Below are 144,179 nucleotides of genomic sequence, written 5' to 3' on the forward strand. Positions count from 1 at the left end.
AAAAGCTACGTAAGATTAGGTTAACAACTCTTAATGCCTTTTTGACTATGTAGTTACAGTGGGCTCTAGCACTTAGATCATTAGAGGTGAGTATTTCAAGATCCTTTACAGAGCTTGGATCATCAACAAGATCTTGACTATTCAGCTTGTATTTTATTTTCGGATTTTTTTTGCCAATATGTAAGACAGAGCATTTATTTGTTGAGATTTGAAGTTGCCATTTGTTTGACCATTCTGATACACAGTCAAGATCTTTTTGAAGGGTAGCAGTATTGTCTGTGGTATTGAACAGCTTTACATCATCAGCGAAAAGAACGCAGTTGCTCTTAATATGATCACAGAGGTCATTTATGTAGAGTATGAAGAGAGTTGGTCCTAGAACACTGCCTTGGGGGACACCACTATTGACAGGTAAAGAATTTGATAGGAAGCTCCCAATTTTGACCATTTGTTGTCTGTTTGACAGGAATGCTTCTATCCAGTTATGCAGTTGTCCAGAGATACCATAGGATTTTATTTTTAGGAGTAGTTTGTCATGTACCACTGAATCAAAGGCTTTACAGAAGTCTATGTAGATTGCATCTATTGTTTTGCCCTGATCAAGTTGTGTAGTCCATATGTTTTTGCAGTGTAAGAGTTGCAGATTACAGGATAGTTTTTTTTCTGAAACCAAATTGTTTATTGGAGAGTAGGTTGTTTGTCTCTAAGTGGAGGATGATGGATTGGTTAATAATTGATTCCATGACTTTACAGGTGATGCAGCTTAAAGAGATTGGTCTGTAATTTTCAACTAGGCAAGGGTCTCCCTTTTTGAAGATGGGGATGACTGTGGCTTGTGACCATAGGTTAGGCAAGGAACTGGTCCTGAAAGATTTTTCAAAGATTATGCTTAGAGGTTTGGCTATGGCAGTGGATAACTTTTTTAAGAAATAGGCACATATTCCATCCGGTCCAATAGATAGAGATGGTTTTAGATTGCGTAGTGCTTTTTCAACATTGTCTTCTGTAAAATCGATATGTATTAGATCATTGTAGTTATCTGTGGTTCGGCTAGGAAATACTGGGCATGATCCATTGCTGTTTACAAATACTGAGCCAAAAAATGTGTTAAAGATGTTGGCTTTAATGGTGTCTTCGTTGCAGTCTTTACCATTAGGTCCTATCAGGGGTGGGATGGACCTTGAATCTTTTAGTTTGTTGTTTACAAAATTGTAAAAAGCACTGGTGGAATTGGTGCTTAGAAGATTTTCCTCTTGTTTAGTGTGATAATTGGTGCATTTGGTCTTTATTTGGTGGTATAAATTTTTGTATCGGCTTTTGAAATTGGCAACGTGACCAGCTTTGTTTTTCCACCAGAGTGATCTCTTTTTGGATTGAAGTTTCCTTATTAAAAACAAAGAACTTAGGGACCAAGGGCTGAACATAGATTGGTGGCCTTACCTCCAGCTAAAAACAAGGTATAAAAAAGATGTGAAGGCATATGGAGTAGAGATAAAGCCAAGTCAATTAGATAAACTCCTAGAGGGCACAGATGAGAAAGTAATTTCAAAAATGTATAATTACCTATTAGACTTTGAAATGGAAAAGAAATTGGTGAAGGACCCAATTATAGCATGGGCAAGAAATGTAGGACATAACATTAATTTGGAGGACTGGGGAAAAAATGGAATTTTTTTTAACAAAATAACAAAATTAATGATATATAAAGAGAATCAATATAAAATGTGTTATCGGTGCTATCTTGCTCCTTTAAGATTAGCCAATATGTACCCCAACTTAAGCCCACTTTGCTGGAAATGCAAACAAACAAAACCACCTTCTTCCACCTATGGTGGTTTTCTCCGAAAATAAGAAATATTGGATAAAAATATGAACATGGATAAAGAAATTACAAACTTTTAATTAGAATTTAAAGCAAAAATCTTCCTATTGGGGATAATAAAAGGTGATTACGCAAAAGAGATAAAATATTTAATTTTGCATATAATTACTGCAGCAAAGCTAGCACTCGCACAGTGCTCGAAAGGAGATCTTATGCCAACAGAGAGCTTAATAATCCAAAACGTCCACAATTGCACTGAAATGGACAAACTTACTCTAAAATTAAAAGAAAAGGAAGACTCAAAGTACTGTATTATACAGTTTGGGAAAACTGATAAAAATGGGTAAACAATAAAAACCAGAGAGTTAATAAATAAGGAAGGCACAGTATAAAGAGGTTAAAGTATGAGTAATAACCAGAAACATGAAATAAGTATTAGAATAATGTTTGATATATAAGCACCGTCTAAGCCAGGGGTGTCCAACCTTTCACCTTCCCTGGGCCACATTAGAAGATGAAAATTTGGTTTGGGCCGCACATAAAATAAAATAACAGTAACAATACCTGATCATCCAAAAAAAACCATAGAAAACATAGTTAACATATTAAATTTATTTGGAAATGAAGTTAGTGAGATGTTTTTATTATTTATTATTAATTATTAAAAATTATTTATTTTTTATCACGTTTTTTTAATCACGGTTTATCACGGTTTATTTTCTGGCCAAATTTTGTGGGGAGGGGGGGAGAAAGCTCGCCCGCCTCACGCCTACCTCTCCTCCTGCAAATGGTCCGGCTGGATGAGGCAGGACTGGAAGGCAGAAGCAGCAGCGGCGACAGCGGAGGCAGAAGCGGCAGCGGCGAGGGCGGCGGGGGGCAGAAGCAGCGGCGGCGGCAGGGGCAGTGGTGGCGGGGGCAGAAGCGGCAGCGGAAGCGGGGGCAGAAGCAGTGGCAGTGGCAGGGTAGAAGCAGCAGCGGCAGTGGGGGCAGTGGTGACGGGGGCAGAAGCAGCAGCGGCAGCGGGGCAAAAGCAGCAGTGGCGGCGGGGGCAGAAGCAGCAGTGGGGCAGCGGCTGTGGGGAAGAAGCAGCAGCGGTGGCGGGGGCAGAAGCAGCAGTGACGGCGGGGCAGTGGCAGCAGGGGCAGAAGCAGTGGTGGCGGGGGCAGAAGCAGCAGCGGCAGCAGGGGCAGCGGCGGCAGGGCAGAAGCAGCAGCGGCGGCAGGGGCAGTGGCAGAAGCAGCAGTGGCAGCGGGGGCAGAAGCAGCAGCGGCAGCGGGGGCAGCAGCGGCAACAGCAGGAGGTGGTGCTCTGACGGCGCCCACCTTTTCTGTTGCTGCTTGGCGTGGCGCTCACCTCGCCCCACCTCGCGCCTGCCTCTCCTCCTCCTCCTCGCTGGCTCTGGCACGAAGGTTGGGGTGGGCACTGGGCCGTGGGTTGGACAAGCCTGCTGTAGCGCATGCTTTACATACAGCATACCTATTGCAACAAAGTACCTTTTATAGAAAATTTCAAGGCAAGCATATGAGTATTCAACCATGGCAGGTAAATAATGCAATGTGTATATATGTGAGTATTCATTTGTTTATTTCTATGAACTGAAGAAAATTATTACAATTTGTTATTTGCATTTGAGAGGGAGAGAAAAAAGTCAGGCATAAATACTAATAAAGCTGTATGTTTTCTCAAGTATTTCAGAGACAGGGTGGGCAAAAGTGTCATAGATTCACATGCATATAGATTGTCATACTGTTGAAACTGTACAGTTGTTTTTGAACTTATGAATAGTCATTTTTGTGTATAAATTCATAAGCCAGGTATACATCTCCATTCTATTGTATAATTACCAGGGATCCCAACCTACAACATCTCTAAAGAACTGATTAAAAATGTACATATAAGAGAGAAAATATTTTATACCCACTAAAAAGCCCCACTACAAGGCCTGATGATAGAAGAACATTTTGAATTATAAATTAATTCATGGCAACACTACTACAAAATATTCCCAACCTAACCAAATATACTGCAGTTGAAATATTCAGAATTATGGTCCTCATGAACCATTGTCTTACCAATACTTTGATTTTGTTCAACAAATATACCAATAAATCAGAGGAACATCCATGGGATCACTAGTCTCAGGATTCATAGCACAGACTATAATGCAATCCCTAAAATCTATAGCATTCCCAAACATACAATCTAAATTATGAATATGATATATAGACAAAGCCTTTGACATAACTATCAACAAAACTTCAAAAGAACATAATTCACAACAGAAGAAAAAAACAACTTCATACTAAAATTTCTAGATATCCTCATTAGCAGAGATAGCAATGGCATATTAGAAACACAAGTATCATAAAACCATCCATAATAACCAAAGGATCTACTACCCAACCTCTCAGAAGAGAAGCTATGCAAGCCATTTAGAAAAGCACAAATATACTGCAGCAACTCTGAAAAATAAGGAAAAAACCGATAATCAGTACATCATCCAATAAAATGAATGACCATTCAACTTTATCAAAAAGTACTTGAATAGTCAACCCTTTATAGCAAGAACTACACAAGCTGTGAAAAGGATTACACTACCATACATAAACAAAATCTCAGAAATAATCAATAGTGAGTATAGAAGATGGGCAAACATGTAGCAAAGCATTCAGCAAATGTATAAACAGTCTATCAATATACATAAGGGTCATTGTCTATCACAACTTGAAGAACAACTGGTCACCACCTAGAAAATATTATTAGGACCCTGGTAAAAGAAAAACAGGTGATAAAGTGTAGCAAGGATAGAATTTAAAAGTTAAAGCCATGCTCCAAAACCTGTGTGAATTTGATCCATAATTTATGAAACAAACAATTAAGCTGAGGGAATTATGAGTACTTGAACATGATGAGAGGTTTAATGCATGAGATATCCACTAAGAGAATTTATAGTAGCATTAGAGTTCATACTCAACACATTAGAGATAGAAGAGACAAAAAAAAAACCCATGACATCAGACAAAAAGAATTGGTAATGCTGGTCTTACACAAACAAACAAACAAACAAACAAACAAACAATGCTCAGCCCAACAGAGCTATGCATCTTGAAAGAACTGGAACAAGATTAGGACATTGTTAGTTTACCAGGAGATATTATTTATTTATTTATTTTTGTCAATTGCTTACAAATTAATAGGTGTAAGTAAAAACATAGTTATGAATACAAGGATACATATAAAAAAGAAAAAAAGAAACAATAGGAAACAATAGGACAGGGATGGTAGGCCCATTGGTGCGCTTATGCATGCCCCCTACAGACCTCTTAGGAAAGGGGTGAGGTCAATAGTAGACAGACTAAGGTTAAAGTTTTGGGGGTTTGGGGAAGAAACCACAGAGTCAGGTAGAGTATTCCAGACATTGACCACTCTGTTGCTGAAGTCGTATTTCCTGAAATCAGGTTTGGTGTGATTAACCTTGAGTTTGTATCTATTGTGTTATCTTGTATTGTTGTGGTTGAAGCTGAAGGATTCATTGACAGGTAGGACATTGCAATGTATGATTTTATACACTATACTTAGATCGGACAGAAGGTGGCGTAGTTTTAGGTTTTCTACATCTAGAATTTTGAGTCTGGTGGCATAAGGTATTCTGCAATGAGTAGAGGAGTGGAGAACTCTTCTTGTGAAATATTTCTGGACTTTCTCAACTGTGTTAATATCAGATACGTAAGGGGTTCCAGACTGATGAGTTGTATTTGAGTATTGGTCGAGCAAATGTTTTGTATGCTCTAGTTAGTAGTGTGATATTACCAGAGAAAAAGCTACGTAGGATTAGGTTAACAACTCTTAATGCCTTTTTGGCTATGTAGTTACAGTGGGCTCTAGCACTTAGGTCATTAAAAATGAGTACTCCAAGATCCTTGACAGAGTTTGGATCATCAACAAGGTTTTGACTATTCAGCTTGTATTTTATTTTCTGATTTTTTTTTTTTTTGCTAATATGTAGGACAGAGCATTTATTTATTGAGATTTGAAGTTGCATTTGTTTGACCATTCTGATACATAGTCAAGGGTCTTTTTGAAGGTATAGTTTGTTGTGTTGAATAGCTTTATATCATCAGCGAAGAGCACACAGTTGCTCTTGATATGATCACAGAGGTCATTTATGTAGAATATGAAAGGAGTTGGTCCTAGAACACTGCCTTGGGGGACCCCACTGTTGACAGGTACAGAATTTGATAGGATGCTCCCAATTTTGACCATTTGTTGTCTGTTGACAGCAATGCTTCTATCCAGTTATGCAGGTGTCCAGAGACACCATAAGATTTTAGTTTTAGGAATAGTTTGTCATGTACCACTGAATCAAAGGCTTTACAGACGTCTAAGTAGATTGCGTCTATTGTTTTGCCCTGATCGAGTTATGTAGTCCATATGTTCTTGCAGTGTAAGATTTGCAGATTACATGATAGTTTTTTCCTGAAACCAAATTGTTTATTAGAGAGTAGGTTGTTTGTTTCTAAGTGGAGGATGATGAATTGGTTAATAATTGATTCCATGACTTTACAGGTGATGCAGCTTAAAGAGATTGGTCTGTGATTTTCAACTAGGCTGGGGTCCCCCTTTTTGAAGATGGGGATGACCGTGGCTTGTGACCATAGTTTTGGCAAGGAGCTGGTTCTGAAGGTTTTTTCAAAGATTATACTTAGATGTTCTGCTATGGCAGTGGATAGCTTTTTTAAGTAGGCACATATTGCTTATCTCAGCCAATTCAAATGAAACAAGTGTATAACGGAAGAAAAATGTTGGAAATGAGTGACAGATGCTGCCCTAGCAAGATTTTATTGACTCCCCATGATACACAAAATAGGAGTCCTCCTCAGTCTTATTGTAGTGCTATGAGATACCCCTGTCTACAACCTGGCTAAAAGTCTGGCACAAAGTTTCCTGACCTCACCCTTGAACAGCACAGTCACACAATATCCACACAATATTTGATAAAATTACAAGGCTTAAAATGTTTGGGGGGATGAATATAAATAGGGATATTACATCAAAAAAGGCCATGATTAAGCTTCTGATGAGATCATGGCCTGTTTTGATGTAATATCCCTATTTACATTCATCCCCCCAAACTAGCTTATGAAGTAATAGATAACAAATTAGAAGAATAGTACAACACAGATCAAAATAACCTAACTAGGACACAAATCATGAACTTATTTGAATAATTGAATACTGCCAACATATACCTTCTTCACATTCAAAAGGTAATGAATGAGAAAATAAAAGTTAGTTCCCATGGGATCCCCAATAGTCATTGCAGAAATTGTCCTGCACGATATACAACATTGTACATTTCAAAACTACACACCTAAATTTTGGTACTGCAACATGGACAACGCATTTGTCATCATCAAAAGAAATGCACTAAAAGACTTTCGTATGCTACTGGACTTCCAGCTGATGTCATATTTTTTTTTATATATATTTTAAAAACATCTCCTTTGATGAACAATGTGGTTCCAGGTATTTAGATTTCAATACAAAGATGACCTTAATTACATATTCATTTTTCATATTCAATTTCATATCATATCATTAATTTTCCCATTTTCCTGTAAATTTTCTCAAATATTCTTATATTAATCACACCTATTTTATCCATTTTCAATTCATATCTTAACTTATTTCATTTTTCTTTAAGTATTCTCATGACTTATTTTATACTATTATCTAAAATTCTTACTTTATATCTATATTCATTATACTTTTATACTTTTATCTGTCCCATTTGCAATTTTATCACTTACTTTTATTTCATTATTCAATAAATTTCATCTTAATTCTAATAATTCAAAAATTGCCCCCTTTAATTATCAATTCAAGTATGCCACCCCTTTGTCATATACATCCCTCAATTTACTCCCCTTTAATCATAGTAAAGATTTAACATAATATAATCACTTTTTAATTATCACAATCTAGGTTAATAACAATAATCTACTAGCTACTACGTATCACATATCACCTATCTATCTATCTATCTATCTATCTATCTATCTATCTATCTATCTATCTATCTATCTAGTCAGATTCCACATGGTATTCTTTCCCTCAATTACATTCTAAGTCACTTATTATTTCAAATGTATTAATCTATTCAATTAATTATAGAAACTGATATAAATCTTTCTATTACAATCTTCATTATTCATTTTAATTTTATTCTTCATTTTATTAAGTATGATTAGTATTCTTATCCTAACTTCCCATTTTCATATTTATTCCAGTTTTATTTATATATAATTTAACAGTAATCCTTTAAAAAAATTAAAAAAAAGAAATATCAATTCCAATCTTTTCAATTTTAAATCTATATTCTTATATATCACAACAGAGTCCCCTTTTCTATTCTTTATCTACCCATTATCTCTAATTCTCCTAACTGTATAATTTCTTTCAATTTTTATTCACTTTCTACATCTCCTTATTTTCTGGTCTTTTCTCTTATTCCCCCTTTCTTCCTTTATTTTTTCCCTCCATTTTTTTACTCCAGTTTTTATCCCTGTCCCTCTCTTGAGCTTTCTTCTCAAATTCCCTTTTCTGCTGTTTCCTTTTCCTTTGTTTAACTTTCCAAACAATTCCCTCTTTAGTTATCCCCTCAAACCTCCGATTTTTAATTTTCATTCTTTTTCCCCTTGTTTTAATGTTTGTTGTTCCCTTCATTTGCTAGGGCTGGCTTCCTCTTTATTCAACTCTTCCCCTTCTGGTTCTCGATGTTCTTCTTTGTTTTCCAGCATTGCCATTTCTAATTTTTGTAATACAATACTGCATATTTCCATTATTTCACATATCATTTCCTTTATGTTTCTTAATTCCAATTTTTCCCACAGAAACTTCTGCCATTTTTATGCACTTCTTTTAATTTTTGTTTTTCCCATTCTTTAATGTTTAAACCCAATCCAATTGTCCAGTAATTTATTTCAGCCAGAGTCTTTGATATTTATTTCGAACAATCAATGTCCATAAATCTTTATTTCCAAGTTCCTTCTATTACTTCCTCATTCACTTTTTCCAGTCACCAAACAATTCCAGGGTAATTGCTCCACACTTCTTTTTTATCTTTATAATATTCTGGGTTTTTTTTCACTTTTTGGGTTTTCTGTATTATAATAACAAAGTTCCTCTTATTTTATATCAAGTTCCAATTTCAAAAGGACCAAGCACTTTTCAAAGAGTCACTGAAATTTTTCCTTTATCATTAGGTGGCACTCCCTGTTATGTCTAAGTTCCACCCTTTCTTTTCACTTTCTCCTTTTTTAGGCTTTTAAATTCCAATAATTTAATGATTCTAATTATTAGCTATTCTTTCTTTTTAACATGTTCAATTTCAGCATTTAGTTATGCCTGTTTAGTGCCAAAATCATATATTTATCCAGTTTAATTTCCAAGTCTTTTATAGTCAATTTCTTTCTTCTGACTTCCTTCTTCAATTTAGTTCTTTTCAAAGTTCTAAGCCTCTTTCACCTGTTTCCAATTTTCTTCTCTCTCTCTCTCTCTGGTCGCTGCTTTTATAATCTTTCTTAACAATTTCTTTATTTCTTAATTCCAGTGTACCTTAATGTCCATAAATTGCACCTGGTCCTCACTTTGCTCATGACTTCTCCACTCCAGCACAGTCTTATTTTCCCAGTCTGTCTTCATGGTGGCCATTTTTGACCACTGCTGCAGCTCATCTTCGGAGGGGGTTTTCCTTGTCGAGAAGGGGAGATGTGGCTCCCCCCAACCCTCCAACTGATCCCCCTTTCTTCATCACCATTCTAGGCTGGTTCCAGTCCCGATTGGGACCCTCCAATGAGGTAGCACAGAGTGAAACTGTACACAATCACAGATTTTGCTCCAATGCAACAAGAAGACAACTGGAAGTTCCCAACTTCCAGCTGATGTCAAGGTGCTTTCACACATGAGGATTGGGGCTCTGCACTCCCAAGCTGAGTTGTCCCTATTGGAGGGCTCTGAAAGGAGCTAAAGTCACCCTGTAGGGGTGGTGAAGAAAAGAGAGGTGCCCTGCATTTCATGGAGAGCAGCAACTCTCCTGCTGGACTCAGGGTTTTTACCCTCTCCCTCTAGAAAGCTGAGATAGCCGAGGTAACTAAGAAATGTGCAGGAGTGGTGCAGATAAAAAGTGACTGGAGCTGGGTGAGAAGATTCCTTTTTATTTAGACCCTAACTTTAAAGAAAAAAAGAAAGAAGAAAATCCAGAAAAAGAGACTCCTAGAACTATTTTTAATGTGGCTAACAGCTATAGCAAGAAAAATCCTAGAACTGAAAGAGGAATTAAGGAAAAAGAAGCTTTTAAAGCTTTTAAAACATAGAAAATTGGACTCTTAAATTGAGTAGGCTTTGTTTTGGAAAGGCATTATAAAATGCTGGACTATCAACTTGAATCTATTTGAATAGCTGACTTTGCTTCAGTTTAATTCCAAACTGATCTAAAGTTGAATTAATTAAATCATTAAGATTTGAAACAATGCTGAAACCTAAGCTGAGGGCATCATCTACTGGTGAATGGAATATTCCAGACCACTACAATTTTAGGAAAAAAATTATGAGAGAAATGACATTCATCTGGAGGACTGTGGTGACATTGACTGTTTTATAACTAGTTACTTTATGATCACTGGAAACTATTATGGAAGACTTTTAAGAACAGCAAAATGATTTTTGATTTGCAGAAACTTCCTGGACTATTTAAATGGAATTGATTAATAATCCTAAAATGTAAAGAGCTATGATTATTGAACTTTCTGAGGAGAAACATTGCACTGGAATATATTGCTTTTGGACTTGAGTAAGAATGGAACTTATTAAATTAAGACAAGATAATCCATCACGAGGAAAAAGTGAGATCTCAAGAGAAATGGTATTGATATTCCAAAGCATTAGGATATTATGGAAAAGAATCAGAGAGAGATAATGTACCTAATGTAAGGCATATATGGGAAAATAGAAAATATGTTACACCTGATGATGAATCTGAAGATCAAAGAGTCCAGGAAATAGGAGATAGCAAAAAGAATGGAAGAAAAGGCAGAACAGACAAACCAGAAAAACAAAGCAAGAAGGAAGGAAGACAAAGGAAGAAGAGACAATATATAGAGACAATAATGACTGATGAAATAAACCAAGGGAAAAGCACTTTAAGATATTTGAAAAGGGAACCAGATAACCTGGAAGATACTTTTTAAAAGGGAGATTGAAGTTTTGGTGGATACTCTGGAGACTTGGCAGCTTAGGAGGATAGAGATGAGAGAAATATTCATTTTTAATGGTGAAGATACAAATGTTGATAAAGATAAAGATCCAAAAGAGGAGTAACTATATGTGTGTGTGTATGTGTGTGTGTGTGCATGTGCATGTGTGTGTGCATGCATGTGCGTGTGTGCGTGTGTGTGTGTGTTTGTGTGTTTGAATAGAGGTAGAAATAAGTATATACAGGAAGACTGGTACTTGAATGGCATTAATTATACCCAGGGCCCACACTGTTTATGTAGTGATATTGATGTTTATTTAAAAATAAAAATCTAATAAAACTTGGAGCGGGGGGAGACTTTCATATGCTGTTGAACTCCAACTTCCCAAATATACAATTCACAATGGAGAAAGAAACAGACAATTACTATTTTTACATATGCTTGTCAACAGGTAGGAAGATGGAAGTTTAGAAACCAAAGTTATTGTAAGGCCACCAACACTCCATGCATTCTTTCTTTCAGCAGTAACCATCCACCATCACACAAAATGAGCAGGTGCAGTCAAAGGCTTTATTCAATTCATAAATGGAATAAAATTACACCTTCCTAAAATAAGATAAACTTATTCTATTCTTAAATATTGTAGAATATTCTTATTCTAACCATGGAAATCAACAGTTAATTCTGACATGTGTTAATTTGCCACATTATAGTAAGCAGAAAATAAAGCCTAGTTATATCATGTTAGAATAGTATATTCTATTCATTTATTTTTCTTCCATTCTAGCTTCAAAGTTTCCTGAAAAGTATCAAGTTTAACAATAGTGCTGGTCATGAAATCTCATTTGTCTCTGGGGAATTCTTTGCTGGCTTGGACCTCATCAACTGGGTCACTTTCACCAATCAAACATATTCTAAAATGAAAGTGGGCAAACTTTCACCAAGGCAAGAATTCACAATATCTGAAAATGTTATTCAGTGGAATGCAAGATTAAAGCAGGTAAAAAAAAATAACATAGTTTAAGTATCAGTGATGAATGGGTTCTGTTGTGCTGTTAACCACCAACTGTTTGGTGTTCTCTGATCACTATAGAGTGGTAAAATGGATAAAGGAGAATATTTGTAGCTGATGGGCTTCTTGGTGCTCTTTGAGCTGAGGGTTTTTTTTTTCATCCTATATTCAATTGTAGTATTACAGAACAAGGTATGAGGTGTTCTGTACAATGCAAGTAGGAACATTGATTTTGAGTTCCGTATGCAATAAAATATTGGATGGAATTCAACATGGATTATTACTAGGAATAACAAGCATCATCATCATCAACATCAACATAACTGAATGGTATAATAATATTTACAACACATTTTATAAAACTAGGTACCCCCGCCTTCACTGTGTGTTGAAAGTTGCCATGTTGGACAAAGCAAGATATTGCAGGAAGGAAAACCAGTATGTTGTTATGATTGTATTCCATGTTCAAAAGACATGATTTCTAAACAGACAGGTAAGTGACAGTAAATGGTACCTATGTTTGAACGTGTACAGTATGTAATATCTGAGCAAGAAATTAATTCTTTCTTCTCTCTAGAAACAGATCTGCACACATATTTCTTTCTAGGATAAGATCTTACTTATGAAAGGCAAGATATTCTGAGATGAGAAAAATATTATTTTTTTCTACAGAAAATCTTAATTAGTAAGCCTGACTTACTAATGTCATGCAACAGTAGAAACCAATGAGAAAATAGGAAATATAGATATAGCTTTTGGCATCTGTAGCTATACTTCCTAATATAGAGAGGAGGAAGAGAATAAAGAATACATATTCATCAATTAATTTTATGCATTTATTTATAAAAGTTATTGGCTGCTCATGTTACCATAAGGTAGCTCTGGGTAGCTTATAGTTATTGAAATGAAATGCATTGTTTTAGCTAAAGCCCAAGACAACTCCAACTCATCCCTAACAAGACAGAGTAGCTGTGGGTATTTGGAACCCCTGGAGACAAAGTTCTTCAATTTCTGGATCTGGATGGAATTGAAATGTCCAAGACAGATCCAGTGTGCAATCTCAGGTACATCCTGGGATAGGAGGGTTTTTACACATCTCTGGCTGGCGTGCCAGTTATGCCTATATCTGGGCCATGAGGCCTTGCTCACAATAACTCATGTCCTTCTAACCTTCAGGTTAGACTACTGTAACATATTCTAGATGGGTTTCCTCTTGAAGAATTTTTGGAAACTCTAACTGGTGCAGAATGCAGTACATGGATATTAAATATTACCATACACCCATTACACATAAACATCACTCCAGCATGAACTGCATTGGTTACCTCTGTGTTTCTGGGTGCAATTCAAGCTGCTGGTGGTTTCCTTTAAAGTCCTACATGACCAGGCTATCTCGGGACCTCATTTTTTTCAAGAGTTTTCACCTGTCCAACCAGATTGGGCCAACCAAATTGAGCAGAATAGGAATGTTTCAGATCCCATCAGCAAAAGAATGTCAATTAATGGAATCAGAAGATACCTTTTTTCCATGGTGGCTCCCTGTTCTATGGAACATTCTCTGTTCAGAGATCAGAATGACTTCAACCGGAAACATGCACATTGCTCTCCTCTTCCAAGGAATAGTCCTCTCCGAATTCAAAGCCTCCATGACAGCACTAAAAGCCTGGCTATGTTTCTGAGCCTTGGACACCGAATGTGTCAAGGGTCCTATTTCTTCTAACTTGCTCCTATATTGCTCCTATGAATAGTTAATTTGAATGTTTTGGTGTTTTTATTTGCTTTACTGTTTTTGTTTGAAAATATTTTAAAAATATTTTTAACTGTAATATATACTTTTTTAATTGCAAGCCATCAGAGTTATTGCCTGAAAAGGGATGCCATAGAAATTGAATAAATAAATAATGATCCATGAAAGCTAGTTAAAGAAATGTACTTACAATATTTAAAGTGCTATTGTTGTGTAACCATTCTGAAAAAAAATAAACAATTTTGTTTTAGTTTCCTCCCAATAATTGTACATGGCTTGTCTAATTAATAAAAATAAAATAATCAATCAAGAATATATTTGGTACTATTATTACTTATCTTACATAAAATGCACACTTCTCTGAATAATATATCAAAGCTGCATATATTTCATTGTATTCAAATTGAATAGTAACAAACCTATATCTCAAAGTGTTTTAAATACAACTTGAGGACTATCATGAAGAAAAAGAAAAAAAAGATAGAGATTATAAAAAGTCATTTATACCTGCTGTTTTAAAACATTATGTGTTATGAAGCACAGCAGAGTATACATTATATCCTGTTGAATTGTTTAATAAAGATTTCTGCATACAAATATTTTGAAATATTTGATACAATTCCCTCTCTGATACAATTAAACCTGTTGTGATATAGGAAATGAAATTTATTTGATCAATGGTCAGCAAAATTTGAAATGCTACAGTGCAAAAGTTAAATCAATTGAATGTGACACTATTTCAGTATAGATAATCCTTATTTTATGACCACAATTAAGCCCAAAATTTCTGTTGCTAAGCAAGACAGTTGTTAAGTGAATTTTGCTCCATTTTATTATCTTTCTTGCCACAGTAGTTAAGTGAATCATGCAGTTGTTATGTTAGTAATATGAGTGTTAAATGAATCTGGATTTCCTATTGATTTTATTTGTCAGAAAGTCACCAACCTGGGACAACTGTCATAAATATATACCACATGCCAAGCATCCAAATTTTGATTATGTGACTATGGGGATGCTGCAATGATTGTGTGAAAAATGATCAGAAGTCACTTTTTTCAGTGTTGTTCTAACTTTGAAGGGTCACTAAATGAATTGTTGTAAGCCAAGGACTACCTGTATAACAATGAGTCTCTATGTAATATACATTACTCTAGTAATCCTTCACTTATGATTACAATTGAGTCCAAAATTACTGTTGCTATGTTAAGTGAATTTTGTGCCATTTTACAACATTTCTTGCCGCAATTGTCAAGTGAATCACTCTAGTTGTTAAGTTAGTAATATGGTTGTTAAGTGAATCTGGCTTCTGTATTGACTTTGCTTGTAAGGTCACAAAGGGTGATCTCATTATCCCAGGACACTGCAATTGTCATAAATATGAGTCAATTGCCATGCACCTGAATTTTGATCACATGATCATGCAACAGTCTGCAACAGTCATAAGTGTAAAACAATGGTCATAAGTGTAAAACAATGGTCATAAGTGTAAAACAATGGTCATAAGTCACTTTTTTCAATACTGTTGTAACTTTGAACAGTCATTAATGAAGAATTGTAACTCAAGGACTACATATATAGAGATGCATCAATTAGCTGTGCATGTATAAATCTAAAATATTACAATATATGTGGTGAAAATATATAGTTTATCACCTAAATCAAGATAGATAATGTGTAATAAACCTAAAGTGATGAACAGAAAAGAGGGGTCATTTCTGTATAGATTTATGCCTTATTGGGATCTGTAGCCTCTTTAAAATGACAAAAATATTTATAAATATGTACCATCTCAATTAGTTTTTGAGAGATATTATTTGTTTTTTTTAATTCTTTAATTATTGTTGTAAATCTGTTGTTGATGATGTTCCTCCACCCCATTACCACCATTTCTTTCTTTGTGTCTTTTTGAGCCAGTTCCAGAAGTCTATGCAATTTTTAGCAAGATTTTGATAGTTTAAATTTAATTGAAGATGCAACTATTTCAATCTAAAACAGAAAGAGAGAACAAATTTATTGGATAGACATACAACTAACCCATGTATCTTTCAATCATGTCTTCAAGCTGATGAAAATAATTGGCAATAAACCAGTTTCAGGGAGCGTGTAGTCAGCAACTGAAATAACAATTTTCCTGTTGCTCACAGACAGTAATAATAATTAAGATAGTAGCAGTGGTTAAGCACTTCAATTTCAGGAATTAGGACTACTGAATATAAACTCTGGCCTGAACAGATGAGGTAAAATGTTGGTCTTCCAAATAAGTATAAAAATGGGTTTTCATAAAAATGTCATTTTTAACTTCATAGATAACAATCACATCTAAAGTTCTTATAGTGGTTGCATCTGGTGTATCTGATTGCTCCTTTGTGCTTTTTTTGGCATCAAGGTTTAGAATACAAATTTGTATGATAAGTCTTCATCATCTTTAAAGGAAGATAATTAAATTATTGATCCCTTAAAAGCAAAAGTTAGAATATTTTCTACATGTGATGCAACACCTGGAAAAATACAGCATACTTCACTTAATCCTCCAAGGAAAGATTGAATGCAAATGTGGTCCAGGAAGAAAAAGAACATTATGGGTTCAAAATCTAAGGGACTGGTTTGTACTAAACTCATCAACACTTTTTGTGTGGTTGTTGATAAAAATAGGATTGCCAATATGATCACCAATGTCCTGTGATGGATATGGCACAAGAAGCAGCAGCTTTGGCTCAATCCTTTTTTCCTCAATTCTTATTATCTGTTTTGAATGAGAAAAATGCTTATACAATTTGTCCAACTCTTACAAATAAATCCTGGATAAAAAGGCCTATCTGTTAAAGGAGTGCATTACTATGAAGTTGCTTTGGATCTAACTTGAATAAAATGAACAAATATAAAATATGACATAAAAAAATCCAAATTATAGAAAGGCAAAAAAAAACTAGATAAGAGCAATAATTAACATGTAATATAAAAGGTATGTTTCCCAAAAAGTCACCTAATATTTTTGTTTTCTTTTTTCTTTTTAATTCTTATTCTGTGTCATTTTCACTTTCAGACTGCATGGAACAAAAGTTGCCTTTTTATATTTAAATACTTTGCCCCTTATATACAAAAAGTAGTATAACATGGTATTATTTTTACATCATCATCTTCCATTTGCTCCAAATTTAAACTAACAAATATAAAATTTAGAGACAGAAATGGAGCTTCATAAAACCTGTTAGTGTTCCTTGGCTTTATTGATCTAAAGCAGTTCAGCAATTACAATTTTTATTCTTTCCACTGTTTTAAGAAATATATGATGGGGAAGGTGGCAATGTATTATTACTTGAAGTATGGAATACATCAAACATCATCCCAAAGTTCCTTATGGATTTGTTCAAAAATCAGAAAACTGTTTTACTGATAAATCGCATGTATAGCAATACATTTTCTATGGTGTAGGAACCACTGAATGCTTCTTGCTGTTGTTCATGTTATATGACTGCTATTTGATTATCTGTAAGCCTCTGCAGTATATCTACTTGAATGGACTATTGCTCTTGCTATGAGTTTCACACGGCTGTTAGACTTTCTGTTAGTTTGTGGGTAAAACTACATTATATTCATATCCTTAAAACTCTGGCACATCAACCACATTGACCATTATATTAATGAAATTGTCTTGCTCTGACATTTACCCAGAAAATGTATCCATTTAATATTCAGTTTGCAATGACAATAATCCAAAACTTTAAATTATTAATCAGTTTTTACTGGAATAAAAATGCTTTTTATACCATTTCTCCAAAGCAGATGATTCTTAAAATATTTCAGTTTCTTCCAGAATTATTAACATTATGTGCTTTTTGACTTTCATCTTGTTTACATTTTAATAATACAGGTTTACTGCAGAATAAACTATATAAGTTATAAGTATTTTGCTAAATGGACAAACAAAAAAATCTTTTTTATAATCATAGACCAGCATGATAAGGATGACTCATGAACCTGCTTAAGGAGCAGGTGACAATCTGGCCAAAATGGCTTTTACACTACAGCGAGTTGTGCACCAGTTATCTATCTATCTATCTATCTATCTATCTATCTATCTATCTATCTATCTATCTATCTATTTTTGTCGATTGCTTACCAGATAATAGGTATAAGTAAAAACATAGTTATGAATACATAGATACATACAAGAAAAATAAAAAAAATAAAAGAAACAATAGGACAGGGATGGTAGGCCCGTTGGTGCATTTATGCACACCTCCTACAGACCTCTTAGGAAAAGGGTGAGGTCAATAGTAGACAGTCTAAGGTTAAAGTTTTTGGGGTTTGGGGAAGAAACCACAGAGTCAAGTAGAGTATTCAGATAACAGATAACAGATCATCAGTCTAGAGTGCTTCCGGTGGCAAGGCAAGGACGAGCAGAAGGCCAGAAATCCCTGCAGTTTCAGCTAACCTTTTCTTGAGTTTGGTGCGATCTTTCGGGGTGCTCGAGTCCTGGAGAGACCCGTGCCGGTGTGGGGGAAACTCGGATCGTAAGGTGGGGAAGGCAACCCCCCCTGCAACGAAGAGAAAACCCTCCAGAGCCCAACGATCAAGAATAGCCCCATGTTAATGGAGGCTCCGAAGTCCTGTCTGCCACCGATGTGAAGGAAAGAGTGAGTGACAGTTTGCAAGTCCTTTGGGAAGAGAGTGATGATTAAAGTTAGTGGCTGAGAAGAAATTTGGAAGATCACAGATTGATTTCAGGCTGTGATATATTGTGGGGAGCCCTTAGAGAAAGCGGCCAAAAGCAAATTTGCAAGTGAAAGTGAAGGGGCCCAGCAGACAGAAGAGAGGTGGAATAACGAAGATTTAAAGAGGAATTCAGCATTACGAAGTGACTGAAAAGATCTAGTTACCATTTGCATGTGAGCAGATCCTTTTACAACCAGAGCCAGAAAGCAGAACGAAGCTGATCGAGGAAGGGAAAAAAGACAGAGCGGTGTCATAGGCAGCATTTTAGAACACTGAAGTGGCTGCAACAAAGTATCAAACTTAACTAAAAGGACACAATTTATTCAAACAATCCCTGGGAACTTGAGGATATTGCTCCACTGGAGAAGACACTTTTTTCCCCACCTTTTGAAGGAAATCAGGGCAACTGAAAAAATTGGAAGCCTTTGAATGAGTGAGAACGCTGTTTAATCGTAGCTGTTACTCAGCAGCTTTTCACCTTCCATTTCTGGTGTCCTTAAAGTGAAAGCTCCCAAATTGAAAAGTGAAAACTAAAAATTATATTTCTAGAGCTTCTCTTTCTTTCTTTTACTTTCCTCTGTGCGCATATATTTACTTAAAATATTTTTCCTTCCTTCCTATTAGTTGATATCATGTTATGTTGATTTAGGCTTTTTCTTTGATTTTCTCTTGATAGATCACATTGTATCAGATTGTTAAATATTGGATTAATTAATTTAGTTAAGTTATTAATAACAAAGATTGCTATATTTTGTGTGGGAATAAAGGGGAGATATCAAGAATATTGGGTATTGATTAATTAACGATTTTAGAGTTCTGTAGTCTAATATATTGCATTGTGTGAACATATCTAGGAATATTTAGGAATGCAACATTTTTTGTAACTAAGCTTACTTTATATTTAAGTTAAATCAGTGAAATACAGATTTATCTTATTAGTTAGTTAAGAATACAGTTATTTAGCAGATTGATAGACCTTGATCAATTCTAGTAATAGATTTAAGAATACTGAATGCCAATTTGGAACAATATACTTAGCATTGTACAACAACAAAAACAAATTTTACAGGAAGTGACTTCTACAACTACTACAGCATTGAAACTGGCAGGAAGGTCAACCCCACAATAACAACTACTTTAGCAACAACTTCACCCATGGCGCAAAAAACAATAGAGGAAACACTACCAATAGAGAAGCAAACTAGCATCTCGAATGCCAGCATTCATGCAATGTTTCTAACTTTACAGGACTCACTGACAAAACTGCAAGAAACAATGACTAAAAACCACAGGGAAACAAGAGCAGATATTAATGAACTGAAGGAAGAGATGAGAAAATTAAAGGCAGAAATGAAGACAGACATCTTTAAAGTAGAGGATAAAGTGGGAGTACTGCAACAGGCCTTGGAGAAAAATGAAGTTAGAATAAAAGAGGTAGAAAAAAGAACTGACCGAACGGAAAAGGAATTAGAAAGAGTGGATGAAGATTTTAAAAACATGAGTAAAGAAATGGACGACTCATTGGTCCTCCTAGAGATGGACAAGGCGGCAATGTACTTAAGATTTCAAAATGTGGCGGAATCAAAAGAGGAAGACCTGGAATACTTGATGGCAGAAATACTGTCCGGTCTTTTGGAAAAGGACAGGGATGATATCCAAAAAGAGTTTGATGAAGTTTACTGGGTCAATACAAACTATGCAAGGCGACATAAATGCCCTAGGGAAATTCACATACGATTCACCAGAAGATGTATTCGTGATATGATGTATAAAATTTCTAGAGATAAAACAATAACTTATAAAGAAAAAGAAATTATAATTCTTAAACAGATTCCGAGAAGAGTAAGGGAACAAAGGCGCGATTACAAATTTCTGGCAGCTTATTTAAACCAAAAAAGAATTACATTCAAATGGCTTATACCAGAAGGGTTGCTAGTGTCATGGAGAGAGCGGAAAATTAAAATAGACACCATGGAAAAAGCTCAGGACTTTTATGAACGGATGGTGGGCCCGCAGGAGCAAGGTAGTAGGGAGGAATTGGAGACAAATTCTCAAGAAGAATACGGTGGACACAAAAATAGAATCGGATCTGTAGGGAACCAAAAGGACACCCATTCGCAACAAACGACAGAAGGAACCACAAAAGCACAAACACAAAGAGAAACAGGGGCTGTTACACACCAAAGAGCAAAACAGAACTAAATAAATGGGAGAAGAAGAAAAATTACTATCAATAAATATAAATGGTTTAAATTCAACAATTAAAAGAAAAAGGATATTAACTAAATTAATCAAACAAAAGGCTGATATAATATGCCTACAAGAAACGCACATAATGAAGAAAGATGAAAAATATTTAGAATGCCCGAAATTAGGAAAGCTATTTACCACACCAGCAGACGAGTGTAAAAAGAAAGGAATTGCAGTATATGTAAAAGAGGATTTAAAAGCAAAGCCAATATGGTCGGATTCGGAAGGAAGGACTCTGGTTTTGCAGATCTGGATCAATGACATCCCAATTCTTTTAGTAGTAATTTATGCCCGAATGGGGACCAAAAGAGTTTTTTAAACACCTATATGGAAAAATGGTTGAATTGCAACAAAAACATCCTTATTATAGGGGACTTCAATTCTATTGTTGAATATCAAAAAGACCACAGCAACGGCGGGAAAAATAAAAAGGGGAAAAGAGAGCTCCCTAAGATTTGCAGGGAAATGATGAATGAGTTAAATTTGACAGACATATGGAGAAGACTACATCTTGAGAAAAAACAGTTTACATTCTATTCAAAACCCCACCAAACATGGACACGGATAGATATGGCATGGATGAATGGGGAAATAGCAAACGAAATAAAAGAAGTGGAAATTTTGCCCAATGAATGGGCAGACCATAACCCAATACAGATAATATGGAAGGGTAGGGCAAAACCAAAGAAAAGGTGGACATTAAACACTCAATTAATAAAAGAGAAAGAATACATCAATAAATTAAAGGAGGAATTGATTTTTTTTATAAAAGAAAACGATAATGGAGAAACTACAAAACAAAATATATGGGATACAATGAAGGCGGTAATAAGAGGTATAACAATCTCTTATAATGCCAAGAGAAATAAGGAAAAATATTCCCAGCAAAATAACCTACAACAAAGAATTAAGGAGCTAGAAACTCTACTACAGAATACTCCAAAAGATACAAAACTGCAAAATCAGATAAATATAGCTAAACATAAATTGAATTTAATCGAACAAGAGAAAATGATTACAAATTTGAATTTGACTAGACAAACCTATTTTGAATATGCCAATAAGCCAGGTAGATGGCTATCTTATAAATTAAAAAGAAAGAAAGAAAAGAGAATGATATATCAGTTAATAGATAGCAAGGGAGATATATACCAGGAAATAGAACAGAAAAAAGAAATTATTCATAAATACTTTGAAGATTTATACAAAAAAGAAGAGGTTAGTGAAGATAGAATAAGGAATTATTTAGATGAAGTTAAAGATAAGGTAATTGGGGAAGAAATGGCAGAACTATTAAATAAAGACATTACTGAATCGGAATTGAAATCAGCAATAGATAACCAAAAAAATAACAAAACTCCAGGCCCAGATGGAATCCCAGGGGAGCTCTATAAGGGAATAATAGAACAAATTGGACCATTTATGTTGGAAGTTTTTAATGACTTTTACTAGCAGCCAGGATGCCGGACTCATGGAGGGGGGCGTTGATTTCGTTGATCTTGAAGGAGGATACAGATCCTAGATATATAAACAATTATAGGCCGATTTCACTTCTAAATACTGATTATAAAATATTTACTTCTATTATAGCAAACAGATTAAAAAGACTGCTAAACTTGTATATACATGAAGATCAAAACGGATTCCTTCCAGCTAGGCAAATAAGGAATAATCTAAGAATAGTATTAGACGTACTAGAATTTTATGAAGCCCACCCTGAGAGACAAGTAGCACTCATGTTTTTAGATGCAGAGAAAGCTTTTGATAATCTGAATTGGCAATTTTTAATTCAAAAAATTTATAATTTGAATCTGGGTACCAAATTTGAAAATATTATAACAACTATCTATGACACACAACAAGCTAATATAATAATAAACGGGAACACACCCGCCCAATAAAGATAGAAAAAGGAGTGAGACAGGGCTGCCCACTCTCCCCACTGCTCTTCATATTATCATTAGAAACATTATTAACGCGAATTAGGCAAAATCCAGATATAAAGGGATTAACGGTTAAGAAAGAGGAATTTAAATTGCAAGCATTTGCGGACGACATGATCTTCTTTATTGAAGAACCAATAGATAGGGGACTAAAATTGATGAAAGAACTGGAGAATTTTGGAGCAGTAGCAGGACTTAAAATAAACAAGAAAAAACCTAAATTAATGACCAAAAATTTAACAGAAAAACAGAAAGTAGAATTAGAAGAAACAATGGAAATACAAGTGACAAAGAAAGTGAAATATCTAGGAATTTGGCTAACACCACACTGTAAGTCACTTAAAGAAAATAATTATGACAAATTGTTGCATCAGGTAAAGAAAGATTTAGAATCATGGAGTAAACTTCAAATTTCACTATTAGGCCGGATTGCCACCATTAAAATGAACATTCTCCCCAAATTTCTATATTTATTCCAAACGATTCCAATTAAATTACACAAAAAGTTCTTCAAGAACTCAACAAAACAACCCTCAAATTTATTTGGCAAGGGAAAAAACCCAGAATAAATGTAAAAGCAATGCAAGATACAAAGAGCAGAGGAGGGTTAGCAGTCCCAAACTGGGAGTTATATTATATGGCCACCTCATTAGTTTGGTTGAAGGACTGGGTGAAGTTAACTAATAAAAGAATATTATTTCTAGAAGGCCACGACTTACAAAGGGGTGGCACGCATTCTTATGGGATATAGGGAAAACCAGTCAAAAATATTTTCATAGACATTTAATTAGAGACGCGCTACTAACAATTTGGAAGAAAATACGGAAAAACATTACATAAAAATACCAATATGGATTTCAACAATGGAGGCGATGATTCACCCAAACAATTTGGAAATTACTAAAATGATTAAATATAAAGACTTATTGGACCCACAAGGAAATTTGAAATCGAGGCAGGAAATTCAGGACCAGGGACTAAAAATTGATCAATGGGTTTATCTTCAGATTCAAAGTAGGTACAAACAAGATAAGAAAGAATTTGGAATTAACAACAAACTTCAACAATTAGATAAGATTTTATTAGGACCGGACAAAAAAAGCATAACAAAATTTTACAATTATTTACTAGAAACAGAATTAGAAGAAGAAATTGTAAAAGGGAATATGATTGCGTGGAGTCGGAATGTAGGACGTAGTATTACACTAGCAGAATGGGAAAAAGTTTGGGGCAGGAATAATAAGATCACAAAATTGGTAGCATACAAGGAAAATCTTTATAAAATGTTTTATAGATGGCATCTCCCTCCTTCGAGGCTAGCGAAGATGCACCCCAACATGAGTCCGTATTGTTGGAAATGTAAGAAAAAAGAAGGAACCTTTTTCCATATGTGGTGGACATGCACAGAAACCCAAAATTATTGGAAGAAAATCCAAACTTGGTTGGAAGAAATTACAAAAGAGCAGATCAAGTATAAACCAGAGTCCTTCCTACTAGGGATCTTTGACAAACAAATTTCCAGAAAAGCTAAATATATAACAATACATATATTAACTGCGGCCAGATTAGCCTTTGCACAATACTGGAAACAACATCAAATCCCATCAGATGAAGCGATTATTGATAAAATTTCAAAATGCGCAGAAATGGACAAACTGACTCTGGCACTAAAAAACAAAGATACTTCACAATATTATGATAGTTGGAATTGTTGGTATAATTGGATTAATCATAGATAAATTATATATCATAAGGCATAAGAGAAAAGTTTTAACTGATAATAATGAGATAGTGATATATGTATAGAATAGGTGTATATATGACATAAATCAAGGCTATAAAAGTAAAAAAAAAAATCTTGCAAACTGTAAAATAAGAATGTTTTTTAATTTTCCTTCTTTCTTTTTCTTTCTTTTTCCTTGCTTTTCAATCTTTTCTTTTCTTTCTTTTCTTCTCTCTTTTTTTTTCTTTCATTTATTTGAATATGTATTGTTGGCTGTTTTTAACTGTTAAAACTAATAAATTGTTTTTTAAAAAATAGTAGACAGTCTAAGGTTAAAGTTTTTGGGGTTTGGGGAAGAAACCACAGAGTCAAGTAGAGTATTCAGATAACAGATAACAGATCATCAGAGTTGGAAGGGATCTTGTAGGTCATCTAGTCCAATCCTCCCACCCAAGTGGGAGACACTATACCGTTTCTGACAAATGGCAGTCCAATCTCTTCTTGAAAGTCTCAAGTGATGGAACTCCTACAACTTCCAAGGGCAAGCTGTTCCATGGGTTGATTGTTCTCACTGTCAGAAAGTTTCTCCTTATTTCCAGGTTAAATTCCAGACATTGACCACTCTGTTGCTGAAGTCGTATTTCCTGCAATCAAGTTTGGTGTGATTAACCTTGGGTTTGTATCTATTGTTTGCTCTTGTGTTGTTATGGTTGAAGCTGAAGTATTCATTGACAGGTAGGACATTGCAATGTATGATTTTATATACTATACTTAGATCGGACCAAAGGTGGTGTAGTTCTAGTTTTTCTAGGTCTAGAATTTCAAGTCTGGTGGCATAAGGTATTCTGCAACGAGTAGAGGAGTGGAGAACTCTTCTTGTGAAATATTTCTGGACTTTCTCAACTGTGTTAATATCAGATACGTAATGTGGGAAATAAAATAAAATAAAGTTATGCCCTTAACTGAATCAACTATCCCTATTCATAGTAACTTACACCTTACTTACTTCCCTTCTTGACTATTGCAATGTGCTCTACATGAGGCTGCACTTGAAAACCACCCAGAAGTTCCAGTTGGTTCAAAATGTAGCAGCTCTCATGGTTTTCAGTGTGTACATGTGTCACCCTTCTGTGGGAGCTGCATTGGATGCAGATTTGTTTCCAGGTGCAAATAAGGTGCTAATGGTCATCTTTAAAGCCCTTCTGGTTTGGGACCAGTTATCTGAATGACTGTTTCTAGTTGCTAACATCCGTCCTACCAAACATATGAGGAATAGTTACAGAAACTGGGCTGGCTAGTCTAGTAAAGAGAAGGACCAGGGGAGACATGATAGCAGTCTTCCAATATTTGAGGGGCTGCCACAGAGAGGAAGGGGTCAAGCTATTTTCTAAAGTGCCTGTAGGCCAGACAAGGAATAATGGATTGAAACTGAACAAGGAGAGATTCAACCTGGAAATAAAGAGAAACATTCTGACAGTGAGAACAATCAACCAATGGAACTTGCCCTTGGAAACTGTGGGAGTGCCATCACTTGAGATTTTCAAGAAAAGATTGGATTCCCATCTGTCAGAAATGGTGTAGGGTCTCCTGCTTGGGCAAGGGATTGGACTAGATGACCTACAAGGTCCCTTCCAACTCTGATTATCTGTTACCTGTTATATGTTATCAATAGAGTGAAAAGGCAAGGGATATTATGGGTTCTGTCCCCTAAGGCTGATTTAAACATCTTTTTTCTGTATCGAAATGTTTTATTGATTCAACATATTTTTGTCTGTTAAATATGGAGTTTAGTTCAATGTTTTCTATATTTGAGGTTGAGTATCTGCCATAGTGATGGAACCTGTAATGACACAAAGCATTCCTGAAACTCATGCATTTATAATATTTTAATATTATACTTAATGTTTTAAATTTCAAATTTCAATGAAATTGGTATAATGCACTTGCTTATTCTGTTATTTCCCATTAAAATTTGGGCTTACATTCTTCATTCTTATCCCCCAATAACATCATATTATTATTACTGCAAAAGAAGCTTAAAGACCAAGTTGAAGGCTTCAAACTCAGACAATCTACAGTCCAGGCAATGGGAGCTACCATTGATGTGTTTTTTTCTTTTTTTATTCTCAGGAACTATCAGGAATTCATCTGAGAAAATGTGGCTAGAAGGGGCTAGGATTCTCAGTGCTAATTTGAACTTTACCATCAAGCACCATTTGCAAATGTCAACCTAAATTTATTACTCATACTGACTATATTGACCCTATTGTATTTGTAAAGTATTTATCAGTATTTGTAAACAGCAATGGATCATGCCCAGTATTTCCTAGCCGAACCATAGATAACTATAATGATCTAATACATATTGATTTTACAGAAGACAATGTTGAAAAAGCACTTCACAATCTAAAACCATCTCTATCTATTGGACCAGATGGAATACGTGCCTACTTCTTAAAAAAGCTACCCACTGCCATAGCCAAACCTCTAAGCATAATCTTTGAAAAAACTTTCAGAACCAGTACCTTGCCTAACCTATGGTCACAAGCCATGGTCATCCCCATCTTCAAAAAGGGAGACCCCAGCCTAGTTGAAAATTACAGACCAATCTCCTTATGCTGAGTCACCTGTAAAGTCATGGAATCAATTATTAACCAATCCATCATCCTCCACTTAGAGACAAACAACCTACTCTCCAATAAACAATTTGGTTTCAGAAAAAAAACTATCCTGTAATCTGCAACTCTTACACTGCAAAAACATATGGACTACACAACTCGATCAGGGAAAAACAATAGATGCAATCTACATAGACTTCTGTAAAGCCTTTGATTCAGTGGTACACGACAAACTACTCCTAAAAATAAAATCCTATGGTATCTCTGGACAACTGCATAACTGGATAGAAGCATTCCTGTCAAACAGACAACAAATGGTCAAAATTGGGAGTGTCCTATCAAATTCTGTACCTGTCAATAGTGGTGTCCCCCAAGGCAGTGTTCTAGGACCAACTCTCTTCATACTCTGCATAAATGACCTCTGTGATCATATTAAGAGCAACTGCATTCTTTTCGCTGATGATGTAAAGCTGTTCAATACCACAGACAAAACTGCTACCCTTCAAAAAGATCTTGACTATGTATCAGAATGGTCAAACAAATGGCAACTTCAAATCTCAACAAATAAATGCTCTGTCTTACATATTGGCAAAAAAAATCCGAAAATAAAATACAAGCTGAATAGTCAAGATCTTGTTGATGATCCAAGCTCTGTAAAGGACCTTGGAATACTCACCTCTAATGATCTAAGTGCTAGAGCACACTGTAACTACATAGCCAAAAAGGCATTAAGAGTTGTTAACCTAATTCTACGTAGCTTCTTCTCTGGTAATATCACACTATTAACCAGAGCAAACAAAACATTTGCTAGACCAATACTTGAATACAGCTCATCAGTCTGGAACCCACATTACGTATCTGATATTAGCACAATTGAGAAAGTCCAGAAATATTTCACAAGAAGAGTTCTCCACTCCTCTACTTGTTGTAGAATACCTTATGCCACCAGACTTGAAATTCTAGAACTAGAAAACCTTGAATTACGCCGTCTTTGGTCTGATTTAAGCATGGTATATAAAATCATACATTGCAATGTCCTACCTGTCAATGAATACTTCAGCTTCAACCATAGCAACACAAGAGCACACAATAGATACAAACTCAAGGTTAACCGCACCAAGCTTGATTGCAGGAAATATGACTTCAGCAACAGAGTGATCAATGTCTGGAATACTCTACCCGACTCTGTAGTTTCTTCCCCAAACCCAAAAAACTTTAACCTTAGACTGTCTACTATTGACCTCACCCCTTTCTTAAGAGGTCTGTAGGGGGCGTGCATAAGCGCACCAAAGTGCCTACCGTCCCTGTCCTATTGTTTCTTTTATTTTTCTTTTATTTTTCTTATGTGTACCCATTTCATGTATTCATAACTATGTATACACTTATACTTATTATCTTGCAAACAATTGACAAATCAAATCAAATAAATAAATAAATAAACAAATTGTCACTCCTTTCCCCATTGAAATTTTAGAAGCACTTAAAAAATGAACAAAATTATCTGTTCTATTCTATCATTAATACGTGATCTAAAGCCATCAAATACAAACAAATTAAAATAAATAAATATTTCAAAAATTAATTTGATGGCAGTAGTGTCTACAACCTCCATTCCATTGAAACTAAAACTTTTAATAAGGTCTTCTAACTTTGCAGAGTGTGTCCCAGGAGAAGCAACTTAGAGGTCAAGTGTGGGTTTCTGTTAAAATGAAGAATATTGATAATGATCCACTCCAAAATTTAACAAATCATCAAGGTTAAATTAAAAATAATAAGTCCCATATGATATATCTAATCTGATGGTTTTTCCCCTTTCTTGAACAAATAGCAACATAAATCTATTGACAGATTGAACATGAAATTATGTTTGTAAACAGCATGTATTTGTCTGTTGGTTTAGTTTAGTGACTGTAGATTAAAATTCCAGATAAGGATGAAAAACCAAGGAAAACCTCTCAGAAGCAAGAAACTAGAATGGAATACTTGCTCTGAATACTCTTTTTATTTTATTTTAGTAGAAGCATTGTACCTACAGAATATACCGGGGAACTATCATAGTGGCTGTATGTGGTCCCAGTATTCAGATTTCAAGAGTTTTTTTTTTTTTAAAAAAAAAGATTTTTGAAATATATTATAATTACTATCTCATGTAGGTGAAATCAGACTTAGGGAAGACCTAAACAAAATGTAAAATTTGTTTGTTTCAAATAGGATAGCCAGAAACTAATTAGCATGCTTTTCCTCAATTTCACAAAGACAAATTTGGGACAAATGGAAAAGACCAATGAAGGAGCACAAACAAAAGTGATGGAATTCATTCTTCTTGACTTCCCTAGATCTCATTACATACAAATGTTTATCTTTATTATCTTCCTTGTCATGTACACTCTAACAGTTTTAGGAAATGTTGTCATCATCATTCTAGTAATCTCAAATCAGCGTCTCCATACTCTGATGTACTTCTTCCTTTGAAATCTCTCTTTTCTGGAAATGTGGTGTACAACAGCTTCTGTTCCAAAGGCCCTTGCTATCATTCTTGAATGGAATAAAGCAATTTCTTTTACTGGCTGCATTACGCAGATGTTCTTTCTTTTTTCTTTGGGATGTACATAATACTTCCTGTTATCTGTCATGGCTTATGACTGATATTTAGCCATATGTTACCCACTACATTATACGACCATCATGAACTTCCATTTCTCTAGGTGGCTCTTGGTTCTGTGGATTCATCATTATTTCCATACCAATTTTTTTGATCTCAAGGTTGACCTTCTGTGGACCCAATGTGATTAATCACTTCTATTGCAACATTGATTCCTGGATAGTTCTGGCTTGAAGCAGCACTTGTGATGTTGAAATGGCAGCCTTTGTTATATCCATCTTTGTTATATTAGGACCCTGTGCTGTAACTCTATTTTCCTACATTTATTTTACCATTCATCCTTCAGCCAAAGGGCAGCAAAAAGCATTTTCAACATGTTCCTCTCATCTTGCTGTTGTCATTATTTGGTATGGTTCCACTATTTTTCTCTATGTTAAGCCTTCTAAATGGACCTCTTTAGAAATGACCAAATTGGTGAACATTTTGAACACAGTTGTAACTCCCTTGCATAATCCCTTTATTTGCACACTCTGGAACAAAGAAGTAAAGGAGGTATTTAAGCATACACTATGTTGGCATTAAAGAATAATGATGATTTGTTGTTTATAAAAATAGGTTTCAGTTCAAATAGTTTTAAAGACAGTTTATATCTACTTCTGTTTTTTATGTAATTTTCAAAATAACTTTATTAAGATTTTAATAAGGCAATTAAAAACTAACAAAAATAAGATGTAGAATGTAAAAAAATAGAAGAAAGAGAAGACAAAATTTTAAAAGTCAAAGACAGGAAGAAAGCTTTATTTCTTCTCTGCTGCTACATCCTATTTAAAAATATTTGGATGGGATTTTTAATTCCTGTCCCACACTGAGAATGCAATATCATTGTTGCAAATGTAAGTTTCATGTAGACAAAAGGTTTAGACTTAGACATGCAATCTACTTTCTCATTGAAACAATCTGATATTGTAGGGCAATTGTAGGATATAATTGTAATATTGTAAGATATCTATAGAATAGAGAGGAAACCCTGGATAGAAGTCTGACAAAGCTGCAGAAAGAAGCTGATTATGGATTAGGGGTTTTATTCTGTCAACAGCCTCATAAGAAAACTTGGAAATACCAAAAGTGGGCTACCCAAGCATTTTGCAGCAAAGTATACTTTTATTTTAGATACTCTTCTGTTTCTGAAACAATAGGTAAAAAGTTTATCTGGATTTGATTAGTTTTCTATGTGGTAATAAGTCTACATATATATAGTTTTCTACTAATTAATGAATTGTTTTTAATTCATATTTAAAATTGGTTCTGGAAATTTTATTTTCTTTCTTGTTCAATTTTCTTCATCATGAAACAGGTAAACATAATCTTGAAATCTGCAAACCACTCAATGTTCTTCAAGTATTTATTTTCCCATTTGGCCTAAGCAGTATAATTATAATTTGGTCAGGTGCAGTTCATCTTTCCAAGGTTAAAAAGTTGCATTTTTAACAAATGAAGAATATTATCTCCAATGTCCTGATTCTTTAAACAATGGTTTGATTGTTTTAAATCTCCAATCTGAAATTGGTCTAAGAGGGATAGCATGGGCTGAATCAATTAAACATAGGTACAATGCATAGTATACAGCATTTTCTCACTTCTCCCTGCAAAAATCCTGTGAAATAAGTTGCACTGAGGGAGAGTCATCAGTTCATAATCACTCAGTTAATTCATGTACCTTAAATCCAAGATTTCTGGTTTCATTTGAACATATTAGTGACCACATTAATTCTGTATTTCTGCATTGAATCACCTGATGTCCCACCAATTAAATCAAATTTGCAGCTAAGGTACTACAAGCACAGAAACATTTTACAAGATAACATTTTCTAACTTCCTCACAGTGGTTGAATGATACATGGGTTTCTTTTCAAGCTGATAACATACATATCACCCAGGAATGAACAATCCTAGTCCTTCCAAAGGAAGGGACAAATTCTAGGGGGGAAAGTGGGGAGTCTAGGTGTTTGGCACACATTGTAATAAAATGGAATAAATTAAAACCAAAAGGCAAAATCTGCCCTTTTATAACAGTGATTTATATGTATGGAAATAACACATGTGATTTGTGTACAATGCTGTAATACTTTTTTTTCATTTCCCCAATCTTGTTACTTACTTTTATTTATTTTTTAATAAATTTATTAAGTTTCCAAATTTTAAAAACATAAAATAACTTTATACATTGTTATCAACATCAAGACATCTTTTGCATCTCCTCACATTTTTCAGTATATGTATTTACTTATTCCTTTACCATTACATCTTACTCTTACTATAAATCAATATCTTTTATCCTTACACCTCAATCTTCTCCATGGTACATTTACATATCTACATATTCCCTCATTCTTTTCCTAATTGCCATTTTCTTTTCTTTTTATTTCTAAACCACTCATCCCAGGCATTCCAGGTCCTATAATAAATTGAATCTTCACTGTCTTTTATTTTCATCATTAGCCTGTCCATTTCTATACAATATATTATTTTTTTTATAACCATGCCTCCGGTAGAACCCTTTTTTCCTTCCAGAGTTGTGTGTACAAAACCTTACAGCTGTTAATATACATCTCTCTGTTTTATTGCATTTTTGTGTTATTATACCTAATAAAAAAGTTTCCGGATTAAATTCATTTTTCTGATTCATGATTTCTTTTATCCATTGTCTAATTGTATTCCAATATTTTTTCACTTTCTGGAATGTCCACCAGGTATGAAAATAAGTGCCTTTTTCTTTTCCACATTTCCAACAATTTGGGTCTGAGTTAAACATTTTTGCCAATCTAGCATGAGGAAGGTTTTGTACATTTTTGAACATTTTGTATTGATTTTCCTTGTATGCTGTGGATGTAACTAGTTTGTAATTAGATCCCCACATTCTCTTCCAATTTTCCAGGTCTATATTGTGGCCAACATTTTTCGCCCATACCACCATCATCTCTTTGACCACCTCTTCTTCCATTTTAAAATTTGGTAGAAAGTTATATATTCTTGAAATCATTTTCTTTTCCATTTCTTGTAAAATTTTATCTAATTGATGTCTTTCCATGCAGAAACCAAATTGTTCTTTGTCCTTCTGAAATGTTGCTTGAATTTGCATGGCCACCAATCTATCATTGTATTTTGTTGCTGTAATTCTTGCTTTGTTTTTAATCTTCCTTGTGTGTCTAATAGGTCTTTGTAATTCCAAGATCCATTGCATTTGGGTAGATTTGTACTTCAATAGTTGACAACCAGTTTGGAATTTTAGTATAATGATTCTTTAATCTTGTTCCATGTCCGAATTAATGAATCTCTAATCATGTGTCTCTGAAAATATGCATGTTGTTTACATTTCCCATCCCATAGGAAACTATCCCACCCTCTCTGCAAGTCATGACCCTCTATCAACAATACTCTTCTATTTTCCAGGTTGATCCAATCTTTAATCCATATCATAGCCACAGTCTGATAATACATTTCCAAGTCAGGGAGTCCAAAGCCACCCCTTTCTCTTTTGTCCTATAACAATTTCATTTTTATCCTAGCTTTTTTTCCATCCCAAACAAATTTACTTATTATTCAATCTAATTCTCTAAAAAAGGCTTTATCTAATCTTATTGGTACAGTTTGAAAAAGATATAGTATTTTGGGTAGGGTAGACATTTTAATTGCTGCAATTTTCCCCAGTAGTGATAGCTGTAATCTCCCCCACATTTCCAATTCTTTTTTGATTTCTATTATTAATTTGTCATAGTTATCTTTTCTGATTGAAGAGCATCTTGCTGTTAACCAAATGCCTAAATTTTACTTTTTTCACACTTTGCATTCCCAATTTTCCTTCTAATTCTTTTTTGTTTTTGCTTATCTTTTAAATTTTTAGTCAATAATTTTCTTTTGTTTTTATTAATCTTAAGGCCTGTGACCTTACCAAATTCCTCTATTTCCTCTATTAATTTTACTCCTGTATCCTCTGGATCTTCCAAAAAAATACTATATCATTGGCAAATACCTGTACCTTATAATGCTCCTTTTTAATTAAAGCCCCTTTGATTTCTACATTTTTCCTAACATTTTCCAATAAGTTTTCTATGGTAAGAATAAAGAGAAGGGATGACAGTGGGCATCCCTGCCTTACTTCCTTGTTGATCTTGAATGTTTCCATTCTATCACCATTCATTATTACACTGGCCATCTGTGTCATATAAATTGTCAAAATCAATTTAATAAATTTATTGCCAAATTGCATGCTTTTTAATTGTATTTTGAACTGCCAGTTAACATTGCCAAATGCCTTTTGTGCATCGAGGAAGACCAATTGTTTTCCTGGGTTTGTTTCATAATATTCTATTATATTCAATACCATTCTGGTATTATTTTTAATTTGTCTATTCAGTAAGAATCCATTTTGGTCACTATGAATGATCTGATTAAGGGTTGTTTTTTTTCAAACTTTCTGCCATTATGGACATAAATATTTTATAATCAACATTTAAAAGGGATATGGGCCTATAATTTTGAATTAATTGATGGTCCAAATCTTCTTTTGGGATCAATGTTATGTATGACTTAAGTAATTTTGCTGTCATTAGTACCTCATTATAGAGTTCTAATAATTGCATTTCTAATTTTTCTTGGAGCGTTTTATACAGTTCCCCTGGGAGACCATCTGGTCCTAATGTCTTATTGTTTTTCTGTTTCAGGATTGTCTTTTGCAGTTCTCTTAATGTTATTTCCCTGTTTATCTCTTCTTGATTCTCTTCCGGGATCACAGGTAGCCCTTCTCCTTCTAAGTAATGTTGGATATTTCCCTCTGGTACATCTTCCCTACTGTATAATTCCTCAAAAAAACTTTTAACAATATGGTTTTTCTTTTCAGTTTGATGTTGTAGCATACCATCAGCATCTTTCAATTGTTGGATTGCTCTTTTTTCGTTTTCTTTCTTAAGTCTATAGGCTAGCCACCTTCCTGGCTTATTTGCGTGTTCAAAATAATTCTTTTTTATCTTTTTCATGTCCTCTTGTGCTAACATATTCAATTTATGTCTAATCATTATCCTCTCCATATTTGCTGTCTTATTATGTGGTGTTTTTCCTAGTGTTTTTTCTAACTCCTTAAGATTATCTAATAGTTTAGATTGTTCTTTTTTTCCCTTATATCTACGTGTATTATATGAAATTGTTAGGCCCCTGATATATGCTTTGGTCATGTCTCATAGGTTTCAAATCGATGTTTGTTGTTTTTTGTTTTCCTTCAGAAAGAACTCCAATTCTTTTTCCATCATCATAACACATTCTCTTTCTTTTAGGATCTCCTTGTTTAGCATCCATCTTCTGTTTTTTTTTCAATCCTTTACAAATTACTTTAATGGGATTATGGTCCACCCATGTGTTAGATTCAATTTCTATTTCTTTTATATTATGTTCCATTTCCCCATTTGTCCATAACATATCCAATCTTGATCATGATGTGTGTGGCGCTGAATAGTAAGTTTTTTGTCTTGATTTTATTTTTTCCATATATCTTTTAATCCTAATTATTCCGCCATTTGATAGAATACTTTTAGTAATGTTTTCCTTTTCCTTTTTTCCCCTGGATTTTCATTATTGTAATCTTTTCCTAGATTTGCTATTGCATTGAAATCACCTAGTAGGCATATATTCTCATATTCCTGTTCTACTAATATTCTGTATAGTTTGGTATAAAATTTTTCTTGTTTCTCGTTTGGTGCATATATCACTGTCTATAACATTTTCTTATAATTTATATAAACTTCTAACATGAAAATCCTACCCTCCTCATTTACATGTACCTGTTTTACTTGTAAATGTTTCCTAATATATATTGCTATCCCCCTTTTTTTGTTGGGCTAGAGATATGTATAAACTAACTTTGGTGCTTCTAACAGTTTACTTTGATGTTTCTAGATATGTTTCTTGAAGGCATATAATATCTAAGTTCAATTTCTATATTTTAGTTATCATTTTTTCCCTCTTAATTTGTGAATTTAAACTGGTGATGTTAATGGAAATCAATTTGATTTTTTCATCATCTTACTCTGTAGTTGTTTCTTGTTGAAGCTTTTTTTCTCTCATTTGGTGTCTCATTCTTACGCCTTCTCTTTCCACTTCTTCCTGCTCTCTTTCCTCTTGTTCTGTTTCTCTTTCCTCCACCCAATCTTCTTCTTGGTTCCTACTTTCCACTTCCTCTTTGCTGTTCTAGTCTTCTCCTGATTCCACATACAGTTCAAAGAATTCCCTCAGTTTTTCTATACTGTCTATTTTAAATTTTTTATCCTGCCATGATGTTAACATTCCCTCTGGGATGAGCCATTTGAACAGGATGTTATTCTTATTCAGTTGGGTGGCCAGGAATCTGTATTTTTTTCTATGTTCCCTTATTCTTCTTGGAATTTGTTTCAACATTACAATTTCTGTTCCCTTGAATATCAGTGGTTCATTTCTTGTCATTTTGTATATCTCATCTCTCACTTGTTTCTTTGAGAATCGTATATGAACCTCTCTTGGAAGTCTTGTATAGTTGGTATACCTTGTCGATTTCCCTTTGAACCTCTTGGCCCTCTTTTTGTAATGCTTCTGCTATGAGATCTGCCATTAATTTGGGCAAGTCCTCCCCCCATTTCTTCTGTTACATTCTGAAATTTGAGGAAGAAATCAGCCTTTTCCATCTCCAAATATGCAATTGCCTCTTCTAATTTCCTGTTCTCTCCCATTAATTTCTGTTCTATTGATTCCCATTAATTTCTTGTCTATTGATTCTACTTTCTTATCTGTTTGTTCAACCTTTGCCTCCACTGCTGTTACTTTTAGTTTTATTTTGTTGAGCATTTTCTTAATCATTATATACTAAGTGAAAATTAATAAAATTGTACCCCTAATAAAAGTTGTAAAATGAGCTTGAATGCAATATTTTACACTCAGAAAATATTTGGTGTCAACTTGATTTGAATGCATCCATGCCCTTTTAATGATAAATAACAATTAAAATAAACTGTTAATTTTAAATCATACTATCAAACAAATAAACAAAGATTTCACTTAAATAACATTTAGAAACTTTAATAAAAACAAATAGCCTTTATGCAACAAATTAAACATTTAAAAATAAGACAATGATGTCCCAACTTTCTTTATGATATAGATGAGAATAACTGAAGTTATTCAGTTATAACTGAATAACTGAAGATTGGCATCAGGGACAAATATAATGTCAGAAAGTATTAACATGGATGACTAAGTTCACAACAAGCTAAATACAAAACAACTGATAAACTTGAATGCAACCCAAGAGCAGCCAACAGAATATAGGAGCTGGATCATAAGTATTTTTGAGCGGTAAATGACCAATGGTAAATCAAAGGCTTCATTAGCAGTTTTCTATAAGTGATCAGAAAAATGATCCTGAACCCCACTGACAGTAAGAACATACAACATGGAATCCTGTGGTGATATTTATGAGATCCAGTTTTTGGAGAGAAAAAATCCAATTGTGGAAGCAGAAGGAGCTACGTATTGAGAAGTGTGACAACCAACAATGGTTTGATTTCTATGGGGAAAATGCATGATATGGATTGCTAGCAACATCATATATGCTCAGAAACATACCAGCAGCATCAACTATTAATAATCAAAGTTATCAGTAATTTGCTATAGTGGTGAAGATGCTAGCCTAGAAACCAGGAGACTGAATTCTAGGCATAAAAGTTGGCTTAATAATCTTCACTCTCCCTCAGTCTTAATAATTTCACAGTGGTAAATAGAACTAAAAAAATAAAACAATATAAGCCAATGTTCTATTATTTGAAATCTCCCAGTAAAGTCATTTAGAAATTCTCAGCACAAAGTATAATTTGCAATAAAATCTCTCAAACACTGTTTCTTTTTCATAGTCAATAGAAAGATTTCTATTCTCTGGTCCATTTTCAATTTGTGAGAAGTGCATCTCCACAAATTTATTAACAGCACTGAAATATTCCTAGAATTTCTGGGTTTATGGGTTGAAGATGAATGCTAGTTTAAGAATCACAGATTAGAGTAATTCTATTCCCGTAAACAGAATTGTGGATATTTTTCTTTCCCAATGAGAAAATATAGTCTTTCTATCTGTGGGTTAGAAACAATGTTATTTTGTTTCTGATGTCAATTTTTCCTGTTTGTTGTTGATGTTTTTGCAGAGTAAAGATGAAATATTATCAACATATTCTTGCCCTGATTTTTGCAATTGATGAAATTGATAAGAATCCAGAGCTCCTGTCCAAATATGACTTTGGGTTTTCATATTTACAACAATCTCTTTGATTCAAAGACAACATATGAGACTGTTCTGGATCTATTGTTCTCAAAGAAGAAGAATACATTTAATTACAAATGTGATAAGAAACTTCTATTATCCGTTATTGGAGGCTTCACTGTTGAAAGCAGCATCCAGATGGCTACAATATTAAATATCTACAAGATTCCACAGGTGTGTGTTTATGTCTGCAATAACAATTTGGATTCTCATATTTGCTCTCCTTTATGACCAGTTTCTCTGGTGCTTAACTATATTCTGTTCAACTAACTCTCTCGATAGGGAGAGGCTTGCAATTTTAATATAGTACTCATATACATGAAGCCAAACATAGTATAATTACTGTATATGATTTCCTTTCAATGGCTTGGATTTTGTATGCAAGAAGTTCTAGGTACTGACTGTTCAAGTGTTTAAATGATCAAATAAAAATACTATTTTGTGGCTGAGAATCTTTTCTACCATTTCATCAATAAAATAAACTCTTGGTGGGGTGTTTTACACTGATGGATTAGAAGATTTGAAGTCTTGCTAGTAGAATTATAATGCAGAATGTACTCTGTCTAGATATTTGGTTGATGCCTAATTTGGGAAAGATTTTGCTTCAGATACTTTTTAGATTTTTTCTGATTTTTAATGCTTAGAATAATTGAATCTGCAATTCTGAAAAGTTATTTAGTTATTTAATAGTCATTGTATTCTGGCATTTATTTCTGTAAAACATAATTTTACACATTTTATTTTTTAATTTTATTGTTTTATAATCTTAACTAAATATAATATTACTTAAAAAGAAAAAAAAGAAAAAAAGTCTGAATAATTTTTTGTAGTTTAATTTGACAACAATAAACCAAACATTTATATGAAGGCTTCATTAATCTTAATTGGGGATATGTATGCTGTTTTACTTTGGTAAAAAAATGTTCTCAAAATAGTATTATTTTTCTTCCATTAGCTCACTTATGGGGAATATCAGCCTGAATCAAGCAGTAAATGGGAACATCTCTGTACTGGATGGTACCCAGAGAATCTATTCTGTTTAGAGGGATAATCCAGTTACTTTTACACTTTTAATGGAAGTGGATTGGCCTTGTTGCCCTTGTTGCGTCTGATGATGATAATGATGAAAACTTTGTGCAGAAACTGATACCTAGAATCCCAGAATAGCATATGCATCATCTTCCTGAAAAGAGATGCAGCAAAGAATTATCTTCCTGTCAGTTACTCAGCTGAAAATACTAGAAAACTGATAACAACACTTCACTCAACAGGTGCTAGTGTAATTATTCCCAGCATAGACTCTGAATTAATTAATATCTTAACATTCTTCTTAGAGAAAAAGGGTGTGTAGAAAAAATTTGGATCATGCCAGTCCAATGGTATTTCAGTATCACACCTAAAATGAATTCAGTATCACACCTAAAAATGAATTGCATGGCAGAAATATTTTCCATGGTTCCTTCTCTTTCTCTGTTCAAACAAATCTAGTGCCTGGTTTTAAAGATTTCCTTGATAACATGAATCCAAATAACACGCTGCATCACTTGTTATCTATGTTTTGGGAAATTGCATTTAATGCATGTGAAAAAATGTAAAGGAGAAGAGAAACTGGAGCAACTTCCTGCACATGTATTTGAAATGGAAATGTCTAGTGAGAGCTACAATATCTACAATATTGTTTATTCCTTAGCACATGCTTTACATGCTATATATATTTCTAAACAAAGGATCTTCCAAAGTAAATTTCAATAAAAGCATTTGAATGTTCAGCCCTGGCAGGTAAAAAATATATTTTGTTTTACTTTATTTTATGTATTTATTTTGTTTGTCAATAGCTTACAAGATAATAAATATAAGTACAAATACAGAAAATGGGTACAGATAATTGGGGACAACAGGACAGAGACAGTAGGCATGATTGTGCACTTATGCATGGCCCTTGCATACCTCTTAGGAAATGGGTGGGGTCAATAGTGATTAGTTTGAGGGAAAAAGAATGTGAGTTTGGGGATGTGAAAACAGAGTCAGGTAGAGTGTTCCAGACATTGACCACTCTGTTGCTGAAGTCGTACTTTCTGCAGTCAAGTTTGGAGTGGTGTACATTGTATCTGTTGTCTTCTCTTGTATTGTTGCAGTTGAAGGTGAAAAAATAATTGATTGGTAGTACATTAAAGCAGATTATTTTATAAACTTAAGTTATAATGCTTAAGTCAAACTATAGGCGGAGTAGTTCCAGGTTGTCCAACTTCAAAATCTCAAGCCTAGTGATGTAGGGTATTCTGTTGCGAACAGAATACCCTACATCTTCTTGTGAAATACTTCTGGAGACACTCAATTGAATTAATGTCCAATATACAGTGCGCATTCCAGACAGCAGAGCTGTATTCAAGCATTGCCTAGAAAAGGTTTTGTATGCCCTAGTTAGTAATTCAGTATTACCAGAGGAGAAGATTCTTAAGATTAGATTTACAACTCTTGAAGTTTTTTTTTTTTGGCAATGCTGTTGCAGTGAGCTTTTGCATTTAGGTCATTAGATATGAGTATTCGAAGCCCCTTGACAGAGTGAGGGTCATCAATGAGGTCATATCTGCCTAGATGGTATTTGGTGTACTAATTTGTTTTACCAATGTGTAGGACAAACATTTGTTGGTCGAGATTTTGAGTTGTCAATTGTTTGACCATTTAGACACACAATTGAGGTTGCTTTGAAGGATGGTAGCATTGTCGGTGGTGTTGAATACTTTTATGTCATCAGTGAAGAGAATGCAGTTGCTTATAAGGTGATTGCAAAGGTCATTTATATAGCATATAAAGAGTATGGGTCTTAGAATGCTTCCTTGGGGGACACCGCTGTTAACTGGTGCAGAGTTTGATAGGGCATTTCCTATTTTTACTATTTATTGTCTGTTTGACAGGAATGCAGTAATCCACTTATGAGGGGTTCTGGAAATGTTATATATAATTACAGTTGGGAAGCTGTGAGTATTCTAAACCAATCCATGTGTGAAAATGCTAGAGAATTTCTAGAAGCCTGGTATTCTGACAAATTATCCATCAATAGACACATAGACATAACTAATATTTATATACTATGCAAAAAAGACAATCACCAAGCCAAAAATGGAATAATAAGATTAAAACTTTGATCAAAGATCAAAGATAAGATTAACACCAGACCAACAATCAACTAAACAATACCCCAATCAAGGAACTGCTAAAGAACTCAATTGTAAACAGTCCAACAAAAGAACCTCTAAGACCAACTCAACCAACAGTTGACAGGGCAAGCCATAGAATATAATCTGAGACCGAACACCACTCCTTATTAGTATTGATGTTACTGAGTTGTTTCAACTCAACCAAGCTCAGAGAGCACCAAGGGCTTCCCATTGCCACATTATAATACACAAACAAATTAAGCATTTAATCACCATTATACTAACATAGTCCATTTATTTTTCTTCCATTGTAGCTTCTAAGTTTCTTGAGAAATATCAAGTTTAACAATAGTGTTGGTCATGAAATCTCATTTGCCTATGGGGAATTTTTTGCTGGCTTGGATATCATCAACTAGATCACTTTCCCCAATCAAACATACTCTAAAATCAAAGTGGGAAAGCTTTCACCAAGGCAAGGATTCATTATTTCTGAAAATGCTATTCAATGGAATACTAGATTAAAGCAGGTAAAAAAATAAATAAACAACACAATTTAAACGTCATTGATGAATGGTGCTATTGTATTGTTGATCAATCATTGGACTTCTCTGATCACTACTGAGTATGAAAAATTCTACATACATTCAGATATAGTACTCCAGAACAAATAGGGAGATGTATTATATAATGTCATCTCAATTTGATTCAATTTGATTTTGAGATACAATGATATATGAATTAAAATTCAGGCTGGATTATTACTAGCAATGATAATCATCATCTTTATCATTATAGAGTGTATATTCAAATTTCTTGACTAAAGGTAGTATCTTTGTGCTTTCTCTTTTTATTGTACACAGGCCTGTGTAGTTGAACAGGTTTCCTTAAAAATAGAATTAGACTGGTTATAATAATAATGCTTATAACACATTTTATAAAATTAGGTACCTCCCCCTTCATTGTGTGTTGAAAGTTGCCATGTAGGACAAAGCAAGAGACTTCAGGAAGGAAAATCAGTATGTTGTTATGATTTTGTTCCGTGTTCAAAAGACATGATTTCTAACCAGACAGGTAAGTGACAGTTTACACGTGTACTAATTATGTAAGCAACATAAAGAGGTTCACATATTATCTATCTAGAGATAGTTCTGTAGTTATATACACATATCACTCTGAAAAATGATTGACTCATGCTAAATATTAAATATTATGAGTTATGTAGCAGAGAAGATATGATTGATTTATGTTCTGTTGCTTTGTTTAGTAAAGCTTTCTGCGTACAAATATTTGAAATAACCAGCCCTGAGTTAAACCTATTGTAGTATTTAAAAAAATCAAATACCATACATACATACATACATACATACATACAAACATACATACATATGTATATATAAAGTTTTCGCGGGTACTTACATGTGGCATTCACTTTGTTCGGGTAATTTCCCATATCATTGTAGTTGTGCTTTTAAAGTTGTAGCAACGTTTCGGCAGAATCTCATCTGCCATCATCAGGCTTCTGTATTGTGTTCATCTGTGAGTCAGACTTTTACAGTGGTTTCAGATTTAAATTTGGGGCAGCCTATTGCTGTGCCAGAATGGTTTTTTCTTCACCCTGATTGGTTGGGAGTCTTGGTCTGTGTTTATTGGTCTTGGAGTTTGCTGTGTTCTGCTTGATTGGTGTTTCTAATATCTTCTGTCTGTTTTTTGGCTCTTTTTGGAAGAGCCATTTACCTGGAGCCAAGCAAGATACAAAAAGAGCCAAATAAAAGTTGTGACTGGAAGGATTAACCCTGGGGAGTCATGGGGAGACTGGAAAATGAAACGGAGATTCGTTCTTGGCAGGATGTGTCCAAGGTGCATGCCCCAGACCTTATTCAAATATATCATGCACAATTTCCTTCAAAACCACATCCTGATCATCAAACTCGGGGGAAGGGTCCTGCGGTGAGGGATAGTGTTGTGACTGGAAGGATTGACCCTGCTGGGAATTTTGACTCAGATGACTCTGAAGATGGAAGGTTTGAGCCTGCTGTAAATGTGGAGTCTGAATCATCAGAGGACACATATTTGAGCCAGGAGGATGAGAGATTGTCGGAGAGACAATCCACTCCAGAACCTTCGACTTCGTACATGACAGCAGCTGATCCACAAAATGAGTCAGGGGTTTCTAGTGAGGACGAAACTGACAGATGTTGGCTTGATGCTAGAACTAGAAGAAGATTGAAATGTCAATCACAATCTGAAGGGAGGCTTCAAGCCAGACATTGATTAGAGAGACTGACACGCCCATACTGGGGATTTAAGGAGGTTTGCTGACTCTCAATCTTTTCTTGGAGCAAAGTGAAACGTTAGTAGTGCTTTGTGGATTCGAAAGAATACGTTTGAAGCGTCCGTTGTGAGTTATGAGCAATTCTACGTTGCCAGACAGATTCCAGGAAGACTACCAAGGACCGAAAACAGTACTGTTAACTCTTTAAAGTTTGGTTTTGTTCTTGTTTGAATATTTTGAACTCTGGAACTTCGTATGCTCACCTGTGGATGCAGGTGAGACATAACATACATACATACATACATACATACATACATACATACATACATATATATATATATATATATATATATATATATATATATATATATATATATATATATATGCTATGGCCCCAACTCCTGAGCCTATGCTGTCAGAGGAAGAAGACCTGGAAGATGAGGATAGGAACTGGCAATGCCTTCCTCCCCAGGACCTTCCTCCCTGGCAATGCCTTTCTCCCCAGGACCTTTCTCCCTGGCAATGCCTTCTTCCCCAGGACCTTCCTCCCTGGTAATGCCTCAGATTCCATCAGACAACCGAGAGGAACAGCCTGAGATGAATCAGGAGGAAGGCATGTTGAAGCAGCCCCTGACAGAGAGAGAAGAGGAGGAGTCTTGGCTCAACCCCAAGCAGCGTCGTAGGGAGAAATGTGAGCAGCAATGTAGGAGGTGTGGGAGGGTCAGAGAGTGAGCTGAGTCACTGAGCCACACCCCACAGGGGATAAAAGTGGGTGTGCTTTCTCCTTAAACTTTGTACGGGACAAAGTTTAACTTACTTTAGACTTTATTCATGAAGAACGATTGTTTTGTGGACTGCCTTGTGATTTGTGAAGTAAAAGAACCATTTCCCTCCATGAGTAAGACTTTGATTTACAATTTTTGCCAGCTCGGACTTGGCAGGCAGGATGTAGTGGGATGCCAAGAAAGTTATCAGTTACAGAGAATTAGCTCTGCGAAGTTCGAGCCAGCTTGCCTGTCTGTGTTTGGTGTGTGTATAATCCCTTATCTTTTGGTGGAAAGGACAGTTTTTATAAAGAACTGGAAGACACCCATTGTCCGAGCTAACAATCAGAATCTCAGTTGGATCCTTTTTATCTCCTTACTACTTTCTTATCTTTGTTCCTTGCTTTTTATTGGCAAACCTACTAAAGTATCCTGCCTCCTTCAGATAACAGCTTTTGGTATATTTTTTTCCATTGGAGTTTCTTGTGTGTTGGCAAAAATAATCATTGTCATTCTGGCTTTCATGGCTATAAAACCAGAAAACAGAATTGCAAAATGGATAGGGCAAAAAGTGGCAAATGTCATTGTCATTTTTTGCTCCTTCATTGAAGTAGCTATTTGTGGTACAAGGTGGTTAATGTCACCTCCATTTCCACATCTAAACTTGGATTCACCAACTGGACAAATGGCACTAAAATGCAATGAAGGCTCCATCAACATGTTCTATTATGTTCTAGGCTATCTGATATTGATAATGATCAAGTACAAAATTAAATGACTCACCAATTTTAAATAAAAAATAATAGGTCCCATATGATTTATCTAATTTGATGATGCTTTGATGATGATGCTTTGATGATGATGGTATACTTAAAATCTCACTTCCAAAGTCATTAACAGATTTGTTCAGAAATCAGAAAACTATTTCACTGACAAAATGTATCATTCGGTAATATTTATTTATTTATTTAATTTATTGACAGTAGTGTGAATAGCCTTGATATATGATACTGGATACTATAGATTTAAAGTGGACTTTCCACTGTATGGCGTATGGCCCCAAGAGACACAACTCAAAGGCAAAGTGTGTCAAAATAATTTATATTGATAATGATCAAGTACAAAATTAAATGACTCACCAATCTTAAATAAAACATAATAGGTCCCATATGATTTATCTAATTTGATGATGCTTTCTTTGGTTTCTGTGAAACTTCTTCTATGGAGTCATTTCAGGAGAAATAGCAATATAAATCCATTGAGGAGGTTGAGCAAGAAAACATTTGACTTTTGGGATTCTTTCCGATGATAAGAAAAGAAAACATGACAATATTTTAAACCCTTGTAGAATTCTTTGAACATGGCATTTCAATAAAACCTGGCATTATGATGTCATAAATATTATTCATTCAAATTAGATTTTAGTTACAAACTGCAATATACAAAAAGATGGCTTTGACCTAGGAATCATGAAAAAAATCTACTTGCTGTATTGGAAAAGTGTAAGTTTGTTTATATATTTCTATCTTGCTATCTCTATAACATCATCATTTCTTTTTATAGAGAAAATGAATAATAATTAGATAAATTATTAGATTTTGAAATTATCAAAAAGAAGTGCAAGTGCATTTCAATACTTTGATAGTAGTCTTGGTTTTTTAGGTCACTGAATACAAGTTTAGAAAATTTCAACTACATATGTTTCATATTTCATATACATGTGTTATTCCAAAATTGCGTGTTCAACAGATACTTTCTTTTTCAAAACGTATTAACACTTGGTCCACTTTAATACAAATAATAATTAATAATAGTATTAGACAATACCAAAAGGGATACTTAAAGAAAATTTGAATTTTCTTTTTATTATTTTAAATCTTGGTTTGGATGGAAAGAGATAAAAATAATAAGTTAGAATTAGTAAAATATGCATTATTTCATTTTTTCCAAATCCTGCTACATTATAGATATAGATTTAAAAACAAAATATTTTATATGTCATAATTTGTTATTTGTCTCGATTAATTCTACGAAGTAGTGGATACAAATATTTCAAAGTGCCTTACAAGCTAAATTGTAAAGCAACACACACACACACATACACACAAATACAATAACAAGCAATAACAAATACATACATTTGTCTGTTTGTAGGCAACAACTTTTTGTCTATTAGTTTGACTATTTAGTGACTGAAAACTAAAAACTTGAATGAGGACAACAAACTGTGGTAAAGTATAACTAGGAAAACCATCTTAGAATGGAGAATTTGCCCTAGATAACAGTTTTATTTTGGATGGTACCTTTAGGAAGCTATCATAGATACAAACTGAATGTGGCCCCAGTATTCAAATTCAAGAAAGAGTTTATTATTTTTAAAGGATTTTATAATTGTGATTTCATGTAGGTGAAATCAAACTTAGGGAAAAGCTACCAATGTAAAGAAAAATGATCTGTTTCAAGTATAGAATATATAACATAGAATCATAGAGCTGAAAGGTATCACAAAGGTCTCCGAGATTAAAAGCCTGAATCCAATTAGTATGTTTTCCCCAATTTCAGCAAAGACAAATAGAGAATAAATGGAAAATACCAATGAAGGAGCCCAAAACGAAACAAAAGTTATGGAATTCATTCTTCTTGGCTTCCCTGGATCTCATTATCTAAAAACATTCATTTTTACAATCTTTCTTATCATGTACACTCTAACAGTTTTAGGAAATGTTGCCATTATCATGGTTGTAACTGCAAATCAACGTCTCCATACTCCCATGTACTTCTTCCTTAGCAATCTGTCTTTTCTTGAAATTTGGTATACAACAGCCTGTGTACCAAAGACACTTGTCACCATTCTTGGATGGAATAGAACTATATCTTTCATTGGGTGCATTATGCAGATGTACTTCGTTTTTGCCTTGGGTTGCACAGAATACTTTCTGCTATCCGTCATGGCTTATGACCGATATTTGGCCATATGTTACCCACTGCAATACACTACTATCATGAACTTCCATTTCTCCAGCATGCTAGCAGCTAGCTCTTGGCTCTGTGGATTCATCATTTTTTCCATACCAGCTTATCTGATCTCAAGGTTAACCTTCTGTGGACCCAATGTGATTAACCATTTCTACTGCAATATTGATTCCTGGATAATTCTGGCCTGCAGCAGTACGTATAATGTTGAAATGTCAGCTTTTGTTATAGCTATCTTTGTTATATTGGGATCCTGTACGATAACTCTACTTTCCTACATTTATATCATCTCTACCATCCTTCATATTTCTTCAGCAAAAGGGCAGCAAAAAGCATTTTCTACATGTTCCTCCCATCTTGCTGTTGTTATTATTTGGTATGGTTCTACTATTTTTCTCTTTGTTAAGCCTTCTAAATCGACTTCTTTAGAAATGACCAAATTGGTGAACATTTTGAACACAATTTTAACTCCCTTCCTGAATCCCTTTATTTACACACTAAGGAACAAAGAAGTAAAGGAGGCATTTAGACATTCATTGAATTGGAGTGGTTGATTATTTGTAACCAACAAATAAATATTAAAAAGAATGTCTCTTTGTTGCTCACAAAAAATATTTTTTAGTATGACCAGTTTCTAAAGAAAATCTATTGTTTGTTCTTGAAAATATATTTATAAGTTTGTATATTTATTAAACTTCACTAAGATATCCAAAGAAACAATGAACACTCAAGCATTGGGATTCTTGTAGTTACATTGAAAAAAAATGAAGACATTTTCCATTGTTTAATCTCTAATTCTTTAATAGTGTCTAACATGCTGTTTCATCTCTGCCAATTTATGGACATCTGTGTGTGAGAGAGAGAATTTTCAGAGCATTAACATTTTGTTCTTTCATTTTTAGTTTGTTCCCCATTTCATTTGCATTCTTTCACTCTTCTTTCTTTCACCTTGACATACTGCATGGTGATTAAGCCAATTTAGTAGTGGTTCAATACAGAAGGATATACTTGGAAAATTACTTAAAGAAAAATGTAATATGTAAAGGTACAGAAAATAACAGAAAATTAATCTAAGGAATTATACAGTACTTTGAAGTGATAAAGCAAGGGGACATTTAGAGAAGAAATAAATGTACTTGTCTCCATTCAGCTTTCCTTCAATCTTGACCAGTCTCCCAGTCCCTGCTGCTGAAAAATATACCCACAGCATGATGCTGCCACCCCTATGTTTCACTGTTGGGATCATATTGGGCAGACTAGAGAACCTTGTTTTTGCCATCTGAGAGTCCTTCGGGTGCTTTTTTGCTCCAAGCAGGTTTGTATGTGTGTTGCACTTAGGAGAAACTTCCATCTAGCCACTCTGCATAAAGCCCAAATCAGTAAAGCATTGCAGTAATAGTTTTCTTTCTGGAACTCTGTCCCATCTCCACTCTCTGGTCAATAAGAGTGACCATTGGGTTCTTGGTCACTTCTCTTACTAAAGCTTTTCTCAGGCTTACTCAAGTTGGACCAGGTGACCGGCTCTTGGAAGAATCTTGATTTGCCAAATTTCTTCCATTTGTGAACTATGGTGCCCAGTGTGGTTCAGTGCAGCAGAAATTTTATTTAGCTTTTCCCAAATCTCTGCCCTGCAATAATCATGTGCTCTGCAAGGAGCTCATCAAGGAGTTCCTTTAACTCCATGGCTTTTGCCCTGCCACAGTATGCATTGTCAACAAGGGAGATGTGTGCCTTTCCAAATATATGTCCAATCAATTTAATTTATCACATGTAGACTTCAATCAAGGTTTAGAAACATGTCAACAGTGATTAAGATAATTGGGAGGCACCTGAGCTAAATTTCAAGGGTTGTTGTAAAGGGTTTGAAAATTTATGGCAATGTGATATCAGTTTTTTTTCTTTTAAATAAATTTACAGATCTTTCTAAAATTTTATTTTCACTTTGTCATTATGTCATACTGAATAAAGATTAATGAGCATAACAAAATTGACAAAAATGAAGTGGTCTGAATACTTTCTCAATGCACTATATAACAAAAATGAGTTTGTTCTGGTTCTCAAAGAGAAAAATTTATTGGAAAATGTTTCTGTATGCAACTGTTTGAAATGATCAGTAAATGTACAAGTGCACCATAATTTATCACTCCATGCCAATGATTCTTTGAAAGCCAAGTAAAACAGAGGAAGGAAGGGTCCCAATTGCATGGTTGTAGCTGCCATCTTGACTGCCCTTATGTGTGTGGTTAGCTGCCCATCATAGCACCTTGAGATGAACAGTCATATCTATAAATAAATTAAATGCATACATAAATTTCCCTGCCAGCAACTTTTTACATTCTAGGAGAATACTGTAAAGCCTCTCTGCCAAGAACATTTACTTGAGTTAAATCCAATCCGAGAATTACCTCCCAATTGAAGTATAGTCAATATTAAGTTTTGAATTAAGCCACAGCCAAGTTGGAAGAGTCTGAAGATGGGCCCAGAACTATTTGAAACCAAACTGAGATTGCATGCATTCCTTGAACCCACTGCCAATCAGAGCTGCTCAGCAACCTGGGGCAAGTACTATTATCTCAGATAGTTTTTGACTTAAGTGGGTTATCATGTGACTGACCTGAGTTTATGACCTTTTTTTTTAGTGGTCATTATCAAATGCTTTGATTGTGAATCAGCTGCCATGGTAGTTAAGTGAACATTGCAATCATTAAGTGAATCCAATATTCACTATGTGGCCTTTTGCAAAATAAATGCCTCTTTATGGCAAAGAGGTGACTGCAGGAGACTGCAAATGGACATTAACATGGGCTAGTTGCCAAGGGCCAGAAATTTGATCACATTACCATGGGACAGGCAGTCAGAACTTCAGAATCAAGTTATAAGTGCATTTTCAGGTGGCCCATCATAAATTCAAAAAATCTCTGTGACTGGTTATAACTTAAGAGCTGTTTGTATTAGAACCTGGTTATACATGATCAAAATGTTCATGATCATGAACCCTAAAAGCAGTAAAGAAAAGGAAAGATGGAATCCTGGGATTATTTTTTAACAATAGTTGTAGGACCCAGGTTAAGAAAACAAACACTTTTTTTAACTTGAAGGAACTATATATTGAGAAATATAGAAACTGATATATTATAGGTCATATTCCTTCAAGAAAACAGTGTCAGACATTGTACTCCTTAGCTTTCAGAACTCAGGGTACAGAATAACAGAGTTGGAAGAGACATGGGATGTATTCTAGTCCAACCCCTTGTTCAGATAGGAAACCTTATACCATTTCAGACAAATGACCTAATCTTGTTAGGAATTGATAGTCACCTAACAGTTGGGTTGGAAATATATAAACCAGGATAGACATTTAATACTGTCTCTTTAAGGGAATGATGTAATTGTAATTGGGTGTGGTTCCTCAAACAGCCATAAGATGGAGCCAGAAACCTGGTTTCCTAGTTGCTAGCTGTTGCTAGATGTTCTGATGTTTGATGTTGGTTGGTTTGCATTTTTCCCTATTGACTGTTGCTGATCGTTGTTGTTCTTGGATTGCTGTGAGTCTGTTTTACCAAACTGTGTATAATACTGGAATTTGACTTTGGATTATCCTTGGACTAAATACTGACTGCTTTAGCCATATATGACTTGGACTGCTTGTTGGACTTTGCTTAACTGTTTACTAGAAGTAAAACCTACATTTTACTTTTCAGTGTATCTATGTGCTGGTTGTGTATTATTCAATACCACTGTCACTATGTCTCCCTGTGTGCACTCATTCTCCTAAGGGGGAATTACCTCAACAAATCTCTTTTTGAAACTTCATGAATTGGGACACACACAACTTCTGGAGGCAGGACATTTCATTGATCAATTTTAACTGTCACGAAATTTCTCCTCAGTTTTAGGTGAATACTCTCCTTGATTAGTTTCCATTCATTGCCTCTTGTCCTGCCTTCAAGATTTTTAGATAATAGTTTTGTAGCAGTCCCTTAGATATTAGAATACTGTTATCATGTCACACCTTTTCATTAAACTGGACATACCTAATTCCCAAAACTACTCTTTATATTTTTAAGCCTACAGCTAAAGACAAACATTATGTCAGTTCAGAATATGGCCCAAAATTGATTCTTCATGATCACTTTGGGTTGAATTAGGAGTCAAATATTTGTGTTGTTGCAGCCTAAAATTTTTCAGGAGTAAGTCATATATCATAGAAAAAGTCCCATAAATGAAGATGAGTTTAGAAAAAAATATATAATTAATATATAATTTTAAAGATTAGTTTTCTGTTAGCTTTCTGTTTATAATTTAACTTGACTACCATTATTTGATTTATCTAATTTTCCTATTGAAAAAATATGCTCTCTTATATTCACTGCATTGTATACTGAGCAATGGAATGATTTATTTTATACACTGTGATTTACAGGAGTATCACAGTTACGTATTTGTATATTTAACAGATATTTCAGAAAAAATAATAATCCTGCCTTCAACCCTAGTATGTTAAAATAAAGTTTATCTGTATTGCAAAGACTGCATATGATTGCTTCTGGAGGGGGAACACACCCACAAAACAGACACACATATACACACAAACCAAATCTAAACAACAACAACCAACCCTGATGCCTTCTTTATTTATTTCTTAAATATGCTGTCCATTTCACTGTTTCAGTGGCATGCTAAAAGGTTAATACAAAACAATTAAAATTAGAAAAGTTTAAATGAAGAGTAAAAACCAAAAGAATAAGTGAAGCGGGTGTGGGAATCTTCTCTCTATCCCCCTAGCATAGAACTCCAGCATAAATCTGAAAGCTCCAAAGACTAAGCCTCTAGTCCCCATCACTGATCCAGACTGAATCCTGCAAAAATATTTAACCTGATGCATTCAGATTCTGAGTATCTGGATTACACTAAGTCTTAACATTACAAGATTATCAAAATATGTATCATTTCCTTGACAAACAGGACTGACTTTGGTCAAATAAAACAATACAATACCATAAAAGAATTGAAGCTATGTTTTTGGTGTATTGACTGATCCATCAAGATAAATTAATTCCTGCCATTTAGAACTTCTTGCCCCTGGAGTGAGGTCAGTTCTGACCCTCATCCTCCTGACCTTCCACAAGAACTTGTAGAAATGGCTCTGCCAGTTGGCCTGGTCTCCAATGGGATAATGCAGATGATTGATCTTCCTCCCTGCTTATCCCTCCCCATCTTTTAGGTCTAACAGAAAACCTCTTTGAAATTTAATATTCCTTGTGCACTATTTTTTCACATTAGATTTTTTAATGTATTGGTTACACAATAAATATGAAATAAGCTAAGCCCATTTTCCTCACTGACAACCCTGTATGGTAAATCTACCATCACTGAAAAAAAAAATCAGCCTGCAGATATTTTAGTATTTAGTATTTATTTGATTTGTCAATCACTTACAAGATACAAGTATAAGAATAAACATAGTTTTGAATACATGAGATATATACTTATAAGAAAAATAAAAAGAAACAATAGGACAGGGATGGTAGGCACGATTGGTGTGCTTATGCACGGCCCCTACAGGCCACTTAGGAGCGGGATGAGGTCAATAGTAGACAGTCTAAGGTTAAAGTTTTTGGGGTTTGGGGAAGAAACCACAGAGTCAGGTAGAGTATTCCAATCATTGACCACCCTGTTGCTGAAAACATAATTTCTGCAGTCAAGTTTGGTTCGGTTAACCTTGAGTTTGTATCTATTGTGTGCTCTTGTATTGTTATGATTGAAACTGAAGTATTCTTTTGCAGGTAGGACGTTGCAATGTATGATTTTATATACTATATTTAGATCAGATCAGAGGCAGCATAGTTCTAGACTTTCTAGGTCTAGAGTTTCAAGTCTGGTGGCATAAGGCATAAGTAGAGGAGCAAAGAACTCTTCTTGTGAAATATTTCTGGACTTTTTCAATTGTGTTAATATCAGATACACGACATGGGTTCCAGACTGGTGAGCTGTATTCAAGTTCAGGTATAGCAAAAGTTTTGTATGCTCTAGTTAGTAGTGTGATATTACCAGAGAAGAAGCTACGTAATATTAGATTAACAACTCTTAATCCCTTTTTGGCTACGCAGTTACAATGGGCTCTAGCACTTAGATTATTTGAGATGAGTACTCCAAGGTCCTTGACAAAGTTTGTATCCTCAACAAGGTCTTGATTATTTAGCTTGTATTTTATTTTCTGATATTTTTTTGCCAATATGGTAAGACAGAGCATTTATTTGTTGAGATTTGAAGTTGTCATTTGATTGACCATTCTCATACATAGTCAAGGTCTTTTTGGAGGGTAGCAGTATTGTTGGTGGTGTTGAGCAGCTTTACATCATCAGCGAAGAGAATGCAGTTGCTCTCAATATGATCACAGAGGTCATTTATGTAGAGTATGAAGAGAGTTGGTCCTAGAACACTTCCCTGGGGGACACCACTGTTGACAGGTACAGAATTTGATAGGACGCTCCCAATTTTGACCATTTGTTGTCTGTTTGACAGGAATGCTTCTATCCAGATATGCAGGTGTCCAGAGATGCTGTAAGATTTTAGTTTTAGTAGTAGTTTGTCGTGTACCATTGAATCAAAGCCTTTATAGAAGTCTATGTAAATTGCGTCTATCGCTTTGCCCTGATCGAGTTGTGTAGTCCATATGTTTTAGCAGTGTAAGAGTTTCAGATTACAGAATAGTTTTTTTATGAAACCAAATTGTTTATTAGAGAGTAGGTTGTTTGTCTCTAAATGGAGGATAATGGATTGGTTAATAATTGATTCCATGACTTTACAGATGACGTAGCATAAAGAGATTGATCTGTAATTTTCATCTAGGCTGGGCTCTCCCTTTTGGAAGATGGGGATGACCGTGGCTAGTGACCAGAGGTTTGGCAAGGAGCTAGTCCTGAAAGATTTTTCAAAGATTTTGCTTAGAGGTTCTGCTATGGCAGTGGATAGCTTTTTAAAGAAGTAGGCACATATTCCATCCAATCCAATAGATAGAGATGGTTTTAGATCGTGTAGTGCTTTTCAACATTGTAAAATCGATATGTATTAGATCATTGTTGTTGTCTCTGGTTTGTCTAGGAAATACTGGGCATGATCCATTGCTGTTTACAAATACTAAGCCACAGAATGTGTTAAAGAGATTGGCTTTAATGGTGTCATCGTTGTAGTCTTTACCATTAGGTCCTTTCAGGGGTGGGATGGACCTTGAGTCTTTTAGTTTGTTGTTTACAAAATTGTAGAATGCGCGGGTAGAATTGGTGCATAGAAGGTTTTCCTCTTGTTTAATGCGATAATTGGTGCATTCACTCTTTATCCGGTGGCATAAACTTTTGTATCAGCTTTTGAAGTTGGCATCATGACCAGATTTGTTTTTCCACCGAAGTGATTTCTTTCTCCCCTTTTCATAGCCAATTCACAAATTAATCAATACTTTTTAAAAAGGCAATGAATTACTGACTCAGTAATACTGCTTTTTCTTCCTTTCAGATGCTTCTCATTGTGTTCCATGCTCCCAGGATCAATATCCACACAGCAAGCAAGATCAGTGTATCCCAAAGATTTTAACTTTCCTTTTTTACCATGAACCTATTGGGGCTGCTTTGGTTTCTTTTGCTATATTTCTTTTGCTGCCTTTATCACAGCTTTGGTAATGATAGTTTTTATAAAGAACTGGAAGACACCCATTGTCCGAGCTAACAATCAGAATCTCAGTTGGATCCTTTTTATCTGCTTACTACTTTCTTATTTTTGTTCCTTGCTTTTTATTGGCAAAGCTACTAAAGTGTCCTGCCTCCTTCAGATAACAGCTTTTGGTATAATTTTTTCCATTGGAGTTTCTTGTGTGTTGGCAAAAACAATCATTGTCATTCTGGCTTTCATGGCTATAAAACCAGGAAACAGGATTGCAAAATGGATAGGGCAAAAAGTGGCAAATGTCATTGTCATTTTTTGCTCCTTCATTGAAGTAGCTATTTGTGGTACTAGGTTGTTAATCTCACCTCCATTTCCACATCTAAACTTGGATTCACCAGCTGGGCAAATGGCACTAGAATGCAAAGAAGGCTCCATCAACATGTTCTATTATGTTCTAGGCTATCTGTCCTTTTTGGCTATCATCAGCTTTATTGTAGCTTTCTTTGCCCACAAATTAACAGACACTTTCAATGAAGCCAAGTTTATCACTTTAGCATGCTGGTCTTTTGTGGATCTTCTTTATTCCAATTTACCTGAGCATCACAGGGAAGAGGATTGTGACTGTGGAGATTTCTTTCTATCCTGGCCTCTAACACCAGCCTTTTGACTTGCATCTTTTCCCCAAAATGTTTCATCATTATTTTCAGGCCTGATCTTAATACCAAAAAATGTTCACTGAAAAAAGGATCAATTAAACCAGAAGACAAAACTTGAATTTCTTTGTTCATGTCTTTATATTTATCTTAGGACTTGTAAATTTATGCTAGCTATGAGTTATCATTGTTGTAGTTTTGTAGGAGAATGAATTAGAAAAAATGGTTATACAATTTGTGCAACCATTATAAATAGGGTTTTAAAAGGTAAAGGAGTCTCTGCAGATTTTACTTGTTAGTCATTGCTGACTATATTGAGTATTGATTATATCTTAATTTCCTGGCCATTGAGGCAGCACTGTCCAAAGACATTTTTGAAGTCATGTTGCCATCATGATGTCATGGAGCACTATTACCGTCCAAGTGGTACCTATTTATCTACTTGCATTTGTATGCTTTTGAACTTCTAGGTTAGCAGAAGCTGGAGTGAGGATAGGAGATATCCTGTCACATGGAGCTTGGGTTTAAAGCCAAGCTGCCCACTTTCCAACCAACAAGCCCTACAATTTAACCACTGAGTCCCTGCACCAACCATTACAAACAAGAATTTTTTTAAAAATCACTACTTGTTATAGTATATTAGCCTAAAATCATTTTGGATCTGATCTGAGAAAAATGAACAAGTAAAGATGATGACATTAGAAAAATCCAATTTATAGAAGTAAATGAAAGAAGCTAGATAATAGAAATAAGAGACATGCAGAAGAAAACTATAAATTGGAGGAGATGATAAATAAGAAATTTAAAATGTACTTTGTCTTTCATAATCACACCTAAGATCATCTTAAAATGGAGAATTTGCCCTAGATAACAGTTTTATTTTGGATGGTAAAATACCATCAGAATATCGTTAGGAAGCTATCATAGAGGCAGGCTGAATGTGGCCTCAGTATTCAAATTCAAGAAAGAGTTTATTATTTTTAAAGGATTTTATAATTGATTTTTAAATTCACTTATTCTATTTCAGTTTCAGATTTCATGGGACAAATATCAGCCTTTATTACTCCTTGAAGTATGGTATACTTAAAATCTCACTTCCAAAGTCACTAACAGATTTGTTCAGAGATCAGAAAACTATTCCCCTGACAAAATGTATCATTCGGTAATATTTATTTATTTATTTATTGGCAATAGTGTGAATAGCCTTGATATATGATACTGGATACTATAGATTTAAAGTGGACTTTCCACTATATGGCATATGGCCCCAAGAGACACAACTCAAAAGCAAAGTGTGTCAAAATAATTTATATTGATAATGATCAAGTACAAAATTAAATAACTCACCAATTTTAAATAAAAAATAATAGGTCCCATATGATTTATCTAATTTGATGATGCTTTCTTTGGTTTCTGTGAAACTTCTTCTATGCAGTCATTTCAGGAGAAATAGCAATATAAATCCATTGAGGAGGTTGAGCAAGAATACATTTGACTTCCAACATTTGACTTGGGATTCTTTCCAATGATAACAAAAGAAAACATGACAATATTTTAAACCCTTGTAGAATTCTTTGAACATGGCATTTCAATAAAACCTGGCATTATGATGTCATAAATATTATTCATTCAAATTAGATTTTAGTTACAAACTGCAATATACAAAAAGATGGCTTTGACCTAGGAACCATGAAAAAAATCTACTTGCTGTATTGGAAAAGTGTAAGTTGGTTAATATATTTCTATCTTGCTATCTCTATAACATCACCATTTCTTTTTATAAAGAAAGGAGTATGAATAATAATTAGAAAAATTATTAGATTTTGAAATTATCAAAAAGAAGTGCAAGTGCATTTCAATACTTTGATAGTAGTCTTGGTGTTTTAGGTCACTGAATACAAGTTTAGAAAATTTCAACTACATATGTTTCATATTTTATATACATGTGTTATTCCAAAACTGCGTGTTCAACAGATACTTTCTTTTTCAAAGCATATTAACACTTGGTCCATTCTAATACAAATAATAATTAATAATTGTATTAGACAATACCAGAAGGGATACTTAGAGAAAATTTGAATTTCCTTTTTATTATTTTAAAGCTTGGTTTGGATGGAAAGAGATAAAAATAATAAATTAGAATTAGTAAAATATGTATTATTTCATTTTGTCCAATTCCTGCTACATTATAGATATAGATTTAAAAACAAAATATTTTATATGTCATAATTTATTATTTGTCTCAATTAATTCTACGAAGTAGTGGATACAAATATTTCAAAGTGCCTAAAAGCTAAATTGTAAAGCAATACACACACACACACACACACACACACTAACAAGCAATAACAAATACATACATTTGTCTGTTTGTAGGCAACAACTTTTTGTCTATTAGTTTGACTATTTGAAAATTAAAAACTTGAATGAGGACATCAAACTGTTATAAAGTATAACTAGGAAAACCATCTTAGAATGGAGAATTTGCCCTAGATAACAGTTTTATTTTGGATGGTACCTTTAGGAAGCTATCATAGATACAAACTGAATGTGGCCCCAGTATTCAAATTCAAGAAAGAGTTTATTATTTTTAAAGGATTTTATAATTGTGATTTCATGTAGGTGAAATCAAACTTAGGGAAAACCTTCCAACATAATGAAAAATGATCTGTTTCAAGTATAGAATATATAACATAGAATCATAGAGCTGAAAGGTATCACAGAGGTCTCCGAGATTAAAAGCCTGAATCCAATTAGTATGTTTTCCCCAATTTCAGCAAAGACAAATAGAGAATAAATGGAAAATACCAATGAAGGAGCCCAAAATGAAACAAAAGTTATGGAATTCATTCTTTTTGGCTTCCCTGGACCTCATTATCTAAAAATATTCATTTTTACAATCTTTCTTATCATGTACACTCTAACAGTTTTAGGAAATGTTGCCATTATCATGATTGTAACTGCAAATCAACGTCTCCATACTCCCATGTACTTCTTCCTTAGCAATCTGTCTTTTCTTGAAATTTGGTATACAACAGCCTGTGTACCAAAGACACTTGTCACCATTCTTGGATGGAATAGAACTATATCTTTCACTGGGTGCATTATGCAGATGTACTTCGTTTTTGCCTTGGGTTGCACAGAATACTTTCTGCTATCCGTCATGGCTTATGACCGATATTTGGCCATATGTTACCCACTGCAATACACTACTATCATGAACTTCCATTTCTCCAGCATGCTAGCAGCTAGCTCTTGGCTCTGTGGATTCATCATTATTTCCATACCAGCTTTTCTGATCTCAAGGCTAACCTTCTGTGGACCCAATGTGATTAACCATTTCTACTGCAATATTGATTCCTGGATAATTCTGGCCTGCAGCAGTACGTATAATGTTGAAATTGCAGCTTTTGTTATATCTATCTTTGTTATATTGGGATCCTGTACGATAACTCTACTTTCCTACATTTATATCATCTCTACCATCCTTCGTATTCCTTCAGCAAAAGGGCAGCAAAAAGCATTTTCTACATGTTCCTCCCATCTTGCTGTTGTTATTATTTGGTATGGTTCTACTATTTTTCTCTTTGTTAAGCCTTCTAAATCGACTTCTTTAGAAATGACCAAATTGGTGAACATTTTGAACACAATTTTAACTCCCTTCCTGAATCCCTTTATTTACACACTAAGGAACAAAGAAGTAAAGGAGGCATTTAGACATTCATTGCATTGGAATGGTTAATTATTTGTAACCAACAAATAAATATTAAAAAGAATGTCTATTAGTTGCTCACAAAAAATAAGTTTTATTATGAACAGTTTCTAAAGAAAATCTATTGTTTGTTCTTGAAAATATATTTATAAGTTTGTATATTTATTAAACTTCACTAAGATATCCAAAGAAACAATGAACACTCAAGCATTGATATTCTTGTAGTTACATTGAAAAAAATTAAGACATTTTCTATTGTTTAATCTCTAATTCTTTAATAGTGTTTAACATGCTGTTTCATCTCTGCCAATTTATGGACATCTGTGTGTGAGAGAGAGAATTTTCAGAGCATTAACATTTTGTTCTTTCATTTTCAGTTTTTTCCCCATTTCATTTGCATTCTTTCACTCTTCTTTCTTTCACCTTCCCAATTGACATACTGCATGGTGATTAAGCCAATTTAGTAGTGGTTCAATACAGAAGGATATACTTGGAAAATTACTTAAAGAAAAATGTAATATGTAAAGGTACAGAAAATAACAGAAAATTAATCTAAGGAATTATACAGTACTTTGAAGTGATAAAGCAAGGGGACATTTAGAGAAGAAATAAATGTACTTGTCTCCATTCAGCTTTCCTTCAATCTTGACCAGTCTCCCAGTCCCTGCTGCTGAAAAATACACCCACAGCATGATGCTGCCACCCCTATGTTTCACTGTTAGGATCATATTGGGCAGACTAGAGAACCTTGTTTTGCCATCTGAGAGTCCTTCGGGTGCTTTTTTGCTCCAAGCAGGTTTGTATGTGTTCTGCACTTAGATGTGTGCCTTTCCAAATATATGTCCAATCAATTTAATTTATCACATGTAGACTTCAATCAAGGTGTAGAAACATGTCAACAGTGATTAAGAGAATTGGGAGGCACCTGAGCTAAATTTCAAGGATTGTTGTAAAGGGTTTGAAAATTTATGGCAATGTGATATCAGTTTTTTTCTCTTTTAAATAAATTTACAGATCTGTCTAAAATTTTGTTTTCACTTTGTCATTATGTCATACTGAATAAAGATTAATGAGCATAACAAAATTGACAAAAATGAAGTGGTCTGAATACTTTCTCAATGCACTATATAACAAAAATGAGTTTGTTCTGGTTCTCAAAGAGAAAAATTTATTGGAAAATGTTTCTGTATGCAACTGTTTGAAATGATCAGTAAATGTACAAGTGCACCATAATTTATCACTCCATGCCAATAATTCTTTGAAAGCCAAGTAAAACAGAGGAAGGAAGGGTCCCAATTGCATGGTTGCAGCTGCCATCTTGACTGCCCTTATGTGTGTGGTCAGCTGCCCATCATAGCACCTTGAGATGAACAGTCATATCTATAAATAAATTAAATGCATACATAAATTTCCCTGCCAGCAACTTTTTACATTCTAGGAGAATACTGTAAAGCCTCTCTGCCAAGAACATTTACTTGAGTTAAATCCAATCCGAGAATTACCTCCCAATTGAAGTATAGTCAATATTAAGTTATGAATTAAGCCACAGCCAAGTTGGAAGAGTCTGAAGATGGGCCCAGAACTTTGAAACCAAACTGAGATTGCATGCATTCCTTGAACCCACTGCCAATCAGAGCTGCTCAGCAACCTGGGGCAAGTAATATTATCTCAGACAGTTTTTGACTTAAGTGGGTTATCATGTGACTGACCTGAGTTTATGACCTTTTTTTTTTAGTGGTCATTATCAAATGCTTTGATTGTGAATCAGCTGCCATGGTAGTTAAGTGAACATTGCAATCATTAAGTGAATCCAATATTCACTATGTGGCCTTTTGCAAAATAAATGCCTCTTTATGGCAAAGAGGTGACTGCAGGAGATTGCAAATGGACATTAATGTGGGCTAGTTGCCAAGGGCCAGAAATTTGATCACATTACCATGGGACAGGCAGTCAGAACTTCAGAATCAAGTTATAAGTACATTTTCAGGTGGCCCATCATAAATTCAAAAAATCTCTGTGACTGGTTATAACTTAAGAGCTGTTTGTATTAGAACCTGGTTATACATGATCAAAATGTTCATGATCATGAACCCTAAAAGCAGTAAAGAAAAGGAAAGATGGAATCCTGGGATTATTTTTTAACAATAGTTGTAGGACCCAGGTTAAGAAAACAAACACTTTTTTTAACTTGAAGGAACTATATATTGAGAAATATAGAAACTGATATATTATAGGTCATATTCCTTCAAGAAAACAGTGTCAGACATTGTACTCCTTAGCTTTCAGAACTCAGGGTACAGAATAACAGAGTTGGAAGAGACATGGGATGTATTCTAGTCCAACCCCTTGTTCAGATAGGAAACCTTATACCATTTCAGACAAATGACCTAATCTTGTTAGGAATTGATAGTCACCTAACAGTTGGGTTGGAAATATATAAACCAGGATAGACATTTAATACTGTCTCTTTAAGGGAATAATGTAATTGTCATTGGGTGTGGTTCCTCAAACAGCCATAAGATGGAGCCAGAAACCTGGTTTCCTAGTTGCTAGCTGTTGCTAGATGTTCTGATGTTTGATGTTGGTTGGTTTGCATTTTTCCCTATTGACTGTTGCTGATCGTTGTTGTTCTTGGATTGCTGTGAGTCTGTTTTACCAAACTGTGTATAATACTGGAATTTGACTTTGGATTATCCTTGGACTAAATACTGACTGCTTTAGCCATATATGACTTGGACTGCTTGTTGGACTTTGCTTAACTGTTTACTAGAAGTAAAACCTACATTTTACTTTTCAGTGTATCTATGTGCTGGTTGTGTATTATTCAATACCACTGTCACTATGTCTCCCTGTGTGCACTCATTCTCCTAAGGGGGAATTACCTCAACAAATCTTTTTGAAACTTCATGAATTGGGACACACACAACTTCTGGAGGCAGGACATTTCATTGATCAATTTTAACTGTCACGAAATTTCTCCTCAGTTTTAGGTGAATACTCTCCTTGATTAGTTTCCATTCATTGCCTCTTGTCCTGCCTTCAAGATTTTTAGATAATAGTTTTGTAGCAGTCCCTTAGATATTAGAATACTGTTATCATGTCACACCTTTTCATTAAACTGGACATACCTAATTCCCAAAACTACTCTTTATATTTTTAAGCCTACAGCTAAAGACAAACATTATGTCAGTTCAGAATATGGCCCAAAATTGATTCTTCATGATCACTTTGGGTTGAATTAGGGTCAAATATTTGTGTTGTTGCAGCCTAAAATTTTTCAGGAGTAAGTCATATATCATAGAGAAAAAGTCCCATAAATGAAGATGAGTTTAGAAAAAAATATATAATTAATATATAATTTTAAAGATTAGTTTTCTGTTAGCTTTCTGTTTATAATTTAACTTGACTACCATTATTTGATTTATCTAATTTTCCTATTGAAAAAATATGCTCTCTTATATTCACTGCATTGTATACTGAGCAATGGAATGATTTATTTTATACACTGTGATTTACAGGAGTATCACAGTTACGTATTTGTATATTTAACAGATATTTCAGAAAAAATAATAATCCTGCCTTCAACCCTAGTATGTTAAAATAAAGTTTATCTGTATTGCAAAAGACTGCATATGATTGCTTCTGGAGGGGGGAACACACCCACAAAACAGACACACATATACACACAAACCAAATCTAAACAACAACAACCAACCCTGATGCCTTCTTTATTTATTTCTTAAATATGCTGTTCATTTCACTGTTTCAGTGGCATGCTAAAAGGTTAATACAAAACAATTAAAATTAGAAAAGTTTAAATGAAGAGTAAAAACCAAAAGAATAAGTGAAACGGGTGTGGGAATCTTCTCTCTATCCCCCTAGCATAGAACTCCAGCATAAATCTGAAAGCTCCAAAGACTAAGCCTCTAGTCCCCATCACTGATCCAGACTGAATCCTGCAAAAATATTTAACCTGATGCATTCAAATTCTGAGTATCTGGATTACACTAAGTCTTAACATTACAAGATTATCAAAATATGTATCATTTCCTTGACAAACAGGACTGACTTTGGTCAAATAAAACAATACAATACCATAAAAGAATTGAAGCTATGTTTTTGGTGTATTGACTGATCCATCAAGATAAATTAATTCCTGCCATTTAGAACTTCTTGCCCCTGGAGTGAGGTCAGTTCTGACCCTCATCCTCCTGACCTTCCACAAGAACTTGTAGAAATGGCTCTGCCAGTTGGCCTGGTCTCCTATGGGACAGTATCATAATGCAGATGGTTGATCTTCCTCCCTGCTTATCCCTCCCCATCTTTTAGGTCTAACAGAAAACCTCTTTGATATTTAATATTCCTTGTGCACTATTTTTTCACATTAGATTTTTTAATGTATTGGTTACACAATAAATATAAAATAAGCTAAGCCCATTTTCCTCACTGACAACACTGTATGGTAAATCCACCATCATTGAAAAAAATCAGCCTGCAGATATTTTAGTATTTAGTATTTATTTGATTTGTCAATCACTTACAAGATACAAGTATAAGAATAAACATAGTTTTGAATACATGAGATAGATACTTATAAGAAAAATAAAAAGAAACAATAGGACAGGGAAGGAAGGCACGATTGGTGTGCTTATGCACGGCCCCTACAGGCCACTTAGGAGCGGGATGAGGTCAATAGTAGACAGTCTAAGGTTAAAGTTTTTGGGGTTTGGGGAAGAAACCACAGAGTCAGATAGAGTATTCCAAACATAGACTACTCTGTTGCTGAAAACATATTTTCTGCAGTCAAGTTTGGTTTGGTTAACCTTGAGTTTGTATCTATTGTGTGTTCTTGTATTGTTATGATTGAAGCTGAAGTATTCATTTGCAGGTAGGACGTTGCAATGTATGATTTTATATACTATATTTAGATCAGATCAGAGGCAGCATAGTTCTAGACTTTCTAGGTCTAGAGTTTCAAGTCTGGTGGCATAAGGTATTCTGCAATGAGTAGAGCTCTTCTTTTGAAATATTTCTGGACTTTTTCAATTGTGTTAATATCAGATACATGATATGGGTTCCAGCCTGGTGAGCTGTATTCAAGTACAGGTATAGCAAAATTTTGTATGCTCCAGTTAGTAGTGTGATATTACTAGAGAAGAAGCTATGTAGGATTAGATTAACAACTCTTAATGCCTTTTTGACTATGGAGTTACAGTGGGCTCTAGCACTTAGATTATTTGAGAGGAGTACTCCAAGGTCCTTGACAAAGTTTGTATCCTCAACAAGGTCTTGATTATTTAGCTTGTATTTTATTTTCTGATATTTTTTTTTGCCAATATGTAAGACGGAGCATTTATTTGTTGAGATTTGAAGTTGCCATTTGATTGACCATTTTGATACATAGTCAAGGTCTTTTTAGAGGGTAGTAGTATTGTCTGTGGTGTTGAGTAGCTTTACATCATCAGCGAAGAGAAAGCAGTTGCTCTCAATATGATCACAGAGGTCATTTATGTAGAGTATGAAGAGAATTGGTCCTAGAATACTGCCTTGGGGAACACCACTGTTGACAGGTATAATTATATAATATTATATAATTGTTATTATATTATATAATATTATTATATAATATTATAGAATTATTATTATATAATAGCTATAATTGCTAGTGTCAATTTCTGAACTGATTAAAATTAAGTGAATGGAGTTTCAGTAAGAAAAAAAAAGGACAAATACTTAACCATGTTCCATTTTTGTTCTGAGAACTCCCACATTTTGCCTTTCTTTGTCTTATCTTACAAGGTATATTTATAGCCCTGTAAACCTTCCAAACTATAAGGATGGACCATTCTGCAATTTTTTTTTTGGGGGGGGGGGGGGGGGGGGAGGTTGTTAACAAATTAAAAATTACTGGCTTTAAAACAAGCCTTTTATTTTATTTTATTTGAAATGAGACTATGGGTTTGCCAAATCTCCAATAATTTTTCCCCAGGTAATTAATCAGAGATTCTTCTATTATATCTTAGTAAGCCATAATTTTTATAAATAACAGCAAATATTTTTTCTATAGATCTTCATTATAATGAGCAGGATGATATTGGCTCTGATAATTTTTTAACAATTTGAATATTCAGGATTAAAAAACAACAACACTGCTAATACTTGCCTTATTCTCACTATTTTTATTGTCCCGCCTTCTAGAGAGCTGGATCAAGGTGACTTTTTGCCAACAGCTATGCTGAACTACAACTTTTATTCATTAGCATAAATTTCTATAAATTGCAATCCAACCCTCTGGAGGATATCAGTGCTAGAGAGGCATAACAATTAGCTATTTTTTTTAATAAAAGACACAATATTATGTGTTGTAATGGCTATATCCAGCCCACTAGTATTAAAAGTTCTACTAGTGTGCAGTATTACTAGTGTGCAGTATTAAAAGTTCTACTAGTGTGCAGCAGCAGCCAAAAAGCTAATGCAATCCTAAATTGTATTAAGAGATGGATACAATCAAGATTAAGAGAAGTATTAATACCACACAAAAAAATGGAATAGATTGCCCTCGGAAGTTGTGGGAGTGCCATCACTTGAGACTTTCAAGAAGAGATTGGACTGCCATTTGTCAGAAATGATGTAGGGTGGAGGGTTGGACTAGGTGACCTGCAAGGTCTCTTCCAACTCTGATTATCTGTTAATCTGTTAATATTTGATCTAAACACAAATACCACAGCCAAGAATTCATAATACTATCATACCAATCTTCTGGGAAAAAAAGTTTTGCATTAGGCTGATTATACTAGTATCTGTAGAAGGAAGGACCACAATATTCTAAACTTCAAAGTAATAAAAAAAACTAGGATGATTAAAAAGAAAGAAAAATAAATTTTATGGAATTATAATTAAAAACTAAAATAATATAATTTGCAGAAATACTAATTGAATATTAAAAAGAAGTTAAAAACTAAGAAGATGGATTTTGCCATTATATTAATATGCAGTAATAATTGAATTGAATTGAAGGAAGATGCAGTACATTTGGTGTGCTGGGGAAAAAAGAAAGGAAGACAAGAATTAAAATAGATTGGATCTAGCTGTGCAATGCCCTGCATCCCCCAAAGCTTTTAAAAAAATAAAATAAATTTCCAATATGCTCATCTAAGAAAAGCTTCAGGGTCACCTCCTCTCAGTCATTTGACCCAACATAAAACTTGTATTAAGGAAATGGAATGAATTCCAGAACCCATCTTTTGCAAGGTTTTTTTTTCTTGTTTTGGTAGGATAGGGATAATCATGTATAAATCATTTAACTCACTTTGATGTGAGTTAAATGATTTATATGTCAGGCACACCACTTCTATAGGTATTCTTGCATAATTAATGATTTTCTCTGTGTTATGTCCCTGGAACTTGCCAAAGTCCCCACCCAGGTCCGTTCATGCTGCGGGGGCATTTGCTGCCCCTCATTGGCTGGCTTCCCTCGACAGCCGGCTATAAAAGCCGGCTGCAGGGTTCGGTCAGCCGCTGTTCGCTGTGAGCCTGCTCCAGGCAGGGCTAACACGTTCAGTCCTTTATTGCTTTAATAAAGTCTTGTTGCATCCATGCCCTGGTCTAACCTCTCATTGCTCAATCTACAACACTGGCGACGAGGGTGGGATGGCTACCAGAGGCAATCTGCAACAGCTGAAATCACTCAATTGCTGAGCCGCAGCCGCGCCGCCGGAGAGCTCGGCCAGCAAAAGCGAAAGGAAGAGCGTCTGTAGTCGCTCGGTTAGCAAGCTACAGGGAAAGTGAAGCGCTGCGAGCCGCAGCCGCTCAGCTCAAAAGAGCGCGAAATTCAAACGGCTGTCGTTTGAATTCGAGTCGGAGTGCAGCATGGTGCTGTCATTCCGGGAGTCTCCGATGCCAGCACAGGGCGCGAGATTCAAATCACTGTCAGCGGCGGTCAGCCATTGCCGCCTACGCTCTCCAGGAGCACGAAATTCAAATAACGCTGCCAACGACCGTTGCAGCCTGAGCCATAGCGTAACCCAGAGAGAACAGAGAGATTCTGTGGAACCTCTCAAGAGCTGAAGTCACTAGCCTGACAAGAGCACTAAGGGCCATTTTGTTGTCCCAGAGAGATCTCACAAGCAGTGTAACCTGCAGGAGTTCACAACATGAACTCCAACCCAGCCTTCCCACCATTCAAGCCTGATGAAGAAAAGTGGGAGTCATACAAAAATCGTTTTAACCACTACATCGACACCATTGGTCTGGCTGATGCTGGGGAGCACAGAAAGAAGTCATTCTTCCTCAGTTATTGTGGAGCCATCGTTTTTGATACCACCACAGCACTCGTTGCTCCACGTGAGTTAAAGAATGTTCCCTGGGCAGAATTGCTGGAGATCCTCACCAATCATTACTCCCCTAGACCCTCACAGATCGCGAGGCGTTTCACCTTCTGGATGAGGAAGCAAGCTGAAAAGGAAACCGTCAACCAGTACATGGACGCCTTGAGGACTGCAGCTCTCCACTGCGGGTTCGGGAACTACTTAGATGAAATGCTCCTCGACCAGCTCGTCTGTGGGGTCAAGGACCTTCACCTCCAAAGGCGACTGCTTTCCAGGAAGGATCTCAACCTCTCCCAGGCCGTCGAGGAAGCCTTGGCTGCAGAACTGGCAACCCAGTCAGCCACTGAGATTCAAGGTCCCGTTCCCAAACAAAGCTGTGCCACCATCCACTCAGAAGAGGTGGTCAACGAAGATGATCCCAACGATCAAACAGACATCCACCGCCTCGCTCATGCCAAACAACCACAGGTAGGAACCAGGCTAGAAAGCAACAGCGCACCCAAACACATCATCCTGTGCCTATCCTGTGGTGGACCTCACTCGAGAGCTTTGTGCAAATTCAAAGGGGCCACCTGCAACAATTGCCACAAAAAAGGCCACATCGCCAGAGTCTGCCAGGCCACACACAACTCAGCACAAAAGGTTCCTTCCTTTTCCCATTCTGGACCCCAAAGGCAAGTACTAAATTGTCACACTTGCTACCATGCTAACCACACCTGTCATTCTATTAGTAAAATCACACTCTCCGTTTTATTAGAAGGTAAACCTTGTCGTATGGAGGTTGACACGGGGTCAGCGCTCTCAATCATCTCTTGGAGCACTCTCAAGAAAATCCAGCCCAGACTATCCAGAGACCAGCTCCAGAAGTGTCAGCTCACCTTGAGAGACTATCAAGGGAAGGACATTCCAGTACTCGGCAAAGGCAAGTTCCTTGTTAATTTTAAAGCTTTCAAAGGCCACCTGCCTCTAGTGGTAGTTAATGGCAACCTCCCTAGTCTCTTGGGGCTTGATTGGTTCCCCTACCTCGGCCTAGGGTTAACAGGAGTCCATGCTGTCTCAGCTTCTGACACTGACTCCTTATTCACTGACTACTCAGACGTATTCAGCGATGAGTTGGGGTGTTATAACGGTACTCCCATCTCATTTGCAGTTGACCCCCAAGCAGTTCCAGTCCGGCTGAAACCTCGTAGAGTCCCATTCGCCATTCGGCCTAAACTGGACGCGGAACTGGATAAATTATTAAAGCAAGGGGTCATTGAGCCGACAGACTTCGCCAAATGGGAGACGCCAATTGTCACACCCCTTAAAAAGGACGGCAGTCTGAGAATTTGTTCAGATTACAAAACAACAATTAACCGCTTTCTACAAGTTAGCGCTTACCCAGTCCTGGTCATTCAACATTTATTGCACACTTTTGAGCCTGGCAACATTTTTGCCAAATTGGACATGTCACAAGCGTATCAACAGTTCCCTGTTGACAACCAAACAGCCGAATTACAAACTATTGTGACCCACAGGGGTGCCTTCCGGTGCAGGCATCTCCAGTTTGGCATAAGTGTTGCCCCTGGCATCTTCCAATCCCTCATGGAGCGTATACTTCAGGGCCTCCCTGGCGTAGTACCCTACTTCGACGACATATTGGTCTCGGCCAGGGACAGGCCCCAACTCTTCCAGAGAGTCAGAGCAGTGTTAGACAGGTTCAGACAGCACGGCCTCAAATTAAAAAGGGAGAAATGTGCCATTGCCACTAGACAGGTGGACTTTCTGGGCTATAGAATTGACGCCTCAGGCATTCACCCCCTAGAATCCAAAGTCAAGGCAATCCATGAGGCACCCACACCAACCACTAAAGCCGAGCTACAAGCCTTTTTGGGATTATTGAACTTCTATGCATCATTCCTACCTCACAAAGCATCAGTAGCAGAGCCTTTACACAGGCTCTTAGATAAAAAATCACCTTGGCACTGGGGACACAAGGAAGACACCGCTTTTCATGCAGTCAAATCACTGCTCACATCAGACGCAGTCCTTATTCAATTTGACCCACATCTCCCATTAGTACTAGCAGCGGATGCATCCCCTTTTGGGATTGGAGCTGTCTGAAGCCACAGACTACCCAACGGCTCCGAGGCACCAATCGCTTTCTTTTCCAGAACGCTCTCAGCAACAGAGCATAACTATAGTCAAATCGACAAGGAGGCTTTAGCCGCAGTGGCAGCGGTAAAGAAATTTCATGAGTTCCTTTTTGGCCACAACTTCGAACTAATCACGGACCACAAGCCTCTCCTGGGTCTTCTATCCGGAGACAAGCAGACTCCCCAAGTGTTGTCTCCCAGAATGACGAGGTGGACCTTGTTCCTGGCGGCATACTCGTACAAGCTCATCCACCGCCCAGGAAAAACTTTAAGCCACGCAGACGCCCTCAGCCACTGCCCCCTGCCAGCTCCAGCTGAGGATCCGGCCCCGGTCCATGCCATCTTCGATGTCACCGAGCTCGACCTTCCTGTCACCGCCCTTGACATCGCCACCAAATCCAAGACGGACAAAACAATCGCCCAGGTACTGGACTGGGTGAGGAGGGGTGGCCGGGCTCTAACCTCGCAACCGAATTCACACCTTTTAAGACCCGTCAACAGGAACTATCTAGCTTACAGGGCTGCCTGTTGTGGGGCACCAGAGTTGTGATTCCGGCCTCGCTTCGCACACCAGTCTTAGAGGCACTACACGAGGGCCACCCGGGCATCGTCCGGATGAAAGCGTTGGCTCGGAGTTACGTCTGGTGGCCTGGCTTGGATGACGACATCATCAAGTGGGTAAGCTCTTGCCAACCCTGTCAGGAATCCAGACCATTCCCTCCAGTCACCACCCCCACAAAGTGGGAGAGCGCCAACGCGCCTTGGTCAAGGCTTCACATTGACTTAGCGGGTCCAATACACGGCAAAACCTTCTTGGTGGTCGTAGATTCATACTCTAAATGGATCGATGTGGCCCAACTATCCACGACCACCACGCAAGCGGTTACCAAGGCCTTGACCCGCCAATTCGTGACACACGGGCTACCAGACACTATAGTTTCGGATAATGGCCCCCAGTTTGCCTCAACAGAATTCAGCCGTTTTGCCACCAATCTTGGCATCCGACACATCTTCACGGCCCCCTTTCATCCTGCCAGCAACGGATTGGCGGAGAGAGCCGTCAGGTCCACAAAAGAAGCGTTAGCCAGATTCAGCAAAGAAGACTGGCATCACAGACTCTCCCACTTCTTACTAAGCCAACACTCAACCCCTTGCATGGTCACCAACAAATCCCCAGCTGAACTTCTGATGGGTATTGCTTCAATGACGGGGGTCAGAGATTTTGTCTTGCAGGAACATGTCTTTGCAAGGAACTATGCCGGAGACCCACTTTGGATTCCAGGAGTGATTGTAGCCATCACCGGTCCCAGGTCGTACCGAGTCCAGCTGGAAGACGGCCGCATCTGGAGAAGGCACCTGGACCAGCTAAGGAAGCGACAGGGTACCCTCGCCAGTGCCGGATCGTGGGCACAAGTAAGCCCCCAGGCGCCTCACCAAACCCTCATCGAAGACCGTTCCAGAGGCTCTTCGCCACCATCACCCAAGCCGAGGGAGCAGGCAGTAGACCGGGACTGCCCGATGGGTCCTCCGCCTGAACCATCTGATGGGGCCACGACATCGCCAGCCAGAAGCACTTCACCGGTACCAGCGCAGACCTCCGAGCGAGTTTGCACCCCATCACCAACCCTACCTGTTTCTTCGAACTCTGAGACACTTGGTAACTCGCCTGAGTTACGACGCTCGGGGCGCCAGCACAGACCACCCGCTTATTTAAATGACTATGCGTGTTCGCGTCTGGGGGGAAGGGGTGTTATGTCCCTGGAACTTGCCAAAGTCCCCACCCAGGTCCGTTCATGCTGCGGGGGCGTTTGCTGCCCCTCATTGGCTGGCTTCCCTCGACAGCCGGCTATAAAAGCCGGCTGCAGGGTTCGGTCAGCTGCTGTTCGCTGTGAGCTTGCTCCAGGCAGGGCTAACACGTTCAGTCCTTTATTGCTTTAATAAAGTCTTGTTGCATCTATGCCCTGGTCTAGCCTCTCATTGCTCAATCTACAACACTCTGGTTTCCAGAGATTTTGTGATTATTAACATTCAAAGGTTTTCAGCAAATGTGCTAATTCCATACACTCATTAAAACAGTGAGAGTAAATAAATAAAACACACATTTAACTTTAATTAAACCATTGGACCATGCTTCAACATTCAGGTATCAGGTTTTCTCCACTTCCATTGGTATTTCCTTAAACATTGTTTCTTGATCCACTGTGTTATTGATACAGGTACAATAGGAGTTTTTACAGGTAAGTTTCCTCAGAGCTTCTTTGACATCTTTGTTTCTCAGACTGTAAATCATTGGGTTCATCATAGTAAAGTGTATAGTATAGTAAAGAGAAGAGTTTATTGAGCACTGGAGACTGTTTGGCTGAAGGGGCTGCATAAATGGTACCTGGAGTGCCATAAAATAATGTCACCAAATGAGATGAGAAGAACATGTTGAGAATGCTTTCTGTTTCCCCTGGGCAGAGGGGATTTTAAGAATAGTAGAAATAATATTGACATAAGAGGCTACTGTGAGAAGAAAGGGGCCTATAGTCACCATTGATGCTAAAATGAAGGTTATTATCTCTGCAACATAAGGGTCAGAACAGGAAAGCTTTGTAACAGGAGTTAAGTCACAGAAAAAATGATCAATTTTATTGGAGGCACAAAGTGGAAAACTGAAAGTAAGTACAATGGGGGCAATGGAAGTCAGGAATCCACTTATCCAGGAACCAGCTGCCATCTGAAGACCGATTTTGATGTTCATGATAGTTGTATAATGAAGTGGATTGCAGATAGCTAAATAATGGTCATAGGACATCACTGCTAATGGTCATAGGACATCACTGTTCCTTACTGCCATAGACCCAAAGAAATAAAATGGAGCAATACAAGCAGAGAAGGAAATAGTTTCATGCATTCTTAAGAGTGTTCTTAGCATCTCTGGAATAATAGAAGTTGTGTACCAGATTTCAAGGAAGGAGAAATTTCCTAGAAAAAAAAATACATGGGAGTGTGGAGGCCTCAATTAGTTGATACAGCAGCAAAATGAGGATGTTACCAGATAAAGTTATTATTAGCCAAGAATATCATAAAAAGAATAATTTGTAGACCATAAAGATTCCCAAATCCTAGGAGTATAAATTCTGTGATGAAAGTTTCATTCCTCTGTTGTTCAGCAAACATCAATTATAAAAATATATATTAAAATAATTAAAGAGTTAAATCAGGTGAGGCTGGAATAAAATGTCAACTGAAGTAATTTAATAACTAAGTAACCATGAAAGCAAATAAATAAACAAATAAATAAATTCAGCAATTAAAGTCAGACTATTCCAAGATGTTGTTCACAAAACCTAGCTAGGCAGACAATTTGGATGAATAAAACCCTCCTTGGGAGGAAGAGCTAAAGACCTATTTTCAAGGCTACATTAGAAGCATCTAATGCTCAGATTGCTCAGATCCATATTGTGATGGATTTCAGTTGTGCGGATCATATGGAGTTGAATAAGGCACAATCTGACTGTATTATATTGTTTCTTTTGAAAAGAGTTTGAACTTGTTGGTTTCAGGGAAATAAACAAAGTTCTTGAAACTATGAAAATTGGACTATCTGTGCATTAGATCCATGTCCTTCTTGGCTGGTCAAGATTGCCCAGGAAGTCATTTGAATTTAGGTAGAGGTTGATTCATCATTGAATGAGTTGATAGTGTCATCTCCTCTCCTCAAGAAACCATCACTACACTTAACAATATTAGACAATTTTCCTCCTCTTTCCAAACTTCCTTTTTTAGGGAAAGTTGTGGAGAAGATAGTTGGGCTGAAATTTCAGAAGGTTCTGGAAGATACCTAGAGATACCCCAGAGACTATTTCAATCAGAATTCAGATATAGAGAAAATAATAAGGGAACATTGATTGCAATTGTAAATGATCTCTGGGGGAGTTAGAATGATGGTTGTGTATTTATCCTGCCCCTCCCTGATCTTACAGTGCAATGTATTATTAGAAAGTTCTTGGAACTGTGTATGTGTAGGAAGGGAAGTGATTCTGCCAAGATAACGATCAGGAATAGAAGAGGGAAGAAGGGCCTGAGCAAAAGAAACTAGAAAAGATCCACCCAAAGTATCAGGTGATAAAAAGATGACAGATTTATATTTTCAGATTGGCCAGATTCTGATAATATAACTTTATAATAAAATACAATTAACTCACGTTGGTATGTTTTCAGCCTTGGGAGGCTAAGATAAGTATTTCAAATTTGGACATTCAAACCTTCTGTCTTCTCTTTTTAGCACTTGATTAGTTAGGGTAGACCCTTTCTATTCTTTTCTAAGTACTTTCTCTGCCCATTTCTCCTCCCTCCTTTATTTGATCATGACACTTTTCCTCTGTCTTCCAAGGTAATTCCTAATATTCCATTAAAGGAGAATATTTGTAGCTCAGGGTTGAAATGAGGGTTCCTTGGTGCTCTATGGATTTGGTTATTTTCTTGCAGATGTTTCATTACTCAAACTAGGTAACATTATCAGTGCTAGTAAAGAGTATATAGTCAAAGCACTTCTAAGATCACCCCAATCAATACTGATAGGGCAAGCCACTAGGAAATAAACTAAGAAAAAACTCCACTCCTTACTAGCACTGGTGATGCTACCTAATTTGGTTAATGAACTGTCTTCAAGAAAACAACCAAATTCAAAGAACACTAAAGACTTCTAATGGCAACTAAAAGTATCATTATTCATAGTTTTCTTTTGGATAAATTCAGGGACAGAAATGAGACTCACAGCAGTGGTATTCTTCTTTGATTCATTATATTGATGAGCAGAAATCAAGTTCTAGGTCTCTATCAGGCCCTCTATAGTCTGGCCTTTCAGAGCTTTGCTCTCTCCCAGTCCTATTTAATCTATCTGAAACTGCTGGCATGCGATCAGGTATTATCAGCCTACTGATGGTACTCAAATTGTCATCTAAGTGATGCCATCAAGATTCTGTCTCAGTACCTAAAGAATTGTGGGAGTCTGGGTGGGGATGAACACATTTCAGTGAAGCCTAGTAAGGATGAATGGTTGTGAGTTTTAAATTTCCCTGATGCTGCTGATTCTCTATCCTTAGATCTTAATGGAATGGCACTCGCTTGGAGAGTGAACTGATATATAATTTGGGGTCCTATTGGATGAACTGCTCCTATTCTCTTTTATTTTTTTAAGACATACATCCCATGATTTCCCAGCATTGCAAAGACATTTCATAGGTACTGCTATCATAGCTCTTGTTTTCACATTGTACAACATGCAACCAAAAGGAGATGCCAGACATGGTTTGAGTCATTTATGATTTATACGTTAAGTAGTCATCAGTTAATGATTATAATTGGGCCTGGCAACTCTGTTACTAAGTCCCATGATCATAAAGTTAAAAAAAAACATAACTTAGTTATGTCTGCAATGATAGTTCTGGCATTCCTGGTTGCAGGTATTAAGCACATAAAATCATTACTTCTGGCCAGGTGAAGGTTACAGATTGCAATCACATGATTTCTGGGATGCTAAAATAGTTGTAAACTACCATTTTCCAAGTACCCAAATCATCATTATTTGATCATGTGGACACTGCAATGGCTGCAATTTTAATTGACCATAAGCCTCTTATAAGGCTGTTATAACTGAACAGTCATTGTAAATGAATAATCACTAAACAAGAACTATCTGTATTTGAATATATTAAAGAATATTAACACTGGATGTATAGCTTACTTCCCAGCAAATGATTACTCTTTGAAACTAGGGAACATACACATAGATATATCAATTTGTATCAATCATCAAATAAAAATTGCTAAGCTGCATGAAGAGTTTGAAAATAGCCAGCCCCTGACCCCTTGAGTCCTCATTTCAGTTATATACCCTTACCAACTACATCCTTTAAAATCAAAATAATACCTCAGTTTTATGTACTTTCACAGACTGATTCTGTGTCAGCTGTTGTTTTGGCCCACTGCCCTCCCAGGCTCTTATATGACCTTTATTTCCTGCTTTGTCAACCTCAGCTGCTTTGTGCAGCACAGCTGCAGTTGAAAAAGCAGGAAAATAGTGCTTTTTCAAACACTGTGCACCCATGTGCAGTGCTGCTCAGCTGTCTGGGCAGCACAGCTGATGATATTTCACACGTGCAAAACATAAATCACTGAACCAGTAGTTACACTGGTCAAATCCCACTCCTGTTTTCTGTTCATCTTTGGTACTACCTAATGGTTTTCTGCATCTCTGCACACCAGCTATAGTTTATCTCACAATCAAAATAGATTGAGCAATTTATCTGATAAATTAGTTGAAATCTTGATCAATATATAGTCACAAATAAGTACTGAAGAAATACCCAATTTCCCAGGAAATATATTTACTCCTTCCTCCTTAACAGACCTTGCCTAAGTTTGGGGATCTAAAAGTGTCAATGGAAAAAGCCGTGGATGGAAGCCCACATTCGCATAAAAAGGTGTCATTTGGGTGGAGGTGTGCTGGGAGGTGTTCTGCTGGTGATTGACAAAACAATGTAAATATTGTTCGAGAATGTCAATCACCTTCTCCGTTCCACCATCAGTCTCTGGATGGTGCACTGACGATAAGCACACCTGTACCTGCAACACGGTCATCAGGCTCTTCCAGAATTGAGCAGTAAATTGAACACTGCGATCTGAAACTACCCTGTCCGGCAGACCATGGAGACGAAACACATGCTGCAAGAACAACCGGGCAGTAGTGCGGGCCGAAGGCAATTTACGACATGGAATAAAGTGGGCCATTTTGGTTAACATGTCAACCACCACAAGTACAGTCGTAAATCCTGACGAAGATGGCAAGTGAGTTAAGAAGTCCATGGAAATCGCTCCCCATGGTCTTTCCAGAGTCAGCAGAGGTTGAAGAAGACCAAAAGGTGCACCCGTCATGACTTTTGCTTGCCTGCATGGTACACAGGATGTGACATAGATGTGGACATCATGCCAGACTTGAGGCCACCAAAAAGTCCGTGTGACAAGATGGAGGGTTTTAAAAAACCCAAAATGGCCGGCTGCAGGGTTGTCGTGACACTAAGTCATAATAAGGGCTCGAAGCGGTCCCGTGGGCACGTACAACTGGCCCCTATGCTTGAGTAAACCCTCCTCCAAATTCCATATGGAGTCGGGTTCAATCTCCCCCATCCTCTGCTGTGACCAAGTGTCTAGATGCTGCGCCTCTCGCACCTGAGTCTGCAAATCCACCGGTTCCTGGACTACAGCCAAGGATTCTGTTGGCAGCACCGTCCATGGAGGAAGGGGGTTCTCGGGGCAAAGGTACTCAGGTTTGTGAGACAGGGCATCTGCCCTCCGATTGTGACCACTGGGAATATAGGTCACAGAAAAGTTGAACCGGGCATAAAACAATAACCACCGGATCTGCCGCTGATTCAACTTTCTCGCCGTGGACAAGTGTTCCAAATTCCGATGGTCCATCTGGACCTCCACCTTGTGTCGGGCCCACTCAAGATGATGTCGCCAAGTCTCAAACGCAGCTTTGATAGCCAGCAACTCTTTTTCCCAGATGGTGTAATTGCGTTCGGAAGGAATGAGTTTCTGGGAATAGTAAGTGCAGGGAAAATAAGTTGTGTTATCTGCTGGTGCTTATAACAGCACTGCCCCAATAGCCACGTTGGATGCATCCGTCTCCACCACAAAAAGACGATGCGGATCAGGATGCCTCAAGACAGGTTCTGCGATGAAGGCCTTCTTGAGGGCCTCAAAAACCTGTTGCTGTGGGGGCCCCCACTGGAACGGGACCTTCTTTCGAAGGAGCTGGGTTATTCAACCCATCAGGTTGGCAAAACCCGGGATGAAGGTCTGGTAATAATTAGCAAACCCCAAGAAGCATTGAACGTCCTTCACGTGATGAGGGGGTTCCCAACTACACAAGGCCTCCACTTTACGTGGGTCCATGGTGATGCCTTCAGGAGAGATGATGTGCCGCAGGAACTCTATAGAAGTATGGAAGAAGAGGCATTTCTCCAGCTTCACATAGAGTTGATGCTCCTGAAGACTTGCAAGACCAGATGAACATGTTGAAGGTGGCTGTCCCTGGACCTGGAATAAATCAGAATATTGTTCAGGTACACCACCATGAACCGATCTAACATGTCCCAAAACACGTCATTCATCAGGTGCTGGAAGACCGCGGGGGCGTTGGTCAACCCAAACGGCATCACAGTGTACTCAAAATGGCCGTATCGGGTGCCAAATGCCATCTTCCATTCGTCCCCCTCTCGCATCCGCACCAGGTTGTAGGCCCCTCGAAGATCAAGCTGGGTGAAGACAGTGGCCTCCCGCAACCTCTCCAACAACTCCAGAATGAGCGGCAAGGGGTAGCTATTCCACACCGTGAGGGTGTTCAACCGGCGGTAATCACAGCACAAGCATAAGTCTCCCGTCTTCTTCTTGATGAAAAGAACGGGAGCTGAGAGAGGGGACGACAACGGCCGGATAAACCCTCGGGCCAAGTTCTTGTCCAAAAAGTCACGTAGGGCGGCCAACTCAGGCTCAGACATGGAATACAAACGTCCCTTAGGCAGCAGTACATTGGGCATTAAGTCCACCAGGCAATCATAGGGCCGATGCGGGGGTAACCGGTCTGCCTCCTTCTCACTAAACACATCTGAGAAGTCCAACAGTTCAGGAGGTGTGGAGATGGCAGAGGTGGTGACAGGTGTGGTCCACACACTGCAAACTTAGAAAAGAAATGGCATTCCGCGACCATGCCACCTGAGGATCATGAATCTGAAGCCAGGTCATGCCGAGGACTAATGGGAGATGGAGGTGCGTGGTGACATAAAAGTGAATCGCCTCCTCATGGTCTCCAATGACCAGGCACAAAGGCTGGGTAGCGAATTGAATGGGTCCAGCAAGAAGTTCCCGACCATCAAGTCTCGACCCTCATCGGAGGGTCTACTGGAACCAAGGGGACCTCAAAATGAGCCACAAAGGCCTGGTCCATAAAGTTAGTCATGGCCCCCGAATCCACCAGCACAATCGCAGGAATCCCTTTCGACTGGGTCGCCAAGAAAACCCGAGTGTCCAGAAGTAGATGCCGAGGGGGCCCAGAGTCAACCTCCGCTACTTCAGGCGGGTGTTTGATACATGCCCGACCTAGGGTTTCCCCAAGGTTGGGCCTGCCCCATTTCTCAACTGATCAGGCCAAGATTCAGGCACAGGCTTGAGTGCCCCCCATCGCTTAATAGGACAAGAATTAGCAAAATGTCCTGGCACCCCACAATACAAACACAAACCTCCTTGACATCTCCATGTTCACTCTTGGGCCGTCAGGCAAGGTCTGACTGCTCCCAACTCCATTGGCTCCTCAGTCATTGCCATGACATGTTGGTGACCCGGAGCACTGGTTGTACAGGGCTCTGTGGCATAGATGTGGATGGCTGCTCCTGGATGGGGCATTGAGTCTTGCACCATTGAAGTTGGGCATCAATGCGCAAGTATTGCACAATCAGAGCATCGAGGGTCGGGGCCGGTTCCACTTGAACCAACTCATCCCGCAGCTCATCGGATAGGCCATCCTGAAAAGCGTCCATCAAGGCTGCATCGTTCCAATTGGAATCCAGACATATCAGCCAAAATTCCAAAATGAATTCCTGCAGGGGGCACTTCCCTTAGCAAAGTTCCTTCAGACGTCTGGCTGCCGTCTGCACCTGTATGGGGTCCTCATACATGTGGCGCATGTGTTGCCAAAACCCCTGATAATCCGTTAATAATGGGCTGTTCTGGAGTAACAAAGGAGTGGCCCATCTGGCAGCCAAGCCCGAAAGGAGGCTTATTACAAACCCCACCCGAGCCCAGTCATCTGGGAAATCCTCCGGCCTCCTAGCCATAAACAATTGGCACTGTCCCATGAAAGCCGGGAACATCTCAGGCTGCCCAGAAAACTTATCTGGCACAGCCACCAGCATTTCCAATGGGGAGGGGCAGGAGGAGCAGCATGAGCCTGCAGCAGAGCAAGTTGATTAGTCAATTGGGCCACCTGCTGTTGCAGAGCCTGGTTTTCATTCTGCAGCTGTTGGTGAAATTGCTGCTGCTGCTGCTGTTGCTGCTGGTGGTCCATCTTGGTCAAAAGATGGTTTACGTGTGGGGTACTGGACAAAAACGTTATGTCTCACCTTTCCAAGGAAGATGAGAAGTCCAAACTCTGACCAAATACAAGCAGGCAAGAGGAGTCAGTATTTACAGAGGTAATTTCTTTGAGCTGGCTATGTTCTTGGCAGTATCACACACGCTACCTGCCAAGTCCGACAAGATAACAGAAACGTTAATCACGAAAGCTTTCAAGAAACAGGATACACCGAAGCTCCACAAAAAAATTCACACTTTGTCCCGTACGGAATTCCCAGAGCAAACACACCCACTTTTATTCCCTGTGGGGTGTGTCACTAACTCAGCTCAGTCTCTGATTCGTCCATGCCTCCTGCGTTGCAGCTCACACTTTTTCCTGCAACGCTGCCTAGCATCAAGCCAGCATTCATCTGTTTGATTCTCTGTCAAAGGCTGCTCCGATATGCCCTCCTCCTCATTAGCCTCATGCTGTCCCTCTCGGTTATCTGCCGAAACCTGAGGCATAATCAGATAGGAAGGCATTGCCAGAGAGGAAGGTTCTGGGGAGGAAGGCATTCCCAATTCCACCTCCTCCTCATCTTCCGAATCCTCTTCCTCTAAGAATGCAGTCTCAGGACTCGGAGCCACAACACTGAAGTGTCTAGCAGGAAAAGACACAAAACTGTTATGCATTCAATCTTAAGGTTTTACTGATTCAAATTTAAAATGGGGAGGGGATTTAAATATCTTAGATGATTTTTTCCCCTTAAACATTGGATTTGTGTTGCTGGGATAAATTAAATAAATAAAGTACAAGCCAAAACCAAAGAAAAGCAGTATTGTATCACTCCATTCCTATACAGAGAGAAGTAAATCCTATTTATTATTGACATACATCAGAATACCTTTATTCTATTATTAACACCACATCAGGAGAGAGAGAGAGAGAGAGAAAGGGAGGGAGGGAGAGAGAGGTGTAGGGAAGTAGAGAGGGGAGGAGAGAGAGATAGTTATTTTATGTAGTGACATACTTTATTTTAATTAGTTCTGGGAAGTGCATATTATGGATTGGAAAAAAAAGAATATATTTTTAAAGTGAAATGTGAATAAGATAATTCTAGGGTAATTTGCTCTAGAAAAGAATTGAAATTTATGGAAAATTTATGGAGGGAAAGCATGTATGATATGCAAAGTGAGGGTATAGTTTCAAAATAGTTTTGGCTGTACTTTGGATTAATGCCTTTTTGAGCAAACACATGGGTGATTGTGTGACCTTGAAGACACAATATGGAGAAAAGGCAGCAATACAAATCTAATAATAAATAAATAAATAAAAATAAATACTATATACATTTAAATTCTAACATGGAAATCCATTGTTGCGGGTATAAACACAATACATTTTTATAGCAATATTATTGGATTTGGCTGAAGTTCAGAGGAGAAATATTTTTTTTCTTTATGCTACTCTTCAGAATCCTAATGATTCACATTTCCCCAATGCATAGGATTTAGTGAAACCAAAAATCTTAAGGGAAGATTGAAAAAGTAATAAAAAGAGAAAAAATAAATTAAACATTAAAGGCAGGAGTTAAATCAAAACAATGTCAGGAATGCTTTCCCCAGTCGCTTACCTATTTGAGTCATTACACTTCTTCAAAAATAAGTATAAATTTTCTGATTAAGAAACTACAGATACCAAACAACTGTAAAATTTTTAGAAGAGATCTCCAGAAGAAGTGTTACACAGAAAAACATTATTAAGTTTATCTTACCTTCATACAAACTGTCTCAGTAAAAAAAAATCCTGGTGACTCTCCTTTCTGATCTTCTAAGAGAGTAGTAACCCATTATATCCATGAAAATCTCTGACCATAAAGATCTATTTAGTTTTCCACTGGTTTGTATTTTCCCCTTCTATTTTTTGGATAAAAGCTAATTTTCTTAATTGACAAATGGAACACAAAAGTTTTCAGAGTAACTAGCATTGGGCATACTGGTCTGCATTGTCAAATTGGATTCTAGTGAACTGACCAAAAGTATTTCAAGAACATTAATGGTACAATTAATTTAATCCCAGTTGAGAGCTAATTACTATTATATCATCTAAGTAAAGTTTTTTGGGAGGGGGGGGAGAAAACACCCAGAGGAAAGAACTTTGATTGCTTCATAAACTTTTTCTAAAAAGTAATACTTTATGAAGTATGATTACCATAGCATGAAATTACAGCTGCTGCTCCAAACTTGGAATAAGTAGGACTGGGTTATGAATAAATTCTTATAGTGCTCTGAAAAGTTAAGAATTAGCAAATGTAATAGTACTGGCTATTAGCAAATGTGTGTTTGAGAAACTAACTTATCAAGAGTCATAACTTTAAATCTCTGTTTGTGAGTCTGCTAGTTCCAGTCTGGCCTCCTCTAAGAAAAATTACTGGGTTGTTTTTGGACAGTGATCTTTCATGAGTGCGTGTCTTACAGATGATTGTTTTATTTATTTTGATTTATTTATTTTGATTTGTCAATCGCTTACAATATAATATATATAAATATATATATAGTTATGAATACATGAAATAGGTACATATAAGAAAAATAAAAGAAACAGTAGGACAGGGACAATAGGCATGTTGGTGCACTTATACATGCCCCCTACAGACCTCTTAGGAAAGGGGTGAAGTCAATAGTCTAAGGTTAAAGTTTTGGGGGTTTGGGAAAGAAACCACAGAGTCAGGTAGATATTCCAGACATTGACCACTCTGTTGCTGAAGTCGTATTTCCTGCAATCAAGTTTGGTGTGGTTAACCTTGAGTTTATATCTATTGTGTGCTCTTGTGTTGTTATGGTTGAAGCTGAAGTATTCATTGACAGGTAAGTCATTGCAATGTATGATTTTATATACCATGCTTAGATCAGACAGAAGACGGCATAATTCAAGGTTTTCTAGGTCTAGAATTTCAAGTCTGGTGGCATAAGGTATTCTACAATGAGTAGAGGAGTGGAGAAATCTTGTGAAATATTTCTGGACTTTCTCAACTGTTAATATCAGATTTGTAATATGGGTTTCAGACTGATGATCTGTATTCAGGTATTGGTCTAGCAAATGTTTTGTATGTAGTTAGTATATGTATGTATGTATGTAGTTAGTGTATGTTTTGTTGTTGTAGTTAGTAGTGTGATATTACCAGAGAAAAAGCTACATAGGATTAGGTTAACAACTCTTAATTCCTTTTTGGCTATGTAATTACAGTGGGCATTAGCACTTAGATCATTAGAGATGATTATTCCAAGGTCCTTTACAGAGCTTGGATCATCAACAAGGTCTTGACTATTCAGCTTGTATTTTATTTTCTGATTTTTTTTTACCAATATGTAAGACAGAGTATTTATTTGTTGAGATTTGAAGTTGCCATTTGTTTGACCATTCTGATGATCTTTTTGAAGGGAAGCAGTATTGTCTGTGGTATTGAACAGCTTTACATCATCAGCGAAGAGAATGCAGTTGCTCTTAATATGATCACAGAAGTCATTTATGTAGAGTATTAAAAGAATTGGTCTTAGAACACTGCCTTGGGGGACACCACTATTGACAGGTATAGAATTTGATAGGACACTCCCAATTTTGACCATTTGTTGTCTGTTTGACCGGAATGCTTCTATCCAGTTATGCACTTATCCAGAAATACCATAAGATTTTAGTTTTAGGAGTAGTTTGTTGTGTACCACTGAATCAAAGGCTTTACAGAAGTCTATGTAGATTGCGTCTATTGTTTTGCCCTGATCAAATTGTGTAGTCCATATGTTTTTGCAATGTAAGAGTTGCAGATTACAGGATAGTTTTTTCCTAAAACCAAATTGTTTATTGGAGAGTAGGTTGTTTGTCTCTAAGTGGAGGATAATGGATTGGTTAATAATAATAATTGGTTAATAATTGTGGGGAAACGAATTGAAGAGCAAGTCTTACACTACATTATTTCAATCTCTTCTGTCTTCCTTTATATGGGAAAGAGGAGAATAAGATGACCAGTAGGAAAGTTGATGGACTCAGTAATGGGTGTATCACTCAATGACCAAAATGACTAGGTTGGGAATAGATCATCCCAGAGAAGGTCTAACTATTTATGGTTGCTAAAAACCAACACCAACAGTTTATAATTAATTATTCAGAGTATATATGCAAAGTACATAGCAAGACACATGCAACAATAATGCATTGGAACCAGATTGCACCAGCACATGGGAGCCGATTATTAATTTTTCTGGAATTTAGCAAGCAGAGATGACCTCCAATGCCTAGTGCACAATCAGCTGTTCTGCAGCTAGTGATGTACCACAGTAGGCCATGGGACCATCAGTAGGCCATGGCAGCCAGTTCTTAAACATTTACCAGGACATTATATATACAATAGTCTAGACTCCAAAAGGAGTATTCTACAATGATTTTCAACAAGAGTAGACACAACAACATAAATAGAGCTGAAATTCAGGAATATCCTAAGGTTTCATTGAATGTAAATCAAAGATGGGGAATACATAGGCTATGAACAGGCTATGCCTGCTTCCTAGATGTGGTACTAGTGCATTTCCTCATTTGCCAGTGAAAATTCCATTTGCTGCAGAACTTTTGCAAAATAATATTTTAAAAAATTTGATTCCTCTATCTCCCAGACCAAAATGACACTGGTCTTTTAAAACCTTTCAAATACTATTAATTTCTCTTTTAATACATCTTTAAAAGGGCAGACAATATATATCTTATTTCTGATAACAAATAATATTTTAATTGCCAGTCTAAAATTACAGATAGTCCTTGACTTACGAATTGAGCACAAAATTTATGTTGCTAAATGAGTCATTTGTTAAGTGAATTTTGCCTCATTTTATGAATATTCTTGCTAAAGGTTGTTAAATTAACCATTGGATGGATGTTAATTGGTTTTGCTTGTCAGAAGGTCACAAAATCTGATCATATGACCCTGGGACACCAAAACAGTCATAGATACAAATCAGATATCAAGCATCTGAATTTTGATCAAATTACCATAGTAAGTGGTCATAAGTTTGAAAACCGTAAGTGTGAAAAATAGTCATAAGTAATTTTTTTGTGCCATTGTAACTTAGAACAATCACTAAGTGAACTTTTGTAAATCAAGGACTACCTGTAGCTTTTTAAAAAATATATTCTTTTAATTAGAATTAATATTTCATTATTTTGTGTGACATACATTTACTAACATTGTAACCCACTACTGATCTCTGTAAAAGTAATGCAGTGTTTAATTCAATTCTGAATGAAAATCTCTGGAAAAAGTTAGAGTATTCTACCTTTCATAAGGGATTTTTATGTTTAATCAGAATGCTTCATGTTATCATTACAATAAAAGTGAATTTTGATGGCCATGAAAACCAATTGCCTTGACAAAGAAAGAAAAGCTCATAAATGTAGATGTTGTGACAATCTGACATACAACTCACTATGCTGCTGCTAAATTATCGTGTTTCTCACAAAATAAGGCCGGGCCTTATTTTTTTTTTTTGACCCCCGAAAAAACGGCTAGGCCGTCTTTTCGGGGGTGACTTAATTTCCCCCCTTGCATCCTCGGGTGGGCAGGCGGCAACAGCTTGGATGTTGACCTCGCCGTTGGTGAGGCACTTCCTATTGGAACACCTTCTGTCATCATTGCTTTCCCTTCTCCCTTGCTGCCGTGGCATTTAGAGCAATGCTGCAGTGTTTGGCGCAGCCATGTGTGTCCAGCCAGGGCTCCTCCCTGCAACTGGAGCCCTGCAGAGACACTCGGTTTCAGGTGCTCCTGTCACCGCCTTCTCTTTGCCTTCGAAGGTAAAGCCAATTATTTTAAAAACAACGCCCTACTACAACAAAGCCTCCCTTGCCCGAGAGGGCAGCCCAAGCCCACGTGCTGAGGTGAATCTCCTGGGGCCACAGTGCAGGATTGACTCACCTTGGAAGAAGCACCCAGCCGCCATCCCTGCCTGGCACCAGGCAGAGCGCAATGAGCTTTGCTTGGGGTGCCCAGTGCAGCTGACAGGCGCACCGTCCTTCCCAGCAGCAGAGCTCTCACCAAGGCAGTGAGCACCTCCCCGCTGGACCCTCCGCTCATCCTGCCAGGGCTGCTCCAGAGCCGTGAGGGCTGGGCAGAGCCAGGAAAGTGAGCTGCGGGGGCACGCCTGCTTGCCAAGCAAAAGAGCCGGGCCGACCTGAGCTTGGCTTCCTTCCCAAGTCCCTCCAGCATGAACCTGAAGGTGCCACCAGGAGAGGCTGACCGAGGCAGTGATGCGCCCACCCGTCTGTGGACAGGGAGGCGAGATGATGGCAGCACTGCTTCCCTGGCTGGCGGAGAGAGCGCAAAGCCACCTGTCCTTTCCACCCCTCACCCAGCCTGTCCCCATTCCAATGCATCTCCAAATGCACTGGCAGCTACAAATGCTGCAGCAGAATGGGCAGCAGGCAGAGGTGCTGACTCGGTGGGGCTCAGCTCGGAGGAGGACGCGGCGCAGGCCGTCACCTTGCTTCCCTGTCCACAGATGGGTGGGTACTATCACTGCCTCAGGCGGCCTCTCCTGGTGGCCCCTTCGGGTTTGGGCTGGAGAGACTTGGGAAGGAAGCCAAGCTTGGGTCAGCCTGGCTCTTTCGCTTGGGCAGCAGGCACGCACCCACAGCTCACTTTCCTAGCTCTGCCCAGCCTGCACAGCTCCAGCGCGGTCCTGGTGGGATGAGCGGAGGGCCCAGCAGGGAGGCGCTCAATGCCTTGGCGAGAGCTCTGCCGCCGGGAAGGAGGGCCCACCTGTCAGCTGTGCTGGGTGCCCCAGGTGAAGCTCTTTGTGCTCTGCCTGGTGCCAGGCAGGGATGGCGGCTGGGTGCTTCTCCCAGGATGGGCTGATCCTGCACTGCGGCCCCGGGAGATTCGCCTCCCCATGTGGGGTTGGGCTGCCCTCTTGGGCAGGGGAGGCTTTGTTGTAGTAGGGCGTCATTTTTAAAATAATTGGTTTTACCTTCGAAGGCAAAGGGAACACGGCGACAGGAGCGCCTGAAGCCGGTTGCAGGGAGGAGTCCTGGCTGGCCACGCATGGCTGCACCAAATGCTGTGGCATTGCTCTAAATGCTGTGGCAGCAAGGGAGAAGGGAAAGCAATGGTGGCAGAAGATCTCCCAATATGAAGTGCCCCACCAATGTAGGCAGCACCATATCTGGGTATGCAACAAAAGTACTTCCTAATGTAAAGCCTACCCCGCCATTCCCCACCATTTCACATGTTTAATATAGGCCTTAATTTGGGGGGAGGGGCTTAATTTGATTTTTTGCCAATAAAACATGCTGGGCCTTCCTATTGGTGGAGGCCGTATTGTTGGAGAAACACGGTAGTTACTCTATGCCCAATGCAAACTTTCCTGATATTTGTATTTTTTTCAGAAAGACGTTTGGATTCCCTTCATCAAGTAGAATGGGTGCTGGCTTCCATGAATTTGCAAGTATTAGTCCTTTATTTATACATGTGCATGTGAATGAACACAACCAAAACTGTTAACTAGATACATTTGGCATTGAAAAATTAGACATAGTATTTCATGATGGATGTCACAATGTAGTAAATATAATATTGTAAGCACTCATCCCCTATGGCCTGTAATCATCCTAAGCATGATGCCTGCAGATGCAGTATTGCAACGCTAAAATATAAAACCGTAAAACTGTAAAATGTGTTTTGATACATAATACTATGTAATACAACATAGATACTGAATGGACACAGCCAATGTTGCTTCCAAGATACAAGTGGCATTGAGTAATTAAATATTCACTCACATTTTGAAGAGGGACATCACAGTGTGGTAAATATAACATGGTAAACCCCCAAATCTTATTGAACTATAATCTAAATATGATGCTTGTAGATACAATTTTGCAGCTCTAAAATGTAAAATCTTAAAACTTTAAAAGGCTAAATTGGGATTGTAGAGATTCTCAATCATCCAGGTCATGGTTTTCCCAAAGGTGCTTTTTTTCAGGAGGCAACTGAAATTTCTTATTTTTTTCTTTGAAGATGTTTTATTTCTCATCCAAGAAGCTTCTTCAGTTCTGACAGGATATTGGCGAATGGAAGGATTTATACTCCAATTTTTTTATTTGGAAATCCATTCCTACTCCCACACCACTAGCTGCTACTACTCTACGCTACTACCACTACTCACCACACCACTCTTGAAATACATTCTTCAAAATATCCCTAATGTCTTTGTTTCTTAATGTATAAATAAAGGGATTCAGAAGTGGGACCAAAATTACATTGAAGACACTTACTAACTTGTTTTTTTCTAAAGAAATTTCTTTCTAAGGTTTGACAAAGAGGAACATGGTGGAACCATACCAAATGATCACAACAGCAAGGTGAGAAGAACAGGTGGAAAAAGCTTTTTGTCGACCTTTGGTGGAAGGGATGCGTAGGATTGTGGAAATAATGTACATATAGGAAAGAAGGGTCATCATACAGAAGCCTATAACAACAATAATAACCATGAAAAAAAATGTTAGTTCAATAAAACGTGTATCTGTACATGATAGTATGAAAGAAACAAGGTATGAAAGAAACAAGTTTTCTTTTTCTATCCAAGAAACAAGGTTACAATAGAAATTATTGATCACATTGGGCCCACAGAAAGACAGTGTCGTAACCATGTATGTGAGTATGCAAATAACAAGGAAACTCCCCAGCCAACATCCAAGAGCTACCTTACAAGACAGGTTGATAGTCATGATGTGCTGTAATGCAAAGAATAACATATAGCTAAATATCTGTCATAAGCCATCACAACTAATAGCAACTGTTCAGTGCATCCAAAAGAAAAAATGAAATATAACTGCAGAAGGCAGCAAGAGAAAGAGATACTTCTGCTTCCCCCCAAAAGGATGTCAAGGATCTTAGGGATAGAGGCTGTTGTGAACCATATTTCCAAGAAAGCAAGATTGCAAAGGAAAATGTACATGGGAGTGTGGATATATTGATGTGTTATTATGAGAAGGATGATGGAGAGATTTCCTAAAATGGTCAGAATGTATATATTTAAAAAAATTATGAAGATAGAAAACTAAAAATGTGGCAAGCCTGGGAAGCCATGAAGAATAAATTCTGCAACCTTTGTGATATTTAGTTGTCCATGGTTGAGGTTTTCCATCCGCAATGGAAAAAAATGCCAAATTTATGAACAGAAGATTTAACTTAAATGTAAGAGTACTAATATTTATTATTTATGTTATAGTCTCAGCACCACCAATATGAATTATTTTACAATATTAATTGTTTTCTGTTCCTCTCAATTTGGATCTTTTAATTTATGATAATCTGTATTAGTGATTTTGATATTTTTATGAGCAATAGAAAAATGATTTTAGGCATACCAATGGAGTAATATTTATTATTGGCATGGTTTGAAATGAAAGCTAATGAAAGACCTTTCATTAAAAGGAAAAATATACTTAATATATTTATCAACCAAGTTATGTAAAATTCTTGTACATATCATTGTTCTGTCTTATTTGGGAAAATGCAATAAAATGTGACAATATAATAAAATTATAATAAAATATAATAACATTGACAGTTTATTTTTAAAATCCCCTCAACATATCCTCAATAAAATATCATGGCTTTTCTGAATTTGGGACAATTGCATATTTGCCTTCCAAAACTTAAGAAGATATTTTAACAATATTCCAAATCACTTGGGATGAGGTCAGAAACTGGCCAAAAAGTTGGTATAGTTCCTGATAGCAATGATATAGTAACTGGTGAGTAACTGCTATCAGGTTAAGATATTATCTATACAGTATTCTTGATGATAATTTTCAAATTATATTTATCTGTTTCTGTTCAACTAAGTGATACACTCAAGATTCTATTTGAGTGCCTAAAAATTTTGGGAATCTGAATGGGAAGGAACAGGTATCTGCTAAAGTTTAATAAGGATAAATATTTGTGGATTTTAGATTGCTGTTATGCTAGGAATTTTCCAGCTTTACATCTTGATGGGTTCTCACTGCACCATGCTTGACCACAATCCATAAATAGGAAAAATTGGCTCACAAAATAAACTTCTGCAAAGATTTTCCTGACTTTATCTGCCAATGGCCCTTCTAGCAGGAGCTGTAAGTACAATTGGTGCATAATTCAGGGGTCCAATTGTACTTACAGCTCCTGCTAGAGGAGTCATTTTTCCTACTTATGAATTGGGAGGCTCTGCTAATAGTCAAGCATGCCTTATTGACATCTTATTTGAATTAGTGGAATGTGCTTTACATAAGTTTGTGTTTTAAGATTTGGAAGATATAATTGATTTAAAATGCATTGGCATAGGTAGTTATGGGCACGCCTGTTACATCATCAGTTTATAAACTGCACTAGCTTCTAGTAAACTCTGGGTACAATTCAACATATTCTTATTATTTGTGCACTTCATACCACAGGCCTGAATTATTACTAGAATTGTTTACCTTATTTTAGTTCTGCTTGCCCTGATGCATCTGTCATCATTGACATGTGTTTCTCTGCTATGGTGCACACTTTGTGGAACAATTTGTCTCTCAATATTTGGTTCTAATATTACTGCTTCTTTTTTATTGTCTGAAGACCTGCTATTTCTTCAGTATTGGGTCAGAGTGTTGACTGAACCCATCTGTAGGAATCATGGAAGTATATTTATTATTAGTGTCTTTTCTTGTCACTTGGTTTTTCTGTTCAGTGTGGGAGAGAGTGAATGTGCACTTAATAGTTTTCTATGCTGCTCAGAGTTGTGAATTGGAAGCAGAGGTGGTATTCAGCAGGTTCTGACCAGTTCTGGAGAACCGGTAGTGGAAATTTTGAGTAGTTTAGAGAACCGGCAAATACCACTTCTGACTGGAGATTTTGCAATATCCTTCCCCCTGCCACGCCCACCAAGCGACATTCACAGAACCAGTAATAAAAAAAAAATGAATCCCACCACTGATTGGAAGCCTCTAAAATGAATGAATGGAAGAATGAATGAATGAATTGGAAAATATATGGAATCAGTGGTTTAAAAAAACAAGAACATAATATTAAATCCCCAAATAAATGGGTAATTAGATGTACTTGTATGGATTTATTGATTGATTAAGATTATCTAATTCTAATATCATCTGTTGTACTTATATTGTTATACTCTGAAATGTTTGAAAATGGATGGTGAATACATCCTTTAAAAAATTATAGGGCAATTCTGGGAGAATGGTGGACATATTTAATGATGAATGAACACAAATCTAATCCTAGCCTTTTCGAAAGTCAATAAGTGTATTAGTAGGCTGGAACCAAAACTAGCATGGGAATTTGGACATCAATAATTTTTCCAATTTCTCCACCCAAAATTAAATAATTCTTCTAAATATTCAAAGGAGTCAAAGAGGCAACAGTTAAAAAAAACAAAAATTCAGCACTGTCAATTCAATTTCATTATTTTCATAAGCTAAGCCTTAATAAAACAGGAATTCATAGCTGACTATTCCAAGTATATTGTTACATTTTGAAACTAGATAACTTAATTATACAAACACACAAACAATATATCATACAGGAAATAAAACACCATTATGCTGCATAAATATGTATGTATGGAGTAGTCTTTTCCATATTGGAAAATTCCAAAAGCTCAGAGCAATTTCAGCCATTTCAGTCCTTAATCTCAGATTGGATATTGCATACAATTGCATGAAATATCAAAAACAATTTCAACTATGTCCACTAAAACCAATATATATATATACCTCATTCAAATTTAGGTTTGGTTTAGTTAGGGCAACTGCAAAAATAAGTATCTTTCCTGTTCATCCTCATTTCCTAATAGTTACATGAAGCTTTAGAAAATTTAGTTTAGCTCATAGTCATTTCAGATTTGACAAAATCCTTGTAATGCATGATTGAACTAGAAACCAGGAAAATGCATTTAAAATTAATTAATATATAGGTCAAAGTATGGTCATAAAACAAGTATTGCACATAAAGAAATGTATTTAATCCTTCCTCCTTAGCATACTGTGTATAAGCATGGGCCAAGTCTAATGTTGATGTTTGGGGATGTGAAAATATAAAAATGGTAGGAATCAAACATGGGAAGGACAAATATATATGGATGGAGTTTTGCAATATTTACTTTTTACAAAGTGGCCAGACATGGGTTTGGGTTTTGTTTTGTTTTTTGGGGTGGGGGGGGGGGAGGCAGGGTTGTTTTTGTTTAAAGAACAAAGTTATGTTCTCCATGATGGTTATCAGACCTGCTACTATCTAGACAAGCTTAGATAAAAATAATACAGAAGCTGCTTCATACCAATCAATGTGATTACTTGTCTGTATAGACTATTCATTATTGTTGCTGAAGAAACAGGAAAAGGCAGAAGACAGCTATGCATTGACTCTTCAATTATCCTGATATCAATTGGAAAACTAATTCTGCACCAAGTGAGAAATCAAATAAGTTCCTAATCAACCTAGCTGACAACTCTGTTCTCCAAAAGGTAGAAGGTGAAGCTAGAGAGACAGCCATATTGGACTTAATTCTTACAAACAGAGAAGAAGCGATAGAGGGAGTTGAAACTGCAGGAACCTTGGGTGACAGTGACCATGTCATACTAGAATTCAACATAACACAAACACAAGAAATAGCACATAATGACACCAGAGTCTTGGATTTTAAAAGAGCTGATTTTAACAAACTCAGAGACAACTTGGGAAAGATTCCATGGATGAAAATCCTAAAGGGGAAAACAACTCAAGAATCTTGGGAAACTCTGAAAAGTATGATCATAGAAGCCCAGACTAGCACAATACAACAGAGAAAGAAAAACAAGAAATCCAAGATGATACCAGCGTTGCTACTCAAAGATCTCTCTGGCAAACTGAAAGAAAAAAGGACAAGTACAAAAAATGGAAGGGATATACAACTAAGGCATAATATCAGCAGATAGCCAGAATCTGCAAAGACGAAGTCAGGATAGCAAAGGCTCAGAACGAGCAAAGACTTTCAACAAAAGTCAAAAATAATAAAAAAAAATAACAAAAATAAAAATCCTCAATTATAACTTCAAAAAAGGCAACTATGATCTTACAATCAACAATCTCTCTCCCCTTGACTGGCAATTTCTATTCACTGGATGCAATACTGTTGAAGACCATTACAACATATTCTTACTAGAAATCAAAAGAGACATCAAACTATATGTACCAATAACAATTCCCAAAACCAGGAAAAAGAGATTACCCATAACAATAAGGAAGCTTCAAACCAAAAAAAGACCACTTTGGCGAAAAAACAAATCTGGTCACGTTGCCAACTTCAAAAGCCGATACAAAAATCTATGCCACCAGATAAAAACTGAATGCACTAATTATCACATTAAACAAGAGGAATATCTTCTATGCACAAATTCCACCCGTGCTTTCTACAATTTTGTAAACAACCAACTAAAAGACTCAAGGTCCATCCCACCCCTAAAAGGACCTAATGGCAAAGACTGCAGCAATGACACCATCAAAGCAAACCTCTTTAACACATTCTTTGGCTCAGTATTTGTAAAAAACAATGGATCAAGCCCAGTACTTCCTAGTTGAACCACAGACAACTACAATGATCAAATACATATCGATTTTACAGAAGACATTGTTGAAAAAGCATTGCGCAATCTAAAACCATCCCTATCTATTGGACCAGACAGAATATGTGCCTACTTCTTTAAAAAGCTATCCACTGCCATAGCCAAACCTCTAAGCATAATCTTTGAAAAATCTTTCAGAACCAACTCCTTGCCAAAACCATGGTCATCCCCATCTTCAAAAAGGGAGATCCCAGCCTAGTAGAAAATTACAGACCAATCTCCTTATGCTGCATCACCTCTAAAGTCATGGAATCAATTATTAACCAATCCATTATCCTCCACTTAGAGTCAAACAACCTACTCTCTAATAAACAATTTGGTTTCAGAAAAAAACTATCCTGTAATCTGCAACTCTTACACTGCAAAAACATATGGACTACACAACTCGATCAGGGCAAAGCAATAGACGCAATCTACATAGACTTCTGTAAAGCCTTTGATTCAGTGGTACATAACAAACTACTCCTAAAACTAAAATCTTATGGTATCTCTGGATAACTGCATAACTGGATAGAAGCATTCCTGTCAAACAGACAACAAATGGTCAAAACTGGGAGTGTCCTATCAAATTCTGTACCTGTCAATAGTGGTGTCCCCCAAGGCAGTGTTTTAGGACCAACTCTCTTCATTTTCTACATAAATGACCTCTGTGATCATATTAAGAGCAACTGCATTCTCTTTGCTGACAATGTAAAGCTAATCAACACCACAGACAATACTACTACCCTCCAAAAAGACTTGACGATGTATCAGAATGGTCAATCAAATGGCAACTTCAAATCTCAACAAATAAATGCTCTGTCTTACATATTGGCAAAAAAAATCAGATGATCCAAACTCTGATGTTTGTTGATGATCTAAACTCTGTCAAGGACCTTGGAGTACTCATCTCAAATGATCTAAGTGCTAGAGCCCACTGTAACTACATAGCCAAAAAGGCATTAAGATTTGTTAATATAATCCTTCTCTAGAAATCTCACACTAGAGCATACAAAACTTTTGCTATACCTGTACTTGAATACAGCTCAGTCAGGAACCCATATCATGTATCTGATATTAACACAATTGAAAAAGTCCAGAAATATTTCAAAAGAAGAGTTCTCTGCTCCTCTACTCATTGCAGAATACCTTATGCCACCAGACTTGAAACTCTAGACCTAGACAACCTAGAACTATGCTGCTTCTGGTCCTGTCAGTGTGTGCTCCCTTCAAAATCCAAGAAAGAAATACTCAGAGCAAAGTTATCCTTTTACTGGAAATCAAAGTGAAAGCTACAGATTTAATTCCGAATCTGAGGAATTGGTGTGCAGATCACATATACAAAGGAATGGAATTGTTCCCACCCCCCCAAGTCCAAATGACTCTTCCAATTAAAAGTTCTGAATATGATCATGTGGGCATCTTCAGGTGGTGATGAGGCCTCTGTCCGTTGACCTTGACATATTTTGATAAAAGTTCGCAGCTGCGCAGAGGGGATAGAAGCTAGCCAAGAAATGGAAAGTTAAAGACAAGAATTCATATACCCCCTCCCCTTGCTATCCACAGGAAAAGAATGCAAAACACCTCCAGCTCTCTTCCCCTCCAAGTTCCCCCTCCCTCCCCGTTGCTAATGACAGCCGAAAGAGATAGTATAGCATAGCAGCAGAGGAGATGCAATAGTTAGGATGCAGAAGATATAATATGTGGAAGATATCTTGAGGCTGACATTTGGACCCCTAGAAAAAGGACATTAGTCCCTGCAAAAGAAAATAACATAAAAATATATTAACGATTGCATACACTTCTATGGTTTATCAGGGTATTTTGCATAAAAGTTCTGGAGAAGTTCAGGAGCCCTAATGTCTTTCTCATTTAACCACTCAGCATAGGATGAGGAAAAATGTTTCCAAGCTACAAGATATTGGAGATGACCCCTCCATTTCCGAGAGTCTAAAATCTCTTTAATCTCGAAATGTTGTTCACCCTCAATCAACAATGGTACGGGGGGATCAGTCTGGGTCAGTCTCAATGTACAGGTATGTTCGGGTTTTAACAAGCTAACGTGGAAAACCGGATGAATACGACGAAGAGTTTTTGGTAGAGTCAACTGAACAGTTACAGGATTCACAATCTGCTCAATAGGAAAAGGGCCCACATACTTAGGACCCAACTTCTTCGATTTCTGGATGGTCTGCAAATATTTAGTTGAGAGGAACACTTTGTCGCCCACTTGATAAGACTTCTGTGGGGCTCTCTTCCTGTCAGCAAATTTCTTATGAGACTGGTGCACCTCGTCCAAAGCTTTATGAGCAACCGGCCAATTGAGTTGAAGTTGAGATATCCAATCGTCCAATGACTGGACATTGGGTCTTTCATGAGGAAGTTCAGGTATGGGCACAAAATCTTGCCCCGTTGCCACTTTGAAGGGGGTAAACCCAGTACTGCTGTGGACAGAGTTGTTATATGCCACCTCTGCAAAAGGCAGTAGATCCACCCAGTTGTCTTGCTGATAGTTTATGTAACACCTGAGATATTGCTCCAGCACCCCGTTAGTTCTCTCGCAGGCCCCATTAGTTTGGGGATGGTGGGCAGAGCTTAAGCCCTGGGTGGAGCCTATTAACTTCAAAAATTCCCTCCAGAAGTTCGAGGTAAATTGGACCCCTCGGTCAGAAACTACACGCTCAGGGACACCATGCAGTCTATAGACATGTATAATGAACAATCTGGCCAGCAACTTCGCCGAGGGAATCTTGGAGCAAGGAATGAAGTGTGCTTGTTTGGAGAACAAATCAGTCACCACCCAGATGACTGTTTGCCCGGTGCTCTCGGGTAAGTCTACTATAAAGTCCATGGAAATTTCCCTCCAAGGAGCAGTTGGCCTAGCCACATCTTGCAACAGACCTGGTAGTTTACCAGGAGGTCTTTTTGCTGAGGCGCAAACTGGACAGCTCGCTACATAAGTCTCAATGTCCTTTTTCAACGAAGGCCACCAGAACTGCTGTATCACCAGATGTAGCATCTTCACAAACCCAAAGTGACCAGCCGCCTTGGAGTCATGAGTTTGTTGTAACACTTGGCTTCTCAGGGTTTTTGGTACATACAATTTCACACCTACCCAGGCTAGACCATCTCGAACGGTGCAGTTATTCGTATTTGCCAGGAACCACTCATCCGTTTTCAGGGTCTCCTTAAATCATTCTATCAGGTCAGTGGACGGATCCCTCTCTTGTTTCCTCTTTTGCGCTCTGGTAACCACTGGGGCAGCCAGCTGTGTGGTTGACACAATTGGCCTTATCACTTCTTTATGAACACTGTTGTATTGAGGCATTCTAGACAAAGCATCTGCCATAAAAAATTTTCCTCCTGGGATGTATTTCAGAGAGAAATTGAATCGCTTGAAATACTGAGCCCACCTAACTTACTTAGGGGATAACTTCCAAGGTGTTTTTAAGGCTTCCAGATTTTTATGGTCAGTCCATACCTCAAATGGATGCTTCGCTCCTTCCAGAAAATGCCTCCAAGTTAGTAGGGCCCAATGGACTGCAAAAGCTTCCTTCTCCCAAACAGCCCATCTCTGTTCAGTGTCAGTCAACTTACGGGAGGTGTAGGTGCACGGTTGTAGTGTCCCCTTCTCATTTAACTGAAGTAAGACCGGTCCCACAGCCACATCACTCGCATCAGCCTGGATCACGAAAGGGGCATCCATGTCTGGGTGTTTCAGCACTGGTTCTGCAGCAAATAATCTTTTTAGCTTCTCAAAAGCGGCTTGGCACTCCATGAACCAATTCAATGGCTGGCTGGGGTTTGGCTTCATTTCCCCCTTTGTCTTTAGTAGGTTGGTGATGGGAATGTCTATTTTAGCAAAAGACGGGATGAATTGCCAGTAAAAGTTAGCAAATCCAAGGAAACTTTGAAGCTGTTTACGGGTTCTTGGTGGGGCCCAGTCCAATACAGCTCACACCTTCTCTGGGTCCATCTCAATGCCCTCGGGTGAGATGCAATATCCCAGGTAGTCAATTTTTTCTTGTTGGAACTCACATTTGGACAATTTGGCATACAATTTGGCAGCCCGCAGTTTGTGCAGCATGGAGCATACCAGTTTCACATGTTCATCTCTAGTCTCCGTGTAGATGAGGATATCATCAAGGTAGACCAAAAACCCCTTCTATAAATGTTCGTGGAGCGCTTGATTGATCATTTGCATGAAAACGGCTGGTGCCCCCTGTAGGCCGAAAGGGCGAACATTGAACTGGAAACAACCCATCGGGCAGTTGAACATAGTTTTCCACTTGTCTCCCTCTTTAATTCGGATTCGGTAGTATGCCTCCCTCAAGTCCAACTTCGTGAAAATCTTCCCCTTGGCCAGGTGGGCTAGCATGTCCTTCATCAGAGGGAGGGGTTACATGTTCTCCACGGACACCGTGTTCAGGTTTCGGTAGTCAACCACCAAGCGTTTGGAGCCATCTTTCTTCTCGTGGAACAACACAGGGGCCGCCACTCGAGGTCTGGCGGGTTGGATGAAACCATGTTTCAAGTTCTTGTTGATAAACGATCTCAATTCCTCCAGCTCCCGTGGTGTCATCGAATACAGCTTCGGTTTTGAGAGCATCACCCCCGGTAGAATTTCAATGCTGCAATCGGTTGACCGATGAGGAGGGAGCTCATCAGAGGCCTCTTCACTAAACACCTCTCTTAAGTCTCAGTACTCTTTTGGGATTTTCTCCTCCCCCTCCACGTGCTCAGCACCTGCAGAAGCTGTCTCAGCAAGGCTCTGGAGCTTCGGATGGGATTTCTCCTTCCCTTCCATCGGGGATTGCTCCTCCCCTTCCGGAAGCCGATCGGTGCAGATCCGTATCCACCCCTCTCTCCAGTTCACATGGGGATTCCACTTCTGAAGCCAGGGCAATCCCAATATTAGAGGCTATTCCATCCCAGGGGCCACAATAAAACACAGGGTCTCGCAGTAGTTTCCCATGGTCATCTCTAGGGGTTCCATTATAAAACATGAAGGTCAACCTCCCGCCTCAGATCCATCCAGTTGGCAAAAGGATATGGGCGTTCTCAAAGTTCTCAGTCCGATGCCCATACCCTTGACTACTTTCATGTTAATTACACACCTTGTGCACCCCGAGTCCAATAAGACCAGCATCTCCCCCTTGGTCCCTGAGGTGGGCACCCTTAACTTTATTGGGATGGTCATGGGCCCTTGGTTAGGACTTACTGGGACGTCATCTTCCGAGTCGGTCTCGCTCTCATCGGGGGGAGTCGGAGGTCCCAGCTCCTCTCCTGCTGGAGGGGTGACCTCTACAACCTCCCCTATCTTTAGCCCGGTTTCGCGAGGCTTGGTTGGGGAGGTTTCGGGCTTCCTCCCTGGCCCCCACACTCCCTTTGGATCCAGCTTGACCCGGCAATCCACAATCCGGTGGCCCTCCTTCCCACAACGAAAACAGGCAGTGGATTTGGCTCTCACCATCACCCCTCCCTTTTGGGGTTTAGGGGTCTCTCAGAGATGTGGGGGGAGCAGTTTGCTCCATGCGGGGCCTCCTCTGCGTCTGCTTCGGGCTAGATCTATTTCCACTTCTTCTGCTAGCAAGTACCACAACTGCAAATCATGTGGATCCCTTCTGGAGATGCACATGTGGTATATATCTTCATTTAAGCCATCTTTGTAGGCTTCTATAAGAGCCCCCTGGGACCAGCCTCGGATGTGGTATGCCAGCTGTCTGAACTCTTGGGTGTAGTCAGCAACCGATCTTCCCCCTTGAGTTATGGTTTTCATTCTGATCCTGGCCCTTCTCTCCGCCAGAGGGTCCTCAAACCTCCTCCTCAATGCAGTCATGAAAACATTGAGGCTCCGCAATTGGGGGGAGTTATCATTATACAAAGTCACCACCCAGTCTGCTGCCATCCCCTCCAGGGTTTTGGTAACACATCTTACTTTGGCTGCTTCAAAGGTAAACTCGCTTTCATATTCTGCCATATAGCTCCCGACTTGTACCAGGAAAAACCCCAAATCCTTGGGATTTCCTCCAAACTTCACATCTAAGGGGGGCAGGTGGTGTCTCCCAGGCATCACACCTATTTCTGGGGCTCCCCGGGCAGCAGCTGGCTGTTGTGCTGGCGTAGGCTGAGCTAGGGGGGGTGGGGCAGCCCAACTTCCCCAGGCTAAACTCGCTCCCCCTTCCCCGTCATACTTTGGAGCCATGCCAGGCTTCTCAGAAGCATCCATAAAGAATTTCCCAGATTGATCCAGCCTGCATTCTATCTCCTCCCCCTCTTGCCACTGCCATTCCCACACACCTCTTCGACTTACAGTGATCCCAGGGGGGGGCATCTTCTGGATCTCTCCATCCAACTCCTAATGACCATCTGGGCATCTCAGCTAGGGTTTCTTCCAGAGTAAGGTCAGCCAGCAGGTCGGCAGCTGGCATCTCTGGTCACAGCATTGGCTGCCCCTCCGCAGCTCCCTGGTCATCTTCATCACTGGCTGGAGATGACATGATGTGAAACCCCCTCGGAAGAAAAGTTGATGTTTTCTCCAGGTGGGCTGATGGGGAGATTCAGAATAATGTCAGTGTGTGCTCCCTTCAAAATCCAAGAAAGAAATATTCAGACTCCATGGGTTAGAGCAAAGTTATCCTTTTACTGGAAATCAAAGTGGAAGCTACAGATTTAATTCCGAATCTGAGGAATTGGTGTGCAGATCACATATACAAAGGAATGGAATTGTTCCCACCCCTCAAAGTCCAAATGACTCTTCCAATTAAAAGTTCTGAATATGATCATGTGGGCATCTTCAGGTGGTGATGAGGCCTCTGTCCGTTGACCTTGACATATTTTGATAAAAGTTCGCAGCTGCGCAGAGGGGATAGAAGCTAGCCAAGAAATGGAAAGTTAAAGACAAGAATTCATACACCCCCTCCCCTTGCTACCCACAGCAAAAGAATGCAAAACACCTCCAGCTCTTTTCCCCTCCAAGTTCCCCCTCCCTCCCCGTTGCTAATGACAGCTGAAAGAGATAGTATAGCATAGCAGCAGAGGAGATGCAATAGTTAGGATGCAGAAGATATAATATGTGGAAGATATCTTGAGGCTGACAGGTCCAATGTAAATATAGTATATAAGATCATACATTGTAATGTCCTACCTGCAAATGAATACTTCCGCTTCAATAATAACAATACAAGAGCCCACAAAATGTAAAGCCCACATAGGTAAAGACCTATGAGCATCTTTTACTGTTGTGTAGCAGTGGTCTAAAGTATTTTTGCCTCTGGTGGGACAATTTACATGCTGGAAATATTTTGGGAGCTCTTTCCTTAAATTTGTTAGATTGAAATCTCCTAAAAAGATGGAAAGGGAACCTGGGTGTTTGACTTCAGCCTCCATAATTTGATCAGCAAGAGTTTGTAGTGCCTTGTTTACACAGGCTTGTGGAGGAACATACACAGCTATTAGGAGAAATGAGGAGAACTCACATGGAGAGTAAAATGGCTTGCAGTTGATGTGTAAAGAATCTAGGTTTTCATCACAAAATTATATATTATAGTTATATCCTGAGACCAGCTGTTGTTGATATATAAACATAATCCTCCACTCTTTGTTTTACTTGATGTCTCTTCAATTCTGTCTGATCTAAATGTCTGAAATCCTGCGATGTGTATGGTGCTGTCCCCATGAATTTGTGGATTAATTCAGGTTTCAGTAAAACAAAGAACAGCTGAATTTTCATAATTTTCATAATAAGGTGTTCTGTCTCGCCTTTCCTCTTTCCTAAAAGGGGAAAGAGTACAAACTCACACAAACACAGGCAGGCAAGGTGGCTCGGACTTCACAGAATTAATTCTTTGGAACTGATAACATCCTTGGCATTCCAACATGCTCTGCCTGCCAAGTCTGAACTGATAACAAGTAAAAAGCTACTTACAGAAAATTACAAGGCAGACCACAAGAATCATTCACAAAGAAAACCTGAAGTAAGATCAAACTTTGTCCCGTACAAAGTTCCAGCTGACAACACACCCACTTTTATCCCCTGTGGGGTGTGGCTCAATGACTCAGCTCATTCTCTGACCCTCCCACGCCTCCTACGTTTCTGCTCGCGTTTCTCCCTACAATGCTGCTTAGGATCAAGCCAACATTCTTCCTCTTGACTCCCTGTCAGGGGCTGCTCCGATATGCCTTCCTCCTGATTAATTTCAGGCTGTTCCTCTCGGTTGTGTGATGAAACCTGAGGCATTATCAGGGAGGAAGGCATTGCCAGAGAGGAAGGTCCTGGGGAGGAAGGCATTGCCAGTTCTTCCTCCTCATCTTCCAAGTCCTCTTCCTCTAACAGCACAGGCTCGGGAATCGGAGCCACAACAATAAGGTATTTTCATAATAAGGTAATTAGCATTTTTTCTGAGATATATTTATAGATAGGAAATAAATACAGGAATCTGATATTGAAAAGAAAAGTATAATTCCATTTTTTGTATTTTCACAGGGTTTTTATGTGACTCAAAACATTTTAATGTCAGAGGTTGAGAGGAAAAAATAAAAATGTTAACATGTACTCTTCCAGGAAAACAAATATCAGTATTGTTTATTGATTCTGGTAATCCTGACAACTGCAAGAGTTCTAATTCAAAATTTACAGTACAACATTTTTGCTTTAATTATTTTGAGTCTTTGAGGATCAACCTTTATTTTGCCTATTACTATGAAATACATTCCTCAAAATATCTCTGACTTCTCTGTTTCTTAATGTATAGATGAAAGGATTCAGCAGTGGGACCACAATAAGGTTGAAGATGCTTACAACTTTGGTTTTTTCTAAAGAGGTCTCTTTAGAAGGTTTGACAAAAAGGAATATGGTGGAGCCATACCAAATGATCACAACAGCAAGGTGAGAAGAACATGTGGAAAAAGCTTTTTGTCGACCTTTGCTGGAAGGGATGCGTAGGATTGTGGAAATAATGTACATATAGGAAAGAAGGGTCATCAAACAGGAGCCTACAATGACAAAAATAGCTATGAAAAAAGCTGTTATCTCAATAAACTGAGTATCTGTACATGACAGTATGATCCAGGAATCAAGATTACAATAGAAATTATTGATCACATTAGGCCCACAGAAGGACAGTGTTGTAATCAGGTAGGCAGGTATACAAATAACAAGGAAACCCCCCAACCAACATCCACAGGCCAACCTACAAGATAGGCTGATATCCATTATAGTGCTGTAATGCAAAGGATAACATATGGCCAAATATCTGTCATAAGCCATTGTAGCTATCAGAAAATGTTCAGTGCATCCAAAAGAAAAAATGAAATACATCTGTAGAACACAGCCAGAGAAAGAGATACTTCTGTCTCTCCCGAGAAAAATTGCAAGGATCTTGGGGATAGAGGCTGTTGTGTACCATATTTCCAAGAAAGAAAGGTTGCAAAGGAAGAAATACATAGGCGTATGGAGGTGTCGATATGTTATTATGAGAAGCATGATGGAGAGATTCCCCAAAATGGTGAGGATGTACATTGTAAAAAATAGAATGAAGATGAAGAGTTGAAAACGCGGTGAACCTGGAAAACCAAGAAGAATGAATTCTGTCACCCTCGTGCTATTTAGCTGTCCATGGTTGAGCAATTCCATGTGTTTTCTTTATCCTGTGAAGGAAAACTCACAAAATTAATGCACATAATATTTCAGTGCAGTCTGTACTTATTAATGGTGCACTGCAACATTGTCTCCCCCCCCCCCATCTTGTTTCATACCTTTATGGCTTTTTTCCCCCTTTTCCCTTCCTTTCTTATCCCACCTAGCCTTTTTACCCCCCTCCTAACCTCTGCCTTTTTAGCTTCCCCTCTCTGTTGTATTCCTCTTTTCTTTTGCTTTCTAACATTGTATTGATTTTGCATCTTATTTTTTTCTTGCTTGGGTGTTTTTTTAGGTCTTAAGTCCTTCATTTTCCTTCCTCTCTTTCTCTTTTCTTTCTTAATCAAACTTTTTGATTCATTAAAGATTATTTCTTCTTCTTCTTCTTCTTCTTCTTCTTCTTCTTCTTCTTCTTCTTCTTCTTCTTCTTCTTCTTCTTCTTCTTCTTCTTCTTCTTCTTCTTCTTCTTCTTCTTCTTCTTCTTCTTCTTCTTCTTCCATCTGTTGTTGTGTTTGCTGATAAATAGCAAGCGCCATTTCTAAAAAGTTAAAGGCCTCTCCCAAAGCATCCTTGCCTTCTTTCTTTATTTTTCCATATTCCTTTCTTAGTTCATCAACAGGTAAAGCCATTATAAACCTTTTCTTGTTTTTTTCCCCTGTTCTTCTTGTTAAAACAACCAAGATGTTTCAAAACTTAAAACAGTTCCCCAAAGTCCCAGAGTCATCAAGCAGTCCAAACAGAGCACAAAGTTCTTCCCTTTGCACTTTCTCTTACTGGGGTAATATCAATTAAAAAAAAAAACACCAGTCTGTATTTTAAAGCCTTATTGCAATTAACTTCTAGTCTCAAAATCTTCAAGGCGTCTCCTCCAACAAGATCTTAATATAATTATTTTTTTTTGTCCTCTCCCTTCCCACTTGTAACAAAGAGCTTTAAATTTTTACCTTCTATAGAAAAGCAGGTTTTTCAATGTCCATTTGTTAACTCCGTAAGGGAGGGAGAGTAAACTTTCCCTTTCAGCATTTCCATTCGCCGCTTTAAAAATCTCCTCTGGAAACAATGTATCGTTCAAAAAATCGTGGTTTTCGGGATGTTAAATGTATCTTGAAGTCCTGGTTCAGCCAAAAAACTTTCACTTCAAAACTTTCTCCTTCTTCCTCCTGCACAGTCTTGTCCAGCTGCCGGTTTCTTTGTAGCAGCCATTACAGACCGCTGCTCCACCGCCTTGAGAACATTGTCAATATTAGTTCTTTCACAATATTGCAATTTGTTCCAAGTGAAATTTTCAGTCTTTTAATATGTCATGATCTTCATTAGTGACTTTTATACCTTTATGAATAGATGACAAAATAATTCCTAGTAGTTAAACCAGTCTGACATTAAATAGCTTTAAGTTAAGACATAGAAGCAAAATTATTAGTATTAGTACCCCTTTATAAAACCTTAGTATGACCACACTTGGAATATAGCATCCAGTTTTAATCACTACATTACAAAAAAGGAGTTGAGACTTTGGAGAAACTGCAGAGAAAAGCAACTAAGACAAGAAACAATGGATTGAAACTAATCAAGGAAAGAAGCAACCTGGAATTAAGAAGAAGCTTCCCAACAGTGAGAACAATTAATCAGTGGAAGAGCTTGTTTTCAGAAGTTGTGGGTGCTTTATCACTGGAGGTGTTTAAGAAACTGGAGACCCTCTTGTTTGAAATGGTATAGGGTCTCCTGAAAAAGGGATTGGACTAGAAGACCTCCTTTTAAGCTCTATTTTGATTGATTGATTGATCTAATATATTTTTAAAATAATATTTTCTTTTGAAAAAAATAAAAATATGATTTTTAGATGTGATATTTCTTTTTCAATTAGGAGAAAATCTGTTAAATGTGTAATATTGATTCAGCAAACCCTAAAGGCACTTTCCTGAAAATGGACGATTTACAGATATGACTTTCATCATGGATCATGGCTTTTTCTTAACATCAAGGGTTTTCTGTGAAAAAAAGGTTGTGTAGTTTGTTTTCTATAGCAATGATTTGAGGAAAGAATGAATGGCAGTTAATATATTATTGGAGTTTATTCAGGCCAATAATATGGATTTGATTGTTTTACATCCCTGGTCAATTCTGGTTTCAGATTTGAACAAAATTAGGGAGGGATAATCAAGAATTGATTCCTTAATGACATATTTCTGAACACACACTATTGAGCAAAATATGAACTGAAGAACAATATTTCATTCTAAATTTCATGATTTCCTTTCTAACTATTTTACATGTTTCACTCTCTGACACTTTAAATTCTTAGTTTAAACTGTTTTAGAATAGTAAAAAAAATGGCCATGATTTCCTTATTAATGTGATATGGATACTTTCATTTGGAAATACTATTTCCTTGGTCAAAAAGAAGATCAATCATATAAAGTACTCATTTTCTTTGAATAAATGTCTGTTGATGAAAACTATACAATATTTTACAAAAGGAGGAAGAGAAATATATTTTCCTCAGAATAGTATCAGCAAAGATTTAATTATATTTGCCATACCATCTCTCGGAACTGATGGAAACTGATGCAAAAATAATACAGAGTAAATTTTTAGTTATCCATTCATCCATCCTATAATTCATATATGCAGACTCTCAACTTTCTGCTTACTTTGCTATATTTTTTTAAAAAAAATTAAAAATTATTACTTATTACTTCTACTTACCCAGTCTAATAACAAGTAGGACATGCTGAGATACCAAATATGAAATAAGTTGTATTTATATAATCATAACCAAAACTTCCCTTGGGATCTGTATAGCAATTAGACTTAATGTGAAAACATTTTCCCATCTATTCAGATTTCTACCCTTTTCTCAAAAAGGAAGTAAGCTACAGTGGGGATAAATACCATTGGGAGTCTTGAAAGAATAGTTTGGGGTAAATCAACATGGAGAAAATAAATCTATGTGGTTGCTAGGAGCCAAAAATAATTTGAGCATAATCTTTGAAAAATCTTTCAGGACCAGCTCCTTGCAAAAACTATGATCACAAGCCACGGTCATCCCCATCTTCAAAAAGGGAGACACCATCCTAGCTGAAAATTACAGACCAATCTCCTTATGCTGCATCACCTGTAAAGTCATGGAATCAATTATTAACCAGTCCATTATCCTCCACTTAGAGACAAACAACCTACTCTCTAATAAACAATTTGGTTTCAGAAAAAAACTATCATGTAATCTGCAACTCTTACATTGCAAAAACATATGGACTACACAACTCGATCAGGGCAAAGCAATAGATGCAATCTACATAGACTTCTGTAAAGCCTTTGATTCAAAGGTACACGACAAACTACTACTAAAACTAAAATCTTACAGCATCTCTGGACACCTACATAACTGGATAGAAGCATTCCTGTCAAACAGACAACAAATGGTCAAAATTGGGAGTGTCCTATCAAATTCTATACTTGTCAATAGTGGTGTCCCCCAAGGCAGTGTTTTAGGACTAACTCTCTTCATACTCTACATAAATGACCTCTGTGATCATATTAAGAGCAACTGCATTCTCTTTGCTGATGTTGTAAAGCTATTCAACACCACAGACAATACTACTACCCTCCAAAAAGACCTTGACTATTTATCAGAATGGTCAATCAAATGACAACTTCAAATCTCAACAAATAAATGCTCTGTCTTACATATTGGCAGAAAAAAAAATCAGAAAATAAACTACAAGCTAAATAGTCGAGACCTTGTTGAGGATCCAAACTTTGTCAAGGACCTTAGAGTACTCATCTCAAATGATCTAAGTTCTAGAGCCCACTGTAACTACATAGCCAAAAAGGCATTAAGACTTGTTAATCTAATCCTTCTCTAGTAATCTCACACTACTAACTAGAGCATACAAAAAATTTGCTAGACCTATACTTGAATACAGCTCATCAATCTGGAATCCATATCATGTATCTGATATTAACACAATTGAAAAAGTCCAAAAATATTTCACAAGAAGAGTTCTCCACTCCTCTACTCATTGCAGAATACCTTATACCACCAGACTTGAAACTCTAGACCTAGAAAACCTAGAACTACGCCGCCTCCAGTCTGATCTAAATATAGTATATAAAATCATATATTGCAATGTCCTACCTGCAAATGAATACTTCAGCTTCAGTCATAACAATACAAGAGCATACAATAGATACAAACTAAAGGTTAATAGTACTAAACTTGACTGCAGAAATACAACTTCAGCAATAGAGTGGTCAATGTTTGGAATATTCTACCTGACTCTCTGGTTTCTTCCCAAACCCCAAAAACTTTAACCTTAAACTGTCTATTGACCTCACCCCCTTCCTAAGTGGCCTGTAGGGGGGCATGCATAAGCGCACCAATAGTGCCTACCATCTCTGTCCTATTGTTTTTTATTTTTCTTATAAGTATCTATCTCATGTATTCAAAACTATATTTATTCTTATATCTGTATCTTGTAAGTGATTGACAAATCAAATAAATACTAAATACTAAATATATTTATGTTTAGCTGTTAAAAGGAGATATAATCTAGAGTGATCAATTCAATGTCATGCAGCAGGGATGTTAAACTGGTGGGCTGGATGCATCATGTGTGCAGGCCATGCCCACTCTGGCACTGCAAAGGCAAAAAATGTTGCAATATGCCATGTGATGCAATTGAATTTGACCCACGTCTTAAAGCCATATGCAATTGATCACTTTGTATGTATGTCCCTATAAGTTTTGTATGTCCATATAAGTTTTCCTCTCATCCATTCCTGAAAATCATAGACATAATTTACAAATAACATTTTCAAATATCAGTAGATTATGTAAATTTGAATATAGGCAGATAGATAGATAGATAGATAGATAGATAGATAGATAGATAGATAGATAGATAGATAGATAGATAGATAGATAGATAGATAATGTAAAAATCTCAGACGCTAAAGGACAATGTGTGATTTTAACTTGCCTATTTTACATCACCCTCAATGACTAAAAACTTAAAATTGTGGCCTTGTTCATGTAGTTGTAAGACACAGTCCAACTCATTTGGAATTATCTCTCCAAGGATATTCCCTACCCACAAAAGTCTTTCTATCCTCAATTTAAGCTACAGTGCTATTGATGTGATATAACTAACAATAAATTATTAATCTTAGTCATTGTGGATAAAAGGTAGATTAGAAAAAGAAGGAGAAGCCAATCATATTTGTTTTACATTCAGAATCACTATTTATTATTGTGAAATGCCGTGGTAGCATGTTTGTGAATATACAACAGGTATTGGCTAAAAAATAAATGAAGAATGTTAATTCATTTCCTTTCTTCAAAATATAGTTCTGACAATATCTTATTTGTTTTGAAATGAGGCCAAGATGTAACAGGGCACTTTCTCATGAAAAGCAGCAGGAAGCCTTCATGCCCTTTGAAATTGTATTCTTATTGATTCAGTGCTTGGCCATTGAGTCATGTTTGTTGCTCAGAAGTATGGTGTCAGTAAATTAATTGCACATGATTCAAACATATGAGCCCTGAAAATGAAATCACACATATAAAATAATTTAGTTGATTGGCCATTTTTCTAATCATTTCTTTGGCATAGAAGCATCTTAAGGTAATACAAAAACACTATGTATTGCATTTTGCATTTTGTTTCATAGCAATATGCTTTGAATTGTAAAGAACAAAACTTTAACAATTAGTCACACAGGGGCAACTGTCAAAGTGTTAATGTGACCAACCTTCCCATATGAGTTTCTTGCAAATGGCTTCATCTCTAATAAATCCTTGTGAGGTTTTGTACACCAGGTTATAATGATAAATCCCAATGTGATCAATTCAACTTTACTTTGTGATCTAGAAACTTGGAGCTTTTTAATAATCTCTCAAGACTGCCAATTAATGTAAGGAATAAAGTTTCAGGAATTCTAATAGGCCTTTAGGGAACTGTTAACAAAGCACCTTTCTCATAACTTTTTAAGTTTGTAACTTTTTAAGTGACATTTCAATGCACCTTAAAAAGAAATATAAAAATGGCACTGAAAATTAAAATAAGGAATTGTATCTTTAAAAATAAAAGTAAATTGCTCTCTATGTATATTTAATATGTATTTTGGTACAGTGATAGCTCGTTTAGAAATTCTACCAGGCAACTTAGCAATTAAAGAACTAGCAAATTATGACTCACAATGATTTTTTTCTCCTTTATTTCTGATCCACAATAAAAAATTATATGTTTTTCAGGATTATACATGAGGCCAAAATCAAATCTGGAGAAAACCAAACATGACCCTGTGGTCTTAAATATATATTTTCTGTGTCCATTCCACTGTGATTGTAGTTTGGTTTGGACTCTCTCTATTTGAATGTAAGACTAAGAAATGTCAGCAAGCTTTACCCTTGTATCTGATATAAGAGTTCCAAAAATAGGTGGAGGCAGATGAAATTTAACAGTTTCCACCTAGCATTTCTACCAGTTTCAGAGCATGTACAAAATCAGCTTTGCTGATATTTCAGATACTGTAAAGTCAATCAGAAGAACAGACACAGAACACGTATATTCACACAATGGGTCCATTTCTTACCATTTTACACAATAGGAAGGGAGTTGCTACTTTATCCACATAATTCTCTTTAAAAATAATTTCAGATGCAAAATGCAAGAATTATTGATAGGGCTGTGCAGAGACTGCAGAACATATAGGAAACTACACAAATGATTGTATATTGTGCAATTAGTAAACAATTACAACTAATTTCAGTTTAGAGACATATTATTGAAGGCCTAATCACCAATAGGTGTCCTGGCCCATTTTAATATGACATTTAAAGATACTCATTTATCTAGAGGAAATCCATACAAACAAATTCAACCTGAAAGCTTTTATAGGCCTTTCTGCAATCAACCATCACCTTATGATTATACTTTGTCTTGTTGATTTCAAATCTGAAGAGTAAAGCCTAGTTATTCATGAATGGAATGATATTGTTCTGGAATGAAATGATATATGGAATGGAATGATATATGTAACAGCCTCTTCAGCCAACAAGATAGATGCCATTTTCAATGCTGAAATGTAGAGATCATAGGAAGTCACACACACAAAAAAACTTTTGATAGTAGGGAAGTCATTTTGTTTAAACTGAGGTTATTTTAATTGAGGTTAAAGTATATAAAGAATTAATAGAGAAGAAAATGCTAAATTTTGTCTCTATTTCTATCTTTTCTAGAGAAATTGAAATAATCTTAATTGATGCAAACAGTTAAAATAGCAAAAGGAAAATGCAAAGAATCAGATAATATTTACCTCCAACTTTAAGTGTGTTTGGGTCAGATTCATTCTGCCATTTTTGTGTCTGATATTGTGTATGTAGTACAAAGGCCGACTTCAAAAGTATAATATGAAACCTAAACAGGGAAATCCACTGAACAACTGTTCAACAAGAACTTCTGCAAGGTGATGGTGTGGGAAGGGGAGAATTTTCCCTAACTAAAAGATTGTGGCATATTTTTCTTTCAGAAATTAAAATCTCCCTGATTCTCTCACCATTCATTCCCTGATCTCTCATCATGGTATGACATGTGAGCCCTAGGAAACCACTACTTTTTATCTGACATTGAATTAGAGCTTCATAATATATATATCCATTTTTAAATATTATAATTATTAGAAAACCTAAAATCCGGCAAGTATCCAGTTTAAAACTACTGTATGTACCTTGTCTTTATATGTTTATTATGAATGGCAAAAAGCACACTTTTCTAGCTATGAAAATTATAAGTTAGGATGGCAGGAATAGTAGACAACTATAAGAAGAAGATAAAACATTGGTGGATAAAATATTGAGCATCAATAGTAATGAGATCTGTGGCCAGCTGGAGGCAGTCGTCAGACAAACTTGGTAAGAAAGTTCTTAATTTCACAAATTAGCAGAAGTGTAAGATGTTACAGCCAGAATTAGTTAATTAATTGAAAGTAGTAGATCAATATCCTTTTGAGGTTTGCAAGCTGGCTGGAAGCCCAGAATTATTCTCAGGAAACTGAAGGCAAGCTTAGCAACATAGTTGAAACAAAAATAAGGTCTGCTGGGTATTATTAGCAATTAAAAGTATGTGAGAAAATATAACTCTGGTAATGATCCCAATGTGGGTGATTAAAAAAAGAAAATCAATTCCACTAATTGATCTTAGATGTAAGTTGCCACAGATAAATCCTTAGAAGACAGAAATGAATTGTTTGGATGTCAGGTCATTTATTACTTTTTCTCATGTATAACTATAATAGAATTCCATTAGATGTCCATTCAGTGATGGAATGTTTGTATCCCACCCATGAAAGCCTATTCACATGTTTTACATTTCAAGTTGCTATAAAAATATTAAAGAATATACATTGAAACACAGCCATACATGCATGAATATAAAGGACTAGAAATAAAACACTGTTAAATGTTTTTCTTATGGTTTCAATCATTCATTTTGCATTTTCCTTAAAATATTATCATGAAATGATATGCAAAAATACCATACCTTGGATGTATTTATTTGTTTAAAAATTTATATAATCACTTGTATGGTAAACAATAATTCTGGACTTTTAACATGGTTAAAAGTAAATAACAAAAAACTACAACCATTTCTGAGGAAGATGGTTTTTTAAAAAATAGGATGGATGGATGGATGGATGGATAAATCAATCAAACAAACAATCAAACAATCCAATCTTTTGGGGTATTATTACCCTGCACATTAACATACTATTTGCTGGACTCCAGTTTCATTATATCCCAACACATATGGAAACAGCCAGCTCTTTGACGTGTTCAGAAGGTGAAGAGGTCAGGATCCTGCTGGATCTCTGGGGAAAGGGTTTTTCACAGGACAGGGGCAACTATAGAAAAGACATGCTTCCTAGATCACATTGAATAGCAACATTTAATGGAAATGACTTGGAATGTCCACAGTCTGTCACAGTTGGTGGGAGAGGCAGATAACACCCAGACAGAGGTGGACTTGAAAATAATCTTATCCCATGCTATTTGGCTGATAATTAGCACCTTGAATTGCACATTGAAATAAAATCTGGAAGCTAGTGCACTTCATTCAATAATGATATAATATAGGGCAAACAATCAATTATCCAGGATATATTCTGGATTAGTTGTAATTTATGGATAGTCTTTGGGTAGGCCTGTTGAAGAAATTGTGGTAATCCTGAAAATAATCAAGACATGAGTGGCTGTGAACAAGACTTCCAGTCCATGAATCAATGTAATTGGGACTCAAGATGGATCTGTGCAAAGGTCACCCTAGCTATAGCTGTCACCTTTTCCTCAAGCCAGAAGTCCAGGATTCACCCCTCCTCACATTATGGAGCAATTCTGGCCATAGGAGTGCTATCTCAGCAAGAGTTCACTGGACCCATGGAACTGAAAAATATGGGGCCACTCTATTTTGCTTGGGTTGAGTTGAAGCCAGTTCTCTCAACCATTATATTTAGTTTCATACAAATCCTTATAGCCTCCAGGCACTGGAATAACACTAGGATAGCATTAGTTGGCTAGTTGTGATTTCCTTCTAACATTGTTTCAATATTTTTAGGTATTTGAAGTAAGTTCGCTTTCTGTAGATATTGCTTAATTTTTTCTTCTTGAATATTCTCTTAAAAGTACAGTTTTCCGTAGTATTGTATATTTTTTCCTTGTCGCCTCTGCTGTTTGTGTTAACATTGGAAGTGTTGAACAGGAATATTAGAGAAGAAAGAGAAATAAAAGGAATGAAAATTAAAAAGGAGGAATATAAATTGCAAGCTTTTGCAGAAGACCTGGTATTTATATTAGAAGACCCACTGGAAACAGCACCCAAATTAATAGAAAAATAGAAGAATATGGAAAAGTAGCAGGTTTGAGAAAAAATAAAGACAAAACAAAAATATTAACAAAGAATATGTTAGCAAGATGAAAGAAAGAGTTGGAAGAAATTTAAAAAATACAGGCCAGGAACAAGGTTAAATATTTAGGGATACATATTACACCAAGATGTAGTACACTGAAGGAAGATAACTATGTTAAACTCAAACAGCAGATTGCAACAGATTTGATAAAATGGGGAAAACTGCAACTATCATTGATTGGGAGAATATTTACAATTAAGATGAATATATTGCCTAGAGTTTTATATTTATTCCAGACAATTCCTATTCAACTAGGGAAAGAGTCTTTTGAAGATTCAAATAGAATTGTGTTGAAATATATTTGGCAGGGTAAAAAAGCAAAAATAAAATTAAAACTGTTACAAGATGCAAGAATAAGAGGAGGGTTTGCCTTGCCCAATTGGGAGCTATAGTACCAGGTAACAAGTTTGATGTGGGTAAAGGAATGGATAACACTAAGGAACACCTAATTGGAATTGTTGCTAAAATGTACGCAAAGCATTTGTTGAGCAAAATTGAAATCTGGGTTATGGAGAATAATCTTTTGGCGGAGGATCAAGTAGGCTTTAGACCAGAGCGATCTACTATAGATAATTGTTTCACATTATATCACTTGGTAACAAGGTATTTAAAAATGGGTAAGAAGTTATTCACTGCATTTATTGATCTAAGTGTGGCTTTTGATTCATTAAACAAAAATATCTTGTGGAGGAAACTGGTGGACCTTAACATGGAGCCCAGACTCCTTTTTGTGGTTAGGGCCCTTTACTCAAATACCCATGTGAAAATCCGTATTGGTGTAAATGGAGCCCTGTCTAAGAGCATATCTACCAATATTGGTGTAAGACAGGGCTGCATTTTAGCTCCAATGCTTTTCAATCTCTATGTCAATGACTTACCAGGATTCCTGCATACAGTAGATTTGCATATGCCAAAAATTCTTGATAAATTTATTAATACTCTTTTATATGCCGATGACATGGTATTAATGGCTCATTTACAAATAGGCCTGAGGAGACTGTTGTATAAGCTGAATACCTATTGTACTTTGAATTTCTTAAATATTAATAAAAGCAAATCCAAAGTGTTGATTTTCAGCACAAAAAGTAGGAAATATAATTGGCAGATTAATGGGGAGTCAATCGAACAAGTAAATTCTTACTTAGGAGTGGTCTTTACTAATACGGGATCTTGGTTTAATCACTTTAAAAGTAGTGCATTAAGAGCTGAGATAAGCACCAAAAGATTATATAAATTATTTAACCATAATTACCCAGGCACTTTGACCCCTATGTTGAAAGTATTTAGGGCAAAAATAGTTCCAATGCTGACATATGGTGCAGAACTGTGGGGTTTAAATAAAGCCTCCCACTTGAACAAACACAGACCCGCTTTTAAGACACTTATTGGGGACTGATAAGAACACTTCTGCTTCAGCAGTCAGAGCGGAATTGGGTATCCACTCCTTACATAGCCACTTAATAATTAAAACATTTACATACTGGCTAAAGATACAATCAATGGATTTGGATAAACTTCCAAAACTATGCCTAATTGAATAGTTAAATAAGTTCCAATTTAACTACTGGGCCAGTCAACTCCACAGAGCCATCTTAAGAAATGGGTTTACCCAATATTTATTGTCAAGGGCTTCCCAGGCAAGGGAAATTTTTAAACATAGAGTCTTGGATATTAGTGCCCAGACTGACATGGAATTATTAGCAAAAAACAGATCTATAAGATGGTTGGCTAAGAAAATAAACATCTTCCAACTTGAAAAATACCTTTCAATGGGTATGCCACAATTACAGGGAAGAGCCTATACCAGAGCCAGATTTAAGTTACTGGATTCCATGTCTAGACATAGGAGCTTCCACCATGTACCATACTACAAGAGAACCTGCTTATATGGTTCATCTGCCATTGAACATTTTGTTCAACTGCCAAATATAGGCCCCTATTAGGCTTAAATATTTATCATTTCTACTGGAAAGAACAGCCCATTGGGAATCAAACCACAGATTGTTATATTTCCTCTGGGCCTCTAATGTACACATCGTTCGTAGGACTGCTAAGTTTATAATCAAGGCAGCTGTCCTAAGAACACAATATATTGAACAAATTGGTGTATCCTGCAAGGATGATCTATTATCCGATTTCTAACTCCCTGGTTTTCCACATATGTTTTCATTACTGTATTCTTATATATCTAACTTGTCTGTATTTTGTCTTGTTATATATTTATGTTATGTTATTGATTAGGTGTTATGACTATTCAATTAAATAAACAATACCACTACGGAACAGTAGGTTACTGACTTTAGAAGGCCATGACTTGCTGTTGGGATGGCATGCTTTTCTCTGGTATAAGGGAACTAAAACACAGGGGTATTTTAGAAGACATTATATTTGAGAGGCATTGTTTTTGAACTGGGAGAAGACAATAAAAAGACAATATTACTTAAAAATTCCAACATGGATATCAACTATTGAAGCTTTTTCTTATCCAATAATATATAAAAAGGAACAAACAGTTAGATATGGTGAGATATTGAATGAAAAGGGTGAACTTAAATCTATGTAAGCTTTGGAAGAACAAGGTGTAAAAATGAATTGGTTTTCATATTTGCAAATACAATCTAGGTTTGATAAAGACTCTAAGGCAGAAGGTATTTATGATAAGTTGACTGATTTAGATAAAATTTTGATGGGTACTGATGAAAAGATAATTAAAAAAACTTTATGAACATATATTAGAATTTAAATTGGAGGAGGAACAAGTTAAAGAAAAGATGATTGCTTGGGGGAAAAATTTGGATATGGGATTAATTTAGAAAAATGGTAAAAATTGTGGTCTCAGAATTATAAAATGACAATGTCAACTGCATATAAAGCAAATTTGTATAAGATGTTTTACAGGTGGCACCTACCCCCGACGAGACTTGTGAGAATGTTTAAGAATACATTGGATAAATACTGGAAATGTCATCGGATACCTGGTTCATATTACCATACGTGGTGGACATGTTCGGACGCAAAGAGATATTGGACTAAAATCCACACATGTTTGGAAAAAATGGTAAAACAACATATAGAGTTTAAATCAGAGATCTTTTTATTGGGAGTCATACCGGACATATACAATAAAGAATTGAAATATTTGATTGTAAATATTTTAACAGTGGCTAGAATTGTATTTGCAAAGAACTGGAAAAATGACAAAATACCTATGCAGGAGGAAGTTATTAAAAAATTATGGGCTGTGCTGAAATGAGTAAACTGACATTTGAAATTAGAGAACAAGAAGACAAACAATTTTATATGATATGGGATTTGTTTTATCAATGGTTGGATAAAAAGACATGGTAAGGCAGCAGAATAGATAATTTTTTATAATTAGATAATAGATAATTATTATCGAAATTTAATAGACAGATACAAAATATAATGTGGACATAATGTTGAATGACAACATAATATAATATTGATGGAATAAATAGCAGGATAATTAATAATTGATAAATAGATAAGCATATGTTAGTTTGACAATGTGAGATTGATATAAATTGTGAAAGGATTATGAAAGGATCACATAAAAGATTCTAAACCAACTGACACACCATATGTACAAAATGGAAGATGGTTTTATGCATCTTTTTAATGTATTGTCTATGTATGTTTGTCTTAAAATTTAAAAAAAATTATTAAAAAAAGAAATAAAGCAGGGGTATCAAATTCAAGGCCTCTGGGATGGATCCAGCCCACAGGGTGCTTAGATCTGGCCCACAGGGTTGTCCTGAAACATCAAGGGACCAGCCCACGGTGCCTCTGCCAGTGAAAATGGAGCTTTGGAGGGCTGCATATATTTTCACACACAGACAGAAGATATTAGAAACACCAATCAAGCAGAACACAGCAAACTCCAGGACCAATAAACACAGACTAAGACTCCCAACCAATCAGGATGAAGAAAAAACTATTCTGGCACAGTAGTAGGCTAGCATCAACTTTAAAACAGAAATGGCTGTGAAAGTCTGACTCACAGACGAACACAATACAGAAGCCTGATGATGGCAGATGAGATTCTGCCAAAACATTGCTACAACTTTAAAAGCACAACTATAATGACGTGGGAAAATACCCAAACAAAGCTGAATACCATACATATAAATACCTGTGAAAACTTAAGAATTACACACACACACACACACACACATGCAGCAAAACTGCATTTCTGAGTATGTTGACAAGATTGCTGGGAATTGTAATTGAACAACATTTGAAGAATGTTTTCTTTATTACTCAGGCCACAAAAATATCTCTAAGACATTTTCTTATAATTCTTATTGTCCTCTTTGCTATTTATATCTTTTTCAACTTTAATTTTAAATTAGGATGATTCTTAATAATACTGTATATATCTTAAACTATATTAATAAGACAATCTTATTGTCAAGAAGTTGGAGCAGCAAAAATGCAAATGGACTTGGAAATTGACTGACTTCTACTATCAATTCTTCAAAAGGAAATTAAGATTTTTTAAACAATTGTATTGGATTTTTTTCTCCAGTAAATATTAGCCATTGCACAGGGAAAGCACAATAACCCAGAAATATCCCATTGTGTGTTATGACTTCTTTCCTTTTAAAAATCTTGTTTCCACTGCAACTTAGAATAGAGGTTATATTTTTGGGGATTAACTTTTGAAGCTATAAAATACATATGATGAGCCTCTGTGGCGCAGTGGTTAGAGTGCAGTACTGCAAGCTACTTCTGCAGCCAGCTGCCTACAATTTGGCAGTTCAAATTCCACCAGGCTCAAGGTTGACTCAGCCTTCCATCCTTCTGAGGTGGGTAAAATGAGGACCCAGATTGTTGGGGGCAATATGCTGACTCTGTAAACCACTTAGAGAGGGCTGTAAAGTACTATAAAGTGGTATATAAGTCTAAGTGCTATTGCTACATAGAAATTTAGTAGACGGCCAACCTTCTCTGGTTGAAATGATGAGCAGGACTGGATCTGGTTAGAATCTGAAGTAAAAAGAGAATCACTACTGCAAACTTGGGAAAAGGTTAAAAGAAAACATTATATGAATATACCAAAATGGGTCTTACCAATGGAAGCAATATTACATCCAAATATGAGAGATACAAGGAAAAGGGTCAGATATGAAGAACTATTAGATAATTAGAGCAAGTTAAAAACAATTGATAAACTAAAAGAACAAAACATAATTATAGATTAGTGGTTACACTTACAAATTCAGACAAAATTTATGAAGGACTTAGAAGAACAAGGGATAGAAAAGGACTTACAACAACTGGACCAAATTTTGACAGGCAAGGAGACAAAATTTATAACAAGAATGCATAACTATTTGTTGGAAGTGGAATTAAAAGAAGAAATAGTAAAGGGATCAATGATTGCCTGGGCAAAAATGTAGGGCATAATATAAATTTAGAGGATTAGGAAAATGTGGGTTGACAACTGTAAATTGATATTGTCAACAGCATTTAAAGAAAATCAATATAAAATGTTTTGCAGGTGGCACCTAGCCCCAGCAAGACTGGCCAAAATGTATCCAAACACAAAAGCAGAATGTTGGAAGTGTAAACACAAAGAAGGAATGTTCTTCCATATGTGGTGGCAGTGTCCAGAGGTTAAAAAATATTGGATGAATGTACAAAGATGGTTATTAGAAATTACAGAGCAAAAATAAGAACTCGAACCAGAAATATTTTTATTAAGAATAGTTAAAGGAAAATTGAGCATGGTCTTCCAACACATCATTATACATATCATAACTGCAGTGAGAATAGCCTTCGCACAGGGATGGAAGAAGGAAAATATACCATCTGAAGAAGACTTGACACAAAAAATAATGGATTGTGCAGAACTGGATAAATTCACAATGGAATTAAGAGACAAAGATGATTCGGACTATTATGCGGTTTTGGATAGGTGGTACAAATGGGTGGAGGATAGAAATAAGAGCTGATGTTTATGTATAAAATGTGAGGTATATATTAATAATGACACCAACACTGTTAATGTGAATAGAGTTTTGTATTTTTGTTTTTTAAAAATAAAGATATTAAAAAAAAATAGAATCTGAAGTAAAGACCCTAAGTGAAGACCAGCAAAAGAGTGGGTTGAAATTGTATCCCAGTGATACTAATAGAATGATACTTAGGTATTTTTGGCAAGGAAATTATTCATGAAGAAATCAGGAGTTAAACTCATTGAATTGGTTCAAAATATAAGAAAAGTAAAATTGACAGGAATTATTTTTGAATATTCTATATCATAGTGAATTGTGGAAGTACCAGCTTCTCATTAAGAACAGTGTTAAATCCACAATCCTTTATTTATGATTTTGGAAATAATCTGATTGATCTCAAAGATGGCTATAGTCTCCTGGCTACTTACTTTTTGTATTGGACCCAGAGTAACATTGTTTGTAACACTGTTAAGAGTTAACACTGTTATATTATTGCTTGCAATAAATCCTATGTGAATTAATTTTCTCTCAATTAGAATATGAAAGTACTCTGTCAATTATTGAATTAATTTCAAAGTTAATCATGTAGCATTTACTGCAAAGTGTATTCCATGATATATAGGTGGAAGTCTATAGGAAAGGGGAATAAATTCTCACCTTGGTTCTGCTTTTTGACACCTAAAATATGATTAAGTAAAATGAAGTAAAAATATTTTACAGTTATCCTATATAAAAATAAGTACAGCAAAGGCAGCCCAGAAGCATCTTAAGAAATATGTCATGAATCATATAAAGCAGGGGTCTTCAAACTTGAGAACTTTAAGATTTGTGGACTTCAACTCCCAGAATTCCTCCTCCAGTCATGTTAACTCAGGAATTCTGGGAGTTGAAGTCCACAAGTCTTAAACTTGCCAAGTTTAAGATATAAAGTGTTCCTTTAAAGACTACATTTAACTCACTGGGGAATACTCATTGGGAAATATAATAAGGCCCCTTAATACCTTCCCTAACATAATTGCTGTATTTGTTGAAACCTATGCCCAACACAATTCTTCTCCTTGCCCTTCTCTGTCTCCTTTTCCTTTTCTGGGTTTTAATAACCTCTCACTCTCCAGGGCAGCCAGAAAATGAGCTTGTCTTGTTCCATTTGTTCCATGGGCTTCTCACCAGGATGTTACTGTCAGCTTTGGGATTGTAGCTTTGGGATTGCCACACAGCTGCAGAGGATTGGAAGGGGCTGATGTTGTTTGAGTAGCTCTCAGTAGACAAAATAGATTCATTAATAATTCAAGGTCATTGTGAATGGCACAGAAAGAATTGAGACTGAAGAAGGATTGGTTCACGTGTTGTATGATGTAGGGAAAAGGGCCTGGTTTGTAGGTTGGGTCCTTGTGGGAAGTCTGGGGGGAAACTTTAGTTTTGGAATTCCACAGAGGTACCAAGTTTCTATTCTAATAAAAGTACTTTGAGATTATGGTTGTTTTGGAGTTACTGGCTGGAATGCATAGTCTCTGGAATGCTGACACTATTCCGAAACTCAACTAACATAGCACTCCCATAAGGGGGAGCAAAAAGGGGTTGCTGAACCCTAGGATTTATTCCAGCAATGGAGAAAGCCAAAAAATCAGTCAACATGGAAGGTGATAAAGAAGGAGCTTGGGGGGGTGGGGATGGGGGCTCCAGAGCATTAGCTGAATCCCTCAACCCCCCCTTAGAGGAGATGATGCAAGCATTTAGATATGCAGAGGAAAGACATGATTTAGGAGCCAGGTCCAGATGTTCCAACTCATGGGAGAGTTGTCAGATGAAATTAAACAAACTGGGAAAAATCTTTCTCAAGCCCTCTACGTACAGCAAAGGAGACAAACTAGAGGTTTGAGGCCCAAATTGAATCAGAACCCTTTCAAGAAAACAACCCACAGATTTATTCTAGGAGCTGATTATTAGTAGAATTGCCACAACAATTTCAGCAATTAAAGATGGAAAGTTTTGCCTCAAAGCCACAACCTATCCAGCCATGTTGGAGCCTGGCACAGCCCATCTTCTCTTTCCCCAGTGTTACAAGGGAACAGGAATTTACTCTGATACCAGTTGGAGAGGGCCAGTGTGACAGCCCACAATGATGAGAGAGGCAGACTACAATAGATATGCTGCAACCTCCAAGTCCTCCTCCCCAACACCCAGAAAGAAATTTACCCCCTGCAGAAAGTATCCCTCCAGGGTGGGGATTTTATCCAGGCCAGAGGTGGATCCAGTGCCAATGGATGCCAGTGCCAATAATGCCCTGGTCCAAAAGGGAGTCAGCAATCCCTTCCCCACAAAGGGATCTGCACAGGCAGCAGACAGCAATCACTCCCCCATCACCCATGCAGAGAGTAAGTCAACATCCACCCTCTGCATGGCAGGCACCAAATCAGCCCCTACTTGGAGCAACCCTGGAGAGGCCCCTCTCCCAGAGAGACACAACCCAGCCAGGCCTCAGAAAACCCTTCCAAACTAGATACATACCTTGTCAGGCTCCTTTCATTCCAGCTCAACCTGCAAGTGCCAGGTTGATACCACCTCCCCACCCACAACCCAGACTAGACCAGATACAATTCAAGGCCATTTTTGATGGGTGCCATGAACAATTTGCTTATTTCCTCACTCAAATCTGGTCCCATATGGACCAACAGAGCATGATCTGGTTACTGTAATAACAGATGGGATGAATGAAGCGCATGCTTCTGACTGGGTAGCCCAGTTGCACTCTGAACAAGCCCCAAAGCTACAAGATGTCAATGGATTTATTCGGTTATTGAGATTCAGATTTGAAAATCCAGACAGGGTAGCAGAAAATGAAGACAAATTAATGGAAATGAAACAGGGCAAGTGACCCTTATCAGACTTTATATGGGACTTTAGAAGGATCATGAGCCATCTCATGGATTGGCCATAAAGAATAACCTTACACTATTTCAAAAATGCCATTGACCTAAAGAAAGCCAGTAACATTGGAGGAATAACAGAGACTCTGCAAGCATGGTATACCACCACCCTTAAATTAGACTGCCACATCAACCAACAAAAAAGACCCCTACCTGAAGGCCTGCCTAGGAGAATTGTGGCCAGATGACTGCTGGCCAAACCTGCTGAAGCTACTCCCATCCGACCCAACAGGATGATAAAGTGTTACCATTGTGGCCAGGATGGCCATAGAGCAGCCAACTGTCTGGCCCCTGCTCCTGTCTGGCCCCTGGTCCTGTTCCACAAGCACCACAATCAAAGTCTAACACAGCCGTCAGGGATCGAAAAAATCAAGGAAAGTCTCCCTACACTAGCCAGTTTGCTAGACACATCCTGGAAGTTCCTCTCCACACAGAAAGGAGCAACACACTTCCAGATCAACACCATCTCCCTGGAAAACCCACCAATGATGATGACTCTATGGTGAGTGCTCCCATCATACCTTTTACTGTCAAAATGAAGTTAGTGTACAGAACATGGGGAAGGCAGGGGAAATAGAAGCTGTCATTGATACTGGATGCTCCAGATGCCTTATTGGGCTCCCTATTGTTGAACAATTGGGTATAAAGACTAAACCACTAAAATGCCCAATCCGATTTGAGCAAGTGGATGGGACACTAATTGGGGGGACCTTGCCACCCAAATGACAGAGTTAATCAAAATGCAGATAGGTCCTCACCATGAACACATACGCTTTATAGTGGCTTCAAGAATGTCAGAATTGGTCATATTGGGACTTGCTTGGCTAGATAAATGACCATCAAGTGAGAGGATGGATTCTGGAAAATCATTATTGGGGTGAGCCCATTGTCCCCCTTCCTCCCACTAAGAAAACACCACCTGACCAGGGTCCAAAACCTGAAGCAGCAGCCACAGCCTTGAACCTTCTCCCAGGTGCTCCCCAAGTACCCAGACAATATGGAGACTTGGCTGAAACATCCAGTGAAGAGGAATGTAATGTTTTACCTCCACATCAAGCCACTGATTGCGCCATAAAATTAAAATCCAGGGCAAAACTGCCAAAACCAAAGATGTATTCCATGACAACATCTGAAATAACTGAATTGAGGAAATACATCAATAACAATTTGGACAGAGGTTTTATTGAAACTGCCAAATCTAGATTAGCCACCCCAGTGCTGTTCGAAGAAAAGAAAGATGGTGGCTTGTGTTGGGTATATGAATACACCAACTAGGTTTGGGTGACTAAATATATAAACCTAGGTTTAAGTGTTTGTAGCTTTAAGCACCAAACTGCAATGTAATTAGATAATTAAGGGTGTGGTTGCAAGCTGCAATAAAAGGCAGTAGAGAGTAACGTAACACTTCCTGGTTACTGATCCCTGGTCCCTGGTCTGGTCTTCTCTGCCTATCTGCTGCCTGCTGTTTACTCCTGTATGAGACGTCTGCTTGTTAGCTACTGTGCTGGATACCGTTTCTACTGAACAAAAGGACTGTTTACTTGGTGAGCTGATATCCTGTACATACTCAGCGTTGTCTTCGAGAGAAAGGTATCGTGAGGAGAGATGTACAAAGCAGATAAAGACATTGTACTGACTAGTTTAATGAACTAGGTTTACTGGATGGATATATTGGATAATGACATGGACTGATTGACAATGCTTAAACTCTGTGTAGAATTAAATAACTATTTAAAACTACAAACAGTGTTTTTGTCTCAGTGTGTGTATACTCTCGGCCCAGCCTCTCTCTCTCATTTGGCTGCCTGGCTTGACTGCTGCTGTGCACTCTACTTGGGGTTTGTCCCCAAACTTAACATGTGGTTATGGGCCCAGCAGTGCGCACAGTCTAACTAACAGGTTATAGCGCAGTGAGAGTTGGTCTGAGTTGCACATTACTGTACAAACTGTTTGTTGAATAGTTATTTATCTGAAGAGCAATAGCACAAATACCGAATTTGCCAAGTATGTCCATGATATCCAGACTAGATGGAACAAACTATGTTTCATGGTCAATGAAATGTAGTTTACTTCTATCGAAGAGAAGTTTGTGGGACATAATAACAAACCCACCAGATGTATCTAACTCGAGATCCTACTGTTGAGGAGGATGCCAAAAGATACAAGACTATGAACGAAAGAATGAGCAGGCTTTATGCATCATAGGACTGACTCTCTCTGACCATGCAACTGATTCATATCCGTGGAGAGGAAAATGCTGCAAACTGCTGGGAGAATCTCAGGAAGATTTATGTTCGAGACAGTGTAGGAGCTCATATCAATCTTACACGGAAGCTGTTTAAGAACACATCTTGAGAAGAATGGAGACATGTTAACTCATTTTAAACTGTATAAAAGCAGCATTTTCCAAGTACATTCAAGAAAGAGCTTATATTTAGTAAGTTGTAACTGTAAAGTATACAATGCTACTACTCTTCTTTAAGATTGAGCTACCGTGTGATTTTGTGAGCTCTTTAGAGGCATTGCCAAAAGAACAGTTTCGTCGAAAGCGCGAGAATTGCTGAGCTTGGGCACAGCCAAGCCAGAAGAAGGTGTGAACGGCGTGACCAACTGGGAAGATATAGCCCCTAGTAAGAAGAGAAATTATCTTTAAAACTTGAAAACCACTATGTAAAGTAAAGCACCCGGAAGAAGGATTTATCTTCAATGGCATACCTAATTAAAAAGTGTGTTTGCTAATTGTGCAGGCCAGAGGACACCCTGGCAAGATTCTGCAGAAAAACGCCTTAATGATAAAAGCAAATCAACTTGAACTACCCACGTTTAGCAACTGTGATGTGAAGAATGATTTATGGGTGGTGGACAGTGGTGCATCCCACTGCATCAATGCAGAGATAAGACAAAGTTTATAAAAATGTCTACAAGCTCTCAACATATATCACTCGCTAACGGCTGGCACCTCAAGGCCAAGGGTGAAGGTATTGCATATTGTCCATGTTTAAAACAGAATATAAAAATGTTGTATGTACCACAGTTAAAGATGAATTTACTTTCTGTAAGAGTATTAGATAAACTAGGTTATGTAGTTACATTTAAGGATAATAAGTGCATACTTGAAAGAGATAATAAAAGGTAACTGCAGCTTTAAATGGAGCATTGTATGTTTTACATGATAGTAAGAAAGGGGCACAGACTGTATTTAACAATATAAAGCCTCATAATGTCATGTATCCATTTATTGCCATAGGCGTTTGGGGCATGGAAATTTTAAAATGCTAAAGCGTACAGTGAGGTTATCTGGAAGGAATAAGGTTAAAACCCTGTGATAAATATTTGCGTTGTAATGTCTGCTGTGAAGATAAGAGTAAAATATTGTATGCAGGCAAATAGGGCTAATGGTTTCAAAACTAAAGAACCTTTGCAATATTTGCAGACATTATAGTCCAAAGAAACCCAGTATAGAGGTGCTTTCGATATATACTGAGCATTATGGACCATTACTCCTAGATATGGGTTTTGCTACCTAATGAAAAGCAAAACTGAAACATATCAACATTTCTTCAACTGGTTAAAGTTTGAAAAGAAAGACTAAACGGCAACTGATAACCCTGGTGACAGATAATGGTACGGAATTTGTTAACAGCAAATTCAAGAATAGATTAAAGGTAGCTGGAATAGAGCACAAGAAATCTGCCCATACAGACCACAACACAACGCATTTATAGAGAAGAAGAGGCCAAACACTACAGGCAATGGTTAGAACAAGTGTTAACTTGAGTTCTGGATTACACTGATTCTTTGTGTGGGGAGGCCACAATGTTATGTGCTAATAACATATTGAACAACGTTGTTAACTCAACTACTGGTGAAGCGCACCATTCACCATGTAAACATGGCGGAAGCCTGATCTAAGTTACCTGCACACATTTGGTGCACCAGCATGGAAGTGCACTATCCTACAACTCAGGCGTAAAGGGCAACACAAGAGCTAAACAATTATTCTTCGTTGGTTATGAAAGCTAACCATAGGGTATATATAGATTTTGGGAGAAAGGCACATCTAAGGTGTTATGTGGTACCAATGCCCAATTTCTGGAAACACGTGGGATGGGATAAGTTAGAACAGGATAACAATAAAGAAGTGATTATTGAATCCTATAGAAATCCATTAATTATCCTGTAACTTTAAAAATAAAGTAAAAGAAATACAGGAAGAAATTGTGCCCATAGAAGAAGAAATAGAACCAATAGCTGAACAAGATGAGGAACATGAACAGTAGCCAACTCAAAAAAGTCCTCATACAAGCCCTGTAATTCCCAGAAGAACTATACGAATATCTAGACCGCCTGATAGATACCAGGCTAACACTGTGTGCCAGGAAAATAGAGTTCATATACTGTGGATGAGATAAAAAGTATCCTTCTAAAGAGAAGGAAAGTTGGTGTACAGCAATGAATAAGGAATTGAAATCATGAAGGATATGAAAGTATATGAAAATGTGAGGATTACCTGGTGATACCAAAACCCATTAGCTGCAAATGGATTTTTAAGATAAAAACTGATAAAGATGGAAATATAATCCATAAGGCAAGATTAGTAGCCCAAGGTTTTAGACAAAGTGCTAATGACTATGATGAACTATTTGCACCTAGTCATAAAGCAGCAACTTGTAACTTTGGGCAGCTTTAGTGTGGGCCTTAAGCAAGAAATATATAGTTAACCATTTAGATGTGGAAACTGCTTACTTGCTTTTTGCGCTCCACTAAGACATACTGTATATATGAAAAAACCTAGTGGATTTAAAGGTGAAAATAATAATGATTGTTGGTTGTTAAAAAGAGCCTCTATGGTCTTAAACAATCGGGCTATGAATGGAACCAATATATTGTAAAGGAGACTGAACAATATGGGTTTAAAACTAGTTTAGCCGATCCATGTCTGTTTAAGAAGGAGACAAATGGTAAAATATCATTATTATTATTATTTACTGATGATATTGCCTTGATTACTGAGACTAATGATGAAGCAAATAAAATAATAGCATCATTAGGAAAGAAAATAAAAATCAAGCAATTAGGGAGATAAAGAGATATCTGGGTTTAAATATAGTGAAAACACAGAAAGGTTTTAAGATATCTCGGAAGATAAGATATCTAAATTGCTAATGAGATTATAAGATGGAACTTTGTAAGCCTGCAAAGACTCCAATGAGTCAGGATATTTGCAAAATGGATGCTCAAAGTCCCAAGTTTGATAAGGTATTATATCAATCTTTGATTGGTAGCTTATCATACATTAGCAATTAGTCAAGGCCAGATATTGCTGCATAGTATTAATCAGCTGGCGACATAATGATCCGCTTCAATGTCATTGGAATGCGATTGAAGAGAATCTTGAGCTATCTTGAACATTACACCACATGCACTGTATCTAGAACCAAAAAGGTGATCTCATACTGAGTGCTTATGCAGATGCTAGCTTTGCATCAGAAAGAGGCACAAGAAAGTGCGACTTCAGGAACATGCCATAATGCTGGGTAATACATTAATAGGTTGGAAGTCAATAAGACAACAGCATATAAGTTTGTCTACTATGGAGGCAGAATTCTCTGTTTATCACTATTAGTACTAAATTAATTATGTATAAACAAATGATGAATGATATGGTTAACTGTAAGTATCCTATAATTGTACACCAACAAATGGCCACAAATATTGCAGTAAAAGCGAGGGAGCAAGCATACAGATTTAGGGTTAGACAATCTGTACAGAGTAAAATGATACAGCTGAGTTGCTGCACAAACTATAGCTGATAATTTTGCTAAAGCCCAAGTTAAGCACCTAGAGAGTTGTGAAAGTATGGGTTTAAATTGTAAAGGTATTATATATTTATATCACCCAAAAGGGGAGAATGTTGGGTATATGAATACACCAACTAGGTTTGGGTGACAAATATATAAACCTAGAGTTTAAGTGTTTGTAGCTTTAAGCACCAAACTGCAATGTAATTAGATAATTAAGGGTGTGGTTGCAAGCTGCAATAAAAGGCAGTAGAGAGTAACGTAACACTTCCTGGTTACTGATCCCTGGTCCCTGGTCTGGTCTTCTCTGCCTATCTGCTGCCTGCTGTTTACTCCTGTATGAGACGTCTGCTTGGGTTAGCTACTGTGTACTGGATACCGTTTCTACTGAACAAAGGACTGTTTACTTGGTGAGCTGATATCCTGTACATACTCAGCGTTGTCTTGAGAGAAAGGTATCGTGAGGAGAAGATGTACAAGCAGATAAAGACATTGTACTGACTAGTTTAATGAACTAGGTTACTGGATGGATATATTGGATAATGACATATGGACTGATTGACAATGCTTAAACTCTGTGTGAATTAAATAACTATTTAAAACTACAAACAGTGTTTTTTGTCTCCAGTGTGTGTATACTCTCGGGCCCAGCCTCTCTCTCTCATTTGGCTGCCTGGCTTGACTGCTGCTGTGCACTCTGCTTGGGGGTTTGTCCCCAAACACTAACATTGGTTATGGGCCCAGCAGTGCGCACAGTCTAACTAACCAGGTTATAGCAGTGAGAGTTGGTCTGAGTTGCACATTACTGTACAAACTGTTTGTTGAATAGTTATTTATCTGAAGAGCAATGGCACAAGTAAATTTGCCAAGTATGTCCATGATATCCAGACTAGATGGAACAAACTATGTTTCATGGTCAATGAAATGTAGTTTACTTCTATGAAGAGAAGGTTTGTGGGACATAATAACAAACCCACCAGATGTATCTAACTTAGATCCTACTGTTGAGGAGGATGCCAAAAAGATACAAGACTATGAACGAAAGAATGAGCAGGCTTTATGCATCATAGGACTGACTCTCTCTGACCAGCAACTGATTCATATCCGTGGAGAGGAAAATGCTGCAAACTGCTGGGAGAATCTCAGGAAGATTTATGTTCGAGACAGTGTAGGAGCTCATATCAATCTTACACGGAAGCTGTTTAGAACACATCTTGAGAAGAATGGAGACATGTTAACTCATTTAAACTGTATAAAAAGCATTTTTCAAGAATTACAAGAAAAAGAGCTTATATTTAATGAGTTGCAACAAGTATACATTATACTGTCTTCTTTGGATCGAAGCTATGATGATTTTGTGACTGCTTTAGAAGTATTGCCAAAAGACAGTTTATCAGTAACTGAGATTACCGGCAGGCTATTAGAAGAAGCCAGAAGAAGGTGTGAACGTGACCAGCTGAGGGAAGATAAGCCTAATAAAGAAGAGAAATTATCTTTAAAGCTTGAAAGAAACCAGCTATGTAAAGTAAAGCACCCGGAAGAAGAGGATTTATCTTCAATGGCATACACAATTAAAAAGTGTTTTAATTGTGGAGGCAGAGGACATTTGGCAAGATTCTGCAGAAAAGAAAAACGCCAGAATGTAAAAAAGCCAAAGAAATCCTTTGAACTAGCCACGTTTAGCAACTGTGATGTGAAGAATGATTTATGGGTGGTGGACAGTGGTGCATCCCACTGCATCACGAGAGATAAGACAAAGTTTATAAAAATGTCTACAAGCTCTCAACATATATCACTCGCTAACGGCTGGCACCTCAAGGCCAAGGGTGAAGGTATTGCATATTGTCCATGTTTAAAACAGAATATAAAAATGTTGTATGTACCACAGTTAAAGATGAATTTACTTTCTGTAAGAGTATTAGATAAACTAGGTTATGTAGTTACATTTAAGGATAATAAGTGCATACTTGAAAGAGATAATAAAAGGGTAACTGCAGCTTTAAATGGAGCATTGTATGTTTTACATGATAGTAAGAAAGGGGGGGCACAGACTGTATTTAACAATATAAAGCCTCATAATGAATGTATCCATTTATTGCATAGGCGTTTGGGGCATGGAAATTTTAAAATGCTAAAACGTACAGTAGAGTTATCTGAAGGAATAAGGTTAAAACCCTGTGATAAATATTTGCGTTGTAATGTCTGCTGTGAAGATAAGAGTAAAATATTGCCTGCAAATAGGCTAAATGGTTTCAAAACTAAAGAACCTTTAGAAGTAGTATTTGCAGACATTATAGGTCCAAAGAAACCCAGTATGGGGGGTGCTCGATATATACTGAGCATTATGGACCATTACTCTAGATATGGGTTTTGCTACCTAATGAAAAGCAAAACTGAAACATATCAACATTTCTTCAACTGGTTAAAGTTTGCAGAAAGAAAGACTAAACGGCAACTGATAACCCTGGTGACAGATAATGGTACGGAATTTGTTAACAGCAAATTCCAGAATAGATTAAAGGTAGCTGGAATAGAGCACAAGAAATCTGCACCATACAGACCACAACACAACGCATTTATAGAGAGAAGAGGCCAAACACTACAGGCAATGGTTAGAACAATGTTAACTGATTCTGGATTACCTGATTCTTTGTGTGGGGAGGCCACAATGTGTGCTAATAACATATTGAACAACGTTGTTAACTCAACTACTGGTGAAATACCATTCACCATGTGGCATGGCAGGAAGCCTGATCTAAGTTACCTGCACACATTTGGTGCACCAGCATGGGTGCATATCCCTACACAACTCAGGCGTAAAGGGCAACACAGAGCTAAACAATTATTCTTCGTTGGTTATGAAGCTAACCATAGGGTATATAGATTTTGGGAGAAAGGCACATCTAAGGTGTTATGTAGTGCCAATGCCCAATTTCTAGAGCACGTAGGATGGGATAAGTTAGAACAGGATAACAATAAAGAAGTGATTATTGAATCCTATAGAAATCCCATTAATTATCCCTGTAACTTTAAAAATAAAGTAAAAAGAGAAATACAGGAAGAAATTGTGCCCATAGAAGAAGAAATAGAACCAATAGCTGAACAAGATGAGGAACATGAACAGGTAGTAACTCAAAAAAGTCCTCATACAAGCCCTGTAATTCCCAGAAGAACTATACGAATATCTAGACCGCCTGATAGATACCAGGCTAACACTGTGTGCCAGGAAAATAGAGTTCCATATACTGTGGATGAGATAAAAAAGTATCCTTCTAAAGAGAAGGAAAGTTGGTATGCAGCAATGAATAAGGAATTGAAATCCTTGAAGGATATGAAAGTATATGAAAATGTGAGATTACCTGGTGATATAAAACCCATTGGCTGCAAATGGATTTTTAAGATAAAAACTGATAAAGATGGAAATATAATCCATAAGGCAAGATTAGTAGCCCAAGGTTTTAGACAAAGTGCTAATGACTATGATGAACTATTTGCACCTAGTCATAAAGCAGCAACTTTAAGGGCAGCTTTAGTGTGGGCAGCAAGCAAGAAATATATAGTTAACCATTTAGATGTGGAAACTGCTTACTTGCACGCTCCACTAAGACATACTGTATATATGAAAAAACCTAGTGGATTTAAAGGTGAAAATAATAATGATTGTTGGTTGTTAAAAAAGAGCCTCTATGGTCTTAAACAATCGGGCTATGAATGGAACCAGTATATTGTAAAGGAACTGAACAATATAGGGTTTAAAGCTGGTTTAGCCGATCCATGTCTGTTTAAGAAGGAGACAAATGGTAAAATATCATTATTATTATTATTTACTGATGATATTGCCTTGATTACTGAGACTAATGATGAAGCAAATAAAATAATAGCATCATTAGGAAAGAAAATAAAAATCAAGCAATTAGGGGAGATAAAGAGATATCTGGGTTTAAATATAGTGAAAACACAGAAAGGTTTTAAGATATCTCAGGAAGATAAGATATCTAAATTGCTAATAGATTATAAGATGGAACTTTGTAAGCCTGCAAAGACTCCAATGAGTCAGGATATTTGCAAAATGGATGCTCAAAGTCCCAAGTTTGATAAGGTATTATATCAATCTTTGATTGGTAGCTTATCATACATTAGCAATTGGTCAAGGCCAGATATTGCTTATAGTATTAATCAGCTGGCACGACATAATAATGATCCGCTTCAATGTCATTGGAATGCATTGAAGAGAATCTTAAGATATCTTAAGGGAACATTACACCATGCACTGTATCTAGAACCAAAAGGTGATCTCATACTGAGTGCTTATGCAGATGCTAGCTTTGCATCAGAAAGAGACACAAGAAAGTCGACTTCAGGAACAGCCATAATGCTGGGTAATACATTAATAGGTTGGAAGTCAATAAGACAACAGCATATAAGTTTGTCTACTATGGAGGCAGAATTCTCCTGTTTATCACTATTATGTACTAAATTAATTATGTATAAACAAATGATGAATGATATGGGTATAACTGTAAATTATCCTATAATTGTACATGAAGATAATCAGGCAGCAATTCAAATGGCCACAAATATTGCAGTAAAAACGAGGAGCAAGCATACAGATTTAAGGTACCTAAACGTTAGACAATCTGTACAGAGTAAAATGATACAGCTGGAGTACTGCATGTCGGAGGACAATATAGCTGATAATTTTACTAAAGCCCAAGGTGCCATTAAGCACCTAGAGAGTTGTGAAAAGTATGGGTTTAAATTGTAAAGGTATTATATATTTATATCACCCAAAAGGGGAGAATGTTGGGTATATGAATACACCAACTAGGTTTGGGTGACTAAATATATAAACCTAGGTTTAAGTGTTTGTAGCTTTAAGCACCAAACTGCAATGTAATTAGATAATTAAGGGTGTGGTTGCAAGCTGCAATAAAAGGCAGTAGAGAGTAACGTAACACTTCCTGGTTACTGATCCCTGGTCCCTGGTCTGGTCTTCTCTGCCTATCTGCTGCCTGCTGTTTACTCCTGTATGAGACGTCTGCTTGTTAGCTACTGTGCTGGATACCGTTTCTACTGAACAAAAGGACTGTTTACTTGGTGAGCTGATATCCTGTACATACTCAGCGTTGTCTTCGAGAGAAAGGTATCGTGAGGAGAAGATGTACAAGCAGATAAAGACATTGTACTGACTAGTTTAATGAACTAGGTTACTGGATGGATATATTGGATAATGACATATGGACTGATTGACAATGCTTAAACTCTGTGTGAATTAAATAACTATTTAAAACTACAAACAGTGTTTTTTGTCTCCAGTGTGTGTATACTCTCGGGCCCAGCCTCTCTCTCTCATTTGGCTGCCTGGCTTGACTGCTGCTGTGCACTCTGCTTGGGGGTTTGTCCCCAAACACTAACAGCTTGATATTATGTGTTGATTTTAGGGGGTGTAAATGGCATGTGCATCAAAAACATGTACCCTCTCCCCCACATGAAAGACTTATTAAACCACCTGTCAAAAGGCAAGGTCTTCACCAAGCTAGATCTGAGAGATGCTTACTACAGAGTCCGTATAAAAGAGGGAGACAAATGGAAACAGCCTTCAAGTGCCTTTTGGGTAGTTTCAATTCCGAGTTATGTCTTTTGGACTCCAAGGGGCCCCTGCAGTATTTATGCAACTCATCAATGAAGTATTACATCTGGACCTGTGCCAGGGGTTCTACCTGAATAACATTCTTATATTCAGCGAAACCATCGAAGAACATGTCAAATTGGTCAGACAAATGCTGAAAAAACCTTTAGCCACCAAGTTATACATAAAACTGTCAAAATGCGAATTCCACAAGGAGTTATTGGATTACCTTGGTTACCAAATATCTAACCAGAGGATTGAGATGGATCCTGGGAAAGTGAAAGTGCTAGATTGGCAACCCCCCAAAACATGCAAGCAACTTCAAAGTTTTCTGGGTTTTGCAAATTTCTATAGATAATTCATTCCTCCTTTTGCCGAGGTCACTCTCCCTTTGACAGAATTGTTAAAAACAGGGCCTTCCACACTCAAACCGAAGCCCAGCCAACCCCTTGTTTGGACAATGGACTGTCAGAAAGCTTTTGAAATCTTAAAACGCCTCTTTGCAGCTGAGCCCATTCTCCAACATCCAGACCCAACCAGATCTTTTATAGTCCAAGCTGATTTGAGTGTTGTGGTGGTTGCGGAAGACCTCCTCCAAAAAGATTCTCAGAACTGATTGATGCCTTGCGCTTATATGTCCAAAAAACTGACAAACAGAGCTAAGATGAGCGGTCTGGGAAAAAGAAGTATTTGCTGTACGATGGGCTTTACTGACTTGGAGGCATTTCCTAGAAGGGGTGAAAGAGCTGTTCAAGGTGTGGACTGATCACAAGAACCTTGAGGCTTTAAAAATACCTTGAAAGTTATCACCTAAATAAGTTTGCTGGGCTCAATATTTCAAGCAGTTCAACTTTAACATAAAATATATCCCTGGAGGAAAAAATATATTGGTGGACGCCCTATCCAGGAAACCCCAATTTGACAGTTGCTGAGAAGAAGTAGTGCAGACTATGATATCAGAGGGTCAATTGGCAGGCCAAGTAACTACTTGAGACCAAGCCAATTGTAACCCCAGATGCCTAGAAGACAACTGAATTAAAAACAGCCCTATTCACCGATCCCTAGTTCCTGGAGCATCAAATCAAATTGACAATGAATGAGAGATTGGCTTGGAAAGAGACTAAGCTTTATGTACCCACAAATCTAAGAATAATGGTACTAAAGGGTAGCCACAACTTGAGGTTGGGAAAACATTTTGGGTTCTTAAAGAACCTACATTTAGTCAGAAGACAGTTCTGCTGACCAAAAATGAAACCTGACATTGAAGATTGTGTAAAAAGCTGCTCAATTTGTGCAACAATGAAACACAGAACTGGAAACCCCCCTGGCCGCTTTCAACAAGTAGCTGAACCAACTTAACCGTGGGAAGAAATTGCAATGGACTTTATTGTAGAATTACCTGAAAGTAATTCTAGTAATGGAAGTAATACAATCATTTGGACTGTTATTGACTTATTCTCTAAACAGGCCCATTTTACAGCCTGTAAAGGACTTCCATCTGCAAAAAAAGCTTGCAAAACTCTTCATGAAGCATATCTTTAAGCTACACAGAGTACCTCACAGAATAATCTCAGACAGAGGAGTACAGTTTACTGCTAAATTTTGGAGAGAGTTTCTAAAGTCTATTGGGTCATCTCAAGGATTATCTTCAGCATTCCATCCAGCATGCAATGGAGCAGCAGAGAGAATGAACACCATGGTGGAACAATGCTCTGTAAATTATCAGCAAAAAAACTGGGCAGAGTAATTACCATTTGCGGAGGTTGCTTATAATAATGCAGTACATAGCAGCACAGGATCGACTCCATTCCAAATCAATACGGGCATGGAATTTGTCCCTGTGCCAAAATTACTGAAAGAATCCCCCCCCCCCCACATCCATGTCTTTAACAGAATGGATGAACTCATTAAAAAAGGGTTGGGAGGATACAACAAAAAGTTTTGGTGGGAGCTGCTAAGGAGTACAAAAAAACAAATTTAGATCCCTCCAACCACCATTTAAAGTGGGAGATAAAGTATATTTGTCAACAAAATATCTTAGATTGAAACTCCCTAGTAAGAAGTTGGACCCAAAATTTTTAGACCCATTCCCGATAACAAAAGTAATCAATCTAGTCAAAGTCCAATTAAGTCTTCTCTGGTTACTGGGAAAAATACACCTAATGTTCCATAGTAGTTTACTAAAAGCGGCTGTTACATCAACAATAAGACCACTGACAACCACTCCCCCTCAGTCTTTAATCATACAGGGTGAGAAGCATTACGAGGTTAAGAGAATCTTTGATTCCAGATTACACTGAGGATGGTTACAATACTTAGTATTGTGGAAAGGTTACCCAATCTCAGAGGCAACTTGGGTAAAAAGTTGGGATGTACATGCTGATAGATTGGTTAACCAATTTCATGAGGAATTTCCCAAAAAGCCAAAGGGCCCTCTTGGAGGGGGAGAGGGGGTTAGGACATAACATTAACACATTTGTATTTGTTTCTTATGTTTCTTTTTAGGAGGTGAATTTCTTAAGGGCAGGATATTTGTCAGCTTTGGAATTGTTATTAAAAGTTGCCACACAGCTGCGGAAGATTGGAGGGGGCTGATGTTGTTTGAGTAGCTCTCAGTAGACAAAATAGATTCGTTAATAATTCAAGGTCATTGTGAATGGCGCAGCAAGAACTGAGACTGAAGGAGGATTGGTTCATGTAATGTACAATGTGAGGAAAAGGGGATGGTTTGTAGGTTGGGTCCTTGTGGGAAGTCTGGTGGGGGGGACTTTAGTTTTGGGATTCCACAGAGGTACCAAGTTTCTATTCTAATAAAAGTACTTTGAGATTATGATTGTCTTGGAGTTACTGGCTGGAATGCATAATATCTGGAAGGCTGACAGCTACCATATCAGAGACATTTTCCAGATCTCCAGAAGATAAAGAGGAATACTTCTGTTCCCCTTTAAACATTGCCCATCACTGCTGCTAAATCAAATAAAGTGTCTACTAGGATTGTACATTGCAAAAAATAAAAATAAAAGGATTCAGTAGTTTTTTAGATATTAAAAAGCAAAGATTTCCCAATTAATTAAAATTTCTCTTCAGTATCCTGAAAAATCTTCCACTACTGCATTAATTGTAATGTGTAAATTTATTAAATATCTGTAACGTATTTGTTAATATCTTCATTTTTCTAAGGCTGGAGAACTTCAGAAGAGAGTCAATTATTCTTAATTTAATATAAATCAATGCACAGTTTTAGTTAGTGAAATGGCAAAAACAAGAACACTGGAGAAAGATAATCATGTTTTTCAGAATCTTTGAACTTTTATTTTAAGTCAACAATATACACAAGGCTAGAAAAGACCTTGGAAGTCTTCCGCTCCAACTCCATGCTCATGGTAGGAGTCTTATACCATCCCAATCAAACAGTTATCCAATGTATTCTTTGAAAACCTCTAATAATGGAGCATATGCAACCAAAGAAGACAAATTATTTCATTTATTAATTGTTCTCACTGTCAGAAAATTTCTCCTTACCGCTAGGGTTGGATCTATCTTTAATAAGCTTCCATCATCCTGCCCTTTCCTCTTCTTTGTGACATCTCCTCAAGCACTAGAAGATAGTTGTCATATCACCCTAATCCTCTTCTTTAACATGCCTGGTACCCTCAATTAGTTCTCATATAATTTAGCATTAAGAATTTTGACCATCTTTGCTACTACACAATTTCCAGGGTCTCAACTTTGTATTATGGTGAGCAGAAATAAACATAGTATTATAGATGTGGCCTTTCTCCTCCTCCCCCTCCTATTACTCTCCATTCTCATTCTATTTCTCTCCCCTCCCTCCCCTCCTCCTCCTCCTTCATTTTAATACCCCCCACTATTCACTTTCTATACACACATACACTTTACTTATGTTGCATACCACCCATAATTGCTGTTTGTGAGATATATAAATTTGGTGTAATAATTAAATAATTAATAAATGCATGAAATTTTTACAGTATTTTAACAGCCTCCCTGCCTCCTTCTCAAGTTTAATAGGCATTTCAGAATGAACATCTCCAGTTTTGGATGTTTACTTTTAAAGGCATTATTGGTTTTGCTTTTAGCTTAAAGAGGGAGATGGAAACAGGGGAAATGACTCTTTTTTGAGCTTCATCAAAACCCATAATGTTGTGGCTCCTTTTTCCTCCTTTTTTGTGAAATTGTAGTCTGCCATTTTAAATTATTGCCATCTTTTCTTCCATTTTATGATTCCTAATTTTGATATATCTGTCTTCTACTTTCTTTAGAGCAATGTTTTTCAACCTCATGATCTTTATTTTATGCTAAAGTCTACACATCTTAATATTCATGAGGTTTAAAAAATATTCATGAGGTTTAAAAATATTCATGAGGTTTAAAAATATTCATAAGGTTGAAATGAGTTCCTTTCTCCAAACTTGTCTGCTTTCCTCCAATGGCTGCCTATGCCCCTAGATAACCAAGCATCTGGAATCCACACAGTGCAACACAACACCCACAATCTGTGTTACATATTTTCAAGAAAAGGCAGCTGGCTCACAAGTTTTTAATTGGGCAAGAAGTTTCTATGTGTTCATCTGATACTTTGGTACAAAGTGAAAACTCATCTCTTGAAACTAATTACAGCTCCTTGAAGCAATTAATCCTGCCACAAGCTATATGTTTGGTTTCTGAGAAACTGAAAATATTTCCAATTGGACTTTTTTTAAAGTTTGCTACAGACATGTATTCATTCACAGAGTAAATAAGTCAGTGTGCAATATTATATGGCAAACTTGTGCCCACCTTTGGGATTGAGAAACACAAATTATTACTGATATTTAAAAATAACTTAAATATATAAAAAGCATGAAATTGCTTACAGTTTGTAATTTCATATCATACAGTACCCACTATCCCATACAACAAGTACTTATAATTAAATCATTTATTTTTAAATGTTGCATTGCTGCCTTCTCAATATGAAACATACATTACTTCCTTCTAACACTAAGGTTCCAATATGAAATTCAGCAGGCTGCTAAAATAATGCAAATCTTAATTACCTTGTATCCAAATTGAAAAATTGGCTGTATGTGTTTAACAAGCTATAGCCTAAATAAAATTAAGTGTATTATATATCTTATAAAAGAACACTAATTATGTACTGCATATATCAAAATAATTAAAAAAAAACAATTAAAAAGAAAATGAGATGTAAAATTATTCATTAAATTCAACCAATTGTAAAAAAGTAATATTTCTCTCTGTTTTATATGTATACCAAATCACAAGCACAGTAGAATATTGATTGCCATTGTATATTTTATACATTTCTACTACAGCAACATTTCATTTTATAAATTACATCTTATAAACAGGAATACAATATTAATCAAGAGAAATGATTTAAGTTCTCTTCAAATAAAGCTAACTCTAAATCACTTCTGTTTCAGCCTGTTTTTGAAAATTCTGGAAGATTCAAAGTGCATTAATGCATATTAATAGAGTCAAAATTGTTCTAATAACTAAAACCCTGATTATTGTTCTGGAGATGACTTAATTAAAAGCATTTACAGAAACTATTTACATCTTATCTAAACATAGCCACAAACATACAAATAAAATATTTACTGTTTTATATTATGCAATGTAGATATATATATATATATTTATTTCTCCAATCTGGGATAATCATGTCTGGAGAGGTGAGAAAGATATATACCCTATATTTCATCACTCACATGAAGATAATAAATATATTCATTTTTAAATAATTCATTAAAACATATCTTGCTGGAAGAATTTTCTGTCAATTAATTTTCTGAGAGCTTGCTTAACATCAGTGTTTCTCAGAGAGTATATAAGGGGATTGAGTACTGGAGTGACAACAGAATAAATAATAGCAATCACCTTGTCTTCCTCTAAAGAGTACATTGAAGCAGGACGGAGGAATGTATAGATAATGGTGGAGTAGTAAAAGCTAACAACCAAGAGATGGGACGAGCATGTGGAGAAGGCCTTCTTCTTTCCTTCTGTGGAACGGATTCTGAAGATGCTCCTCAGTATAAACCAATACGATAAGAAGGTCAGGGTACAGCTGCCTATAGCAATAACAATGGAAGCTGCAAAAACCATGATTTCATTCAGGCTTGTGTCTGAACAAGAGATCTTGAACATTGGTGGTAGATAACAGAAGAAGTGATTGATGATGTTGGAATCACAGAAGGAAAGTCTTAATACAAGTCCTGTCTGAATTGAGGAATTTATTATACCTATCAGCCATAGCCCAGACATTGTCCCAAAGCAAACCTCCTTCCTCATGATTACTGTATATTGCAGAGGTTGGCAAATAGCAGCATAGCGATCAAAAGCCATAAATGCAAGAAGCAGGAGCTCTGTTCCTAAAGTCAAAGTAAAGAGAAATACCTGTGCAATGCAGCCAGGAAATACAATAGTCTTTCTCTGGGTTAAAAGAATTTGCAGTAATTTGGGAACTATTATAGAAATTGAACTTACATTTATAATAGACAAATTGATTAACAAAAAGTACATGGGTGTGTGAAGTTTCCTGCAGACACTGATGGCAAGGATGATTAGAAAGTTTCCTACCAAAGCCACTCCATAGATGAGAAGAAAAGTCCAAAAGATGACCATTTGCTTTTCAACAGAACTTGAAAAACCTATCAAGATGAATTTTGTAACAGTGGAAGAGTTCTCCATGTTCAAATTTGTGATGCAAGGGAATGAAGCACATCACTTTGTGTAGAGATGCTCTTTCTTGGCATGTAGACTGTTTTTCATTCTATTAATAAAGAATTCTGTTCTATAAATAAATATCCCTAATATATATATTCAAAATATATAAGGATAATGGAAAAAATCCATAGAGAAGCTTTCCAAAGCAATTAAATCTTACAAAATAGTTGAAACGTTTTTTTTTTTTTGTAAACCAGGCTTCCAAATGCTCCTAATTAGTCAAAGTAGTTAAATTTCTGGGGAGGGGAGGAAGTTGTAGGAAACAAGCAGTAGTGTTGAAATCATGTCCACACTTGGTTCACCTTAAATAGGCTTTTAGAGGGCTTGCAGATGTCCAAATTAGAGCATTACAGACACATAAATGGAATCTTATAAAATTTAAAAACTGTTATAATACTATTCAACCAGTTTTCATATAAGCTGCAACAAGTTTATTTTTATTCTCTCTGAATATGTAATCTGCATGTCAAACTACTTTTATACTGCCCCACAGTTCCCTAGTGATGTTCTTTGGAGATTGGTTGTTTTAATTAGAGAAAAGAACTTTTAGAAATCTGTAGATTTTCAGTATTGCATACACCTGCATATCTACAGAGACTTCTTTTGTCTTTAAAATTTCTCCAACACTGATTACAAGGGTTATAACTGTGTCAATATTTATTTGGATTGATTGATTGATTAAAGTTATATGCTGCTTTTTCTTATCTCTCAGGTGATTCTGGGCAGCTCACAATAGTATTAAAATGTAGCTATTAAAATCTTAATTTAAGAATTACAACAATTAAACAAATAAAGTTTAAAAAGATGGGCAATGACAGTACAGGAGTGGGTTCCACAAATCCCATGGTGAGAAATAGTGCCTCAGATAACCTGGTGCCATATCACAAAGGGCATTGGGTGATACCCAATATTTTGAACTGGACCCAGAAGCAACTGGAAACCAATTCAGCTCATGTAACAGCAGTGTTATATGTGCCATCCTAGAGCCTGTACTATATGTACAGTTTAATGACTCTTTCAAATTCAAACAAGAATGCATTATAATGGTCTTCTGTAGTATTACAGGTAGAGAACAGAATGTGCCAATCAAGAGATGATAGGTCGGCATCTATGAGATCATAGTTGGCTTTTTTGAATTTGTATTTTGGGGATCCATCATTACGGTCCTCTTTGTGAGGGTGTAAATTGAGTCAAGAGTTAATCATATTGTGGTCATAGTTTGAAAAGAGTTCTTGTATTTGTAGGCCATATATTGAGGGTGAGCAGTTGTTGAGTCTAGTGTTGATCGTTACTAATTGATCCAGTCCCAGTGTAGTAACATCATTGTACAGGGTTGCATGTATGGGTTTGGATGTACATTCATTTAGGGTTCAATCTACAAATTTAGATAAACTTATAGTTAAGCTTATAAATTTATAACTTAGAAGAAAGACCAAATAAAGCAGTAGCAAAAAAAAAAAAAAAATGTCAAGGCAAACTTTTACACAGCCAGCAGAAAAAATATATACAAAGTCAGAATTAAGAAGGCATCAAGAAATAGCAAATGCTACCTCAGCAAAGAAGTTGAAGAAATAGTGGCCCACTTCGCTAGCTGCTGCAAGAAGATCACACACACTAATTACAGACAAGGGCATAGAGCAAGAAATACTATGCCTGCAAGCAAGATCTGTTAGGGCCACAAAATGAGAAAGTAATAAACAATGAAGAAGTCAAAGTGCTCTGGCACTTATAATCCAAAAACCTGCAAATAACACCCAGATTTAACCATTTTAATAATAAAGACCAAAAAAAGGTCTGGATAGTGGGCATTGCAGCAGTTTAAAACAGCAGAACAGAAGAGAAAACTGGAGAACTGGAGAACTGGAGAAAATCACAACATCCAAAGCCTTGCAAACAGGAATAAAATGACTATGGTGAAAGAAAGCATGAATGGTATGAATAGAAATAGGTGCCCTGGGTGTACTCCCAAAATTATTGAAGCACTATTGAAAACTATTTGCATTAACAAAACCACCATCAATTAATTGCAAAATACAGTGTTATTCTGAACAATTTATATTTATATTCTGTGGCAATGTTTTTAATATATGTAATCTGCTTATCATAATTCCTTGGGAAAGATAGTTGGAAAAAAAAGCCAAATACAGTCTAAACATCTCTGCAATAAATCATAATAAAATATGTGTATTGTAGAAAAAAAAATAAACCTTTGGGCAAATGGTGTCCAAAGATGAATGTTAAAATATAAATACATTATTTATTATAATGCCAATAAATAATTTAAAGAACTCCATGATCAATTCAGAGATAGCTTCCAGCAATTCAGAGAAGGAGATTTCTATGCAGCAAGGAGGTTGATGCAGTATCAAAAATCCCAGTTCCAAAAGCCCACCTTTAGAATCAGGGATTCACAGCCAACAATTTGTGAAACAGGATTCTGAAGGTCAACAAAGACTCTTAAATGACAAATCTTATTCTCCTTCCCTGCTCTGTGGTCTCAGTTGGTGGCATGCCTGAGATCCCACGGGTCACATTTCAGAAAAGGGACTTCATCCTCTCCAGACCCAATCAGATCTGTAATTCTATAGAACTTGTATACTGTAATTTACAAGGCTTCTTGCATTGAGTAGCTTGCATTTAAGGCCAGTTGTGGTTGGAATAGAGGTAGTTAGGGGCGTGCGTGCCTAGTTTTGAGTGATATTAGATTGGATGGGGTGGGATTGGATGTGGAGTTGTGGGTTATGTGACTTTCTTTTGATGCAATCAGCTTGGTAGTCAATGTATAGGTCCTTTTCTCCATTGTCTAGACAGTTTTTGAGTTCTGAGCAGAGTTCACAGGAGTGGTTTCATTGCAGTATGGATAAGTCTGGTCTTGAGCGAAGTTTTTTGTGGTTGGGATTGGTTTTTGCAATGGCATTTATTGTATGAATGAATATGCATTTGATGGACTCATTTTTGTGTATAACTCTACAAAATCTTGGGGCCACAAAGCTGTCATTGTATTTGTACCCAGGGCCATCTCTGGTTATTTCAATGATATCTTCAGGAGAGATGTTTGTTGTATTTGAGTTGCTTATGATATCATGAACTTTGGTGATGTCATCTGATTCGTTGGTGTCTTTGAGACCAAATAAGATGGCATTTAGATGTTTTTATTCACGTTCCATGATGTCTTTGATAAGTAAGGGGATATTATTTGTGTAATTATTTGATGGGATAGTAATTGTTTGTGGCTGTGGTTTGGTGGTTATTTTTGGTTGTAGTTGTGATTGTAGTTGAGGTAGTGGTTATGGTTGTTGTGGGATTTGATTTTGAGCTGATAGGTTCTCACTTATCTGTGCTGCATTTTTTTCAAGGGAGATTAGGCTTGCTTGTATAGTTGTTTCAAAATGTGTTGCTAAGTGTTCTTCTATTGAGTGAATGAGTGATTCTATGCTTTCAACTCTGTCAGGTAGGGTACTCAGTTTGTTTAACTTAGGAGAACATGATGGACATAGATAAGAGAATGTATCTGAATTTTTAACCATATCAGCTAGGCTTTTGTTTGCGTTTAAGCAGGCAGGGTGGGCTTCATTGTCACATAAGCGGCATTTGATGTAAATTTCGCTTTCATTGATGGTTTCAAGACATCTGAAACATGTCTGGGAGGTCATTGGTAGAGATATTTTTCTTTTGTTTTGGTTTGGAGTTTTTGGCTGGCATGTTCGATGGCAATAGTACAGTAATCAATTACAATAGCTAGTTAATGTGATAGATAGACAGTTACTTAATGAATGTCAGTAATTAATAAATGTTAATTGATACGTTAGAGAACAAATCAAAAGTAAGGTTACTTATTACTAAAAAATCAATCATTCAATCAATCGATTATTCAAATCACTCTAATCAAATAATTTTGCTAAGCAACAAACACCTTAATTAATTGTAGTAATTACTAAACACTGGTCAATTAAATTCACTAAATCACTGATTTTACTAATCAGATATTCAGTAATCACACTATATGCATTAAACACTCAATCACACTAATCAATAAAAACAATAAATTAATTAATCATTTGATA

At 37.0% G+C, this 144,179-nt stretch overlaps 4 protein-coding genes and 2 pseudogenes across 4 annotated transcripts; 3 read left to right on the plus strand and 3 right to left on the minus strand.

Annotated features, from left to right (window-relative positions):
* Nucleotides 1-29,356: 29,356 nt before the first annotated feature.
* On the plus strand, nucleotides 29,357-30,269 carry LOC113451058 (olfactory receptor 6F1-like; annotated as a pseudogene).
* A 16,523-nt stretch (nucleotides 30,270-46,792) lies between these two features.
* LOC113451059 (olfactory receptor 6F1-like) lies at nucleotides 46,793-47,737 on the plus strand. Its single transcript, XM_026722426.1, has one exon. The coding sequence runs from the start codon at nucleotides 46,793-46,795 to the stop codon at nucleotides 47,735-47,737; it is 945 nt and encodes a 314-aa protein (XP_026578211.1).
* A 10,555-nt stretch (nucleotides 47,738-58,292) lies between these two features.
* LOC113453652 (olfactory receptor 6F1-like) lies at nucleotides 58,293-59,237 on the plus strand. The gene has a single exon (XM_026725122.1). The coding sequence runs from the start codon at nucleotides 58,293-58,295 to the stop codon at nucleotides 59,235-59,237; it is 945 nt and encodes a 314-aa protein (XP_026580907.1).
* A 28,874-nt stretch (nucleotides 59,238-88,111) lies between these two features.
* On the minus strand, nucleotides 88,112-88,587 carry LOC113451060 (olfactory receptor 6F1-like; annotated as a pseudogene).
* Nucleotides 88,588-102,098: 13,511 nt separating this feature from the next.
* LOC113451061 (olfactory receptor 6F1-like) lies at nucleotides 102,099-103,055 on the minus strand. The gene has a single exon (XM_026722428.1). The coding sequence runs from the start codon at nucleotides 103,053-103,055 to the stop codon at nucleotides 102,099-102,101; it is 957 nt and encodes a 318-aa protein (XP_026578213.1).
* Nucleotides 103,056-139,137: 36,082 nt separating this feature from the next.
* On the minus strand, nucleotides 139,138-140,079 carry LOC113451062 (olfactory receptor 13G1-like). The gene has a single exon (XM_026722429.2). The coding sequence runs from the start codon at nucleotides 140,077-140,079 to the stop codon at nucleotides 139,138-139,140; it is 942 nt and encodes a 313-aa protein (XP_026578214.2).
* Between the last annotated feature and the right edge of the window lie 4,100 nt (nucleotides 140,080-144,179).

This window comes from Pseudonaja textilis, chromosome Z, assembly GCF_049901715.1.
Source record: "Pseudonaja textilis isolate UNSWEBS1 chromosome Z, rPseTex1.2, whole genome shotgun sequence".
Classification (NCBI taxonomy): Eukaryota; Metazoa; Chordata; class Lepidosauria; order Squamata; family Elapidae; genus Pseudonaja; species Pseudonaja textilis.

Bases quoted from the DNA above. Each gene is read 5' to 3' on its own strand.
- LOC113453652 (XM_026725122.1), top strand. From the start codon at position 58,293: ATGGAAAATACCAATGAAGGAGCCCAAAATGAAACAAAAGTTATGGAA.
- LOC113451059 (XM_026722426.1), top strand. From the start codon at position 46,793: ATGGAAAATACCAATGAAGGAGCCCAAAACGAAACAAAAGTTATGGAA.
- LOC113451061 (XM_026722428.1), bottom strand. From the start codon at position 103,055: ATGGAATTGCTCAACCATGGACAGCTAAATAGCACGAGGGTGACAGAA.
- LOC113451062 (XM_026722429.2), bottom strand. From the start codon at position 140,079: ATGGAGAACTCTTCCACTGTTACAAAATTCATCTTGATAGGTTTTTCA.